Consider the following 144,179-nt stretch of genomic DNA (forward strand, 5'->3'; position numbering starts at 1 on the left):
GTACCTTCACCACATGGACTGCAGTGGTTCCAGAAGGTGGCTCACTGCTGCCTCCCTTCTCAAGGGCTACTCAGGATGGGCAGTGAAACTGGCCTTGCCAGCAATGCTCACATCCCAACAATGATTTTTTATAAAAGGCTACTACTGGAAAGCTGCTGAACAAGCACCACGTGACTGAGGAGCCTGATCCCGTCATCCCCCAATGTCCATACATACATTTTCCAGCGCAGTAGCAATCAGAGTGGGAACTAGTGGTTCCTCTCCCTTAGAAATTATAGAAACCCCAACTGCTGCTGTGGCTGAGATCGACAAAGGAAGATCTGAGGATTGTATCTGGGGCCTAAGGTCTGCCCTGGGAACCCCAAACAGTTGATGTATTTAACCACTAAAGCATAATCCAGTTTCATTTACTCTGTGTGGCTGAGTTGCCTAACTTTGGCTTGCATGCTCCCCTTTGTAAATGTAATTGAACAAAATGTGTGGAGCATTACAGACACATTCTGCCGCTGCCTGGCACAGAGCATTTGCTGCAGCACCTGTTATACGTAATGTTGTTAAAAGTTAGCAACTTTCCTGAATCGGCTGCTGGTTTATAATCTGACCATTTATTCCAATTCCTGAAATGGCTCCCGTCCTATTACTTGAAAAGTTTGAAACCCCCCATGAATGTGTCAGCTGGGATTTGCATCAATTCGATGGATTCCTAAAAGCCACAATCACTCAATGGATTAATTTTGATAAGTGATACATTTTAATTAAGTAGAGGACATTCTAAAATAAAATGTAATAAATTAACATAAAGTCTAAAAGCACATGAAGCCACCAAATTCAATTACCTGGAGTACTGGAATATCCAGATAATTATAAAAATAAATTGTTTCCTTTTAAACTCTGAAGACAACCTTAATTACCTGTATTTAGAATGCTAATAATGAAAGCACGAGCACAATATCAGCTTGTAGCTGCTGTTTAGTGTGTTAATTAAAGTGCTGGGCTGGACAGATGTTCCACCCGGATGTCAGGTCCTTTTCATTCACTGATTTATTGTGCTATTTGCCTCTACGCTGGAGAGACCGAACGCAGATTGGGTGACCACATGGGGAACACCCCCACTCAGTCCGCAAGCATGACCCTGAGGTTCTGGTTGCTTGCCATTTTAATTCTTCACCCTGCTCTCACGCCCACATTTCTGTCCTTGGCCTGCTGCAGTGTTTCAGTGAAGCTTGAGGAACAGCATCTCATCTTCCGATTAGGCACTTTACGGCCTTCTGGACTCAACATTGAGTTCAACAATTTCAGACCATAACTGCAATTTTCATTTTTCATTCTCACCATATGTCAGTTCTTAAACTTGTTTTTCATGTTTTTTGCTTTCGGACCAGAATAGTTCATTATTCTGCCATTAACACTCTCTCTGGACAGATGCTTTGTCTTTTACTACAACTATTAGCACTGCCTTTGCCTTTTGTTCCATAACATCTTAATCATTTAATCACTCCTGCCCTCCGCCCTACACAGACCTCCCCTTTTGTTCTTCTTCTCCCCCACCCCCTTTTCACTTGCTCAAAGCTTGTTACATTTCTAACCTTTGCCAGTTCTGATGAAAGGTCACAGACCTGAAACGTTGGCTGGGATTTTATGTGGCCCCCTAAGGCGGGATCGGAGACAGAGGGGCACAGAGTGTCGCAATGGATGGCGGGTGTGGCGCAGGGGCAGAGGGCCAGTTGCCTCATCGTCGCCAAGTGATCTTCCCAAAGGCAGGATATGCTGATGACGCCCTTTCTGCCCAGAGGCCAATTGGGCCCTTAACGGTCAATTAAGGGTCTCTTCCCACTGCCGCTGGGATCTTTACCAGCGGCAGGGTGCCTCCACCATGCAGGGAGAATGCCTTGTAACACGAGACGCCCTCCCTGCGGTCTTGGGATTGTCCCTCCGTCGTGGGCAATTTGTGGCCCATGGAGGACCCGCACTGGGAACCACTTTACCCGCCAGGACCCTCACCCCCTGGACTGCACGACCACCGCCCCCCACCCCACCACCCCTTGCCAGGACCTTATGGACTGGCCCCAGTGACCCCGACTCACCTACCTCTGGTCCGGGGTTCCAGTGCTGGGCCTGGGTCCGAGGCCTCTGCAATACCGGAAGTGGCCACCACTCCCGGTGGTGCTGCCGATACTGCTGAGCTGCTGGCTCTCTGATTGGCCGACAGCTCCTGGAGGCGGGATCCCTCTCTTTAAACGGTTGGGGATCCCATTTGGGTAACTTGGAGGTTAAACGACCGGAGGATTACTCTGGGGGGAGCGCGAAAAGGCTGAAGCGGGGTTTCCCCCACCTTTTCGGCCTGGCACCAGGAGCCCTATCTCCAACATAGAATCCAGCCCGTTAACTCTGTTTCTCTCTCCACAGGTGCTGCCAGACCTGCTGAATATTTCCAGCACTTTCTGTTTCTATTTTAGATTTCCAGCATCCGCAGTATTTTGCTTTTATATTAGGAAGTGTGTTATTGTTCATTTTGTTTTCTGCTTACTCCTTTTCCACCATAAGATGTTGTTCTCTCTCCTTCCGGTTTGTTTTCAGTTTCATTCTGTCAGATTTCAGAATCTTTTTAACTACTTTCCATAGGAAAATTTTGCAAAATGTGAGTTACCTTTAAATGTGTTTTAAACCATAGCGTATTCTCACAGATTTTTAAAAAACGGCTCTGAGAGAATAGGTAGAATGAGTGTTCGAGAGTTAGTGTTGACGTTATTGATAAGCCAATGAGTGAAAGGTTATTGGGGGTAGGCAGGAAGGTGGAGTCGAGGTTACAATCAGATCAGTCATGATCTTATAGAATGATGGAGCAGGCTCGAGGGGCCGAGTGGCCTAATTTGTATGTTCATATGTTCCCCATGGACTGAGTTTAATAAATAATTAATATAAAAGTAAAATACTGTGGATGCTGGAAATCTGAAATAAAAACAACAAATGCTGCAAATACTCAGCAGGTCTGGCAGCATCTGTGGAGGGAGAAGCAGAGTTAACGTTTCAGGTCAGTGACCCTTCTTCAGAACGTAATAAATATAGTTAGGCTATCAGCAATCACAAAATATCTCACACCCATTATGTTGGATGATCATAGATACATTTAAGTAGAAGCTGAATAAATGCATAAGGAGGAAGGGAGTAGGAAGATATGTGAAAAAGGTGAGATAGGAGTAAATCGAGTGGGAGGAGGCTCGTGTAGAATATAACCACAGGCAGAGAGTGATTGGGCCAAATGGACTGTTACTGACTTGTAAACTCTTTTAAATTCTATGTTTCTGATCCCTTTCTGATCGTGAATGAATGAAAATAAAACACAGACAGTAATTCAGGCAGCCAGACTGAGCAAAGATTGCAAGGCTAGAATGCAGGAAAGGATTGTTAGGCGATATTCTGTCAAAGACAGGCATGATCTGGGAAAGCATAGTGGGCTGCATTTTAAGACTGCGCCGCCGAAATAGACGGCGGGCGTAACAAGTGTGGTCCACACGCGTGGAGACCACGTCGCGAAGCCGCCGCGATTCCAAACGTGGCAGCTCATTATCACGTCCGGGGCGGCCGTCCCCTACCCCCCCCCCCCCCTCAATCATGTGGAGGGGGTGGGTGAGCAGTAGCCGGCAACGGTGTCCAGCGTTAATGCGCAGACGCTGGCGCCATTTTTAAACGGCTTATAGCCCTCCAATGAGCATTTGAAATTTAAAGGGCCAGTTACTGTAAAGTTTTGTAAAAATGAATAAAATAACCTTTCTATGCACTTTCCCCCCCCCACCCGACCAATCCACAGTATTGGTCCCCCACAGAAAAAAAAATCACCTCCTTCCCCCCTCCCCACAGGTGTCGCACCTCGTTTCCTCGAACGGGGATTTGAAGGCACGACATTGCCGGCCGCCAGAATAAAGATTGCAATGTGATGGCTGAATCATTTCGGCCTGCAAGGTAAGTAGGCATTGACATATTTTAATGCGGGTTCCGTCGCCGAGCGGCCATCATGAGGCCTCGCCCCTGCCGCGAGGATCGGTACGGGGCCTGCCGGGGTCGGTGGCCGGCCCCCTCCCTGCCAATCTCCATTGCCTCCCTACCATCCCCCACCCCGGCACCGTTCCCAGTGGCAAAGGGACTTTAAAATCCAGCCCAGTGTGTTTGTGATTACATGAAGACAGCTTGTACTGATTGAAATATGTGAGTCCAGTCATAACTGTTAATCTGTGTGTACACATGCTGTGAGAATAATCGTGTAAAAAGTAGAAGTTCACATCAGTCCAGTGATTTCTAATTGATTTCTATCTGTGAGAATTTCAATATCGCAACCTGTGGAGAAACATGGAATCACTGCCAGCAACTTCTGGATTTCCTCATTTAACTGTGCATGTGCAGATACCAGAAGTTGCTATCGGTTTTACAGAGTAACGATGGCGAATGTTGATAGCTTTGCTGTCATTACAACCGTGCAATTTGGGCCATTGTCATCAACATAGATGTGGAACCCGACATCATATCTTCAATTGACACCAACGAGCAGTAGCATGTGGATGAGATCGAAGAGGGAACCAAGGATCTATCCTTGGGGAAACTAAGATAGTAACATTGTGGGGGCAGGAGAGAGTCTGGCTACAACTGTATAGGTAGGAACGGAACCAGTCACAGGATGTCATCACTCAGCTGGACAACTGTAAACTAGTGAACAGGCACAGAAAGTTATCAAAAAGGCTGATGGAATGTTGGCCTTTATCTCATGGGGACTGGAATACAAAGCAAAGCTATGCTTCAGTTGTACAGAGCTTTGGTCAAACCTCACCTAGAGTATTATGTTCAGTTCTGGCATCGGAGAGGGTGCAGCACAGATTCACCAGAATGATACCAGGTCTTGAAGGGTTAGTTTATATGGGCGGGTGGTGTAGACTTGTATTCCCTTGAGATTAAGTAATGATATAATTGAGATATTTAAAATGATAAGGGGAGATAAGAATCTATTTCTTCTGGGTGTGGGTTTGTGGATCGGAATGAAGAACAAGGGGGCATAATCTTAAGATTAGAGCTAGGCGATTCAATAGCAAAATCAGAAAGTATTTCTTCACAGGTACAGTGGGGCAAATGGCCTCCTTCTGTGCTTTATCATTTTATGATTCATACAAACAGCAGGTAGAAACCTGCAACTCTCTTCCCCCAACAAGCGGTGGATGTTGAGTCAATTGAAGGCTGCAATTGATAGATCTTTGTTGAGTAAGGGTATGAAAAGATATGGGTCATAGGTGGGTAAATGAGCCATGATCTAGTTGAATGGTGGATCAAGGTCAAGGAGCTGAGTGTCCTACTCCCATTACTATGTAACAAAGGATGGTGTGTTCAACTGTGTCAAAGGCTACAGAGATTGAAAATGAGGATGTCGTTTATGACTTTGTTAGGGCCATATCAGTACAGTGGCAGGTGTAGAAACCTGAAGGAGAGAGTTACGAGAAAGATGGGCACAGATTTGAAAAGTGATAACACGGTCCAAGGGGGGGGATTTTTCCAGGCAAAGCGAGGCATGTTTGCGTGTATGCAGGGAGTTAAATCTCCTGAAATTGATGTCGGGTTGGGCTCCTGAATTCATTCCGTCCTCCTCCAGGTTTCTACGGGATGGGATTGAAAGCAAACAGGGAACCCCTTAGATTTGTTGGGTAAGTTATTAAGGTAATTAAAAAGCCAACTAAGATCAGTTTTAACCCTTATTTCTGGATTTTCCAGCCAGGCAACCTGTTTCTTGACCTGTCAGCAACTCACCAGGGTTGCCGAGGTAAGTACACAATGGGAAGAGCTTCGTCAGTGAAACTGACAGGCTGGGAAAGCTTTGATAAGGGAAATGAAGAACTCCAGCTATGGCAAGGTGAGAGAATCATAGAAAGTTTAAGGCATAGAAAGAGGCCACTTGGCCCATCGTGTCTATGCCGGCCAAAAAACGATCCACCTATTATAATCCCACCTTCCAGCATTTGGTCCATAGCCCTGCAGATTATGGCATTTAGGTGCATATCCAGACTCATTTTGAATGAGTTGAGGGTTTCTGCCACAACTACCCTTTCAGGCAGTGAGTTCCAGACCCCCACCACCCTCTGGGTGAAAGTTCTTTTCCTCATCTCCCCTCTAATTTTTCTACCAATTGCTTTAAATCTGTGCAACCTAGTCACTGACCTCTCTGCTTAGGTGAATAGACCCTTCACCTCCACTCTATCCAGGCCCCTCAAAAGTTTGTACTTTTCAATCAGCCTTCTCTGTTCCAAGGAGAACAACCCCAGCCTATCCAATCTTTCCTCATAGCTGCATTTTTTCAGTCCTGGCAACATCCTCGTAAATCTCTTCTGTACCCTCTCTATTGCAATTACATCCTTTCTGTAATGAGGTGACCAGAATGACACACAGTACTCAAGTTGTGGCCTAATCAATGATTTATACAGTTCCAGCATAACCTCCCTGCTCTTGTATTCTATACCTTGGCTAATAAAGAAAAGGATTCCATATGCCTTCTTAACGACCTTATCGACCTGTCCTGCTGCCTTCAGGGATCTGTGGACATTCACTCCAAAGTATTTCACTTCCTCTACGCTTGTCAGTATTTTCCCATTAATCATGTATTCCTTTGCCTTGTTTGACCTCCCCAAATTCATCAACTCACACTCCTCTGGGTTGAATTCCATTTGCCACTTTTCTGCCCATCTGACCAGACCATCAATATCTTCCTGCAGTCTACAGCTATCCTCCTCGTTATCTACCACATGGCCAATCTTTGTGTCATCTGCAGACTTCTTAATCATGCCCCCTACATTTACGTCCAAATCGTTAATAAAGACCACAAAAACAGGGGACCCAGTACTGAGCCCTGTGGAACGCCACTGGAAACAGCCCTCCAGTCGCAAAAACACCCTGCTGTTCAAAGCATTTCTCTCAAAGAGTGCTATCGCTGCTTGACAGGTGATTGCCAACTTGTTGGAAGGCACTTCACCTATCTAGCACTTCACTCACCTTCAGCTGCACTTTCCTGCTACCAGCCTTTACCATGACATGGGACCAGCTTTTGTAGCTCTACCTTGCACTTCTGATGAGGGGCAACAGCAACAGCTACCTTCTCCTCAGCCACATGTCCTTCCACAGGGCAGAGGGGACAGACACCAAGATCCACCTGGAAGAAGGCGAGACCCACAGCACAGGGTCTAAGGGCAGATGATCAGCTCTCCCAACATGTCTGAGCACCAGTGCCTCAGGAGGTTCAAGCTCTCACAGTAAGTCGCTGCTGACATCTACAGCCTTCTGGAACAAGACCTCATTCCCAGTGGACCAGGTGGACACCCGTTGCTAATGGCTAATAAGGTGTCTGTCACTGGAGGGTCCCCACCCCAGGTCTCTGCCTTTTGCCAAGTTGTGTGTTCTCTTCTGCAAGGAAAGCGGGGAGGTGTGAGTGCTCATAATGGTTTGTTTGGAGAGGAGGGAAGGACAACATTTGTGGAGGCTGTGAGGCATGGATGCGAGAAGACAATAGGATGAGGGTGAGTGTGTGTTGGCTGTTCAGATGGGGAAGTGAGGTGCCTGCAGAGAGAGGATTGATTGGAGCTGCAAGATGTCTTGACCTGAGGAATGCTGTGCAGGAGAATGCTGGGCAAGGTAGCGTATGGGGCTTGGTACCTGAAAGTGTTATACCACTCACCTGTCATTCCCTGCTGAGGTCGTGCATCCTATTGGAGCTTCGGCTGTTGACTTCCTTGGGCACTTCCGTCCATGCCTGCTTGGTTGGAGAGGTTGCCCTCTTCCTCCCTTCCTTGGTAGAGCTCATCTCACTGCAGCCCCTCAGATCCCACAGCAGGACCTATAGGTTATAGTGAGAGACCCAGGGCACAGTCTTCCCGGGTTCCATTCCCTCGAATGCTGCAACCCATGCCACGGTCTCTTTAATTAGAAAGCCTTCCTTTGCTAGAATGGATGCATCATCCCACCAACCCTCCTCCCCTAATTGGTCGGGCAAGCCAGAGGAGGGCTGCTAATGCAAAGGCTGAGTTAAAGAGCCACAGCCAAGCCCGTCCATTAGTAAATCAGTACCCGGCCTGAAAATGGTCCCGTCGTTCTGGCAGGGACGAAGTCCAGAAAATTCCGCCCTCAGACTCTGGAGAGGGAATGGAGGTTGGAGATGAGTCAGTAATTTGCAAAGAGAGGGGTCAAGGGTAGATTTTTTGAGCAGAGGCTGATGATGACAGATTTAAAAGGGGAATACTACCTGAGCTAACTGTTTAGAATAACAGCTAGTGTGGGGGCCAGGAAGGGAAGTTGGGTAATCAGCAGTTTAATGGGAATAAGGTTAAGAGAGCAGAAGGTGGGTCTCATGGACAAGGTGAGCTCAGAGCAGGCATGAAAGGAGATAGGAAAGAAACTACAGAAACATATGAGTTCAAGGCTAAGGCAGGGAATATTCAGGTCTTGGCAGGAACTAGCAAGGGAGAGATGTAGCAGAGGTAACTGAATGGCTAGTCTCAATCTTAGTGACAAAAATATCCACACCTGTTGGTAAGGATGAGGGTGTAAGGGGCGAGGGTTTTGCGGAGTCAGACAGCAGTGGGGAAACGATGCCATAAGTTATCTTTGCAATCCAGGATGATCCAGGAGGAGTGAGCCATATTGCCAGAATCGAAAGTGTTAAGTTCAGCCAGGAACATTTACATGAAACAGCTTTAAAGACTTCATTTTGGAATCTTGTTTACTAACTAGCCAGTTCCCAAATGTGTCAATTCATAGAGATCAATTACAAATCCACAAATAGCTTTGAGACTTAATGCTGTATCTTTAAAAGGGTAACAACGTGAACTGAGACTGTGAAAGGTCACCTTTCATGCAGGTTGTGTTTGTGTCCAGCTGAGTAATGCTCTGGTTCAACAGAAATAATGTCACCACTCACTTGGGTTTTAGATCATTGACAGGGGCCCGACAGTATGGTTCTGCTCACTTCCTGCACTAACTAACTCAAACTAAGTAAAACTTCTAAATTGAGACAGTGAGATTAATCCCTTTGTATTCTCTTTTGCTGGTCAATGTATTTCTGTTATTAAAAACATAAGATTTGTTAACACAGGATTGAACGTACAGTGCACCGACATGTCACAACACCAGTTTTCTTCCAACATATATGTAGGAACCGAAGTAAAAATAAAAAATTCTGAAGTGTTGCTTCCCATGTTTTTATTGAGAAACTGGCTGATCCTTCCATAGTTTGCTGGTGGCTAATTTCGATCTTCTGCACATCATATTTAGCAGGTAAATTTGTCCTTTTAAGTCTACTACTCATATTTTGCAGTGGAGTATTTGTCTCAATAGGCCCTGGGGATAAAATATTGGCCATTTCTCGAGTTTGTGAGCTGCTTGGCTCCTTCCAGTGCTATCTCAACGGGCTCTGCAAGTTACTTCATGGTACAGGGGGAAATAACTCATTTCTCATACATTTTTTAAAAGTCTGTCTAAAACACTAGTGTGTGAACTACTCTATACTTTATGTATCAATGGAAACTCACCTAAGTTGTACTAACCTAGTCAAACCATACTCATCAATTTGCATTAAAATACAAAGGACTGGAGGCAACTTCTTCTTTGGCCTCCTTGTCTCGAGAGACAATGGATACGCGCCTGGAGGTGGTCAGTGGTTTGTGAAGCAGCGCCTGGAGTGGCTATAAAGGCCAATTCTAGAGTGACAGGCTCTTCCACAGGTGCTGCAGAGAAATTTGTTTGTCGGGGTTGTTGGACAGTTGGCTCTCCCCTTGCGCCTCTGTCTTTTTTCCTGCCAACTACTAAGTCTCTTCGACTCGCCACAATTTAGCCCCGTCTTTATGGCTGCCCGCCAGCTCTGGCGAACACTGGCAACTGACTCCCACGACTTGTGATCAATGTCACAGGATTTCATGTCGCGTTTGCAGACGTCTTTAAAGTGGAGATGTGGGCGGCCGATGGGTCTGATACCAGTGGCGAGCTCGCTGTACAATGTGTCCTTGGGGATCCTGCCATCTTCCATGCGGCTCACATGGCCAAGCCATCTCAAGCGCCGCTCACTCAGTAGTGTGTACAAGCTGGGGATGTTGGCCACCTCGAGGACTTCTGTGTTGGAGATACGGTCCTGCCACCTGATGCCAAGTATTCTCCGGAGGCAGCGAAGATGGAATGAATCGAGACGTCGCTCTTGGCTGACATACATCGTCCAGGCCTCGCTGCCATAGAGCAAGGTACTGAGGACACAGGCCTGATATACTCGGACTTTTGTGTTCCATGTCAGTGCGCCATTTTCCCACACTCTCTTGGCCAGTCTGGACATAGCAGTGGAAGCCTTTCCCATGCGCTTGTTGATTTCAGCATTTAGAGACAGGTTACTGGTGATAGTTGAGCCTAGGTAGGTGAACTCTTGAACCACTTCCAGAGCGTGGTCGCCAATATTGATGGATGGAGCATTTCTGACGTCCTGCCCCATGATGTTCGTTTTCTTGTGGCTGATGGTTGGGCCAAATTCGTTGCAGGCAGCCGCAAACCTGTCGATGAGACTCTGCAGACACTCTTCAGTGTGAGATGTTAAAGCAGCATCGTCAGCAAAGAGGAGTTCCCTGATGAGGACTTTCCGTACTTTGGATTTCGCTCTTAGACGGGCAAGGTTGAACAACCTGCCCCCTGATCTTGTGTGGAGGAAAATTCCTTCTTCAGAGGACTTGAACGCATGTGAAAGCAGCAGGGAGAAGAAAATCCCAAAAAGTGTGGGTGCGAGAACACAGCCCTGTTTCACGCCACTCAGGATAGGAAAGGGCTTTGTGTATCAATGGAAACTCACCTAAGTTGTACTAACCTAGTCAGACCATACTCATTAATTTGCATTAAAATACAAAGGACTGGAGGCAACTTAAAGATACAGAAATCAGGCTGATTTAATAACGGTAGAGAGAAAAAAACATATGTTATGTGCAAGCTGGAAAGTGGTTTGATTTTCTCGAGCTATATCACTCGGGTAAACAGATTTAATTACTACACTGGTTTCTGTAGTTGACAGGTCTCCAGGGTATGAGTATGATAGGATTCTCTCACTACAATTGTAAAGATGTTGTACGAGGTTTGTTTAGTTTAGAGATACAGCACTGAAACAGGCCCTTCGGCCCACCGAGTCGGTGCCGACCATCAACCACCCATTTATACTAATCCTACACTAATCCCATATTCCTACCACATCCCCACCTGTCCCTACATTTCCCTACCACCTACCTATACTAGTGGCAATTTATAATGGCCAATTTACCTACCAACCTGCAAGTCTTTTGGCTTGTGGGAGGAAACCGGAGCACCCGGAGAAAACCCACGCAGACACAGGGAGAACCGTTTCTGCAGATGATTTGAAGAAAAGCTGTAGCCCAAATTTGCAAAGCCATTTCCAGGTAAAACTTGCCCAAAATTACTACTTCAGTGGCCATTTGAGACTGAGATTGAGACCGACAAATAGTGTTTCCTTTTCTTTATATTCAATTTCTAAAGCATTCATTGCTCAGAGAAAATGTATTTTTCTTAGGGAAATTACAGTAGCTGCACAGGTTATCACAATATGTCAGTAATGTTTTCCAAATGTGACAAAAGGTGAATTTTAAGATGAAGCTGCAGAGAAAGTTCAGCTGAAGTTTGTATTTTATTGCTTCAGACAAGAAAGGAAAATGGGATAATTAAAGGATTTGTGTTTGTGAGTTGTTACTCGGAACTGTAAAACAATGATTAATAAATCCAGCTAAAATGGGCAAGGGGAAATCATCTTATTGAAGAATAATATTTCAAATTTATATACTTCCAGCATAGTGTTGTTAAACCCCAATGCCCCTACGCTTCAGTGCCGGATTAAGATTTCGTGGGCCCTTCCACACTCTTGTCCAATCCATTTAATCACAAACATATAGTAAAATGCATAAAATAGGCCCACACTGTATTAATAAAGCAAATCTAATCACAATATACCGCACTTGCCTGAAACCAGTCCCAGCAGTCTTATTGCATTATGCGGCTACCAGGGACCCTGGGCATGGGCCCATACATAGGAACATAGGAAGACAGGAACAGGAAGAGGCCATTCAGCCTCTCGAGCCTGTCCCACCATTCAATGAGATCATGGCTGATCCGCCGCCTAACTCCATATACCTGCCTTTGGCCCATATCCCTTAATATCTTTGCTTAACAAAAATCTATCTCAGATTTAAAATTAACAACTGTTCTAGCTTCAACATTAATCTGCCCCATTACTGCAAAGTACTCAGCACTTAACTCAATCCTTCTACATCTTGCCTGCCATCTTGTGTATCCTGGATTTTTAAATGGCAAGAAATAAACCGGAGTACATAGGTAAAGGGACATACAGCATAAAGGCCACTCTGATTTTGTATTCCAGAATACCAATGCTATAACACAACTTACACGGGGCTGAATTCTAAAAGGCCGCTGCTGATTTCGAGCTGCACGCCAAAGAGCCGCCACAATTCCAAGTGCGGCGGCTCATTTAAATAGCCAGGGCGGGCTGCCCCGCCCACCAGCCCCCCACCACGATCACGTGCAGGGCTGTCTGTCCCCGGCAATGGTGGCAGCCCTATCAGGAAATTTAAATATTTAAAGTAAAATGGAATTGAAATAAATAAAAACATCTCTTTTGCCCCTCTCCCATTCCCCCAAAAAAACAAATAAATTTCCCTTTCCCCCCCACTCCCCCTCTGCCACAACACTTACCTTTACCATCTGACTTTCCCACCCCCCCCCCCCACACAAACTTGCACCTGCAACCCTTCCCACCATCTCCACACCCATGACGCTAATTTGACTTCTTCCTTCTTTCCCCGGATGGGGATACGAAGGCACGGCCGTACCGGCGCCAGGCTGAAGATTGTGGCGGGAGAGATCAGGAGGAGACGCAAGATTCATTAATTCAATTATTTTAATGTATTTAAATTGTGTTCCCATTGCCAAGTGGTGAGGTGGGGGGTGGGATAAATCTTTTTTGCATCTGCTCCAGTGCTTCTGTCCTTTTTATAATATGGAGACCAGAACTGTTCACAGTATTAACCAAGATTCTGCACAAATTTAACATGACTTCTCTGCTTTTCAACTCTATCCCTCTGGAAATGAACCCTAGCCCTTTCTTAAATGGCCTTATTAGTGATTTGTGCATCTGTAACTTCAGATCCCTTTCCCACTTTGACACGTATTTTCTGAGGAATATGTGACCTCCTTCTTCCCCCTACCAAAATGAACCACCTTGCACTTATCTATGTTGAAATTCATTTGCTAATTACTACCCATTCTGCAAATTTATTAATGTCTTCCTGTATGCAACAAATGCTGGCTTTGCCAGCACCACCCACATCCCATAAAATAAATTTTTTAAAAAAGGTTGCAGTGCTGAACTTGATTTATTCAGTGAATCAATAGCCCTTAAATACATTATGGTATAACAGATACTCTGCAACGAGTGACTTACTTCCTGATCTCTCAAACCCTCTCTACCACCCACAAGATAAAAGTCAGGCTTGTGCTAGAATACTTAAAACTTGCCTGAATGGTGCAAATGTAATTACCCTCAAGAAGCTTCACACCTTACATGAAAAGCAGTTCACTTGATCAGTGCCCTCAACTCCATAACAAAAACAAGAAATGCTGGATTCACTCAGCAGGTCTGGCAGCATCTGTGGAAAGAGAAGCAGAGTTAACGTTTCGGGTCAGTGACCCTTCTTCGGAACTCTCAGTGCCCTCAACTCCATATTGGTTCCCTTCACCACCAGTGTCCTGTAGCTGCAGGATACACTACAGCAACTCAAAGCCAGTTCAACAGCACCTCCTGCACCTGCAACCTCTACCACTAGGGGGGAACAAGAGCAGCAATACTGTGGGATCACCCTCTACTCCAAATTGCCCTCCGAGTCACACACGATACTGACTTGGGATACAGCATCAGTCCTTTGTTGTCTGAGTTGATATCCTGGGATTTCTCCACTCAACAGCACTGTATGAGCACCATCACAAGGGCTGCAGTGGTTTAAGTGGCAAGGTCACCACCACCTCCTCATGATACCCAAGGATGGGTCATAAATGTGGCTTTGCATAAGTCACCCATGTTCCTGAAAACAAATGAAATAAAAGGATACACCCATTGTCATAGAACATACCCATGAGCCATACCACAACTGATCTGCCACTTATGCATTTGATTTTCCACCCATTGACTATGCATCAGCACAAAAATCTAGGTCTGTACATTTTTTGAAAAAGGTCTTGTGAAAGTGTTATTTCTTAGCGTTTGTTGTTGAATGAGGCCTTTGTGCTGGTGTTTCAGCTCCCGGTAGGGCTCGACTGGGAGGTGGGCAGCAGCTAAAAATAACTGCCAACCAGCATGCCAGTTCCCCGGCTTCATCCTGGCCCGGGGCTATTTTTTACGATGGCAGCAGGGCTACCCACCCACATGCGGCAGGCAGCCAACACAGCTTAAGAGCCTTTACAAGCCATTTAAAGGCAGCCATCTGGGATTTTCCAGTTGGCCTGCAGGTCCCTGCAAGCGTTGGGGGCAACTTTAACTACCTGGAGGTGGCCTCCTGGCAGCAGACTTGGGAGGGTTGTGGGGTCAGCACTGAAATCAAGTGTAGAGGCCCTCCCTGCCTGCCTGCGTACAGGAGCAGCTGTAGGCCACCGTGCAGAGGGGTTCTCCCACCCCTGCAAAACAGTGGTAGCCTGGCTGCAAGATCCATTTTACTAATTTGAGTGTTAAAAATTGGAGTGGGTGCCTTACCCTCTATTTCAGCTTGCTGCTCCTTTCAAGCTTGAAGGACTCGGATTGGCCCTCCAGTTTAGTCAATTAAGGGGGCAGCACCATGAAAATTGAGGCCGGTGACTCGTTTTCCCCACCCCCCGGGACGTGTTCCAGATCCCAAAATGGTCCCAACCCGTTTCCCACCCAGAGAGAGAAAATCCTGCCCATTATCTCAATTTTTAAAAAATGCACCTTTCTTTGCTGCATTTCAGGCTTCAAGGAACCTGTTGCTTAAAAAAGTGCTTACGAGCACTTCTGGATGCTCAGCCCTCTGATTATCTCGAAGGGTCTCCCTGGTGGAAGTGATCAAACACAGCTTTGCTTCTCTCCTTCAAAGATCAATGGAGCACCAAAAAGCTGCATTGCAACAGGATATTTTGGCTGCAGTACGCTGAAATTACTTTTAAATTATAAAGTCTCGTTAATGCAGCTTGGTTTACTAAAACTCTGCAGCGAGTGGCAGGATGTGGGCTTTGCCAGTAGAGTTGGTATTTTAAAATTAACAGGTTTTTTTGTTATACACTAATATTCTTGTTACTATGGAAAAAGAGGGTAGCAGTCTTGCCAAAAGAGAGAATGTCATCCATAAACACCTTTCACACCAACAAATCTTGGCACCAATTGCTAGTCATCATTGAAATCATTTTTCTTAAAGGGGGAAATTCAGAGGAACAAGAGATGTAAAGGCACAAACAAAATCTATTGGGTGGCCAGTGTTTGTTCATTAAAAGATCTTATTCAAAATTTCTGTTCAAATACCTATAAGTGCAACATTCAAGAGAGTCAAGATTCTGCATCATCTCCATTTTAAATATAAAAAGGACGATAAGCACTGGGGCCAGAATACAGGTCCTCAAAGAAATGTGTCACTTTTAACTTGGTGTGATATTGTAAATGGGTGATAATGAATCAGCAGCATGTTTTATATTGCTTCCAACTTTTATTGCTATTAAAGTCAATGGAAATTAAAAATTGAGAGATGTAGAACAGTCTGGCAGTTTGCCATCAGTACCACTAACTCAAGATCTACTCCATACTGTGTTGGAAGCAGTGCCAAGAGACCAGAATTTCAAAATATTTGGGTTTGCAACTTTACTAGAAATACCAGAGAAAATCTTCACTGATGTTACACACAAACAATCCTATTAAGTCTTCATAATACAAACAGCCCTTTAATCTGAATTTTACTTGCATTCATGGTATTCAGTCGCTGCTCCAAACTTTGTTCCCTAGCTACCAACTCCATCCCTCTCCCTAGCAATAGTCTGAGATTAAACCAGTCTGTTCACAATCTTGGTGTCACATTTGACCCCAAAATGAGCTTCAAAACTCTTATTTGCGCCAATCACGAAGACTGCCTATTTCCACCTCTGTAACATCATTCAACGTGGCCCCTGTCTCAGCTCATCTGCTGAAAACCTCATTCATGCCTTTGTTACTTCTAGACTTGATTATTCCAACACACACCTGGTGGTCTCCCACAATTCTACTCTCTGTAAACTTGAGGACATCCAAAACTCTGCTGCCTTGTCTCAACTTGCACTATATCCTATACATCTATCATCCCGGGCTCGTTGACCTATATGGCTCCCTGTCAAGCAACATCTTATTAAAATTTGAATCCTTGTTTTCAAAAATTGCTCCATTGCCCATCTCTGTAAACTCCTCCAGTCCCATAACTCAGATATCTACACTCCTCTAATTTTGGTCTCTTCAGCATCTCCGATTTTAATCGCTCTACCATTGGTGGCCGCACGTTCAATTGCCTAGGCTCTTAAGCTCTGGAATTCCCTGCCTACACGCCTCTGTCTCTCTAACTTGTGTTCCTCCTTTAAGACACTCTGTAAAACCTACCTCTTTGAAAAAGCTTTTGGTCATCTGATTTAGTATCTCCTTACGTGGCTCGGTGTCATATTTTGTTTTATAATGCGCTTGTGAAGCACCTTACATAAAAAATATACGTTAAAGGCACAAAAGGGGAAATTTCAAAATTCTGCTCGAGTTCCTGATTGCCATCCCTTTCCTGAATAAAGTTGCACCAGAAATAGTCAATTACAAACATTTACAATGTGCTTTTACTTTACACAGTTTAATCTATTATATACATTACAAATGTAACGTGCTGACATGAAAAACAACTGGATGTTTCTGGCAAGCACAACTCTCACTTACACCTTCACATTTAAGAGACTTAAACATTAAGCAGTGTAGTTTGAGACTGTATGACTCAAGAACAGCTCAACTACTGCATTTCAACATTCCTCACTACTCATTACACAAGTGAATAATCAGACAAAATCACGTTTTATACCAGAAGTAAAAGATACAGAATACTGATCCTTCAGATTATAACATTGCGATTCAGTTCATGTGTTCAACTTAATTGTACAGTTCATCACAGTGTCTCAACGAGAAAGTCCAACCATGGTGGACTGATTTAACCTAATGGTGTTGGGTCAAGGGTTAATTTTGTATCCTCCTAACCTCTACTACTCTTTGCTTTTTCTTTTTTACATGTACTGTTGCCAATAAAAGCAGCACTTGAGACCAATAACAGTGTTACAGTATCACTTGGAATTAAGAAATAAAAAAAGACACCAAGACGGAGACCAAATTTTCATAAGTTTAGGTGGACGACACTGGAAATGGAGAATTAACAAGACGATCAAGGCTCCAAAGATGATAAACTATTTCAGTTTGTTTCCCCAAATGAGGTTTTCGTATTTTCTTTAAAAAAAAATTCTGGATACCTGGAACAAATATCACGTACAACAATACATCATAGCAGGATATTCATTGGTCGGCCTTCGAAGGCTGTGGACCTCACCCACTGGAGAGGTACATCACAGATTTGAGTTCATTAATAAACGTTAAGAGTCAGAAAGTCAAAGAGAAGAAAAATCATCTCAAGTTGGATTTCATTCCAGTTTGCAGGTCCTTGTGCTTAAAAAAAAAAGTTCTTTAGTCCTTTAGGAGACCTCCGATCCATTTTCTTCTGCATTTTTAAACATGAGGATGGAGTTGTAAATCTTCAGCGCAGGTCCCAGTTTGATGCTCATAATTTTGACAATGTCCGTCTGGTTCAGCAATAAAAAGGCTTCTCCATCTATTTGCTGTGAAGACAAAAAATAAGCAAGCAAAAGTGAATGGATGATCAAAGAAACATCATTTTTGCCACATTTTCCCCCCATTCCTTGTTCAAGACAATGAGGTATGGTTTTACAGGTGCTGTACGTCCTCCAGCATTTCATCCAAGTGTCCATTCTTCGTAGTTGGATAGTGAATAGCAGCAAGCTTATTCAACTATGGTCGGTGTCATAGCCTAGTCTAATCCCTCCTTACCCAGTGTCCTTGTTCACTTACATACACACTTTCCAGCAAAAACAAGCAGATAACAACTGGGAGTCAGACACCTGGCTAATATTTCTCCTCCCTGATCCGGAGCAGAGACCAATTACAGCAAGCCAACTGCTATCACAACTGAGATCAGCGAACTCAGCATTAAGCTGGAAACAAATCCGCAACCTTCTGCTCTGCATTAGTACATACTGCGTAGTGCCTTTATCCACTTGTCCATCAAGAAAGCTGGGGATATAGTCTGATGGGAACTCAGTATGAAAAGCCCATTAAGTAGATCAAAAATTCAAAGTGGCCTATTATTTGCAAAACGAATCTCATTCACTCTAATTCTAGTTTCACATCGTATAGCAACAAATATATCAAAACACTTAAGCATTTCCATTTATTGATTAGGAACAAAAATAAGAGATTTTAGCAATGCAGTTCTTCAAAAGGCTGGTTGTCTTATTAGGGTTGACCATTTCAGGCTACATATGTAACTCAAATATTTAAAAAAAATACAGGCTTTTGGTAATCTTAGGTTTAGCTCTGGAACATTGAAACAATTGCGAAAACTCAAAGTAAAAAATTCAATCTTCGATCCCAAGAAGCCTGTGTTTTGGTTTAGTAATTCCAGCCCAACTGTGGGAAACTGAAACAGCTCCTCATTTTAGCACAAATACTTGGCTATAAAAAGCTTTCCATCTATAGCTAAGCCATTACAAAAAAAGATCTAATGCCCAGTTTTACAGGACCATTTTTAGATTGAAGCAAAATAAATGTGCCCAGATCGGACATCTGATTGCCAATGTAAACTTCGTTTATGTTTGTTTGTTTAGAGATACAGCACTGGAACAGGCACAGGCCCTTCGGCCCACCGAGTCTGTGCCGACCATCAACCACCCATTTATACTAATCCTACACTAATTCCATATTCCTACCACATCCCCACCTGTCCCTATATTTCCCTACCACCTACCTATACTAGGGGCAATTTATAATGGCCAATTTACCTATCAACCTGCAAGTCTTTTGGCTTGTGGGAGGAAACCGGAGCACCCGGAGAAAACCCACGCAGACACAGGGAGAACTTGCAAACTCCACACAGGCAGTACCCAGAATTGAACCTGGGTCGCTGGAGCTGTGAGGCTGCAGTGCTAACCACTGCGCCGCCTGCACTGTTAACCATTCGTAACATAATATTAATGCATTCTGGGCTGGGTTTCATGCTGGGGCTAACTTGGAATTGGTGCAGGGAAAACAGTTGGTAGGTTCACTGATATTAATAACACAAAATAAAACAAACACGTGTTTGTGCATGTACACAGCTTTAAGCGTATCCAAGCAGTGTTGCTAGGTGTGCAATATGTAGCAGAAGAAAAAGAACAGAAACAAGAAAAATTGTAATTTTAACCCTGGAGCTGTGCCCACCGAGAACCAGAGATGTAAAAAGGTGCAGCTCCACCCACATCACTTCACTTACTGGAGACAATTTTCACTGCCTTTGCCTGGCATTAACCGGTAATGGCCTCAAAAAGGGGTCAGTACCCTTACGACCCAGTTATGACCAGCAATAAAAGGATGTCCAAAGTCAGGTGATGGGCCCCTTTTTACTATAGAAATCAGGGTCCGATGGATGTAAATAGGACTGACTGTCATTTTTGGTTGGAGCCGGTCGGCATGTACATTCTGGCCAATTCCACAGGTGATGGAACTGAAGAGGCCAGTCAAAGGTAAGTGTTAAATTACTTGTGCTTTCTGGAACCCACAAAAATAATCTGGGCCTCTGCCATATGAGCAGTGCATCATAGTTTGACTATCACTACGGTGCTTCTGGTAGAGCAATGTTATTATGAATGTAGGGTATATAAACGCGGCAGGGCAAGTTGATAAAGGCAGTTAAGAAAATCTATGGGATGCTTGTCTTTGTAAAGAGGGGCACTGAAAAAAAATCAAGTCAGTCATGATAAACCTTTACAAATCAGGAGGAAGAATGGCAAGGCCTTGGAGAGGATACAGAGGAGGTTTACCAGAATGATACCAAGGATGAGGAACTTCAGTTATGTGGAGAGATTGCAGAAGCTTGGATTTTTCTTATAGCAGCAAAAGTTAAGGGGAGATTTAATAGAGGTATTCAAAATTATGAGGGATTTTGACAGAGCAAGGAGTGAAAAATACTCTGACAAATAGATCAACAACACTATCGAAGTCTTGAGTCACAATGGTGTGGGTTCAAGTCCCACTCCAGGACTTGGGCACAAAAATCAAGACTGACATTCTAGTGCCATACTGAGGGAGTGCTGCACTGCTGCAAGTGCCGTCTTTCAGATGAGATGTTAAACCAAGGCCCTGTCTGCCCTCTCAGGTGGATGTAAAAGATCCGATGGCAATATTTTGAAGAGCAGGGAGTTAGCCCCAGTCCTGATCAATATTTATCCTTCGACCAACACCGCTGTAACAGATTATCCTATCTTTATCACATTAAGTTTCTATAAATTTAAAATAATTGACAAAACAACCTAGAGGGGAAAGGGGAGAATTTTTTTCTCTACACAAGAGGGATAAGATCTGGAATGAACTATCTGAAAGGCTGGTGGAATCAGATTTCATAAGAACTTTCAGAAGGCTTGTATTTGAAGATAACTCATTTACTGGGTTATGGGGGGAAAGCTTTGGTGTGGTTTTAAATTAGACAACTAGTTAAAAAAGTGCTGGCACAGGGAAGAAAAGCCAAATGGCTCCCTTCTGTGCTGTAAGATCCTATAATGTAAAAAGTCAGAACAATCCAGTCAGAAAAATTATGCTAAGGATATGACACAAGTAATGGTTAGGCCACAGCTGGAGTACTGTGTAGAGCTGTGAGCACCCCGTTATTAACAGGACTTTAAAGTTATAGGCAAGAGTACAGCATAGATTCACCAAGATGAACTTTTGCGAGGAGCAGCCTTGATAGAACGGGGTGCGGAGCGGACTTTCAGCTGAGCGGTCAATTTCAGTAAGTTACAAGTTAATCCCTTTTTTGTTTCGGAGGACCGGGGACTGCTGGGTAGGGGAAAACTATTTATTTGGGCAGTTTTAAAATCTTTGTCTTTTGCGAGGAGCAGCCTTGATAGAACGGGGTGCGGAGCGGACTTTCAGCTGAGCGGTCAATTTCAGTAAGTTACAAGTTAATCCCTTTTTTGTTTCGGAGGACCGGGGACTGCTGGGTAGGGGAAAACTATTTATTTGGGCAGTGGCAGTACCCGAGACACTACACGTGTAGTGTCTCCCACCCACCCTCCTCCTCTAACCAAAAAAAAAAAGGACTCTAGGGTGTTGATAAGGTAAGCTTTTTATTTAAAACTTCAGTCCGTCGGATTGCTAAGCGAACAAGTTTTGACTTTTTTTTTCGTTTGGTTTTTCAGTAGATTTATTGGGAATCTAGAATAGTGGGAATGGAGGTAAAGGCAGTTGTATGTTCCTCCTGCAGAATGTGGGAGGTAGGGGTCGCCAAGAGTGTCCCTGCTGACTGCATCTGTGGGAAGTGCACCCAACTCCAGCTCCTCGCAGACCGCGTTAGGGAACTGGAGCTGGAGCTGGATGAACTTCGGATCATTCGGGAGGCGGAGGGGATTATTGACAGGAGTTATAGGGAGGCAGTCACACCTCAGGTAAAAGAAGTAGGTAGATGGTTTACCGTCAGGGGAAGGAAAGGGAACCAGCAGGCAGTGCAGGGATCCCCTGTGGCCGTTTCCCTCAACAACAGGTATACCGTTTTGGATACTGTTGGGGGGGACGAATTACCAGGGGTAAGAAATGGGGTGCAGGTCTCTGGCACAGAGTCTGTCCCTGTTGCTCAGAAGGGAAAAGGGAAGAGGAGCAGAGCATTAGTCATTGGGGACTCCATAGTTAGGGGAACAGATAGGAGGTTCTGTGGGAACGAGAGAGACTCACGGTTGGTGTGTTGCCTCCCAGGTGCCAGGGTACGTGATGTCTCCGATCGTGTTTTTGGGATCCTTAAGGGGGAGGGGGAGCACCCCCAAGTCGTGGTCCACATAGGCACCAACGACATAGGTAGGAAGAGAGATGGGGATTTAAGGCAGAAATTCAGGGAGCTAGGGTGGAAGCTTAGAGCGAGAACAACCAGAGTTGTTATCTCTGGGTTGTTGCCTGTGCCACGTGCTAGCGAAGAGAGGAATAGGGAGAGAGAGGAGTTGAACACGTGGCTGCAGGGATGGTGTAGGAGGGAGGGTTTTGGTTTCCTGGATAATTGGGGCTCTTTCTGGGGTAGGTGGGACCTCTACAAACAGGATGGTCTTCACCTGAACCAGAGGGGTACCAATATCCTGGGGGGGAGATTTGTTAGTGCTCTTCGGGGGGGTTTAAACTAAATCAGCAGGGGAATGGGAACCTAAATTGCAGTGCCAGTGTACAGGCTGTTGAGAGTAGTGAGGTAGGGGATAAGGTTACAGGGACGCAAGAGGGCACTGGCAAGCAAGAACTTGGTTTAAAGTGTGTCTACTTCAACGCCAGGAGCATCCGGAATAAGGTGGGTGAGCTTGCAGCATGGGTTGGTACCTGGGATCCTGATGTTGTGGCCATTTCGGAGACATGGGTAGAGCAGGGACAGGAATGGATGTTGCAGGTTCCGGGATTTAGATGTTTCAGAAAGAACAGAGAAGAGGGTAAAAGAGGGGGGGGGTGTGGCATTGTTAATCAAGGAAAGTATTACAGCGGCAGAAAGGACGTTTGAGGACTCGTCTACTGAGGTAGTCTGGGCCGAGGTTAGAAACAGGAGAGGAGAGGTCACCCTGTTGGGAGTTTTCTATAGACCTCCGAATAGTTCCAGAGATGTAGAGGAAAGGATAGCGAAGATGATTCTCGACAGGAGCGAGAGTAACAGGGTAGTAGTTATGGGGGACTTTAACTTTCCAAATATTGACTGGAAATACTATAGTTCGAGTACTTTAGATGGGTCTGTTTTTGTCCAGTGTGTGCAGGAGGGTTTTCTGACACAGTATGTGGACAGGCCAACCAGGGGCGATGCCACATTGGATTTGGTACTGGGTAATGAACCCGGCCAGGTGTTTGATTTAGATGTAGGTGAGCACTTTGGCGATAGTGATCACAATTCGGTTAGGTTTACCTTAGCGATGGGCAGGGACAGGTATATACCGCAGGGCAAGAATTATAGCTGGGGGAAAGGAAATTATGACGCGATTAGGCAAGATTTAGGATGTGTAGGATGGGGAAGGAAACTGCAGGGGATGGGCACAAACGAAATGTGGAGCTTATTCAAGGAGCAGCTAATGCGTGTCCTTGATAAGTATGTACCTGTCAGGCAGGGAGGAAGTTGTCGAGCAAGGGAGCCGTGGTTTACTCAAGAAGTTGAAGCGCTTGTCAAGAGGAAGAGGGCGGCTTATGTTAGGATGAGACGTGAAGGCTCAGTTCGGGCGCTTGAGAGTTACAAGCTAGCCAGGAAGGATCTAAAGGGAGGGCTAAGAAGAGCAAGGAGAGGACACGAGAAGTCATTGGCGGATAGGATCAAAGAAAACCCTAAGGCTTTCTATAGGTATATCAGGAATAAACGAATGATAAGAGTTAGAACAGGGCCAATCAAGGATAGTAGTGGGAAGTTGTGTGCGGAATCAGAGGAGATAGGGGAAGCGTTAAATGAATATTTTTCGTCAGTATTTACAGTAGAGAAAGAAAATGTTGCCGAGGAGATTACTGAGATACAGCCTACTAGGCTAGATGGGATTGAGATTCACAAGGAGGAGGTGTTAGCAATTTTGGAAAGAGTGAAAATAGATAAGTCCCCTGGGCCAGATGGGATTTATCCTAGGATTCTCTGGGAAGCCAGGGAGGAGATTGCAGAGCCGTTGTTGTTGATCTTTAAGTCGTCATTGTCGACAGGAGTAGTGCCGGAGGACTGGAGGATAGCAAATGTTGTCCCCTTGTTCAAGAAGGGGAGTAGAGACAGCCCTGGTAATTATAGACCTGTGAGCCTTACTTCGGTTGTGGGTAAAATGTTGGAAAAGGTTATAAGAGACAGGATTTATAATCATCTTGAAAAGAATAAGTTCATTTGCGCTAGTCAGCACGGTTTTGTGAAGGGTAGGTCGTGCCTCACAAACCTTATTGAGTTTTTCGAGAAGGTGACCAAACAGGTGGATGAGGGTAAAGCCGTGGATGTGGTGTATATGGATTTCAGTAAGGCGTTCGATAAGGTTCCCCACGGTAGGCTATTGCAGAAAATACGCAAGTATGGGGTTGAAGGTGATTTAGAGCTTTGGATCAGAAATTGGCTAGCTGAAAGAAGACAGAGGGTGGTGGTTGATGGCAAATGTTCATCCTGGAGTTTAGTTACTAGTGGTGTACCGCAAGGTTCTGTTTTGGGGCCACTGCTGTTTGTCATTTTTATAAACGACCTGGATGAGGGTGTAGAAGGGTGGGTTAGTAAATTTGCGGATGACACGAAGGTCGGTGGAGTTGTGGATAGTGTCGAAGGGTGTTGTAGGGTACAGAGGGACATAGATAGGCTGCAGAGCTGGGCTGAGAGATGGCAAATGGAGTTTAATGCGGAGAAGTGTGAGGTGATTCACTTTGGAAGGAGTAACAGCAATGCAGAGTACTGGGCTAATGGGAAGATTCTTGGTAGTGTAGATGAGCAGAGAGATCTTGGTATCCAGGTACATAAATCCCTGAAAGTTGCTACCCAGGTTAATAGGGCTGTTAAGAAGGCATATGGTGTGTTAGCCTTTATTAGTAGGGGGATCGAGTTTCAGAGCCACGGGGTCATGATGCAGCTGTACAAAACTCTGGTGAGGCCGCACCTGGAGTATTGCGTGCAGTTCTGGTCACCGCATTATAGGAAGGATGTCGAAGCTTTGGAAAGGGTGCAGAGGAGATTTACTAGGATGTTGCCTGGTATGGAAGGAAGGTCTTACGAGGAAAGGCTGAGGGACTTGGGGTTGTTTTCGTTAGAGAGAAGGAGGAGGAGAGGTGACTTAATAGAGACATACAAGATAATCAGAGGGTTAGATAGGGTGGATAGTGAGAGTCTTTTTCCTCGGATGAGGATGGCAAACACAAGGGGACATAGCTTTAAGTTGAGGGGTGAAAGATATAGGACAGATGTCAGAGGTAGTTTCTTTACGCAGAGAGTAGTAGGGGCGTGGAACGCCCTGCCTGCAACAGTAGTAAATGCCCTTAAAGTTGGCGAGTCTAAGTGGTCATTGGATAGACATATGGATGTAAATGGAATAGTGTAGGTCAGATGATCGGCGCAACATCGAGGGCCGAAGGGCCTGTACTGCGCTGTAATATTCTAATTCTAATTCTAAAAAAAAAAATGATGCCAAGGATGCTTACTTATCGTTATGAAGAGAGATTAGAGATATAAGCCTATTTCTACTTCAACAGAAAAAGGTTTAAGAGGTATTTAAAATAATGAAGGGTTTGGATAGGGAAAGACTAATTTTCTCTGGTTGGGGAATCAGTGTCATCAACTTTTAAAAATATGAAGATCATGAGAACAAAGTTCAGAAAAATGTCTGTGCAGAGTTGTTGCCGGATGTGATGCTTTGTTGCAAGGATAAGTTGAGACAAACAACACTGCATAATTTGAGGGAGAGATTTGAAGCAGGGGAAGGAGGGAGGGCTATGGGCGGAGAAAAGGGGCAGTGGGATTTGTTTTTGAATTGCTCCAACAAGGAGCCAGTATAAACCTAATGGGCCAAATGACCGCCTCCTGTGCTGTAAACGTCTATGGTTCAGTTTCCATTTCACTGTATGAATCACCAACTATTCATTTAACACTTACCTCTTCCCTGAAAACAACGGCTTGTTCTTTACATCCTGGTAAACTTTGCACAAAATTGGCTACCTGTAGAATTCAAACACTCCTTCAGAACTTTGAGCATTTAGAAAATTGCAACATCTACCACTGAGCTTAAAAAACTGCAGCTTGAACTACGGGTTGCCTAAAATACTTATCCTAAATTTTATCACGACATTGCTCCGCTCCTGAAATTGGTCTTGGTGCAGTTACATGGTACTTTGCCCATTATTCATTTGCAAGTCTGGACAGTAAGTGGCATTAGGATATTTGACTGTATGGGGTCAAAGTAGAGGCAGCTATCCATGCTATAAAAGTTAGTTCAGCGCCCAGTTTAATTCATGTGCCAACTACTAATTTGTAGAAGAATTCTTAAAACTTTAGAACACAGAAGTGTCGACCATAAAAGGGCACCTTTCCCAATGTCGCCCTGCTACAACTGCCTCTTAGAAATTTGTTGGAAAATTATGCGCTGCACATGCCAAAATTCCCAATACTCTCTCCTGACAGGTGAAGTTGCCTGCCTTTGTTACAAAGTCAAAAAATTAACCCATAGCCCAGAACAAATGGGAAATATTTCTAAAAAGTGGAGGAGAGCTGTTCTCAAGTTTAAAACAACACACACACACAACCACAAGAGATCTTCCAGAAGAGAGATAACAGCCTGTGTAGAGGGCTGTGAGGTGGTTAAGCAGACCTTGAAGTTAAAGCATTGCTGGTTTTAATCAAGAAATGAGACAACTGACAGGCAGTATCCTGCTGGCGGTGGGGGCGCACTGGTTTCTCACTTTACCTCTTCTATGGACCACTTTGCTACTTTCTTTGCAGTGTGACCTGCCACCTCAGGCAGTAGCTTGCTGTGCTGTTCCCAGCAGAGGTACAGACGTTGCGTGGGATGTGGAGACACAGAAGACATAAACACTGACTGGTGAAGAGCTTGCTGCAGGTTGTAGTCACTCTCTACTGAAAGGCAAAAAAGATGAAAACTTTTTAAAGGAAGCCACAGAATCCAGCAGGACACCCAATTGCCAAATCACAAAATAAAATAAATTTCAAAAATATATTCAAAAAATACATTTCAGATCAGCTTGGACAGCACATAGAATTACCAGCCGACAGAATTCCACCCTGTGTTTGCAGTATGCATCATTTACTAGAAAAAACCTCCCCATGTATTGGTTCATAGCTGTCTTTCTAAAATAGAAATTTAGTCCATCATGGTGTTAACGGAGAACAAAAGAATGTAGAATGCATCAACAAAGTCGAGGTCTCACATTCTATACAGACATTTGTAAAGAGGGAGTCATTTTCACAACCTTTTAAAACAAGCGATATTATTCATTCTTACCGTCCTTTTCTTGATTTGTTTTGTCCATTTCATTGTTGAGACTAAGATAGATAAAACTGCGTGCTTGAGTTAAGAGTCTTGATCTCTGTGAGGCAACTAAAATGATAGAATCATAGAATCTTGCTGCACAGAAGGAGGCCATTCAGCCCATTGTACATGTGCTGGCTCTTTGAAACAGTTATCCAATTAATCCCACCTCCCTGCTCTTGCCCCACATTCCAGAAAATTTTTCCTTTTCAAGTATATATCTAATTCCCTTTCGAAAGTTACTATTGATCTGCTTCCACTAGCCTTTCCGACAATGCATTCCAGATTAACAACTCGCTGCGTCAAAAAATTTCTGCTCATCTTCTGCTCCCACCCCCACTTCTTCAGCCAAATTATCTTAAGTCTGTATCCTCTGGTTATCAATGGAAACAGTTTCTTCCCATCTAATCTATCAAAACCTTTCATAATTTTGAACACCTCTGTTAAAACTCCCTGTATGAAAATGTGGCTGAAGTCAAATAAAATTGAAATCCAAGTGCTTATCTTAACCACAGAGTTGTTAGAAAACCACAGACCTTCACACATACAAAGTTCCTGAACCAAGAAAAAGATGGTGCATTTCAAATCAAGGACAGATTTGCCGAATGTTTAAAACTCAGCATGCTACAGACAAGTACGTATCCCGCATGACCCAATGGTTGCCAGGCTATTTGCAAAAGTTTAACCTGCTTGTTGTTGCTTTTTAAATTTACCCACATTATGATTAATAACCAGCACCAGTTCATTTGGCGGAACATCTCACCTCAAGTCAATGGCTTATATTTATATAGCACCTTTAACAGCATAAAAAATCCCAAGGCGCTTCACAGGAGTGTTATAAAACAAAATGAGATACCAAGCCACATGAGGAGATATTAGGTCAGATGACCAAAAGCTTGGTCAAAGGGGTAGGGTTCAAAGAGCTTCTCAAAAGGTTGAAAGCAAGGTAGTGAGATGGAGATGTTTCAGGAGGGGATTTTCAGAGTTTGGGCCCAGGCAACTGAAGGCCACCAATAGTGGAACGATTAAAATCAGGGATACCCAAGAGGCCAGATATCTTAAAAGCAAAATACTGCGGATGCTGGAAATCTGAAACAAAAACAAGAAATGCTGGATTCACTCAGCAGGTCTGGCAGCATCTGTGGAAAGAGAAGCAGAGTTAACGTTTCGGGTCAGTGACCCTTCTTCGGAGTAGGCCAGATATCTTGCAGGGTCGTTGAGCTGGAGATTACACTGATAGGGCGAAGCAAGGCCATGGAGGGATTTGAAAACAAGGATAAGAAGTTTAAAATCAAAGACAGTACTTGACCGGAAGAGTCAGAAGATTGCGGGTTCACGTCCCGTTCCAGGACTTAAGCCCTAATCTAGGCTAACACTACAGTGCAGTCTGCATTATTGGAGGTGTCGTCTGTTAAATGAGATGCAAAACCAAAAGCCAGTCTGCCTATTCAGGTGAATCAAAGAGAACCCAAAGCAATATTTGGAGAGGAGGGAGGCCTCCAGAGTGCCCCAAACAACCCATTATCTAATAAATACGATTCATTTTCACTGCGGTGCAACCTCAGAATAGCAGCTGTCGTATTGTGCGGTTAACTCTTCATTACACAGTAACAAAAGGACACTTGCTTTTCATTTACTACAGAATTTTAATATTCCCTTCACTAATATCTATTCTTATGACTTCCATAGAAGCCAGAACATTAAACAAGGAAGGAAAAAAAACAGACGATAGATTGAAACTTGTGACCTCAGAACAATTAGCTTCAGTTGAACTTTTACTTCATTAGAAATGTAAAACAAAATATTGACCTGAATAGGATTTTCAAAATTCTCTCATGTGCCAATCGTTCACCATCAGATTGAGGGCTGCCCCCACCTCCCAACCCACCCCCAGGACCCAAGACGTTCCCCCCCCCCACCCCCAAACGACCACTCCAGCCTTACCAGGGAAGGACCGATTCCCTTGGTGAGGCAAGCCCAACTTGCCTTCCCTCCAGGCTCCATGGTGTCGGCTGGGCTGCAGACTCAGCAGTGGCCACCACTCCCGGTGGTGCTGCTGGAACTAAGAGCTGCCGGCCCGCTGATTGGCTGGCAGCTCACTGAGGCGGGACCTCCTCCCTCAAGTGGGTGGAAGTCCCGACTTGGGACAATTAAAGCCTGGGGACATTTTTCCCCAGGCTAGGTGGAAGCAGGATCGCCACCAACTTTCATGTCGGTGGTGAATTCCCTTCTGCCCAAGGTAGAATCCAGCCCTATAGGTCTGCAGCGCCTAAATTTCCATTAAATGTAAAATTAGGGACTGTGCTCCCTGAAAGTTTCATGCTGCACAGGAAGTGCCTGACAGCAGATTCATCCTATGGAAAAATATTTGGAGTTTTAATAAAGATGTTCAAAATTTAGACTGTTTGGCAGGAGTGTCAGTAACAAGAGGACACAGATTTAGGATAATCGTTAAAAGAGAGATGAGAATTTTTTTTATATGCAGCCAACTGTTATAATCTGGAATTTACTGCCTGATGGGGTGGTGGAAGCAGATTCAATGGTAGCTTTGAAAAGTTAATTGGATATATTCTTGAAAAGGAAAAATGTGCATTAAAGTGGGGAAAGAGCAGGGAAGTGGAACTAATTGGATAGCTCTTTCAAAGAGCTTGCAAAAGCACGATGGGATGAATGGCCTATTTCTCTCTGTGTGGTTCGAGGAGAGTGGGTTACACATTTACAACTATCACAAGTTCAATTATTTACCAGTATCCCTCTGCTCTCCAGTTGGTAAATTTTACTTGATTGTATATTCGAGAAGTGCATGTGAAAGCCATAGAGAAACATAAGAAATAGGAACAACAGCCACTGTACGGCTCCTGGAGCCTGCTCCGCTATTCAATAAAATCATGGCTGATTTTTTACCTCAATTCCACCTTCCCACCCGATCTCCATATCCCTCTTACATTTACACTAGCAGCCTGACAGCTAATCATTTGCAATAGTATCAGTTCATCTGGATAGCGTCGTCTGACAACATTAACCTGCCGTTTCTTTTAGTCTGCTGAGCGTTTCTTCCTCTTCTTGCTTCACAAACTGGAGTTTTAAATACTTTGGTGGACGTCCGACTCTAAATAAAACAGACACGTCATTAGGCCACAGGGAGGAAGAGGAGCCAAATTTTTTTTTTAAATCAAGAGGATATCCTGACTATTTACTTTCTCTGTTTTATCTTGCCATCAACTGACACTTGGGGCTTTTTGGCTGGCAATTCTTCGCAGCATTCTTTGCCAACTCCTTTCTCCTGTCCGTTTTCCACGGCGGGCTGCCCTGTCAGGTAGTGTGTTTCAATTCGGTTCCCAGCACCATTCTGTGAAAGGGTTTTTCTGCTGAAGAGTTGAGGGGGGGGGGGCGGGGAAGAAAGAGAAGCGGGGGACAAGACAGAATGTGTTAAAGTAACAACCTTTTAAAGATCTTCAGAATCCATATTAAGTACCCATCAACTTCATGGAAGGTTGGATTTGCCAAATGAGGAAAGAAAACTACCTCATTTCCAAATAACTTTATCTGGGTGTCACTTGTGCAATAAAGGCATGAACATGACAAATTAAATCTATGAAGCTAAAGAACTTGCTACTCTAAGGTAGTTTCTATTTAAACAGATTAAAAACCCAACTAAGTACCAATCACTGACCTTTATCATTTTAGCTGGGTCCCAGTCAAAGATCAACATTATATAATTTAGAAAGACTAATGCTCCATTGGTCAATTTTCCTCGTCAATATATGGATAGATTATATAGAGTCAGTAACACTCACCAGAACAGATTATTCTCCAATGCTCACAATTTGCATTGTGTGTGTTTTCCATTGATAAATTTATGGTCATAAATGTTGTTTATTTTAAATTTCTACAATTAATTGCGAAGCGCACTGAATACCCTCATTACTAATCACACTACATCAGAGACTGGCGCTGCATTGATATGTAAAAGTTATAGTTGTTTGATGGGTATCATGCCAGCAAGGAAGGCTGATGCTGCCCAGTTAACTGACTGCAAGGAATGATCGAGCTTTCAAATTAGAACTTTTCAGTCTAAGAGGCAACACTGTTAAATATCTTGCAACCCCTGAAGCTTTTTACTACTGTAAATTCAATAAGATGAAATAAATCACAGTACCAGGAAACTAATACAGTTTGTGCATATAATTTATATAGCACTGTAAAACACTACCAAAAAACTAAACAATTGGGTCAGTACCATAAGTTATTTCTATTTTCGTCAAGAAGCTTAGCATTTCTTTCCATCAGGGACAGAAAGATCGTTTATAAACAGAATTAAAATTTTAGAAGAAAAATGAATGGCTTGACTCTGTGGTCAGATAGTCTCAACAAATACATGAATCACCAGTATCATTTATTGTGAGCGAAATTATAAAAAATCTATTTGGAAAGCTACAAACCAAACAATTTTTTAAAATCAGCTCTGTATTTATTCTGTAGTCACATTCCACGACTGGAATTCAGTCAAAAACTTTTGGCAAAGCTCTCATTAGATCTTTGTTAAATTGTTAAATCTTTGAGGGCAATTTGCCCAAAAAAATTCTGGAAATAAAAAACATTTTCCGTAAGTATTGAATATATAGAAGATGCAAAAGTATTTTGATATATGGCCATCAAGATATCGGTGCACAGGGATGGACATGGAATGAAAGGAAGAAACAATAGTTAACAGCAGATAAAGGCCTAGAAAAATGATACTGCTACACCAAGAGACAAGACACAGATTTCCGACAGTCCATGCATGCTCGGCCAACCCTGGTTCTCCAAATGATGGTCTGAAATATAGGAAATAATCCCTGCTGTAACAACTTACCAACCAGACAGGAACCCTCAATAGAGGGCTGACTGAGTCAAAAGTCCAGCAAAGGAGAAAAGGCCTAGAATTTTAACTCTCCCCACCTGATGGAAACCAGGCAGCAAGGACACCTGCCCCAAGGCAGGGGACTTGGTCCTCTGTAAATGTGCAGCTTGGCTCAGCAGCTTGCTGTTCTAACCGGAGGCTTGAGTGGGAGATCAGCAGTGGCTTCCCCACCAGGCCAAATAGAGAAAATAGAAATAGGAAGAGTCGGCCACATGGCGCCTCAAACTGCTCTGCCTTTCACCAAGATCATGGCTGGTCTTCTACATTAACTCCATTTACCCACTCTATCCCTTGACTCCCTTAATTCATCAATTTCAGTCTTGAATCTATTCAACGACTAAACATCCACAGCACTCTGAAATTCGAGGATTCTAAAGATTCACAACACAAAGTGAAGAAATCTCTTCTCATCCAAGGCCTAAATGGCCGCCCCCTTCTCCTGAGGTTATGACTCCTAGTTCTAGACTCCACAACCAGGGTACAAAGCCTCTCAGCATATACCCTGTCAAGCCCCAAGAATTTTATAAGTTTCAATGAGAGCATCTCTCATTCTTCTAAACTCCAGAAAATATAAGCCCATTCTACTCAATCTCTCCTCATAGGGCATCGCTCATATCTCAGGATCAATCTCGTAAACCTCTGTTGTACCGCCTCCAAGTCAAGTATATCTTTTCTTAGTTAAGGAGACAATGACCAAGGCTCCTTAGACAGCACCTTCCAAACCCGCGACCTCTACCAACTAGAAGGACAAGGGCAGCAAATGCATGGGAACACTACCTGCAAGTTCCCCTCCAAGTCACACACTATCCTGACTTGGAACTATATCGCCGTTCCTTCACTGTCGCTGGGTCAAAATGCTGGAACTCCCTTCCTAACAGCACTGTGGGTGTACCTACCCCACATGGACGGCAACGGTTCAAGAAGGCAGCTCACCACCAGTTTCTCAAGGGCAATTAGGGATGGCAATAAATGCTAGCCTAGCCAGCGATGCCTACTGCACTTGTAGTAAAATTAGGCCAATTAAACTTACCAGAAATGTGTGTGTGTACATGTCAGGCTGGTGAGTGTATTTTGGGGTTACAGTATTCAGGATTATGTAACAGTTCAAATTACTACACTAGGCAGCAGAGAAGGTTAAGAGGTGATTTGATAGAGGTATTCAAAATCATGGAGGGTTCTGATAGAGTAAATAAGGAGAAACTGTTTCCAGTGGCAGAAGGGTCAGTAGTCAGAGGACACAGGTTTAAAGGTGATTAGCAAAAGAACCAGAAGCAACATGAGAGAACTTAAAAAAAAAAACCCAGCAGTTGCTATGTTCTGGAACGCACTGCCTGAAAGGGTAGTGGAAGCAGATTCAACAATTATTGGATAAATTCTTGAAGGAAAAAATGTACAGGATTTTGGGGAAAACGTAGGTAAGTGGGATCTACCAAGGACCTGGCATGTATTATTTTATGATTCTATGAATTCATATTGCTACATGCCCCCTTTAAAAGTGCAAGAGCTTAAGTGTCTGAAATGAAAAAACATCACTATGAAGTGTGTACTGTGCCTACGTTATTGGAAACAATGAATAAAATATACTTGTGGCATTTCTTCATCTCCCTCCCCTCTAAGCCCCCAATCTGAGGTCAACTGGCGTCAAGCAAGTGGCAAATGCCTCACAGCAGGACATACCTGCAGTCTTTTGGACAGGGAGGCATTTAAATAAAAAAAAATCAAAGGGTTTTTTTGGGGGGGGGTGGGTGGGGGAGAAAAGAGAAAGAAATATTTTAACAGATCTTTTATAATATTAGAAATCCACAATAAAGCAGTGTGAGGAGAAACTTCATGTAACGAGTGGTTAGGGTTTGGAATGCAAAGAGGACAGTGGAAACAAGATAAGTAGCTTTCAAAAGGGAATTGGATAAATGCCCGAAGGAGGAAAAAAATTGCAGGGATATAGGAAGAGAGCTGGTACAGACTCAATGGGCTGAATGGCCTCCTTTTGCAGTGTACTTTATGATAACAGATGGGACAGTGGATAATGCTTTCACAGTGAAAAACCTCAGATTTCAAGATTAATTACAGAAAGCTACTTTTGTTGTATTACTACTACTCACTTAAGCATAGAGGCGTCTTCTGACTCTGGTGCCGTTGAGATTGCCTGTGTTCCCATTTTCTTTAGCTTCTGAGCAGCCGAGACAGGTGACTGCCTTTCTCCACTTAAACGGTCAGGTAGAACCATTTCTTTATTGAGGTTAATTTCAGAATATGGACAACTAACTAACCTAAAATTGAAAAACAAAGCATGAGACAGAATATATCTCACCATCTGAGGATTTATAAACTCATATTCTGAAATATTACCAATGTACGGTCACCATACAAAATGAGCCACACTGCTAACCGTTAGCTGACTGTCATATTTCCATTCCCTGTTATCAGTTGTGTAATATTCCTATCCTGTTACAGAACAGGGAGGAGCAGAGACATCCCAACAATTAAGTACTGGCAATATATCAATCCCTTAATAAAAAAGCTAACATCTGCACATATTTTCTGTCATCTTTTTCCATTAGAAATTCCTATGTCTACAATTATAATGGAAACTGCCTATGTAAACTTGTCATGCTGTAATTTCAACCTCCCACCAGTTGAGGTGCTGCAGTACTTCAGTTTTGCAAATCCCAGCTTCTCAGCCTAAACGGCAGTCACTCCTATGTTCCAACCAACTCTACTTCCCAAACTGCTAAACATTTTGCCATTTAATTATAAATAACCTATTGATATAATGACTATTTTATAAAGACAGAATATAAGACTGCAAAAAGGCAACTGAAATACACCTTCATGCCCTGGTCGAATTATCCCCTGCTTTCGAACCCCAAGTCACTGGAAGACTATCTTGGCCCCGACTTCTCAAGCACACCACCACAGGAGATTAACTAGCAGTTTTATAAATTTTCTGCCTTGTATTCGCATCACTGCTGAAACTGTATGCCTTACCTAGAGTAAATGGCTAATTTTACATATTACTGAATAGGATGAAGATTAAGAGCTTAAACTAATTAGTAATTTCTGCTCACTGCTAATGCTCCTCTATTCAAAAACAATGAATACACATTCCTCCTCCTGTTGATGTTAGTGAAAGAGATCCATGAGTATAAAGGATACTTCTCCCTTCAAACTCCCACCAACTTTTTTGTTTCACTAACAATGTAAGGACTCAAAAACAGTCATGTTATTTCTTAGAATGAAGAAATGAACAAATCTAAAGTTTAAACAAGGAAAAAAGGTTTTTTGTTTTTCTTTCTTTAAAAAAAAGGTAGGCAGTTCGAATAATTTCTCTCACATACGTGTAGTGTGCAGCATATCTTGCTCCTTTAATGTGTCCAATTCCTTTACAACCAGGTGTTGGGCATCCTCCTGGTCCTGGACTTACTGCCAAGTCGGCAGGGCCTAAATGTGGGGGGGGGGGGGGGGGTGCAAAAATAATCAAAATTACTCAGGTTTTATAACCCTGGCCTTTTTGTCTAAAAATAAAAACAGTAAATACATCGCAGGTTTGTCAGCTCCTAAAAGGAAAAAAAAAAGAGATTAATAACTGCGATGGAGACAGTTTTGGCAAAAATCTCCCGGGCTCGGGGTGTTGTGAAAATAGCAGTGAGCCGCATCAGGACAGCTCCTCAATGCAGGGCACAGCCAGCCAGCCAGCCAGCCAATCTGTATATTTACAGCATTCGCTGGCAGTGCTTGGGGAGAAGGGAGAGGGAGGGGGGTGGGAGGAAAAGAGAAGAGTGCAGTCAGAGCCAGAGCCTCCATCCCCAAAGAGGGGGCCGCAAGCAACAAATGTCTCCCCCATGGCCCAAACGTTGCTGCTGGAGGGGTTTCCCCTCTGATCCGAGGGGCCTGTCTGTTTGGCCCCTCTAAAAACTTTAGTTAATTTTTACCTCTGCCCAGGGTACCTGCACTTTGAGGCGCCTTCGCATTCTCCTACCTGCCTCAGCAGCGCTCACATCGCTTGGTGGGGTTGCCGAGACTCTAGAGCTGCCAGCCCTGCAACTGCGCCGACAGCATCAGGTGCCCTTCCGCCCTCAATTGGATGGAGAGCTCAAAGATGGCCAATTTCGAGACCACTTCTGGGAAAATAGCTCCCCCAGTCTGGCCCCCAGCAACTATGGGTTCGAGACCCCCATTTGGTCCCAATGTTGGGTTCCTGAAGCCTGCAGGAAAATCCTGGATTTTGTCTTTCGTTAGACTTCATAGCTCAGACAATAAAATCCTTTCATATGGTTGGGAAAGGTAACAACAGGTATTGCTACTGCACAGAGGTGGTTAGTGACTGGCAAAAGGTCTGTATGAAAACTGAAAATGCTGGAAACGTGCAATTGTTCCATTAATACTGAAAAAGAGAGAAAAACAACAGGGCAGCACCCCAAGCACAGGCCAGCCCCTTGCTTCCTCATCCATTGGATGCCAAAAGACCCTCTACTGTAAACAAAATTGAGCATATATAGTTATTAAAGTCAGTATTCAGACCAGAGAGCTGTAGAGTACCCAGAAGAAAGAGGAGATCCTGTTGCTTCCAATGGGAGTGATTGGAATAGTGTAGGATGCCAAAGACAGAGACGTATCCACTTTCAAATGCGATGTGAAAAGGTCCCATTACAGGGACTTCAACTACCATCCTACAGCCAGCAGCATGAAACAGATTAAGTGACCATTCATCTCATTACTGTGTATGGGATCTTACCATGTGCAATTGGCTGCTATGTTTGCCTAACAAAAATGCTGACTATACTTTAAAAAAAAATTAATTCATTTGCTGTGAAGCAATTTGAGAGGTCCTGAGGTTTTGAAACGCATTATAAAAATGCAAGTACTTTCTTTCTAGTGACTGTTGGCATCAAATGAGGAAAAACTGACTGTCTCAACTCCAGAAAACACAGCCCATGCTCCACTTTTAACAAATTCACGGCAACATAATTATCAGCTCCAGTTCCCGTCTGCAGTGATAGAAAGATATATTCCAACAAATGGCTTTCATGTTAAATTAAGGAGAACACACAGGTAAGACTCCAACTTACTAAGAGGTATCTGTAGTGAATGTCCAGTTTTAGCCGACCAGCCAGCAGGATGGATATCTGGGCTATCTGCATCTATCCAATAGTCATAGTCATGGCTCCAACCATCAAAGTGGATCTGAAACACCATAATTATATTATGCATTAGATATTCTAAATAAAGCAATACATATAGTGATGGCCAATATTCATGTCACACAGGTGCTGGGTAACGATATTAAAAGACTCAACCACCTCCTTTTGACATTTAATGACACCACCATCTCCAAGTTTCCCACTACCATCTTGGAGGTCACCATTGATCATAGTTAATTAGACCAGATCAACATCACAGCTACAAGAGCAGAGCTGAGGCTGGGTACTCTGAATGAACAGTTCACTTCCTGGCCCCTCCTGTGCTTCTCCATCAGCACAAGGTTCAAGTGAGGAGGGTGATGGGATGTTCACCACTCACATGGATGGGTACGGTCACAGCAACACTTCAGAAGCTCATCACCATCCATGAGAAAGCAATCAGCTTCACTGGTGGCCAGTCCTGCCAATGGCCTAAACATCCATCCTCTCCATTATCCCCAGTGCACTGTAGCTGCAGTTTGTTCTCAAGAGATGCACTGCAGAAACACACCAAGCTTATTCCAACAACAACTTCTGGCCTATGACCTCCACCACTAAGAGGAGCAGTAAAGTCATTGGACCATCTTCACCTCCTAGTTCCCTTCGGAGTCATGTACAGTCCTGACTTGGACATCCACTATCGTTCCTTATTGCTCAGTCAAAATCATTGGAATTCTCTAACCAACGCCATTGTGGGAACTCCATCAGCACTAGGATTACAGCAGTTGCCCTGAGGAGGACTACCAGACCCTCCTCAGGACAACTAGAGATGGGCAATAAAGGCAGCCTTAAAAAGAAAATAGCTGTATATTATCCATATATGCATCAGGAAGCTAAGACTTCGGCGTCATATCAGATAAACATTTTTTCCCAAATTTGCAATTACTAATCCTAATTTTCAAATAGTTTCAGTCATTTCCAAAAGCGGTTTGGCCTAAAAAAAAAATTACATTAGCTGCAGGGTTTGGACAGGGAGAAGCAGGGGGTTCTGAAGCAAAACAAATGTTGATTTACTGGACTTCATTTATTTGTTTTACGGAGGTTATGAGATATGTATCGCTCTCTATAAATGATAAAGCACTAATGAAGGGAATCTGAGTTTTTTTGTTATCTGTAATTAGCGAATTGGACTTCTGCTTTTAGTTCACTGATGGGAATCAGTAATCTTTACAAAAGAGTGCCCCACTATTTGTTGTTATACTGCTGCACTGATTTCAGCTTCCAGTCAGCACTGTTGGAAACCTGTTCAACTACTGGAGTAGACTGGGGCAAGAATAGACTGCATTGCCAAGTTATCCAGCACCAGAATATTTATATTATCAAGTAATGTTTCACATTTTTTTCCAATTCGGAACAATAAAATAAGCTCCCCCAATGAGTTAGTGAGTTTATCTAATAAGTAGATGAATGGTACAGACCAGGAATGCCCTAAGTTCAGGTCCTGGTCAATGCTGAGCTACCTGCTCAGGTGTACGTGTGGATTTCACAGAAGGATACGATGTTCCCCGTGGTCGAGTCACTTTTCAGCACTCCTTGTCAAAGCTCACATACGTATTATACTACTTGGACAAGGTACTGGAGGGCTGTGTTACTTTAGGTACAATACAACAGGTGAACAATCAGTGGCTTCAGGAGAGGAGGAAAGGTACCAGTGGTGTGGAGGCAGAAAAGCTAGAAACAAATATTCTACAACATTTCACCAATTTGTTCTCTCTCACGATTACTTTTGCTGAACATTCCTCAGGCATCAGCAGCCCTTCAGTATCCAACTCCAGTGGCCTATTTTTCATGTATGAGCCTAGACAATCAGTTTGAAGGGTATTCAACCACAGGAAGCATTACAACCAATTCTGTTCTCACCCAACAAGCCCACATTTCCACTTTCCAGTGTGAACATCGTGGAGTGTTAAAGGATTAACAGTCAAACATCCTTGCATAATGGAGCAATAGACTTTCCTATCTAAACAGGATGGTTTTGAAGTATCGCGAGAGGAAAGCTTGTTTTCGGATATGTGAAGTGCTAGTCATTTCTGTCATGAGTTTCTTTGCATCAGCTATGAGTGATTAAAGTGCAATTTTAGAGGCTAGAGTAATAAACATAGGTAGAGGTATCCATTAGCTACAGTATAGAAAGATAAAGCCTGCTCTCCAAAGACTTTAGAAACGGTCACACCAGGAAGTCTTGTTTGAGGGAAGTAGCTTCAGAGTAAACTACAACTTTAAAAAAAAAAAAATTTTGTGGGATGTGAGCGTCACTGGCTAGGCCAGCATTTATTGTCCATCCCCAAATGCCCTTGAACTGAGTGGCTTGATAGGCCATTTCGGAGGGCATTTTAAGAATCAATCACATGTAGGCCAGACCAGGTAAGGATGGCAGATTTCCTTCCTTAAAAAGGACATTAGTGAACCAGATGGGTTTTTACAAACAGCAACGGTTTTGTCGTCATTATTAGACTAGCTTTTTCTTTTGAATTCCAGATTTATTAATTGAATTCAAATTTCACCATCTTCCATGGTGGGATTTGAACCCATGTTGCCAGAGCATTAGCCTGAACTCTGGATTACTAACCCAGTGACATTACCACTACACCATCATCTCCCCGGAAACTTTTCCCAAAGGATCTGAGGGCAGACACATCATGAAGTCCTATCTAAGGCATGTACCTTTGAGGTGGGCAAAATATGATGTATAGAAGGAAGCATGGCTTTCAATAGCTCTTCAGAAAGCTCAAAAGATACAGAAATAGGAAAGCTGCTCTCTCGGAATACAGTTATGCCAATCACTGGCCTGTATGTCAATAAAGACTGTCATGTATAACACTACGAAGTGTCTTGATCTTACTCAAAAGGTGTTCTTGTGAATTACAGAAGGAAGCCCCAACATTCAGCAGGGCTTACTGAATGATGACGTCTGGCTACTTTTATTCCCCCCAAGCTTGGGCACCCTGAGGCCAATTACAACAAGCATATCAGCTCAAACAAAAGCAAAATACTGCAGATGCTGGAAATCTGGAATAAAAACAAGAAGTGCTGGAAATACTCAGCAGGTCGGGCAGCATCTGTGGAAAGAGAAGCAGAGTTAACATTTCAGGTCTGTGACCTTTCATCAGAACTGGCAAAGGTTAGATAAAGTATTAGGTTTTAAGCAAGTGAAGTGGGGTGGTTTGGTGGAGAAGAGAACAAAAGGAGATGTATGATATAGCAGAGGGCAGGAGAGATTAAATAACAAAGCTGTCATTTGTCGGGATTTAAAAAAAGTAGGAAACCTACCGTAACTTCAAAAACTGTTAAATACGGAGATTATCTAGGGATCCACATGTGACGATCAAAATAAGACTGCATGTAGTTTCACAAATAAACAGGCACAAAATAGAGTCCATTAAAAGCAGCAGGCTTGCACCATAAAAAAAGACACCAATGAAAACAATGCAGACTTCATCTAACAATGAAAGGAAATGCAATGTGTGATCCCAGTCATGAATGGGAAGAGTTTTAAAAGTGCTTTGAAATAGCAGTAAATATACATTTAGTGTTGCTAATACTTGCGATCTTGCACAACTGCTTTACTGGGAAGGCTAGGCAGAAAAAGTCTTGCTTTCCCACTTTGTGAATGGTATAAACACTCAATCATTGCACACAACATTTAAAATCGTATGGAAGAATTCGTAATATTGCAACTTTGGGTTTTCGAAGAATTAAACATAGCAGGAACTTAAATTTCACATCGATTGATTCGATCAGACCAAACCTGTATCTGTTCAGCAAGTACAAATGTTCTGGATTCTTACTGATATAGCATGCAGGGTCTAACAGAAGCAACCACATACACAGTAGTTGTTTGTTTTTCTCGCCAACTTAATTTGAAACTATTTTGAGAATTTTAATGAGTTGTTTGTTCTCTGAACAGTATTTTCAAGGAATCTGATAGGTAGGACATATGGGACATGAGAGCAAAGGCTGAGCAGGTCACAAGGTTGATTCTTTTATTGAATTCATTCTCAAGACAGTGTCTTGATAATCAAATAATGTCAGGTGTTATGGGCCTGGATTTTATTTGGCCGCCGCTGTAAACGGCAGTGGCTGTAAAAGATGGCGGTCCGCACGCGACGGGTTTTATTCCGCACAGCTGCCATGGTATTGTACGCGGCGGATTATTTACATGACTGGGCGGACCATGGCACCACCCCCACCCCCACATGATGTGAAGTGGGCGGGGGCCCTGTCCCCGGCAGCAGCGCAGGTGCCATTTGTAAAGGGCTTCAAGCCCTTCCATTGCGTTTGAATTTTTAAAGTTATAGACATGATAAAATTAAAGTAAAAAATTTAATAAAAGATTCAAGCTCCTCTCCCACCCTTCCAATGACTAAACAATTAATTGCCTTCTCCCCTCCAAAAAAATTTGCCTTGTGATCCAAACCTTCCCCCCACCCCCACCAGTTTATTAACTTTTACCTTCAACCCCTTCCCACCAACCCCTCCACCAATCGCAATAGTTTTCCCCACTCCACCAACATCACCCTCACCCTCACCCCACCATGAAACTTATCAGCTCCCCCCTCCCAACCAGTGTGCCACCTCGGATCTCCGAATGGAGAGCCGAAGGCGCGCGAGTCCCGGCAATCTACCTGAATATCGCAGCAGGATGGCCAGCGGGAGCTGGTAGCTCATTAATTCATTAAGTTACATTAATTTAAATATTTAGATCCTACCCCCAATCGCTGAGTGGAGGGAGGGCCATCACGAGGCCTCGCTGCAGCTGGTAATATGGGGCGGGGCCTTCTTGGCATCGAGGCCCATGGTGGGCCTCTCCAAGAGGCATTTTCTGGGCCCTCCCTCCACGAGCTCGGACATTGGGGGGGGGGGGGGGCCAGTAAAATTCAGCCCATGCTGGATTGACGAAATTTTAATGGCACCATTAATGAAACTAGCTTTCAATTCCAGATTTTTATTGAATTTATTAAATTTGAAGTCCACCAGCTGCCAGGCTGGGATTTGAACCCATGTCCTCAGAGCATTAGCCTGGGCCTCTGGATTAGTCCAGTGACATTACCACTACGCCACCGTCTCCCTTGGTGTACTGTTTGACAGAGATTCTGTTATGGATTGAATGGCCTCAGTGTAGCTTTTAGAAGCTGGACAGATCTAAATCTGTTATTCAATCTTACTACACGACACAATATATCTGATGCTTAAAGGGGAAAGGAAAGAAGCGTAGCAGTGCCATCGCCGGTGTTCTCTCTCAAGATTGGTCACCCAAAGTGATGATCCCCAATAATGGAAGCACCCAGGAATGCTCCAGATCAGCAATGCCCTTGCAATAACCTTACCATGGAGATGCAAAAATGACAGATATCCATTAATGACAATTATTGTGCACCTTTACTCCCCCAATATGAGAATGGAATAATATTGAAGAAGTCATTCTACAAAGACATTTCCCCTTTCAAGATCCCTAGGCAGTAAAACTCCTTTGTTGAAGTGGTGCTCAGATGATGGGGAAATCTGGATGGCAGGACTGGCATTGGTTATACCACAAAGTGCACATATAGTTGCAATACAATTAATATTTAACAGTAACAATTAACAGCAACAACTTGCAATTGTATAGTACCTTTAATATAGGAAAATAGTGCTTCATAGAGGCACAGGGAAGGAAATACCTTTATTCTATGATCTTCCAAATCTACAACAGTTGCCACTCTTATCAGCATAGGATTTCTCTTATCAACAGCCTCCAGTTTCATGTTCAAATGAAAGCCATGCGGTGGGCGCTAGAGGGGCAGAATACAAAACAGAATTTAAACCTCAGTTTCAGAAGCATCACAAACTAGTGTTCCAAACTGGACAATTTTTTTTTTTTTTAAACTTGTCTTACACAATTATTGAAAGCTTTCATCTGTGATGTTAGAAGAAAGATGTCTAGCGCATAACCAAGAATTTGATATATCTTGAACAAATAATCATGTGAATCCTTCACACCAGCCACAAAAAGACAAATGGAAAGCAGTGTGTTAAACTTTTGTGCCCATCAAGGGAATGGACAGCAAAACAGACTGATGAGTTTCCTCTTGCGCAGGAAATACTGAACACTCCGACTCAGGCACAGCACAGGTTAGATGCCATCTCTGGGATCACTTTCACCTCATCTACCCTTCCAGTATATTTAAGTGGCAACAGAAGGAGGCTTTTTAAAAACCTGCATTTATATAGCACCTTGTACAACCTCAGGATGTCCCAAAGTTCTTTACAGACAACAAAGTACTTTTGAAACGTCGTCACCATTATGTCGGAAACACAGCAACCAATTTGCACACAGCAGGATTCCAGAAACTGTAAAGTGATAAATGACCAGATATTCTTCAGAACTGATGAAGGGTCACTGACCTGAAACGTTAACTCTGCTTCTCTCTCCACAGATGCTGCCAGACCTGCTGAGTATTTCCAGCATTTCTTGGTTTTAATTTCAGATTTCCAGCATCTGCAGTATTTCGCTTTTATTTTAATGTTTTAGTGATGTTGGTTGAGAGATAAATATTGGCCAGGGCACTGGGGATAACTCCACTGTTCTTCTTCAAAATAGTAACACAGGATCATTTACACCCCAAGATGCCTCTCACCTTTGTGCAAAGGTTTTTCTTAAATTGGTTGTATACTGCAGGTGGCATGCCACTGTGGCAGAAAACGGTGGATCGCGGTCAGTGTTGCAGGTCCAACTACCCACTAGCTCCCAATCTTTGCTGCATTTAACAATGGCCAAATGGCCTCCTTCCGTATTGTAAATTTTCTGTATTTCTATGTAAATGTTGTGAGAGAAAATAATCAAAGGTTGCTCTGTGACCTTATTCTATCTAATTCCTATTATCGCCTGAGCACAAGTTTGTCACCTCATACCTGTTTGAAAGCACGTGCTGGGGCTGCCTGTGCACCAGAGTCCTCCAAGTACTTCTCCCAGGAAAAATCTTTTGTATCTTTGTACTCTAAGAAAGTAAACAGTGACATAAATTAAAATAGTAATGCTTGGAATGCAACTTAAAGTTTTAACCTGGATATAGAAAGTAGCTAGCTAATATTTTAGATGAAATGTTCACTATAGTTTATGCTGTTTAAACCAAATTCACATTTTGAAGTGAAATGGAGACTAACCAGGTGGTGTTGTAAGAGGTAATCCAGACGTCTGACATGATCCAACTGGACGGATATATGGACTGCTAGCATCACACCTACAAACAGAAAAATATTCCAAAACTGGCAATAATGTACAGCTCTGGCAAATGATGGAGTAAAAGCCCCTTACTGTGAGTTAGCCCCAACATTCTTGCTCTTGATCAGACTGTCCATTAAAAAAAAAGTACATTTGAAAAATAAAATCCAAGAAGTAAAATTTCAATAATCCAGCATGTACAGGGGTGGAAAACCTCTCTATTTCTGGGACTGAAAGCTTGTACGGCTCTATCCTGGGATATGGATGCTGGGCTAAAGAACTTCATATTCTACTGAAATTTTGTAAAAATGTTACATCTGCAAAAATTGGACAGCTGATGCCAGTCCCTAAGGTGCTCATGATTTACACGTTTCACTGGACTTCAAGGACATGCTATGCAATGAGGGTGGCAGGATCGATGCTGTATTTGCAAATGTACTCTTAATAAGACAATATAATGCAGTAGATCAGTTGTATAGAACCTCTTTCGTCACAATGAATTACTGAATGAATAAAGATGAGACAAAATCCATGTGGCCCACACGATTAACTTGCTTCTTGAGCTGTATTCCTTTGCTTAAAGTGGAATCAAGTTAAATCAGTGATGCTAGCTTTATTCCCAGACATTGAATAAACAAGTTTGTCAATGTAACATAAAAAAAAAAAATGAAGGAGAGGCAATATATACTTAATGGCACAATTCTAAAGACTGTGCAGGAACAGAGGGACCTGGGGTGCATGTGCATTGATCTTTGAATGTGGCAGGATATATTGAGAGAGTAGTTAGTAAAGCATATGGGATCTTGGGCTTCATAAATTGAGGCATAGAGTACAAAAGCAGGGACGTTATGCTGAACCTTTATAAAAGTTGTAGTTAGGCCCTAACTGGAGCATTGCATCCAGTTCTAGTCACCACACTTTAGGAATGATGTGAGGGTCCTCAAGAGGGTGCAAAGGAGATTTACCAGAATGGTTCCAGGGATGAGGGATTTTAGTTACAAGGTTAGGTTGGAAAAGCTAGGGCTGTTCTCCTTAGAACAAAGGAGATTGAGGGGAGATTTAATAGAAATGTACAAGATTACAACAGGCTTAGATAATTTAGACAAAGAAAATTTATTTCCATTAACTAATGGTACAAGGACTAGGGGACACAGATTGAAGGTTTTCAGCAAGAGATGCAGGGGGAAATGAGGACGAACTTTTTTTATGCAGCTGGTGGTAATAACCTGGAACTCGCGGCCCACAGGGTGGTGGAAGCAGAGACAATCAATGACTTCAAAAGGAAGTTGGATGGTCACTTGAAGGAAATAAACTTGCAGGGCTAAGGGGATAGAGCAAGGGAGCGAGACTGACTGGATAGCTCTGTGGAGAACCGACATGGATACGATGGGCCGAATGACCTCCTTCTGTGCCATAAATGACTGACTATGACACACACGCATGCATGGACAGCAGTAGAATTCCACCCGCCTCAAAACTTCAATCTTTTTTAAAAAAGATAACATGTATGGAAACGTCTAACTTTTTAAAATTGCGGCTAATAAATTTAAAAAGTTTTAAATGTACTGCAGCATCGACAAGGCTCATGTAAGCGGACGTTCTACAACAAAAGATTAATACTCTCCAGATTCTGTACCAATAGTCATAGCTGTCATCCCAGTTGTCAAAGTGTATCAGCAACCGATTATCCACCATATCAGCAATAGTAGCCACGCATGTAAGGGAGGGGTTCTTCTTATCGACTGCTTCTAACTTCATCCCCACTCGGAAACCAGAAGGAGTGATAGGCTACAAACAACAAAAAAAAAGTAATTTGCCACTTTAATTACACATCTAAACAATCTTGCCCAGCAAATGAAGAAAAACATGAAGTTAACACCACCTTAAAAAATGTTTCACTTTGACCACTCACTGTATTCAACGACCTGAACAGGTTTTTGGGAGCTGCTTGAGCTTTACAAGACTTTAGGTACGAAATACTGTCTTTGTATCCTACAAATTAAAAAGAAAAATCAAAATGAAAGGGCTTTTTTTAATGCAAACATTATGAAATTATTTTTTGATCACAGTTAAATATACATTTTTGCCACAACCGAAAATCCCATGCAAGTAATTTAATGTTAAATACTTTATCCACAAGTGATGCAAAGTTGGAAATACAGAATAGACCCATAAAATATATTAACACGATAAATAGAATGTGGGGAATTTCTATGAAAATCAAGTGCAAACCTTCTTTTTGAAAATCTGTAGTAAAAATGGGAAGGGAGTGCAGTAGCTTCGTAAACACACATGCACACTACCCAAATGCTAGAATTGTCTTGAAAATACCAACAAACTCTCAAATAATGTTAATGCTTCAACTGTAAAATTAGATCAGCAGCAAAAGACACTCAAGCAAAACACACATACTTCCTCTTCTACACTCTTTGTATTGAAATATAACACTGTATGGTTTCCAACTTCCAGGAATTCTATTCCAGATCTCAAAACTATAGACCCGATCAGTCTGCCATTTCGATTGCAATCTGCAAGCTTTGTCCACGACAACAACAATGACAGCAACTTGTATTTATATAGTGCCTTTAGTGCAAGTCATCCCAAGGCACTTCTCAGGGACATTATAAAACAAGAAATGACACCGAGCCACACAAGGAGATATTAGGGCAGGTGACCAAAAGCTTGATCAAAGAGGTAGGATTTAAGGTGCATGGTTAAAAGGAGGTAGAGAGGTGGATAGGTTTAAGGAGGCAAGTCCAGAGCTTAAGGCCTAGGCAGCTGAAGGCATGGCCACCAATGGTAGAGCTATTAAAATCAGGGAAACTCAAGTGGCCAGAATTAGAAGAGGGCAGATATCTCAAAGGGTTGTGGGGCTGGAGATTAGAGATAGGGAGGGGGGGGGAAGAAGGGACATGGAGGGATTTGAAAACAAGGGTGATTTTTTTTAAACATAAGAGGCATTGCTTAAACAGGAGCCAATGTACGTCAGCAAGCACGGGGTGATGGGCAAACAGGACTTGTTCCAAGTTAGGATATGGGCAGCAGAGTTTTGTATGACCTCAAGTTTATGGAGGGCCTCCCTTCTTGTTGCCTTTATACAAGACTTGGAAGATACTTCAGGGCTGCAGTGGAGGTGAAATGCCTGGAACAATTTAACAACCAGGTGCACCATGAAAGGTCACAGACCTGAAACATTAACTTTGCTTCTCTCGCCACAAAAGCTGCCAGACCCGAGTATTTCCAGCACTTTGTTTTTATTTCAGATTTCCAGCACCTGCAGCATTTTGCTTTTATTTTAGTGTAGGAATGTCTTGGATGGATCAATTAAGGAGGACCAAATTACTTTTCTCATTTATAAGTATCCTGTAATCTTGGTAAACTGTTTTACAGCTCCATAAGAATCAAGCTCACATCAAACTTACATGACAACAATTCAAACAAATTAACTAGACTAGACTGAGTTAGTACTTACACTGGATCTCATCTATTAGACAATTAATTAGCTGAACACTTGAACACAGGACTTGAACACATAACCTCGGCTGACACTTCTGTACATTAATGAGAGAAGGTTCCATTGTTAGAAGTGCTTTCTTTCAGATAGGTCCTCTCAATCTGTTCAATTGGACATATTTCAAAAGAAGGGAGACATTCTCCTGGTGTCCTGATCAATGCTTGTCCCCACAACCACCGCCACTAAAACAGATATGCCTCTTTAATACCAAAGCAACACTTTCAGACCATAATCTCTGCCCATATTTTGTTTCCTTTTTCCTTGCACGTTTCGGTTTTAGTTTCATTTTCCCCTCATTTTTGCTTTTGGATGGCACGTGCTCATCATTCTGCTATTCACACCTCCTCTAGATACATTTTTTGTTTCTTTACTTGTCCCATTATCACTTTCTCTGGCCCTGCACCAGCTCTCCTGTCTCCCACCCTAGCACAAACCTTCCCTTTTGGTCTTTTTCCACCCTGCACCCCCACCTCCACCATCTAATTTCAATTACTTAAAATCTATTACATTTCTAACTTTTCCCAGTTCTGATGAAAGGTCATCGACCTGAAATGTTAACACTGTTGCTCTCTCCACAGATGCTGCTAGACCTGCTGATTATTTCCAGCATTTTCTGTTTTTATTTCAGTATTGTCTCATTGCTGTTCTTGGGACCTTGCTGTTGTCATGCAGACCCCCACCTGCCAAGAATGAGGAATATTAATTTTGTCATATGATCATTGATTTTAAACTATTGCTGGAGTGAAGAAATTAAGAAAAGAGATCACCAGACCTTTGACTGGAGGACATTGGCATACTAAGAGACAGTACTTGTGGAGACAAAGAACTACTCCCTAGGCCAATTAACCCAGATGGATTTTGATCACCAAACATTGAAGGTGTAAGGAAGTACATTCCAGGGACTGTTAAGATGATACAATCCACAAGGACAGGACTGTTAAACTAGCTGGTCATATGACTAACTGGCTGGTCCAGGTTGTTGAATGAGACACAGGACAGTTTGAATTGAGACTGCAGTTTGCAGCTGAAGCTGGAACAAGCAAGCCTCTCTCCTGGCTGTGTCTCTCTTTCTCCCAAGCCACCGGACCCACGGAAGATATGCACACCTCAAGACAAGTTGAAGCATGAACTAAGCCCCAACGAATAGCAGGACTTACCAGCAACCAAAGACTCCACATTGAACTCAAAAGGACTGTAATTTTAATTCTGATATTGCCTCAAACTTTTCCCCTTTATTCTTTTCTACTTTTTCTGTCTCTATCTGCATGTGTGTTTATCGTGTATGCATGCTAGTGTGGTCGTGTCGCATATTCGTAGTCGTTAACCAGATTAGAGTTTAAGATTAATAAACTTCCACCTTTCTTGTTTAAATCTAAGGAAACCTGTCTGATTTCTTTGCCTTACAATTGGAGCAGTGAACAAGGATTCACTGAGGGGGAGCTAAAAAGTAGTGTTTCTAAAATTAAACCCGGTTATGGTTAAACCAGACAAAGACTGAGAGGGAACCCCCGAGACTCCTTCTCACCTGGTCGTAACACTGTGCACAAATTGGCTGCCATAAGTACAGTGATTACGCTTTGAAAGTAATTCAGTGGCTGCAAACTAATTTGGGATCTCCTGAGGACGTGAAAGTCACTAGATAAAGAAAAGTTCTTTGCAAGATATTGACTGCATTTTTCTGCTTTTAAGTCCGTGATTTTCTGCCCATTCATTTTAATGGGACGGAAAACCCATAGCTCAGGTGAGAACAGGTGCAGAAAATTCTTTGGCTGTATTCTGATGTATTGTAAGTTTCTCACGCATATGAGAATTGTATAAATTCTCTCCCAAGGTTGCAGCTGTAATCAAAGTAGCTGTTAAGATTTATTAATGCTCCAATCTAGGACATTCACACACGTATTTAAAATCAAGTACTAATGTAGCCCAATGACGTGTAGAGATTGGACAGTTATGAAGCCAATAATGCTCCTTCTACTGTCGATGTTGGACAATAATCAAAACCTAATTTTTCTCTTATTGACGGATATTTTGATAGATCTGACAAGTAAACCAACAAATTATCCACCTGTGCCTCTCAATTTTTTTTTTTTTAATTTGCTAACTCCGATGTCTTCCATAGATACAAATGTAAATACAGATGGCTATGTGTTATCAGACACAATGTGGCAGTTTGGAAAACAGAAACTTTCTGAGGGTTCATCATTAAAGCCCAACACATGCAAGTTATTTTAAAAATACCTTTTGGAAGATGTAGCTTATGGCCTGTTTTCTCACACCAACCGAAAGGATGAATGTCAGGAGAGTCTGCATTTACCCAGAAATCGTAGCATTCAGAGTAGCCATCAAAATGTAACCGGATCCTGTATCCCTGGACCTGCCAAAAATGTCACATTAACCTTATTTATACTTAAATCACTTATGCTATATTTATTCATATTTTGTTTCCATATCTAATTAAAATTACAGACCACAGGTCCTTGCTACCTTAGACTGATTAATCCTCTGTGACGACTATACTTTACAGCAAAGAAGCATTTTATACCCTATCCGCAAGTTTTACTTTTTAGTTTAGAAGAAAAGTACTGCAAGAGCAAAATAAAAGCCAAGAGGCACTCTGACCAATGAGGAAATATGTAGAGCCCAAAATAACAAGATTAACTAGATTGCGATGCTCATAAGTATATTAAACCTCATTTGATCAATTACTTGATATTTATTTCCCAAAAGTTAAACAAATTAACAAATTAAGATGGCATTTGGAGAAAGGATCAAGCAATAATGATGCACATGGGGACCAAGCAGCTGAAGGATAGTAGATCAAACACCGATTCCGATGAAAGGTCGTTGATCCGAAACACTAACCCTACCTTCCTCTCCCCATAGCTGCTGCCTTACCCACCAAACATTTCCAGCAATTTCTGTTCCAGCAGCTGCAATATTTTGCATTTTCTTTTATACCTAAACCTGATTCTCACCATTCTTGGGTTAAAATCACAAACTGAGGGTACATCTGAATTTCAACTGAGGGTAAAACTGAAGCCTAAATTTTTCAAGTATGCACCGGCAGCAAGCAACCAACCTCACTCACATTCCACACATATTGGAAATCTGTGGGTATGGTGTCCCTGATTTCCTGTCCATTGATTTCCAATATGTGTATAATTGTTCATCACTGGCACATACTCAAAGTTTACTCCTAAATCTCAAAATACTTGAATAGGATTCACACACTTTACTACTGGAACTATTAGGCATTTTTCTTTTTTAAAAAAAAGTAGCAGAACTGAATATATCTAGCAGCCTCTGATATTCAGAGAAGCTTACCTCAGCAACACTAAGAACACAAAAGATTGATGGATGTTCTGGGTCAATGCCTTCAAGCCTCATGCCCAGTTTAAATCCGTTGCGACTCTGCGGAAACAACTGGTACTGTACAGAAAAGGAACATGGTGTTAGACTGCATTCATAGCACTCCTTCACGACATCTAACAGTCTAGCTGAAACAAAATTCATCAACTGAGTCTTAATCACAGACAGCTCCAGGAGTCAAATGCACACCTAGGGGGTCAGTTCAAATTGAGTACTAATTCTCAAGATGTAGCATTTGAAACATGGATCCAATAATTAGAAACATGGAGTTGCGTCTTAAAGTACAAGACTTTGAACAATATTCCACAATAAATGATTCCAAGGAGCTGGTAGACTGCAATATAAAAGTCCTTAATTGAATATAAACCTCTTTGAAGAGTTTGAGAGGTGCAGCTTGCATTTTCTCTTCTTCCAGGTAAGAAGCCCAGTTCCAGGTTTTCTTCTTGCCAGGAACAGCCAGAGCTATATGGATGAAAAAGGAGAATCATCAGCTTTCAGTTTTGCAACATTTGCAAAAAAATAACTCTAAACCTTAGCACTTACTCAGAATTTATTAAAGGACAAACCGTAAGTTACAAAAGCTAGCATGTACCAAAAATAAACACAGTTCTGCTAAATAAGTAGCCCTATTATGCAGCCACACAGATACCCACTTAGCTAACGACAGAGCTGATGGGTAGTTCTGGGACTTGAACCGAATACTTAATTCTGCTACAGATGTTGGGTTTTATCAGCTCCCAACATAGCACCTTTTAATAAAATGGATAAATAGGCTCGGTCAGTCTCATTTCTTGATATGTACCTTTCCCAGTTGCTCAAATCAAAAGCAATACTGGTTGGTGATTTCCAATAGAACTACATTAAATTCTGTTCACTCTTTCAACCCTGTCCGGGCATCCGTGCCAAGAACTATTCAGGTAACCTGTTCCCTGGCTCTGTCAATGTCACTCTTAACAATTTTTCCAATCCTCTAAATGATGTGGAAAAGGTGTCTTTGTTTCCAATGTTTCAACTTTCTCTAAAATGAGCCTTAATTTCCAGATGCACTGTGTGAAATAAGGAATATACAGCAAGATGAACTGTGATATGAAGCATTCCACAGCACAATTGCACTGCAGTGATATATACCCGACACAGCTCAATGTGTTGAATGGCCTACTTCTGTGCTGAAATGTCCGATTCTGCAAAGCTCTTATCTGTATTTCTTAATTTTAAAATTCTCATCCTTGTTTTCAAATCGCTCCATGGCCTTGCCCCTCCCTATCTCTAATCTCCTCCTGCCCCACAACCCTCCGAGATATCTGTGCTCCTGTAAATCTGGCCCCTTGAACACCCCCAATTTTACATCGCTCCACAATTGGCAGCCACGCCCTCAGCTGCCTGGGCCTCAAGCTCTGGAATTCTGACCCTAAACCTCTCTTGACCAAGCTTTTGGTCATCTGCCTGAATATCACTTTATTTGACTTGGTGTCATATATTGTTTTATAACATCCCTGTGAAAGGCCTTGGGATGTTTTATTACGTTGAAGTTGGTATATAAATACCAGTTGTGGGTGTACAATATGGGTTAATAAACAGTATTATTTTAATCTGAAGAACCCAACAGCTTCAAAATTAGCCATCAATTAGCATACCTTGTTTTAATAGTTTGGGACCTCTCCGGCCTCGGAGATGGGACTCCTGAGCTATTTTGGTCTTCACCTTGAATTCTTCTAGTGCTTCCTACAAATATTAGAATATCGTAAGTAACTATGATAATATTTTTGAATACCGTTAGATACATAGAAATATATAAAAGCTGTAACAGAAATAAGTTAGCATTTACCTCCGTATGAGGATTCAGTCCTGCTCATATTTACCACTACCCCCCAGCTCTGTTCCCTTCATCCACAGATAAAATATTAAATTATCCTTCATCTGTCAAACAAACAAGGAGCATAAAATGCTTCTCAAAAATTGCTGGCTGCTAAGCTCCTTAAAAGAATTACCTTCTTGGGTAGCCCCCTGGACTAAGTCTAAATCAATGCTTAGCTATCCTAACATAGAAAATAGGAGCAGGAGTAGGCCATTCGGCCCTTCGAGCCTGCTCTGACATTCATTATGATCATGGCTGATCATCCAACTCAGTAGCCTGTTCCCGCTTTCCCTCATATTCTTTGATCCCTTTCGCCCCAAGAGCTATACCTAACTCCTTCTTGAAAACATACAATGTTTTAGCTTCAACTGCTTTCTGTGGTAGCGAATTCCACAGGCTCACCACTCTCTGGGTGAAGAAATTTGTCCTCATCTCAGTCCTGAAAGGTTTACCCCATATCGTTAGACTAAGAACCCTGGTTCTGGACTCCCCCACCATCGGGAACATCCTTCCTGCATCTACCCTGTCAAGTCCTGTTAGAATTTTATAGGTTTCTTGGAGATCGCCCCTCACTCTGCTGAACTCCAGCGAACATAACCCTAACTGACTCAGTCTCTCCTCATACGTCAGCCCCGCCATCCCAGGAATCAGTCTGGTAAACCTTCGCTGCACTCCCTCTATAGCAAGAACATCCTTCCTCAGATAAGGAGACGAAAACTGCACACAATATTCCAGGTATGGGCCTCACCAAGGCTCTGTATAATTGCAGCAAGACATCCCTGCTCCTGTACTCGAATCCTCTCGCTATGAAGGCCAACATACCATTTGCCATTTTTACCGCCTGTCGCACCTGCATGCTTACCTTCAGTGACTGGTGTACGAGAACACCCAGGTCTCGCTGCATATTCCCCTCTCTCAGTTTATAGCCCTTCAGATAATAATCTGCCTTCCTGTTTTTGCTACCAAAGTGACTAACCTCACATTTATCCACATTATACTGCATCTAAGTTGCTATTACATCTGTTAATTTAAACCAGCTGAGTACTAATTAATGACTACTAGGGTACTTATTTTACTTATTTAGAGATACAGCACTGCAACAGGCCCTTCAGCCCACCGAGTCTGTGCCGACCATCAACCACCCATTTATACTAATCCTACATCAATCCCATATTCCCTACCACAACCCCACCATTCTCCTACCACCCACCTACACTAGGGGCAATTTACAATGGCCAATTTACCTACCAACCTGCAAGTCTTTGGCTGTGGGAGGAAACCCACGGGGCAACAGGGAGAACTTGCAAACTCCACACAGGCAGTACCCAGAACTGAACCTGGGTCGCTGGAGTGGTGAGGCTGCGGTGCTAACCACTGCGCCACCCACAGTATCCAATCAATTGCTAAATATTCAAGTCATCCTTGAATGTTTCCACTAACTCAATGTGCAGTACACTTACATACAACTTTCATTATTGCTATAATAATCATCTTCCCTAATTCCATTCTTTTCTTCCTCCACCTACTTCCTGCATTGAGGCAGCAGGGAGTTGACTTGCTCCAGACTTTGTCAATGCCCCTGTGTGTCTAGCAATCAGGATATGCATGAAGGTGGCCAGGAGGGACTGGCCTAACAAATGTTTCTGACTTGCTGTGGGAAGGCACAGGCACTACTCAACTGTGCAAAGATTGGAAACTTGCTATGTAGCACCATGACTCTACCAGAAAGGCATCCAATATTCTGCAATTTAAATAATTTTTCCTCCTTCCTTTTTCTACCCTTCGCTCTTGAAAGGTGCTAACTCTTGCTACAGTATGGTCCCAAGGGCGCCAACAGCACTCCAGTGCTTTCTCCAAGAAAAAAAAAATTCTCAGGATACAGGTATTTGCTGGCAAGGCCTCAAGGTGGTAAACGTGAGCTGCCGCCTTAAACAGTTTCAGTCTGAGTGATGAAGGTGCTCCCACAATAGTACCAGGTAGAAAGTTCCAGGATTTTGATCCAGCAGCAATGAAGGTATGGCAATAGATGTGAAAGTCAGATGGTGTGTGACTTGAAGGGACTCTTGGGTTCCATGTACCTGATTCCCTCGTCTTTCTCAGTGACAGAAGTTGCAGACTTGGGAGGTGCAGCTGAAGTAGTCAGTTGCTGCAGTGAATCCTGAGGATAATTAAGTGTTGGCAAACTATTTTCATGGAATAATTGAACGGTAAAGCACAGGAGGCCTTTCAGCTCAAGTACATGCTGGGACTTTCAAACAGCAATCCAGTTACACGCATTCCCCTGTTCTTTCCCCATATCCTTGCAAACTTTTCTTTTTCAAGTATTTACCCAATTCCCTTTTGAAGACAACTATCAATTCTGTATCCACCACTCTATCAGGCAATCCATCCAAAATCCTAATCACTCATTGTGTAAAAGCGTTTTTCCTCATATCGCCTCTGGATCTTCTATCAATCTCCTTAAATCTGTACCCTCTGGTTACTGACCCTCCAGCCACTGGAAGCAGTTTCTCTTCTGCTGCACTGTCAGAGGCGCCATCTTTTGGATGAGACGTTAACTGTCTGCCCTCTCAGGTGGAGGTAAAAGGTCCCCTGGCAGTATTGAGAGTAGGGCAGTTATGCCCGGTGCCCTCAATCAACAGCACAAAAACAGATTACCTGGTCATCAACACATTTGCTGAGTATGGGAGCTTGTTGTGTGCAAATTAGCTACCTTGTTTCCTAATTACAACAGTGACTATTGGCTGTGAAATGCTTTGGGATGTCCCAAGGTCATGAAAGGCACTACAGAAATGCAAGTCTCTCTTTTACCATTAATTAAACTATTAAAATTAGAACATATCAGAACCCTTTAACTCCATTCCAAGAAATAATTACTATATATCTATATTAGAAATATTAAATAACTGCACACAATTTTTTCTATTCCAATTCCTATGTCATATTTATAACTGCCTGTTTAAGCATTGCAATTCTTCCCTCTCACCACTGGAGCCACTGCTGCACTGTCATTGGCAAGAGGGTGTAATTAATGCACAACAACTTTTTATAGGCAGTTTGTATATAAATGACCAATGTTAAAATTACTCGGTCATGACTCCAGAGTGGAATGCCATGGTAGATTGGTTAACTATAGATCAAAATATGTATAAATATATTTGATCATAAATAGACTTATTATAATGAGTAATGACATTAGGGAACAAACTGGATCTAAACAGTGACACTAGTTATCAAACACAGCAATTCATTCCTCCCACAGTATCTAACTCAGTAACTACTCCAACCTGGTTCCTCAATTGCAGCTCCAGCCACAAAAGCATAGTCTCTTAAAATAAGTCAAAATGTTGAAGTTATCAAAAATTTTCCCCGATTCTAATGGCAACCCTCTATAAATAATCAAAAATTGAATAGCCACAGCGATATAGATTTTGTAATAATTGCATACATTCTCAACAGTCATTGATCCTTATAGCAAAAAAGGAGCATAAAAGAAAAAGGTGAAAATGTCAATAGCAAAAAAAAAAAGAATTCAAAAAGACATGTGGCAATTTACCTCATCTTCACCCATCTGTAAATCTTCATCTTCCCAGTCTAGCAGCAGCTTCCGTTTCTTTCTGAGACGCTTCATGATTGTTCCATTGCCATTTGTCACATCTATATGAGTAGGCTTACAAGTGCTGTGAAAAAGATATAAAATCTTAAAGTAGCAATCGATTATTAGCTATTTGAAGTAGCATTATTCTTCAGAGAAGTTTGAAAGGGATTATTGCATTGTTACTGTGTCAGTGCATGTAACTGTAACAGAGATATAACCACACAAACAGTTCACAAAAATGGATTTAAGATATTGCCTTACTCCATGAAGATTTAGTTTTATTTTTGTTGCCAATTTTCTCCCCTTCCCTCTTGAAGGCCCCAGGTTTTGCTGGGATTTAGTTCCATCAGAGTCAACAATCTTCCAGTGCCACCTCAAGTGTACTTCAGCGTGCATTAACCTCAACAGTGAGCAGCAGCAGCTTATTCAACTGTGGAGGGCATTACAGCAAAGGGAAATCCCATTCTTTCCCAGTAACCGTGCATGTGTAATGCAAAAGTAGCAATTAGTATAGGCAATTCCTTGCCGCATTTTGCTCGTTCTTAGAATTTGGGCAACAGTAAGGGCTCTGACAAACCAACTCAACACAGGCACTTGAGATAAACATTCTGATCTATATGGCTTAGAATTCAGACCATTTATCCACTTATCTATTGGGGTGGGGAATGGGTAGAGATGGCTGCAATACACTGGCCCAATGAGCTAAAACCAGTCGAATGGGGCTGGTTCCATTTGCAAAGAATACCTCAAGATAAAATGAATGCACAGCTGCAAACCAGGTGAAGCTATATCAATAGCAACCATAAAGTTGCCCATAATTGTCACATGAATATTTCAAGTATTTTGCCAAAACTATAAGGGGGGGGAGGTCATTGAGGGAAGGTTTAACCCCCAAAAACAGGTGGGTTTGGGTCTGATGGGATGTGAATTTTTTTTTTAAAATCTCAAACCTGAACCCAACCAGCCTCGAACCACTTCCAGTTTTTACAAAGGCAGAGGTGAGGAGGTGGCAGATGACCAAATAGCTCCCACGAGGTGGGATGCTCATTTAAATATTTTAATGAGGCTGCATGCCTCAGATTTCATCTCCATTTTAAATTTAAATGCTGGCCGGTGTTTCCCGGACCTCGGGAAACTGAGCAGCTCAAGGGAGGTGAGGACTTCTTTCCAGCACTGCTTGCGGACCAGGAGGACTTCCCGGCGGTCAAGCTAACCTGCTTCCCTCCACAATTGGAAACCACTCGCATTCACAGACACCCCACCACCCCCCCCACCAATCTGGTCACCGACCCTACAGATCTCTACTCCAAGAGCATAAACTTACTTGCTCAAGGGCTATAATCTCTGCTGCATCATTCCCCACCCAACAGGGAGCCAAGCCTGTTAATCAGGTTGGCTTCCAGGCAGGGATCCTGTTGTGGAGTCTAAACTCCAGCGTTCAGGGACTGACCAGAACGCCTCCCACCCCTGCTCGGAGATCCCACCCTAGTAAATATTCGGGTCATTGAGATTAACCTTGAAGAGGTAAAATATTATAACGGGGATGTTAAGAGAAAAAAGTTGACTTCTGATTCTACTTGTTGACCAAATTTAATATTTAAAAGGAACAAAAGAAATAAACTAGTCAAGGTGGATCTGAAAGCTAGCTAAAGGGATATTTTAGTTTTGGTTAATGACAGATCAATACAGCACTAACCCAGGAAGCATCATCCTCACTCAGTGCAGAATTACCCAATCTCAAATGGAGTTACCCTGCTCCTTGAAAGGCTGTGCTAGATCTCAATAGTAGGCTCTGCAATGAAATCATTGCAAGGGTGTGAAGGCACCCACTAAATAGGGCAGTAAAAGATAAGGCTGGTGTATTCTCAAGGGCAATTAGGGATGGGCAATAAATGCTGGCCCGGCCAGCAATGCCCACATCCCATGTATGAATAAAAAATAATTCAGGAGATCGTGATTTTTTTGTAGCATGTTAAGTCATAATTACTGCCAAATCTCTCTGGCACAGAAAATTTAATTTTACAAGTGTGGAGTCTTATTCCTTCAGAGCTGGAGATTTTTTCTAATTTTTTCCTTTACTTTTTCCATCTGTCTCTTACATCTCTCTCAATCACATCTTTCTTTCCAAACCTTTATTTTTTGCTTTGTGTATATGATTTGAATTTAATTTATACTTCCTTGTTTAGACTCTGTCACAGCGAGGATCCTTCAATGTGATTGGCTGAAGAGCCTTGCTATTGCTTGCCCAGCTCACAGACACCACAGATCCCCTGTAGAGGGCACCATGCTCGATTAGACACCCGATAACAGCAAGACTACGCTCAAAAACCACAAAATCTCAGTTGTTGTCAGCCTGTGAACAGCAAGCACCATTCCTTTGTCACTGACTGCAAAATCTGGGCTAATGTACCAGTAAATGAGAAACTTGCACCACTGGTACAGGAAGATTATCTAGTCAGACAGATGGTGGCCTTGAGTTTTTTTGCCTTCTTGATCAAACTATAAACAGGACACTGTTAATCAGCAGGAGGGTAAAATACCTGGAGTACAAAGGGTTCACTATTATAAATTTGGCTGCTATATAAACACAAACTTCTCACATGGTCTGCATTCTGCAATGGCAACTCTGTGCAGAATAATTAAAGCCAGATTTAGATGTAGAATAAAACTACACATAAATGGTTTTTACAATTGTTTTCAATCATAACCCTTATTTATCCCACATATTTTTCCCCAGTATGCTACCCCCACCACTTTTTTAATGCCACTATCTCCATCCCGCTGTTAAGTCGACTAATTAGTGGGGTATGTTACATGGACGCCAGGTGTTAGTGGCCACTATTCGTGTAAACCTATTTAGCAAGTACTATTTTACCAGAAGAATTTTTGTTTTGAAAAAAAATTGTTTATGGGAATGTGGACAAAACGGCATTTGTCTTCTGCAACCATTTACTGCAACTTGTTGTATAGTGGCTTGTTAGGCCATGTCAAAAGGCATTAAACATCATGAAATCTGTAGAGTGGCCTAGCATCACATGTCAACCAGACTGAGTAAGGGATGACAGTTCCCTGCTCTGAAGAAATGAGTGAACCAGCTGTGTTTCTAAAGATAATCTAGCAGCTAGCCCACAAGTGACCAGATTTACTGAATTCAGTTTCATAGTTTCCCATGGTGGTATTTGCTAGCCCAATATCACAACCACGACACTACCTACCTAACAAAAGCTGCATCCTGTCCTGACATCCAATACATGCAATTCCAGCAAGCTCGGTAACAGCAACCCTGGACAATTCTGCCCTCCTTAGACCAAGAGCTCGATCATCACCACTCCCATGAACAGCTAACTCAGTTCTGACCTGGAATCAATCCCCAGATGCCCTTGATCTGCAAGGCTCTTCTGATCACTGCCACAATCAGCTGAAGCTCGTAGGGAATTGACATTTGTTTTCTGACGCTGCTTCTATGCTGACTTCTCTCTTTCAACAGTGCAACAATTAAAGTAACTTACTGGGAGATTTTAGCACAATTCTCAGGCAGGTTCCAATACATGGACAATTCAACAATTGCTGCACTATAGTCATAAAATCATATTTCCTGTAAATACCAAATTCGAAATAAGCACCTCACACTTGTGTATATTTGCAACTGGCTTTTCTAGTTTTACAAATTGAGTTATAATAGATATAATGGAGTCACATGAATTGGAATGCTCCAGTTGTTAGTTCCGTTATGATATTTACACTTAAGGTGTAATCAGACAAGAACCATAGATGAAAAAGGTCAGTCCATGTGATAATTTTTAGTCAAGGTGAATAAAACAAGTAACTTTAGCCAGAGAAAACTATAAGCAGAGTAACTTATCATAGAATCATAGAATGGTTACAGCACAGGAGGAGGCCACTCAGCCCATCGTGTCTGTGCCAGCTCTTCAAGAGCAACTCACCTAGTCCCACTCCCCTGCCTTTCCCCATATCCCTGCAATTTTTTCTCTTCAGATAATTAACACTTCTCTTTTGAAGGCCTCAATTGAACCTGTCTCCACCACACTTTCAGAAAGTGCATTCCAGATCCTAACCTCTCGCTGTGTAAAAAGCTTTTTCCGTTGCTTCTTTGGCCAATCACCTTAAATTGGTGTCCTCTTGTTCTCGATCCTTCTGCCAATGGGAACAGTTTTTCCCATCTATTCTCTCCAGACCTCTCGTGAATTTGAGCACGTCTGTCAAATCTCCTCTTAATTTTCTCCAAGGAAAACAGCTTTAGCTTCTCCAACCTAACCACATAACTGAAGTTACTCATCCCTGAAACCATTCTCGTGAACCTTTTCTGCACCCTCTCTAATGCCTTAACATCCTTAACATTTGGGCGGCACAGTGGCGCAGTGGTTAGCACCGCAGCCTCACAGCTCCAGGGACCCGGGTTCGATTCCGGGTACTGCCTGTGTGGAGTTTGCAAGTTCTCCCTGTGTCTGCGTGGGTTTCCTCCGGGTGCTCCGGTTTCCTCCCACAAGCCAAAAGACTTGCAGGTTGATAGGTAAATTGGCCATTATAAATTGTCACTAGTATAGGTAGGTGGTAGGGAAATATCGGGACAGGTGGGGATGTTTGGTAGGAATATGGGATTAGTGTAGGATTAGTATAAATGGGTGGTTGATGTTCGGCACAGACTCGGTGGGCTGAAGGGCCTGTTTCAGTGCTGTATCTCTAATTTAATCTAATCCTTCCAGAACAGGACACAATATTCCAGTTGAGGCTGAATCAGTGTTTTATACAGTTATTTACTCAGAGGATTCTAGTTTTCATGCCATCACTATTGGCCCACTGTATCTGAAAGGATGTCATGTATGATTTCGGATAGTTATTTAGACTGAGTGGAAATAACGAGGAATGAAAAACAATGCATCAAAGAAGCAGTGTTGTCTGTTAAGAACATGTACCTTTCTTTGTACTGCTGTGCACAGGCCTCAGTGCAGAATTTCCCCCCGTGACTGAAGTGCTCAATAGTGCCATAGTGTCCACAGTTCTCGCAACAATAGATTCCATCCATGCTGGGCACTTCCTCTGGATTTTGTGAAGCTGTAGCCATTGCCAGACACAGGAAGGACATGGGGGGAGAAAAAGAAAAGTCTTGGTTATATATACACACACACAAACAATCCAGAAACTGGAGAGGTGATTGAAAAACCATTCTGTTACCTTCTCCAGCCCCACAACCCTCCGAAGTCTCTGCATTCCTCCAACTCTGCCCCCTTGCGCTCACAATTTTCATCAATTCACCACTGACGGCTTTGCCTTCAGCTGCCTAGAATACCCACTAAAGCTCTGGCTCTCTACCTCTCTCTTCCTTTAAGACTCTTCTTAAAATCTACCTCTTTGACTATCTGATGATCAGTCCTATTAACTCCTTATGTGGCTACGTGTCAAATTTTTAGTGCTAGCACTCCTGTGAAATGCTTTGGGACGTTACATTAAAAGGTGCTTTATAAATATAAATTGTCACCGATACCGCCCTCAATGCAGCCCAGTCTCTGCCAGTCATGGATGAGCTGGGTGAACAGCCAACAAAATCAGAACTCAAGTGATGCCATTGATTCTCTAGCCAGCGGAAAAGCCCCTGGGAAGGACGGCATTACCCCTGAAATAATCAAGAGTGCCAAGCCTGCTATACTCTCAGCACTACATGAACTGCTTTGCCTGTGTTGGGATGAGAGAGCAGTACCACAGGACATGCACGATGCCAATATCATCACCCTCTATAAGAACAAGGGTGACCGCGGTGACTGCAACAACTACCATGGAATCTCCCTGCTCAGCATAGTGGGGAAAGTCTTCGCTCAATTCATTTTAAACAGACGCCAGAAGCTGGCTGAGTGTGTCTACCCTGAAGCACAGTGTGGCTTTCGAACAGAGAGATCCACCATTGACATTCTGTTCTCCCTTTGCCAGCTACAGGAGAAATGCCGTGGACAACAGATGCCCCTCTACATTGCTTTCATAGATCTCACCAAAGCCTTTGATCTCGTCAGCAGACATGGTCTCTTCAGACTACCAGCAAAGATCAGATGTCCACCAAAGCTACTAAGTACCATCACCTCATTCCATGACAATATGAAAGGCACAGTTCAGCATAGCGGTGCCTCATCAGACCCCTTTCCTATCCTGAGTGGCGTGAAACAGGGCTGTGTTCTCGCACCTACACTGTTTGGGATCTTCTTCTCCCTGCTGCTCTCACATGCGTTCAAGTCTTCAGAAGAAGGAATTTTCCTCCACACAAGATCAGGGGGCAGGTTGTTCAACCTTGCCCGTCTAAGAGCGAAGACCAAAGTACGGAAAGTCCTCATCAGGGAACTTCTCTTTACTGACGATGCTGCATTAACATCTCACACTGAAGAGTGTCTGCGGAGTCTAATCGACAGGTTTGCGGCTGCCTGCAACGAATTTGGCCCAACCATCAGCCACAAGAAAACGAACATCATGGGACAGGACGTCAAAAATGCTCCATCCATCAATATCGGCGACCACGCTCTGGAAGTGGTTCAAGAGTTCACCTACCTAGGCTCAACTATCACCAGTAACCTGTCTCTCGATGCAGAAATCAACAAGCACATGGGAAAGGCTTCCACTGCTACGTCCAGACTGGCCAAGAGAGTGTGGGAAAATGGCGCACTGACACGGAACACAAAAGTCCAAGTGCATCAAGCCTGTGTCCTCAGTATCTTGCTCTACGGCAGCGAGGCCTGGACAATGTATGTCAGCCAAGAGCGACGTCTCAATTCATTCCATCTTCGCTGCCTCTGGAGAATACTTGGCATCAGGTGGCAGGACCGTATCTCCAACACAGAAGTCCTCGAGGCAGCCAACATCCCCAGCTTATACACCCTACTGAGTCAGCGGCGCTTGAGATGGCTTGGCCATGTGAGCCGCATGGAAGATGGCAGGATCCCCAAGGACACATTGTACAGCGAGCTCGCCACTGGTATCAGACCCACCGGCTGTCCATGTCTCCGCTTTAAAGACGTCTGCAAACACGACATGAAGTCCTGTGACATTGATCACAAGTCGTGGGAGTCAGTTGCCAGCGATTGCCCGAGCTGGCGGGCAGCCATTAAGGCGGGGCTAAAGTGTGGCGAGTCGAAGAGACTTAGCAGTTGGCAGGAAAAAAGACAGAAGCGCAAGGGGAGAGCCAACTGCGAAACAACCCTGACAACCAATTTTATCTGCAGCACCTGTGGAAGAGTCTGTCACTCTAGAATTGGCCTTTATAGCCACTCTCGGTGCTGCTCCACACACCACTGACCACCTGCAGGCGCTTACCCATTGTCTCCCGAGACAGGGAGGAAAGGGGAAAAGGGGGAAGAGGGAGGAAAGGGGGAAGAGGGAGGAAAGGGGGAAAAGGGGGAAGAGGGGGAAAAGGGGGAAAAGGGGGAAAAGGGGGAAGAGGGGGAAAAGGGGGAAAAGGGGGAAGAGGGGGAAGAGGGGGAAGAGGGGGAAGAGGGAGGAAAGGGGGAAAAGGGGGAAGAGGGAGGAAAGGGGGGAAAGGGGGAAGAGGGAGGAAAGGGGGAAAAGGGGGAAGAGGGAGGAAAGGGGGAAAAGGGGGAAGAGGGAGGAAAGGGGGAAAAGGGGGAAGAGGGAGGAAAGGGGGAAAAGGGGGAAGAGGGAGGAAAGGGGGAAAAGGGGGAAGAGGGAGGAAAGGGGGAAAAGGGAGGAAAGGGGAAAAGGGGGAAGAGGGAGGAAAGGGGAAAAGGGGGAAGAGGGAGGAAAGGGGAAAAGGGGGAAGAGGGAGGAAAGGGGAAAAGGGGGAAGAGGGAGGAAAGGGGAAAAGGGGGAAGAGGGAGGAAAGGGGAAAAGGGGGAAGAGGGAGGAAAGGGGAAAAGGGGGAAGAGGGAGGAAAGGGGAAAAGGGGGAAGAGGGAGGAAAGGGGAAAAGGGGGAAGAGGGAGGAAAGGGGAAAAGGGGGAAGAGGGAGAAAAGGGGAAAAGGGGGAAGAGGGAGGAAAGGGGAAAAGGGGGAAGAGGGAGGAAAGGGGAAAAGGGGGAAGAGGGAGGAAAGGGGAAAAGGGGGAAGAGGGAGGAAAGGGGAAAAGGGGGAAGAGGGAGGAAAGGGGAAAAGGGGGAAGAGGGAGGAAAGGGGAAAGGGAGGAAGAGGGAGGAAAGGGGAAAGGGAGGAAGAGGGAGGAAAGGGGAAAGGGAGGAAGAGGGAGGAAAGGGGAAAGGGAGGAAGAGGGAGGAAAGGGGAAAGGGAGGAAGAGGGAGGAAAGGGGAAAGGGAGGAAGAGGGAGGAAAGGGGAAAGGGAGGAAGAGGGAGGAAAGGGGAAAGGGAGGAAGAGGGAGGAAAGGGGAAAGAAGGAAGAGGAGGAAGAAGATTTATTTAACTAATTGAATTTAAATTCCCTTGTTGTCATGGTGGGATTTGAACTCATGTCCCCAGATGATGAGTCTAAGCCTCTGCATTATTAATCCAGTACATAACCACTATGCTACAGCGCAATTATTCGAGAAAAGGGAAAAGAAACAATGCAAAGGAAGGAAACCAAGAGGAAGAAAAACTTTTTTATTCATTGCCTTATCACAAGTTTCAAATGTTTCATAACACCTTTCATAAATTAATTAAATTTGAAGTGCAGCTATGATGCGGACAAAGACAGCTAATTGAGACACAGCAGAATTCCACAAATAGCTACGAGATGGAATAGGCAGTCAATCAAATGGAGCCCTAGATTAACACCTCATCTGAAAGGCAGTAGCTCAAAATATGCAGCACTCCTGAAGTCTACAAGAGAGTGTCAGCCTCAATTCTGTACAGAACAAAAGTTCCAAGAATTTTAAAAAATGTGACAGAATCACTAGAACAGTGATTCAGTTCCTGGAAAAGAAAATCACAATAACCTAATTTTCAAACCTGCCCCAAGCTGACGCACTCTTCTGAAGGATAAACTCACCTTTTGAATCTGGGGCCCTGCTCCCATTTTTCAAGCTGGTGTCTTTCCCATTTTCAGTCTCTGCATTTGTGATGATTTCCAGTGTGTTGAACTCAGTCATTCGGAACTGTTCAAAAGAAAGTTTATGAATATGTGCATCGCTTTCCTTTATCTCAATTTCCCAAAACTTACATTCCTTTTACCTTTAAGGGTTCATAAAGCTAAATAATCCATTAGATTATTAGACATCATAAACCTGCCCTGTCCCTCCAAAAACTGTACAAATTGGTGCCAATGCACTCTCCTGTAAATGTTGGGTTAAGAATGTACACTGTTTATACCTGAATTAATTGTTAAATGTTTGCCACATATAGTTTCTTGAAATAAGTGGGAATAAATAAGTTAGGGGAACAGATAGGAGGTTCTGTGGGAACGAGAGAGACTCACGGTTGGTGTGTTGCCTCCCAGGTGCCAGGGTTCGTGATGTCTCGGATAGTGTTTTTGGGATCCTTAAGGGGGAGGGGGAGCAGCCCCAAGTCGTGTCCACATAGGCACCAACGACATAGGTAGGGAGAGAGATGGGGATTTAAGGCAGAAATTCAGGGAGCTAGGGTGGAAGCTTAGAGCGAGAACAAACAGAGTTCGTATCTCTGGGTTGTTGCCCGTGCCACGTGCTAGCGAAGCGAGGAATAGGGAGAGAGAGGAGTTGAACACATGGCTGCAGGGATGGTGTAGGAGGGAGGGTTTTGGTTTCCTGGATAATTGGGGCTCTTTCTGGGGTAGGTGGGACCTCTACAAACAGGATGGTCTTCACCTGAACCAGAGGGGTACCAATATCCTGGGGGGGGGGGGGGGGGGGGGAGATTTGCTAGTGCTCTTCGGGGGGGTTTAAACTAATTCAGCAGGGGGATGGGAACCTAAATTGTAGTTCCAGTGTACAGGATGTTGAGAGTAGTGAGGTCAGGGATAAGGTTACAAGGACGCAAGAGGGCACTGGCAAGCAAGAACTTGGTTTAAAGTGTATCTACTTCAACGCCAGGAGCATCCGGAACAAGGTGGGTGAGCTTGCAGCATGGGTTGGTACCTGGGATCTCGATGTTGTGGCCATTTCGGAGACATGGGTAGAGCAGGGACAGGAATGGATGTTGCAGGTTCCGGGATTTAGATGTTTCAGTAAGAACAAAGAAGATGGTAAAAGAGGGGGGGGGGGGGGGGTGTGGCATTGTTAATCAAGGAGAGTATTACGGCGACAGAAAGGACGTTTGAGGACTCGTCTACTGAGGTAGTATGGGTCGAGGTTAGAAACAGGAGAGGAGAGGTCACCCTGTTGGGAGTTTTCTTTAGACCTTCGAATAGTTCCAGAGATGTAGAGGAAAGGATAGCGAAGATGATTCTCGACAGGAGCGAGAGTAACAGGGTAGTTGTTATGGGGGACTTTAACTTTCCAAATATTGACTGGAAATACTATAGTTCGAGTACTTTAGATGGGTCAGTTTTTGTCCAGTGTGTGCAGGAGGGTTTTCTGACACAGTATGTAGACAGGCCAACCAAGGGCGATGCCACATTGGATTTGGTACTGGGTAATGAACCTGGCCAGGTGTTAGATTTAGATGTAGGTGAGCACTTTGGTGATAGTGATCACAATTCGGTTAGGTTTACCTTAGCGATGGGCAGGGACAGGTATATACCGCAGGGCAAGAATTATAGCTGGGGGAAAGGAAATTATGATGCGATTAGGCAAGATTTAGGATGCGTAGGATGGGGAAGGAAACTGCAGGGGATGGGCACAAACGAAATGTGGAGCTTATTCAAGGAGCAGCTAATGCGTGTCCTTGATAAGTATGTACCTGTCAGGCAGGGAGGAAGTTGTCGAGCGAGGGAGCCGTGGTTTACTAAAGAAGTTGAAGCGCTTGTCAAGAGGAAGAAGGCGGCTTATGTTAGGATGAGACGTGAAGGCTCAGTTCGGGCGCTTGAGAGTTACAAGCTAGCCAGGAAGGATCTAAAGGGAGAGCTAAGAAGAGCGAGGAGAGGACACGAGAAGTCATTGGCGGATAGGATCAAGGAAAACCCTAAGGCTTTCTATAGGTATATCAGGAATAAAAGAATGACTAGAGTTAGATTAGGGCCAATCAAGGATAGTAGTGGGAAGTTGTGTGTGGAATCAGAGGAGATAGGGGAAGCGTTAAATGAATATTTTTTGTCAGTATTTACAGTAGAGAAAGAAAATGTTGTCGAGGAGAATACTGAGATACAGACTACTAGGCTAGATGGGATTGAGGTTCACAAGGAGGAGGTGTTAGCAATTTTGGAAAGTGTGAAAATAGATAAGTCCCCTGGGCCAGATGGGATTTATCCTAGGATTCTCTGGGAAGCCAGGGAGGAGATTGCAGAGCCTTTGTCCTTGATCTTTATGTCGTCATTGTCGACAGGAATAGTGTTGGAAGACTGGAGGATAGCAAATGTTGTCCCTTTGTTCAAGAAGTGGAGTAGAGACAGCCCTGGTAATTATAGACCTGTGAGCCTTACTTCGGTTGTGGGTAAAATGTTGGAAAAGGTTATAAGAGATAGGATTTATAATCATCTTGAAAGGAATAAGTTCATTAGCGATAGTCAGCACGGTTTTGTGAAGGGTAGGTCGTGCCTCACAAACCTTATTGAGTTTTTTGAGAAGGTGACCAAACAGGTGGATGAGGGTAAAGCCGTGGATGTGGTGTATATGGATTTCAGTAAGGCGTTTGATAAGGTTCCCCACGGTAGGTTATTGCAGAAAATACGGAAGTTTGGGATTGAAGGTGATTTAGTGCTTTGGATCAGAAATTGGCTAGCTGAAAGATGGTGGTTGATGGCAAATGTTCATCCTGGAGTTTAGTTACTACTGGTGTACCGCAAGGATCTGTTTTGGGGCCACTGCTGTTTGTCATTTTTATAAATGACCTGGATGAGGGTGTAGAAGGGTGGGTTAGTAAATTTGTGGATGACACAAAGGTCAGTGGAGTTGTGGATAGTGCCGAAGGATGTTGTAGGTTACAGAGGGACATAGATAGGCTGCAGAGCTGGGCTGAGAGATGGCAAATGGAGTTTAATGCGGAAAAGTGTGAGGTGATCCACTTTGGAAGGAGTAACAGGAATGCAGAGCACTGGGCTAATGGGAAGATTCTTGGTCGTGTAGATGAGCAGAGAGATCTTGGTGTCCAGGTACATAAATCCCTGAAAGTTGCTACCCAGGTTAATAGGGCTGTTAAGAAGGCATATGGTGTGTAGCTTTTATTAGTAGGGGGGATCGAGTTTCGGAGACACGAGGTCATGCTGCAGCTATACAAAACTCTGGTGCGGCCGCACCTGGAGTATTGCGTGCAGTTCTGGTCACCGCATTATAGGAAGGATGTGGAAGCTTTGGAAAGGGTGCAGAGGAGATTTACTCGGATGTTGCCTGGTATGGAGGGAAGGTCTTATGAGGAAAGGCTGAGGGACTTGAGGTTGTTTTCGTTGGAGAGAAGGAGGAGGAGAGGTGACTTAATAGAGACATATAAGATAATCAGAGGGTTAGATAGGGTGGATAGTGAGAGTCTTTTTCCTCGGATGGTGATGGCAAACACGAGGGGACATAGCTTTAAGTTGAGGGGTGATAGATATCGGACAGATGTCAGAGGTAGTTTCTTTACTCAGAGTAGTAGGGGCGTGGAACGCTCTGCCTGCAACAGTAGTAGACTCGCCAACTTTAAGGGCATTTAAGTGGTCATTGGATCGACATATGGATGAAAATGGAATAGTGTAGGTCAGATGGTTTCACAGGTCGGCGCAACATCGAGGGCCGAAGGGCCTGTACTGCGCTGTAATGTTCTATGTTCTAAAATGCTGAATGTTGGAAAAGACAGCAGATCTGCCATTCTCAGAGATGACGGGTAAACATTTCAAATCCTAAGATCTGCTGAAGTGTCCCACCTGAAATAATTTAACTTTTCTCTTTTTAGATGCTAATCGTATTACCAGCATTTCCTGTTAGAGCAAGGACCAAAAGATAAATACAAACCAAAGATAAACAGATTTCTAAAGAACAGAAATTAATACTAAGAATTTTGGCTATTATTCAGAAGCCCCTAGGAAAATTGGTAAAGCTGAGGAACAGGTTGCCTTCTGAGCGCACAGGGCAACAGAATAAGAATAGTTTTATATTCCCAAATCTGCAATTCTTCCACTGTAATCCTCTACACTCAAGACTTCTGTAGCTGACAGACACAGTCACATCAAGGAAATGGTACCCTAAATGGTTACAAGTCACAAATCAGCATTTTCTTTAGCACAGAATTGAGAATTTGCAACTCGATGCCCACCCCTCCTATAGCTCCTGGTAAATTGATCACCTCTGGCATTGCTGAAGGTGAGCCAATCTCCTCTGGCATTGCTCAAACAAAATCACAGAATATGGGGGGAAATTTGCAGGAGGCAGTTAAGCGGCTGGATAGTGACTGGTTTCTGGAATTCTGAGCCAATCAGAAAAACATGATAGTTCTTCTGTGCTATAGAAATACGTACTATAATTAGATTGATGAATTACCTTTAAATTGCTGCCTGGCAGCGTAGCAATTCCGTCCTTCCATTCCATAGCACTAAGCAGGTCGAAATCCTGCCCTGGTGGAGCATTCACATTTTCCTCTCTTGTACCTAGTTCCATTGTTTTGGGTTGATTTGCTGAAACAAAAAGTATCTCAAGTTTACCGATGCACATGTTAATGCCTAGAAATGGAATGAAGTCTGAACATTTTCTTGTTTTGCTCCTTCATTATAACAACAACTTGCATTTATATAGTGTTTTTAATGTAGTAAAATGTCCCAAGGCGCTTCTCAGGAGTGTTATCAAATAAAATTTGACACTGATCCACATAAGGAGGTATTAGGACAGATGACCAAAAGCTTGGTCAAAGAGGTTGATTTTAAGGACATCCTAAAGGAGGAGAGAGAGGTAGAAAGATGGAGAGGTTTAGGGAGGAAATTTCAGAGTTTAGGACCTAGGCAGCTGAAGCCACAACCAGCAATGAAGATCAGGGATGCTGAGGAGGCCAGAATTAGATGAGTACAGCTATCTTGGAGGGTTGTGGGTGTGCAGGAGATTACATAGATTGGGAGGGGCAAGGCCATGGAGGGACTTGAAAACAAGGATGATAATCTAGAATAAAAAAAGGCACAGCTTAACTGGGAGCCAATGCAGGTCAGCAAGCAAGGGGTGATAGATGAACAGGACACAGCATCAGTAAGCACACAATGTGCTTTTTTTCCTCCAGTTGCAATTATAGTTCAGCTGATGTGAAGCTCAAGCAGTGCAAGGCCACCTCATCCAGGTAGTCTTACAATGTTTGCCACAATTTGCAATCCACTCAGATTATGACATCCAACTGGAATTAAACTACAGTTTCTGCATTGTGTTGCAAAATTACTTTAAACGTTAATCAGTGCTAAAAAGCACACAAGATTAAGTAGATAGGCATTAAGCATCCATACATGATCGCTGCAGTCTTCCAATTCTGGTCTCTTGTACATCCCGATTTTCATCTCTCCACCACAGCTATGCAAGCCTAGGCTCTAAGCTCTGCAATTCGCTGCTTTAACTTGACTCTCTACTTCTCTCTCCCCCTTTAAGATGCTCCTTTAAATCTACCTCTCTGACCACCTGTCCCAATATCTCTTAATACGACTCAGTGTCAAATGATGTTTGCTAATGCTTATGTGAAGCGCCTTGGGACGCTTTAACCACAGTAAAGGTGCTATATAAATGCAAGTTTGTCTTTCCCAGCCATGTCACTCTTGCTGGTTCACAATCGTCCCACTGACAACATTCTAAAAAGTTTATTAATTCAAATTTATACCAATCAGTGTTCTGCACAAATGAAACAAATATCTGCAAGCCTAACAAAATACAAACAAACGGGGACAGAAGCAATATGATCTAAATCATCTCCCATATCCTGTAAACCACTGAAAGATTGACCTGGCCACAGGGAGACGCTCTTGACACATCTCATTCACCCCTCAGTCTTTATTCACCCTTCCTGATTTACTGATCGAGAGAATACAAGTTCGCAGTTGGGAAAAAAAAACAATTAATGGAATGCAAACACACAACTCGAATTATACATACCCTGTCCTATTGATCTGTGCACTGTGCCGGAAAATATCAAACAGCTGTTTTAGAAAAAAAACTCGAAGACGTTCAACAAAAAATAAATAAATCGATCTAATATATATCCCCCCCAAAAAAGTTCTCCACGCTTTCACCATTTGCGATAAGTTAACAGTTTCAACAATTGCAATGCATTGATCAAAATGCATGTTCTTAGAGTTAATGTATCGGAAGAAAAAAAAAGAAAATCATAAGTCTTCCGGCCCGTGAGAATAATTTTATATGAAGAAATGCACAAAGCAAAGGAACATTAAACTTTCAATAGGCGCGGATATCGTTGCTGCTTCTTTTACAGATTGCGCGGTTTTACATTTTTTTTTAAAAGAAAGAAGCTTCTTTCCTGATGTAATTATTTAGTTGGGTTTAGACTTGTCACAAAATGGCGGAACCAACAAGGCCTAAAACACGTTGAGACTTAATTCACAAACCTTCCACTTCACTTAAATCCAATTCTCTCGACAACCCGGCAGCTGAGGCTTTAATTAAAGAACAAACCCAAGAACAACTCACATCGCCATTACAGAAATTCTCCTCATCCCTGCTTTTCTTTTTATATATATATATTAAAAAATTAACCCCGACTCTTTTGAAATATATTTATTTTAAGCGACTTTTCCCCCCCAAATTAAAAATCCATTCCAATAAAAGTTCTGACAGAAAAACTCTTAAGTGCTTAATTTTTCTGAATTTCATTGAAAAACTTAGCAGCTTAAACTGGAGGGGGGAAAAAAGATGAATTTCTTCAACAACCCTTTCAAAACAAAACGTTAAAGTCAGTGGTTAGTTGCAATAATTTTAACTGGTTAAAAGTCTAAAAGAGGAGGAAAACCTGACACAAACTGTAAAACAGAGGCTGTTGCAACGCCCTGACCGTAAAATAAGGTCAGGGAGCACAAGATTAGATCTTTTTTTCACATTTATAGTAAACGCACCTTCGCTTCTTCCCAATAAAATTGTCTGTTGTCAGGACTGAAGTGTGGCTGAGGGCAGCGCGCATGCTCCATAGGTGAGAGCTAACTGCAGGCAAACTTTTTGCAACATTGTTTGCTGTTTCCCAGCGCAAGAAATTCCTCAATACATGATTGCTTTTTACTTAACAATATCATTACAGGAAGATTCTGTACCCATTTAAATGGGATTTTTTTTTTTTGCAGGAGTTTCTTTTTTAATTATTCCTATTCTCTACGACACGTGAGATGCGAGTTGTTGAAAACTTTTTTTTTGAAAAGTTAAAGCTGGTTTCGATTTTGCTTCTCGCGTGCGATAGTGTACATCTTGGGTGTTTTAGGGAAATAAAAAGAGTGGGTGGCGAGAGAAGTAAGGGAATTGGGTTTTCCACAATGGTTCCCCCAGCGAGGTTATCCGCGCAAACTTGTGCAAATGGGAAATGCTGATTTGAAAGGCACACAGTACATTCAAGGTGATATAAATCTGACCTATTCTGTGAAATAAAACTGCGTGGTATTTTCGGAACGTAAAGTCAGATCAACATGACATTGAGTCAACATCATGGATTTAAAGCTGCGTAGTCTTCACAAAAATTAGCGTTCGTAAACTGTTTTGAAAATGTAAGACTTAAAACACAAATATAAATGCATCAAGGTGCTGCCTCTTCTGACTATAGAGGAATTGCTGCAAACCTACTGCCTTGCATCCCTTCAACTAGGTCAGAAACACTCGACCTCTTTAGAAGGAGATCTTATATAATCCTGAGCAATGTATCAAGTTAAACCATCACTGACAGGCAAGAGGATACAGGCAGAATCTGGGCACTGCAAGTAGAGAACTGATGCAGAGACTGGTAAATTTTGGGCAATGGGTAAACGTTTGGAAGGAGTTGGATGCTGCATGCAGGTTTTGATGGAAGGATGAGCTAGGTGAACCAAATGGTTTCACTCCCCTCTACTTACTGACCTCCAAGAAGAGTATGATTGATTAATCCAAATATCAAATACAATTTAAAACCTCATATCTTCAAATTTATGTTTTTCAAACAAATCTAGACTTTTCAGCTCTTTTTAATGAGGGCTGGCAGAATGAAACAAAGACAGTTTCTGTTGTCATACAGCTTTAAGGTATATCAACTTACTCCATAATTGAAAAAGAATGTAGAAGCTTACACTAGTGTGACCAGGCCTGACTACAGAACCTCAGCTCAGCTCCCAAACATAGAAAATCAGTAAGGAACACCTGAAGGTTTCATGAGGTGCTAAAGGCTTAAAGGCAGGACTGATCCAGTTCTACTTCTAGTCTGATGCATTCGATTAAAACACGTCTCAGAGGAAAACAAAAACTTGCATTCCCCCTAAGTGTCTGAGTTCATAGATTAAATCTGTCAGGAGGTTTCACAACTCTCCCTGATCTTGTCATCAGATGTGGAAGATTGGTAGTCTTTCTCTGAACTCTTGTTTCTTGACTTGGACAGCCTTCATTGAAGTTTGTAGTACCCTGAGGTTTCTGAATTTCAGGTTCAACATCTAATTTGTCCAAATGTATGAACGATTGACTTCTTTGGTGTAAAGGAATAAAATTCCTTCTGTTTCTTCGTCTGGTACCTTCTGAAGTTCTTAGTAAATAAGATCGCAGTTGATTCTCCTCCCCCTGGAGAATTACTGCTCTGTTTTGGTCTTGTACCCATACCTTTTGCCCTTCTGACAAGTTCGGTAGGTTCCTGGTATGGTATTTCTTGTAATTATGGGCTTGTTTCTTTTGGTAAGACTTTTCTCTGTCTTGAACTCTCTTATAATCCTGGATTTGTATCCCTGGAAGTAGTTTCTTCGTAAAAATTGGAAGTTACGTCCTACGTTTTCTTCCATTAACATTTCGGATGGTGCTAATCTGCATAACAATGAAGTAGTTGTGTAATTCAGAAGTGCTGATTGGAATTCTTGATTTTTCTTTAACAGTGCTTTAATAGTTCTGACTGCTCACTCGGCTTCTCCATTAGATTGTGGATACCTATGCACAAATAAACTGATATCCACAAAGTATTTGAAGTTCTTGTTTGCAATTGTGGTCCATTATCACACACTATCTGATCAGGTATATCATGTGTGTGAAGATTTCTTGTAATACTTGAATGACTGCTTCTGTTGTTGTTGTGTACACATGTCTAGCCTCGATCCATCTTGCAAAGTAATGTACTACAATTAGATAGGATTTTCCATCAAAGACGAATAGATCCATTGCCAAACATTCCCATGATCTGGTTGGGAATTAGGTCAAGATAAGAGGTTCTCTCTGATCCTGTTTGTGATTTGCACGTATGTGACAATTTGAAATAATTTCTTCTATATCATTTGATATTCTTGGTCACCAAACAGACACCTGAGCCCATGCTCTACATTTAGTTATGCCCATGTGACCCTGGTGTATTTTCTGCAAGATAGCTACCCAGTGTTACTCTGGAATCACCAGTTTCTTGTCATATACCAGCAAATCATCTGCGATGGTAAAGTGTCTTCTGTCGTCAAAGAAGATTTTCATCCGCTTACCACTAGGACTCTATTGTGGCCAACCCTGCTTGCAATATTGGCGGACATAGATACATTCTTCATATTGCATCTGTACCTGATGAATTTGTTGGACCCAAATAGGAAACAGAAATTCTCTAATGGCTGTTGTCTTTTGCGGGTCTGCCATTATGCTGCTACTGCTGACAATGTGTCCTTAAAAACGAATTGATATTTTTGAAAACTCATATTGAGTGTTAGGCCTTCGTCCTGCAGACAATTCAAAACCACTCTAACCCTTAGGTTATGTTCTTCAGTGGACTCTCCATAAACTAAGATGTCATCTATATGGCACATTACACCTTCAAGTCCCTGTAGAATATTCAGCATAGTTCTCTGGAATATTTCCGGTGCTGACGTGATCCCGAATGGTAGAGAGTTAAAACAAAATCTTCAAATGGAATAATGAAGGTTAACAATAACCTTGACTTCTTATCCAATGGAACTTGCCAAAAGCCACTTTTCATGTCAAGCTTTATCAACACAGAACTTTTGGATAACTAACAACCGTTCATCCACTGAGGACAGCGGATGGACTTCTTGTGCCACCACCTTATTAAGTTAAGTCTACACAAATACAAAGATCACCATTACGTTTAGGAACTGGAACCATTCCTGAACACCCTCTGTAGGTTCAGCAACAGGAGAAATTACTCCCATCCTGGACATGTCTTCTAGTTGATGTTGATGCGGAATCTTCCTACGCATGAAAAGGCATACTGGTTTAGCATCATTCCACAATGTAATACTATATTCAGTCTTCAATCTGCCTAGACCAGTAAACAATTTCGGGAATTACTCTTGGTAGTGACTCCCAGATTCACATTGCTTAACTTCTTCTACTTTCTTTATAAGCTGAAGGTTAAGAGAGAGAATTTCTGATTTTTTAGAACATACTATGTTCCTAATATTTGCTTTCCCTTGTAGGGAATGTTGCCTGTAGCTTCCACTTAACTTCAAGTTCAACCCCTCCTGAGCCATGTAACTGGGTTTCTGTTGATTGCAAAAAATGTTTTGATAACCACGGCTCTTTGTCAAATAAGACTGTTACTCTTGCTCCTGTGTCAAGTTTAAAATTAGTGATATGTCCATTGACATATATATCTGCAGACCAAAATGCCTGAGTAGGATTATTGATCTTACCAAGAAAGTGTTTTGGTTGCTGTTCTGAAGAAGGTTGTTTAACTTCGTTAACCACTCTTTCTTGAATGCTTTCTCTTTTGCACTTGTGGGAGTAGATATTTTAGTTTGGCACATTTTACGAAAATGCTCTATTTTCTTACAGTGGAAGAATTCTGCTTTGCTTGCAGGACTCTGTACACGGCTGTGGGTACTTTTGGTGCTACATTGCTAGCAGGGTTTAATGGCGTCTTTCGCTTCCCACCCCCCCCCCCCCGCCCACCCTCGCCCCCCCCCCCCCCCAGTGTACCTTTTCTCCTGGTGCCTTTTTCATAGCCCTCTGGTTAAGGAACTGTACGATTGCTTGAGATTTCCTGAACCAATGTTATGATGAAAGGTCACTGACCTGAAACGTTAACTCTGCTTCTCTCTCCACAAATGTTGTCTGACCTGCTGAGTATTTCCAGCACTTTCTGTTTTTACTTCAGATTTCTAGCATCTGCAGTATTTTGCTTTTATATTACTGCAGTCTGGAGTAGTTTGAACATTGACATTTATTATATTAGAGCTATGTACATCTTTACATTAGTCTGTGTGACTCCTTCAAGGCCACACTGCATCTAACTTCAAGTCTCTCTCACGTGATTTCTTACATCATCATGGTCGGAGATAGTCTTTGTACTGTTTCAAGATTAACCCTTTCAGACCCTTATACTACACCAATGTTAGAGAATCCATTAATAGGGACAAACATTTTTTTTTCAAATTCAGTTTTGCCTTTAAAGCCTACAAATATGTGGGTATTCATGAAAATAAATACAAACCTTTCCATTCCACCAGAGGCGTGTATCCCTCCTATTATATTATTGGGAAACACTGATGAATATCCATTTCTTTATCATCCCCCAGTGAAATATTAACACCAGTAGATCACTAGGAAATTGGCAGTTAACCCCATCCTTTCTGCTTGTCAATATCAATAGGGAAACGGATTCAAATTTGCAATTGGAACCAGAGAAAATACATGGAACACTACTCCAACCTTCCATAAACCAATAAGATTTCTTGGCATTTTTTCAATCATCTTTTATTGTTCAGACTGTGATAAGCAGATGTATTTATCTTGGCCTTTCAATCAAATCTCCAGATTTGTTCTGTTCAAATACATTTTCAACCATGCACCAGTTACCAACTTAGTTTAGGTGTCAGCCAGGGTTCAGTTGTATCTTAAGTAAGATGATTGTAGGTTCAAGCCATATTGCAGTGACTAGGCTGAAACCTCAGTCCAGTACTGAGGGAGGGTTACACTGCCAGGGACTCCAGCTTTCAGGTGAGATGTTAAACCAAGGTGCATTTTGCTTGTTCAAGTGAGTTAAAAGACCCCAATCCCAAGAATGTAAAAAATGACTTAAAAACAGTGTAAACAATGTGTACAGAGATAATGATGCATTTATCATATACTTACAAACGATTAATTAAAGTTATGACTTTAGTGGTGGATATTAGTTAACCAAGATACTATGTAATAATGATTCAAGATTTGTGATCTGTTTTTGTCAAACAGTGTACTTTGCAATATATAGGCTTGTGACTACTGGTTTCTAACATACTACTAGACCATCCATGGCATTGCTCATGCTGTGTCAGAAGATACAGTTGTAGACAAACTAATAGACACAGCCTGAAATTATGTCATCAGGACCTGCTTACATGCAGACTTCCCACTATAACTAATTACATCGGCATTTTCAGTGCTAAATATTAACAGAAAATCGTGACTAAAATTAGTGACAATAGCACATAATGCTGTGGATAGGAAATGTATGCACACACAAGACTTGCACAGGAGGAGTCAAGAGCAAGTATAATATCAAGGTGCAGGGTGAGAGTGGAGTATAATTGGACTGGGGTGCACAGACATAATTTGGCCTCAATTTTAAAGGCACACTTTCTGTCCTCATTTTTATATTTCCATTAAAAATTCTAATGCTCACTTTTAGAATAGAAAATGCCTATGTAAACAAGCCAATGGTAGTGCTGCAGCCCCTCCACCAGAGGAAGCATGTAACCGTAGCTCAACATAGGTTGTTTCCATTTGAAATATGGCCATAAGAATAATAATGCAAAAAGTTGATAGATGTCTGCTGATAACCGTTTCTAATATATTATTATGGATATTTATATGTTGCAAGTCTCCATCCACTTTGTATTCCCTAAAATAATTATGTCTCTTTCTGTACAGTGTCAAGAAAAATGATATGCTAAATAAGGAATATTAATTCATCGGTTGGAAACTTACATTAAACTTTTAATGGAAAAAATCCTGCAGGTAGCTTTTAAAAAACTAGCAGCCAAGATGGCCACCACAATTTACATCTGAAACACCTTTTCACATTCTAAGTTCCAACCCAGAGACAGACGTCTGAGGAGCATGGACCCAGAACAACGGCTTGCCATAAATGATTGAATTACCTAAGATTGCTTCATTAGCACAGTATTCAAGGCAATCCTAACAGCTTGACTTTGAAAGAGCAAACCCCTCCAAGTGTAAATATTGGCATCTGGGGGCCTGGGAGCCAATTCTGAACCTTGAATCTCATCAGAAGGTTCCAGAGAATACTCTGAGGCAGTTATGTGCCCTCTGTCCATCTCTCTGAAAGCTTCCTTGAACAAAGACAATCAAGCCAGTAACTCAGATTGTGCAACAGCAGGAAGGCTGTGTGCCTCCCTCTCTCTGTCTCTCTCTCCAGATAACATGACTTCTGAAATTCATCTGCAACTGTGGCCCCTCCAAGCCTACAGATTACTACAGATGGACACCAGCGGAAGAGAGCCACCTACAGGTCCGCCTGCAAGAAAATCCTGAGCCGAGCAGGCCAGTCACAAAGTGAACTTTGAAAAGCCAAAGACTTCAAGAATACAACTTCAGTCAGAAGACCACCAATTCATCCAACCTCACAGACTGAGTATTTAATTTACATTTATTCTGGTCTCTAATCCAACCACAAAATCTACTTTTCACTCTGTAATCTATTTGTGTGTGTGATTCTCGTGTGAATGTGTGCGTGAAAGTGTAGGATATTTTAATTTTTTTTTAGATCGGGTTTAGATTGTTAAGTATAATAAACTCACCTCTTTCTTGGTTAAACTCAAGAAAACCTGTTCGATTGGTTCTTTCACGATCACATTAAAGGTAAAAGGTAAAACACTCACTGAGGTGGTAAGCACAACTACTGTTTGAAAAAGAATAAACCCTGTTGCGGTGAAATAAGAGGAAGGGCAAGAGGGGAGCATGTAACCCCTTCCTCACCCGGCCATAACAACATTGGCCTTATTGGTTGAATAGGTGACATACACTCATATCCAAAACTCATTATAAACAGGTACTTTTGACAGATTTCTCTAATCCTCTCCACGGGACAATCGACACAATTCTCCATTACATAATTATATAAAAGTTAAAATACAACTCATTATAATGGGAATTTAATTGACTTATCCCTTTTCAATAACTTTAGTTTTCCTTACTGAACAAGCTCCTTTTTTCTGTTCAGCTAACAAGTATATCTCCATTACTTTGTTAACTTATCAATAGCTGCACTCATGTTCCATATAATTCTTAGTCTATCAAGTGAAAACTTTAATTATAAAAGCAAAATACTGCAGATGCTGAAAACCTGAAATAAAAACAGAAAAATGCTGGAAATGGTCGGCAGATCTGCCAGCATCTGTGGAGAGAGAAACAGAGTAAATGCTTCAGGTTGGTAACTTTTCATCAGAACTGGAAAAAGTTAGAGATGTAACAGGTTCTGATGTAACTCCATTCAGTTCGCAACCATAATGCTGAGCTTCCTGTCACTTGTCATTTTAATGCTTCAATTCTGACCTCTCTGTCTTCGGCCTCCTACACTGTTCCAACGAAGCTCAATGTAAGCTCGAGGAATAGTACCTCATCTTTTGATTAGGCATTTTACAGCCTTCCAGTCTCAACATTAAGTTCAAAAATTTAAGATCATAACCTCTGCTCCCACAGTTTTCTTGTTTGTTTTTGGATGGCAACTGTTGGTAATGATTCTGCATTTTACCATTAACACCTCCTCTAGATACATCTTTTGTTTCTTTACTTGTCCCATTGCCATCCACTCTCCCTTTTGCCTTGCACAATCATCTCTTTCATTAGTTAATTGCTCCTGCTTTGCAACCCTATTATAAAACTTCCCTTTTGTTCTTTCCTCCCTTCCCCTTTAGTGGTTTCTATGCTGGCTTTAAATCTGTTACATCTCTTTTTCCAGTTCCGATGCAAGGTCATCAATCTGAAACGTTAACTCTGTTTCTCTCCCCACAGATGCTGCCAGACCTGCTGAGTATTTCCAACTTAAATTATAAGTCTGTTTTTGCTCCTTTACCATTCGTACCAATTAAAAAGAATGATGTATGCCCAAATGTTATCCTTTGCAGAACTAACAATTTTCCCATATTGTTATTAAATGATTCAGAATAAAACGGCAAGTCTTTAATGAAACCTCTTATTAATTCATCCTGAACCTGACGATTGCTAAACGGTCAGCACTGACCCAATAGCTCAATCTTCACTGCTTAACAGGCAAAAGTCAAAGGTCAATATTACTACAAAATAAAGTTAACTCAATAGTAGTATAACAGTAGACTTCAAGACAATCTGATTAACCCTTGTTAATGGGGGGGATTTTATCTTGGTGACGGGGGTCTCAACCACCGGCTAAAGTGTCAGCAAGAGCCCCGCACTGCCACCTCTGGGAAAGGCCCATCAGATTACATGCCAATTAGGCACTTCAGTGGATAGCGGCAGGCCTCTTCTGGGATTGAGGACCTCAGTGACTGAAGTTCTGCCCACTGAGAGCTGCTGGCCAATCAGAGGCAGGCAGCTCTTTAACTGAGCAGCACCAGCATGGAGGCAGTGGCTGCTGCTGATAGAGCACTTACCAGAGTCACTGGAACCAGATCACAGGTACGTCAGGGTGGTGAGGGGTTTAGCGGGGTGGGAGTCACAGGGGAGTGGGCTATAGGAGGGTCAACAGCAGGGGCAGGTGAGCCTCTCAGCAGCCCCCCCCCCTCCCTTCCCGATACTGGGTCCCCCGTTCAGGCACTTTGCCTTTTAACAAGGATCCCTGCAACACCAACCCCTGCCCCCACCTCTGCAGCCAGCAAACAACCTGCACGGGTTTGCTTGACGTGCTCACTGTGCAGCACCAGGCCCACCTGCCACTGGGCTAATACCGGCAGTGGTGAGTTGAGGTCATTAATTGGGCGTTAATTGCCCACTTAAGGGCCGCAAGTGGCAAGGGGGCGGGAAGTCCATTCACAGCCCATCTAACCCCGGATTTAATTTGGGTGGAGGCAGGAAGGTGGTGGGGTCTCCCCCCCCCACCACCATCCCCCCCGATTATATCCTCCAAATCTAATGCGGGCAGAGCATAAAATTCCCTCCAATGTTCCAGATTTCCGCTACCATTTGTGTGAAGAAATGCTTCCTGGCATCTGAGTGGCCCAGCTCTAATTTTAAGGTTATGCCCCTTTGTTCTGGACTCCCCTACCACAGGAACTAACTTCGACTATCTACCCTATCAAATCTTTCAATCATCTTAAATACTTCAACTAGATCACCCCTTAATCTTCTATATTCAAGGGACTGATTTATAAGGATCAAGAAGCCTAATTTTCATGCCATGAAGCTCCACAATTTGCATAATTTCAACTTGTGATGACAGTTAAATGTACTGCTGGCAAACATAGTGCTGAATGGTAAATCTGCTAACAGAAAATCCGATTCATAATGTGCCTCCAAAAAAATGTGGGTACAATCCATGACAGGGAATTGTATCTTTTTCATTATGTTACGACAAGGTGGGAAGAGCACACTGTTTATTCTAGTTCCACTTCTCCATGGGTCACAACATATACATACTGATATTGTCAATCATAAATTCTATTTTTATCCCAGAATAAAACTCACCAACCAGGTTTCTTTAGTAAGTAATAAAATTAGCAGTTTATTACACAAAAAAGTCTTGACCAGTAATGAAGCAAAGCAGAAACACTCTCAGATTGGAATATTAAAGTTCCTTTTTTATCTTAGCCCTCACACTCACACGCACATACATACACCAGTTAACCGGAAAAATAAAGGGATTTGTGTTTTGGAGCTCTATTATAAAAAAAAGACAAAAAACACTTGGGTTAAATACTTGCTCGTTCTTGAAGAAAGAAGAGAAGATATGGAAAGATGTCCTTTGTTTTGCTTTGGCATCCCAAATGCGATGGGGTGGAAGTCCATTCACAGCCTGTCCCACCCAGGACTTAATTTGGGTGGAGGCAGGAAGGTGGTGGAATCTTTTCAGGCGACATTGAAGATCAGTTTGAGTAGGCTTCCAGGAAATGCAGCAACAGAGGTTTCAGACACAAGCCTTACAGGAGGAATGCAGCCACAGTTTCAGTCTGCTTCTTATACTTGCTTTTCAGCTCCTCAAGGGATGTAAAACTGCTGGAACAGACTGAGTTGGGGTGGTTTGTTCTTCATGGCAAGGTTTCTCCAACTGTCTTTTCAAATCATTGTCCATATCCCAACTCACTGTCCAAAGCGAAACCATAAATAATGTCACAAGAGACAAGCCTCCTGACCTTTATAAATCTTTACCTGTCACTTCTCAGTAAACATCTTCCTCAAGTCAAAAATAACCCCTGCTGGGTAATTATTTGAAAACAGGTGCCTTCCAGTAATTGTTTGTTTCAAGCTCAGTCCAAAAATCTTCTGGTGACCTCCCTTAAAAAACACACACAAAGCTCCAGCATCTATGGAATCTTTTCAGTTTTGAAATACAAATCTTCAAAATTTACCAAAAAATGAAAGCACTCATAACAATTGGCAACAGTGGAACTGGAGATCAGAGATATTGCTACATAATGGATTAGTTAGGATTAGGAATTTTACACAATAGGAATACTGTGTCTTATATAGTCCAACAAGACTACATTGTTCCATACAGTATCCATAGTGGTGTGATAATTCTACCTATCATAGAACCAGGAGCTGGGCATTAATAACAACAATTTAATGCCTTTAACCATTTTTTGGCTTCCTCTGCTGCTTGCCCTCCCTTCCCCTTGTCAACCAGCCAAACCTCTTCCCAGAGTCCTCCTTGCCTACATCTCTCTCTCTCGTTTATATCCTATCTCCTTTAAAACCCTTTCCAAGCTCATCTTGCCCACTCTACAGCCTTTGACATGGTCAATCACACAATGCTCCTTCAATGCCTTTCCTCCATTGTCTAGCTCATTGGAATTGCCCTAACATGTTTTATTTAATAGACAACAGAAAAAGGAGGTTTAGGGAGAAAATTATGGAGAGGAGTACCAAGTGATGGTCGAGTGTGAGAACAGTAAAGGTCCCCTCAAAGCACATTTATTTAATCTCCAGAAAGACAATGGCACAGCCTCTGCTTTCCTTCTCTTCATTGGAAAACATCCATCATTCACAGAATATAGGGATGCCCATGTCTAAACAGTAAGCTTACATGGCAGAAGCTGTAACCTGTTACGCCATTTGTTGCATCCAATAGGGGATGAGATGTACAGATTGCTGTGTGTTCTATGGTGTAAGAGGTAAATTCCCTACAAAAATGCCATGTTCTTAAATACAGTGGAAGGAGATGGGCTTAAATACTGTGTAAATCATAGGATTGAAGAGGAATGAAAAACTGGCCTTCCTGAAATCGGTTATCAGCAGGATGATTCTGTGTCTTCACAGAAGGCCTTTTTTAAAAAAGGGAATATCAAGAATGAGGACATAATTTGCCAATCAGAACTATTTTGGAGCATTGCCAAATTTGGAGATGAGATGGCCAAGCCAGCAGCAAGAAATGTATAAATGTACATGGAGATCAGGGTTCCTACAGGCAGTCAAGGAAGACGGTAGAGCTCGGTCAGCTCCACCGAGGGACCTACAAACACCATCGGCAGACCAACTGAGGGGTGATTGTAAGTATTAAGTTTGGAAATTAAGTGTGGAAATTAAATTAGGATTAGGGGGTTTAACCTCTAGTTTAGCCTCTAGCAGGGTCCTTGGTCATGTAACTATAGTTGCAATTGTAACTTGTGATTTCTGAGTGTAACTCTTCTCTCAGGATTGTGGATAATTCAATAAAGTGATTGTGAGTTATCAGAAGAAACTTGTCTCACTGGTTATTCTGTTCAAATCATACATTTGTAATTCTGGTGCCACGGACTCAAGTGTGATGGTTGGGGGTTTTTTGAGTGAGGAAGAGAATCCTCTACAGCTTACAAAAGCAAATTGAATAATTATCTGAAGAAAAAAGAATTGCAGGGCTAAGGGGAAAAAACAGGAGAGTGGGACTAGCTGAATTGCTGTCGCAGAGAGCTGGCAATGGACACGATGGGTCAAATGGCCTCCTTCCTGTAACCTTTCTATGAGTCTATTCTATATAATTCATTTCAGGATCAGATGCTTTTTTAAATATAATTTTTGCACATTAAAGTATGATTTTTCAGTTGTAAAGTTTGAAACCGATATATCTATCCAAACTTTTCAAAGTTTTTTTTAATAAGCAAAAAAACATATTAACTGAATGAGAGCTTAATTATATACTATTCGAAGCCTAAAAGAAGTTGTCAATTTACTAAATTTTCATTGTTATCGACTGCAAAGTACGTTTCAGTACGGATAGAATCAGGTCAAGAGATGCAGCCTTAATATGATTTAAAAACGGAGCAGAAAATGATGATGGCAGGACTTATTTCCAAAGAATGGAGTGTCATTATACCAATTATGCAGCGATTATCTAAGACAATTTAGAATCTTAAAATTATACATGGACTCAAGAAAGTAATGTGAAAAGGAACAGAAGGTGGAATTGGAAAAATGGGCCACTTATAGAGGAATCTTCAATACAAAGTTCAATTTTTCACTTAATCATCTGAAGAAAGACTCATATAAATTGCAGGAATGGAACCATTTCAGAACTAGAGAAATTTAATCACAGCCAAATTGGCTTTTACGAACAAAGAAAAGTACAAGCACAAAAATATAGATTGAAAAGGAACAAATTTTCACTAAACTCATTAGATTCGACCTTCAGCAAGTTTGATCATCTCCGATGGAACGGAGATTTGCAATTCACCTAAGCTTGATATTTAGTCTTTACGTTGAATACAACTCATTTCCCTGAGTTTGCATGGGGAGCAGGATTCAACTTTAAGAACTCCTTCCATTGTCTGGTTCTTGTAGTCATTAGGCGCTAATCCCTTCTTCTATTGTGGTTGCAAGACATATATGCTTATCGCACCCTTGATTCTTGACTGGGCTATGTGATTGTCTACTGAAAACTTGTAACTTCAGCAGAATCTCAAACAAGGAGTTAACCCTTTGTTGGCCTTCAAAGGATTGAATCTGCCACTCTCAAGCAGTGCATTCCAGATTCTAATCACTCGCTGCATAAAAATGTTTTTCCTCATTTCCCCTTTGGTTCTTTTGCCAATCACTTCAAATCGGTGTCCTCTGGTTCTTGACCCTTCCAGCAATGGGAACAGTTTCTCCCTATCTACTCTGTCCAGACCCCTCATGATTTTGAACATCTCTATCAAATCTTCTCTCAACCTTTTCTTGTCCTTCCTAATGAGTGGTGCCCAGAACTGGACACAATACTCCAGTTGAGGCTGAACCAGTGCTTTACAAAGGTTCACCATAACTTCCTTGCTTTTGTACTCTATGTGCCTCTATTTATAAAGCGCAGGATCCCATATGCTTTAATAACCACTTTCTCAACCTGTCCTGTGACCTTCAATGACTTTTGTACATATACCCTCTGGTCCTGCTGCTTCTGCACACCCTTTAGAATTGTATCCTTTATTTTATATTGCCTTTCCTTGTTCTTCCTACCAAAATGTATCATTTCGCACTTGATGGTATTAAATGTCATCTGCCACATGTCCTTCCATTCAACCAGTCTGTCTATGTTCTCTCGATGTCTATCACTATCCTCCTTACTATTCACAATACTTCCAAGTTTTGTGTTGTTATGACCAAGGCAGGAGTAATGCACTGTTAATTCAGTCCCACTACTCCACAGGTCATAGCATATCAAATAAAGTTTCCCACCTACCGAAGACTAGCCAAATTAAACACTATATTTTTCCCCCAGAATAAAGCACACCAAACCAGGTTTCTTTAAACTATAACAACATTAACTATTTATTAGAAAATAAATAATAGATCTTAACTATTAACAAGATAAATCAATACATGAAAAAACCCTTATTCCATGAACCCTCGTGCACACACACATACATTCAAAAAGAAACGGTTAACCAGTTTCAAAAGGGGTTTTTGGATTATAACTGTTTCTTAGGAATAGAAGAAATAATAAAAAATAATTGAGCTTCACATTCTGGTAGGATGTTTTCGGTACACTGAGGTGTCCCAGAGTCGAATCGTCGGATGCTACTCAAAGTCTCGCCAGGTGAGGTTGATGAACAACCTGTGTTGGTTAGGCATTCATGGCAATTTAACTGCAGCAGGCGTCACATAGGTCTTCCATCAGGAGTGTAACAACAGATCAGTTTGGGTTTTGAAGCAGCAGTCTAGCAGTAGAAGAATTCTTCAGATTTCAGGATTTTCTTAGAACACAGAAGGCAGTAGGAATCTTACTGGATGCAGAAATTCTTCAGAGACTGGAGGCAACAGGAATCTGCTACCTTTCAAATGCAGAATTCCTTTTCAAGAGATGCAAGTCTCCTTTACAGAGAGAGGTAACGCTTTCTGGGCCTTTTCTCTCTGGCTCCAGGCAGGTCAAGCAAAGATTCCAAAATGCCTTCTCTTTGTCCAATTCATAGTCTTTTAAAGGGTCCAAAGCAAAAAAAGCACCTTCCTGAACATGGTCACATGTCCAGACACACTGTCTCCCCCTTGTCATTCAAGCTGCTCTGAAGAAAGGTCAAACCCCCATGATTTCCTTGAAACTGCTGACCTTCCTGTCCTTTTACAAGTTTAACTTCCTTTCAAAACACACATAAAGTTCAACCCTTGTTCTGAACTTGCTTTCAAAACATTGCTGGAATTCCAATTATTTTTGCAGGAGTCCTTCTCTGAGCAAAATCCTTTCTTTTTTTTTTGAAACCCATAGAAGCCCAAGATATAAGTACAAAAATAAAACCTTTTGTAATAGTGTCATCTGCAAATTTTGAAATTGTGCCCTGCACACCCAAGTCCAAAATTATTAATATAGATGAAGAAAAGCAGTGATCGTAATACCGACCCCTGGGGAACCTCACTGTGTACTTTCCCCAGTCCGAAAAGCAAAGGTTCACCACTACACTCTGTTTTCTGTCACTCAGCCAATTTCGTATCCCTGTTGTCACTGTTCCTTTTATTCCATGGGCTTCAACTTTGCTGACAAACCTGTTATGTGGCACTTTATCAAACACCTTTTGGAAGTCCGTGTACACCACACTAACCACATTACCCTCATTAACTCTCTCTGTTTCCTCATCAGAAAACTCAATCAAATTATGTAAACATGATCTTCCCTTAACAAATCCATGCTGGCTTTCCTTAATTAATACACATTTGTCCAAATGATTGTTAATTGTGTCCCAGTTAATGGTTTCTATAAGTTTTCCCATCAGCAAAGTTAAACTGGCTGTCCTGTAGTTGCTGGGCTTATTCTTACACCCATTTTTGAACAAGGGTATAACATCTCCAGTCCACTGGCACCACCCCTGTATCTAAGGAGGATTGGACGATTATGGCCAGTGCTTCCGCAACTTCCATGTTTACTTAGCTCAGAGTCCTCAAATGCATCTGATCTGGTCCTGGTGACTTATCAACTTTAAGTACAGCCAACCTTTCTAATACCTGCTCAATATCAATTTTTAGCCTTTCCAGTGTCTCAACTTTCACAGCAACTCTCGCAACAGTTTCTTCCTTGGTAAAGACAGATGTAAAGTATTCATTTAATACCTCAGCCATGCCCACTGCCTCCATGCATAAATCCCCTTTTTGGTCTGTAATCAGCCCTAATCCTCCTTTTACCACCCTTTTGCTATTTATATGCCTATAGAAGACTTTAGTTTCCCTTTTATGTTGGCTGCAAGGCTTTTCTCATACTCTCTCTTTGCTGCTCTTATTTCTTTTTTCACTTCCCCTCTGAACTTTCTATATTCAGCCTGGTTCTCACTTGTATTATTCATCTGACATCTGTCATATGCCTCCTTTTTCTTCTTCATCTTACTATCTTTGTCATCATGCTGGGAGCTCTGGCTTTGCCCCTTGTAGGGATGTACCTTGACTGTACCCAAACTATCTCCTCTTTAAAGGGAGCCCATTGTTCAATTACAGCTTTGCCTGCCAATCTTTGGTTCCAATTTACCCGGGCCAGATCCATTCTCAACCCATTGAAACTGATCCTCCCCTAATTAATTATTTTTACTCTGGATTGTTCCTTGTTCTTTCCCATAGCCAACCTAAACCTTATGATACTATGATGCTGTCCCCTGAATGTACCCCTACTGATTTGATCCCCTTTTAGTTTTAGTTTAGAGATACAGCACTGAAACAGGCCCTTCGGCCCATCGAGTCTGTGCCGACCATCAACCACCCATTTATACTAATCCTACACTAATTCCATATTCCTACCACATCCCCACCTATCCCTATATTTCCCTACCACCTACCTATACTAGGGGCGATTTATAATGGCCAATTAACCTATCACCCTGCAAGTCTTCGGCATGTGGGAGGAAACCAGAGCACCCGGAGAAAACCCACGCAGACACAGGGAGAACTTGCAAACTCCACACAGACAGTACCCAGAATTGAACCCGGGTCGCTGGAGCTGTGAGGCTGCGGTGCTAACCACTGCGCCACTGTTCCGCCCACTTTCCCACCTCAGTTCCCAGATCCAGCAATTCCTCCTTCCTCAAATGCAAAATACTTTCATTAGAACTTCCTAGTTCCTTCCTCACTGGAATGGAAACATAGGATGTAGAAAATTCTCTTGAACACACTTTATAAACTCTTTCCCCTCTCTGCCGTAACCTTATGTATTATTAGGATAATTAAAGTTCTCCATTAAAACTACTCTTTGTTTTTTACACCTCTCTGGAATTTCCTTGCAAATCTGTTCCTCTATATCTTTCCCACTAGTTGGTAGCCTTTTGAGATATAATGGTACCTCTATTGTTTCTTAGCTCTAACTAAATAGATTCTGTGCTTGACCCTTCTCGGACATCCTCTCTCTTCAGCACTATAATGTTCTCATTAATCAATACTGCTACCCCTCCTCCTTTCTTTCCTTCCCTATCTTTCCTAAACACCTTGAAGCAGGAATATTTAGTACACAGTCCTGCCCTTTTTTGAGCCAAGCATCTGTTATCTCCACAACATCATATTCCCACATGGATACCTGTGCCTGCAGCTCACCAACCTTATTTATTATACTCCGTGCATTACACAGATGCGCAGTAAACCCAATTTAGGCCTTATTGCATTCCACCTTATTCTAATCCCACCTAATTAAACTTGCATATTCTAGGACTATAAACAAATCACAAGGCCAAACTTCTGACAAAATTTGTATTTATATTCATAGGTCTGTTTTTACACACGGACAGCTTTATGTAGCTTTTCCAAACTGAGAAGTTTTGATTCTATTGAACTCTTTGGTGAAATAATAACCAGAAATCCTCCAGCACCTCTTCAGGCAGTACGTTCCAGATTCCAACCACCCTCTGGGTAAAAAATAATTCCTCAAATCCCCTTGAAACCCCTGCCCCTTACCTTAAATTTATGCCCCTTGGTTATTGACCCCTCTGCTAAGGGAAAAAGTTTCTTCCTATCTAATCTATCAATGCCCCTCATAATTTTGTATACCTCAATCAGGTCCCCCCTCAGCCTTCTCTGCTCTAAGGAAAACAACCCTAGTATTTTCAATCTCTCTTCATAGCTGAAATGCTCCAGCCCAGGCAACATCCTGGTGAATCTCCTCTGTACCCTCTCCAGTGCAATCCTTCCAATAGTGTGGTGACCAGAACTGTACACAGTACTCCAGCTGTGGCCTAACGAGCATTTTATAAGCTCCATCATAACCTTCCTGCTCTTATCTTCTATGCCTCGGCGAATAAAGGCAAGTATCCCATATGCCTTCCTAACCACCTTATCTGCCTGTGATGCTGCCTTCAGTGATCTATGGACAAGTACACCAAGGTCCCTCTGACCCTCTGTACTTCCTAGGGTCCTACCATCCATTGTATATTCCCTTGCCTTGTTAGTCCTCCCAAAATGCATCACCTCACACTTGTCAGGATTAAATTCCATTTGCCACAGCTCTGCCCATTTTACCAGCACATCTATATCATCCTGTAATCTAAGGCTTTGCTCCTCACTATTTACGACACCACCAATTTTTGTCTCATCTTACTGTTCATACCTCCTATATTCACGTCTAAGTCACTAATGTACACTACAAACAACAAGGGTCCCTTCACCGATCCCTGTGGTACACCACTGGCCACAGACTTCCATTCGCAAAAACAACCCTTGACCACTACCCTCTGCCTCCTGCCACTAAGCCAATTTTGGATCCAATGTGCCAAATTGCCCTGGATCCCATGGGCTCTTACCTTCTTAACCAATCTCCCATAGAACATAGAACATAGAACAGTACAGCACAGTACAGGCCGTTCGGCACACGATGTTGTGCCGACCCTTTAACCTACTCTCAGATCAAACTACCTACATACCCTTCATTCTACTATCATCCATGTACCTATCCAAGAGTCGCTTAAATGTCCCTAATGTATCTGCTTCTACTACCACCGCTGGCAGTGCATTCCACGCACCCACCACTCTCTGTATAAAGAACCTACCTCTGACATCTCCCCTAAACCTTCCTCCAATCACCTTAAAATTATGCCCCCTGGGGATAGCCCTTTCCGCCCTGGGAAAAGTTCTCTGGCTATCCACTCTATCTATGCCTCTCATCATCTTGTACACCTCTATCAAGTCACCTCTCATCCTTCTTCGCTCCAATGAGAAAAGCCCTAGCTCCCTCAACCTTTCTTCATAAGACATGCCCTCCACTCCAGGCAGCATCCTGGTAAATCTCCTCTGCACCCTCTCTAAAGCTTCCACATCCTTCCTATAATGAGGCGACCAGAACTGAACACAATATTCCAAGTGTGGTCGAACCAGGGCCTTATAGAGCTGCAGCATAACCTCGCGGCTCTTAAACTCAATCCTCCTGTTAATGAAAGCCAACACCCCACATGCCTTCTTAACAACCCTATCAACTTGGGTGGCAACTTTGAGGAATCTATGGACGTGGACCCCAAGATCCCTCTGTTCCTCCACACTGCCAAGAATCCTGTCTTTAAGCCTGTATTCTGCATTCAAATTCGACCTTCCAAAATGAATCACTTCACACTTTTCCAGGTTGAACTCCATCTGCCACTTCTCAGCCCAGCTCTGCATCCTGTCAATGTCCCGTTGCAACCTACAACAGCCCTCCACACTATCCACAGCTCCAGCAACCTTTGTGTCATCGGCAAACTTACTAACCCAGCCTTCCACTTCCTCATCCAAGTCATTTAGATTAGATTTGATTAGAGATACAGCACTGAAACAGGCCCTTCGGCCCACCGAGTCTGTGCCGACCATCAACCACCCATTTATACTAATCCTACACTAATCCCATATTCCTACCAAACATCCCCACCTGTCCCTATATTTCCCTACCACCTACCTATACTAGTGACAATTTATAATGGCCAATTTACCTATCAACCTGCAAGTCTTTTGGCTTGTGGGAGGAAACCGGAGCACCCGGAGAAAACCCACGCAGACACAGGGAGAACTTGCAAACTCCACACAGGCAGTACCCAGAATCGAACCCGGGTCCCTGGAGCTATGAGGCTGCAGTGCTAACCACTGCGCCACTGTGCCGCCCTAAAAATCACAAAGAGCAGAGGTCCCAGAACAGATCCCTGCGGAACACCACTGGTCACCGAGCTCCAGGCTGAATACTTTCCATCTACTACCACCCTCTGTCTTCTATGAGCCAGCCAATTCTGTATCCAGACAGCCAAATTTCCCTGTATCCCATGCCTCCTTACTTTCTGAATGAGCCTACTTTGGGGAACCTTATCAAACGCCTTGCTAAAATCCATATACACCACAGCCACTACTCTTCCTTCATTAATGTGTTTTGTCACATCCTCAAAGAATTCAATAGGCTTATGAGGCATGACCTGCCCCTCACAAAGCCATGCTGACGATCTCTAATCAAACTATGCTTTTCCAAATAATCATAAATCCTGTCTCTCAGAATCCTCTCCAATAATTTGCCCACCACCGACGTAAGACTAACTGGTCTGTAATTCCCAGGGTTATCCCTATTCCCTTTCTTGAACAAGGGAATAACATTTGCCACCCTCCAATCATCTGGTACTACTCCAGTGGACAGTGAGGACGCAAAGATCATCGCCAAAGGCGCGGCAATCTCTTCCCTCGCTTCCCGTAATAACCTTGGGTATATCCCGTCTGGCCCCGGGGACTTATCTATCCTCATGTCTTTCAAAATTTCCAGCACATCTTCCTTCTTAACATCAACCTGTTCGAGCATATCAGCCTGTTTCACGCTGTCCTCACAAACGTCCAGGTCCCTCTCACTAGTGAATACTGAAGCAAAGTATTCATTTAGGACCTCCCCTACCTCCTCCGACTCCAGGCACAAGTTCCCTCCACTATCCCTGATCGGCCCTACCCTCACTCTGGCCATCCTCTTGTTCCTCACATAAGTGTAGAACGCCTTGGGATTTTCCTTAATCCTACCCGCCAAGACTTTTTCATGTCCCCTTCTAGCTCTCCTAAGTCCATTCTTCAGTTCCTTCCTGGCTACCTTGTAACCCTCTAGAGCCCTGTCTGATCCTTGCTTCCTCAACCTTAAGTAAGCTTCCTTCTTCCTCTTGACTAGCTGTTCCACATCTCTTGTCATCCAAGTTTCCTTCACCCTACCATCCCTTCCCTGCCTCATCGGGACAAACCTATCCAACAGTCGCAGCAAGTGCTCCCTAAACAACCTCCATATTTCTGTCGTGCATTTCCCTGAGAACACCTGTTCCCAATTTAAGCTACCCAGTTCCTGCCTAAAAGCATTGTAATTCCGCCTCCCCCAATTAAATATTTTCCCATCCCGTCTGCTCCTATCCCTCTCCATGATTATAGTAAAGGTCAGGGAGTTGTGATCACTATCACCGAAATGCTCTCCCACCGAGAGATCTGCCACCTGGCCTGGTTCGTTGCCAAGCACCAAATCCAATATAGCCTCCCCTCTAGTCGGCCTATCTACATATTGAGTCAGGAAACCTTCCTGGACACACCTGACAAAAACTGCTCCATCCAAACTATTTGCACTAAGGAGGTTCCAATCAATATTAGGGAAGTTGAAGTCACCCATGACAACAACCCTGTTACTTCTGCACCTTTCCAAAATCTGCCTCCCAATCTGTTCCTCCGTGTCTCTGTTGCTATTGGGGGGTCTATAGAAAACTCCCAATAAAGTGACTGCTCCTTTCCTGTTTCTGACATCCACCCATACTGACTTGGTAGACAAACACTCCTTGACGACCTCCCTTTCTGCAGCTATGATACTATCCCTGATTAGCAATGCCACTCCCCCACCTCTTTTACCTCCCTCCCTATTCCTTTTGAAACATCTAAACCCCGGAACATCCAACATCCATTCCTGCCCCTGCGATATCCAAGTCTCCGTAATGGCCACAACATCGTAGCTCCAAGTACTGATCCATGCTCTAAGCTCATCACCCTTATTCCTGACACTTCTTGCGTTAAAATAGACACACTTCAATCCATCATACTGGCTACAACTTTGCCCTGTCAACTGTCTAACCTTCCTCACAGACTCTCTGCACTCTGTATCTGCCTGTTCAACAGCTACCCCATCCACTGTTCCGTAGCTCCGGTTCCCATCCCCCTGCCAAACTAGTTTCAACCCTCCCGAAGAGCTCTAGCAAACCTCCTGCCCAGGATATTGGTGCCCCTCCAGTTCAGATGCAACCCGTCCTTCTTGTACAGGTCCCACCTTCCCCAGAAGGTATCCCAATGATCCACATATCTGAAGCCCTCCCTCCTACACCAGTTCTGTAGCCACGTATTCAGCTGCACTCGCTCTCTGTTTCTAGCCTCACTAGCACGTGGCACCGGTATCAATCCTGAGATTACTACTCTGCTCGTCCTGCCTTTTAGCTTCCAACCTAACTCCCTATATTCGCTTTTCAGTTCCTCATCCCTTTTCCTAGCTATGTCATTGGTACCGATGTGTACCACGACTTCTGGCTGCTCCCCCTCCCCCTTAAAAAATCCCGTAGACTCGATCCAAGACATCCCTGACCCTGGCACCCGGGAGGCAACATACCATCCAGGAGTCTCGTTCGCGACCACAGAATCTCCTGTCTGTTCCTCTAACCATTGAATCTCCTATCACTATCGCTCTCCTATTCTCCCCCCTTCCCTTCTGAGCCACAGAGCCAGGCTCAGTGCCAGAGACCTGGCCGCTGTGGCTTTCCCCTGGTAGGTCATCCCACCCAACAGTATCCAAAACGGTATACTTATTATTGAGGGGAACGGCCACAGGGAATCCCTGCACTGTGCGCCTATTCCCTTTCCCTCCCCTGACGGTCACCCAGCTACCTTTACACTGTAACTTAGGTGTCACTACTTCCCTATAACTGCTCTCTATCACCCCCTCAGCCTCCTGAATGATCCAAAGTTCATCCAGCTCCAGCTCCAGTTCCCTAACGCGGTCTGTGAGGAGCTGGAGTTGGGTGCACTTCTCACAGGTGAAGTCAGCAGGGACACAAGTGGTGACCCTTACCTCCCACATCCTGCAAGAGGAGCATGCAACTGCCCTAGTTTCCATCCCCTCTGCTCTAAATTGACAACAGAGAATTAAAAAAAATAAAGGAAAACCTTACCTTACCAAACCCTCCACACAAGAGTCCTTTTTTTTTGGTTACAGGAGGAGGATGGGTGGGAGACACTACACGTGTAGTGTTTCGGGTTTAGCCACTGCCCGAATATATAAGTTCACTTACCCCATGTGGAGATTGTTTATCAAAAGCCTTACTGACGTCCATATAGACTACGTCAACTGTGTTACCCTCATCTACACATCTAGTCATCGCCTCAAAAAATTCAATCAAGTTAGTTAGACTCGATCTTCCCCTGACAAAGCCATGTTGACGATCCCTGATTAATCCCTGCCTCTCCAAGTGGAGATTAATCCTATCCCTCAGAATCTTTTCCAATAGTTTCCCAACCACTGATGATAGACTCACCGTCCTGTAATTACCTGGTTTATCCCTGCTGCCCTTATGGAATAATGGTACCACATTCGCTGTCCTCCAATCCTCTGGTACATCTCCTGTGGCCGGAGAGGATTTGAAAATTTGTGTCAGAGCCCCTGCTATCTCCTCCCTTGCCTCAAATAACAGCATGGGATACATCTCATCTGGGCCTGGGGATTTATCCACTTTTAAGCCCACTAATGCTGCTAATATTTCCTCCCTTTCAATGCTAATATGTTCAAGTATATCACAATCCCCCTCCCTGATCTCTACACCTACATCATCCTTCTCCATAGTGAACACAGATCAAAAGTAATCATTTAAAACCTCACCTATGTCCTCCGACTCCACACACACATTGCCACATTGGTCCCTAGTGGGCCCTACTCTTTCCCTGGTTATCCTCTTGCCCTTAATATACTTAGAAAACGCCTTAGGATTTTCCTTTATCTTGCCTGCCAATGTTTTTTCATGTCCCCTCTTCGCTCTCCTAATTACTTTTTAAATTATGCCCCCCCCCCCTACACTTTCTACACACTTCTAGGGCCTCCGCTGTTTTCAGTGCTCTGAATCTGCCATAAGTCTCTTTTTATTTCCTTATCCAATCCTCTATATTCCTTGACGTCCAGGGTTCCCAGGACTTGTTGTTCCTACCCTTCACCTTAACGGGTACATGTTGGCTCTGAACTCTCACTATTTCCTGTTTGAATGACTCCCACTGGTCTGATGTTGACTTTCCGACAAGTAGCTGCTCCCAGTCCACTTTGGCCAGATCCTGTTTTATCATATTGAAATCGGCCTTCCCCCAATTCAGTAGCTTCATTTCCAGTCCATCTTTGTCCTTTTCCATAACTACCTTAAATCTTACAGAGTTATGGTCACTATTCCAAAAATGCTCCCCCATTCTGACACTTCTACTACTTGTCCGGCTTCATTCCCTAGGATTAGGTCCAGTACTGCCCCTTCTCTTGTAGGACTTTCTACATACCGGCTCAAAAAGCTTTCCTGTCTGCATTTTAAGAATTCCACCCCCTTTAAGCCTTTTGCACTAAGACTATCCGATTTTGGGGAAGTTGAAATCCCCTACTATTATTATCCTATTATTTTTACATCTCCCTGGGATTTGCCTACATATCAGCCCCTCTATCTCTCCCTGACTGTTTGGAGGCCTATAGTACACTCCCAGCCAAGTGATTGCCTCCTTTTTGTTTTTAAGTTTTACCCACATGGCCTCATTTGAGGAACCTTCTAAGATACCATCCCTCCTTACTGCAGTAATTGACTCCTTGATCAACAGTGCAATGCCACCTCCTCTTTTACCTCCTCCCCTGTCACACCTGAAGATTCTATACCCTGGAATATTGAGCTACCAGTCCTGCCCCTCCCTTAACCATGTCTCTGTAAAAGCAATAATATCATATTCCCATGTGCTAATCAATGTTCTCAATTCATCTGCCTGACTAATAAGACTCCTTGGCATTAAAATAGATGCAATACAGCCTTGCATTTTTCACTTGTGCCTTAACAGATCTATATTTGCTCTGCCTTCCAGACCAACTCAGTTTCTCTTCTATATTTGACTGTGCATCACCCCCTACTGTACCTCCACTCTGTATTCCATCCCCCTGCCAAATTAGTTTAACCCCCCCCCCCCAACAGCACTAACAAACCTCCCAGCAAGGATGTTGGTCCTGTTCCGGTTCAGGTGCAATCCATCTGACTTGTACAGGTCCCACCTTTGCCAGAAACAGACCCAGTGATCCAGGAAACTAAAGCCCTCCCTCCTGCACCATCTCCTCAGCCACGCATTACTCTGCTCTATCCTCCTATTCCTATACTCACTAGCACGTGGCACCGGGAGTAATCCAGAGATTACAACCTTTGAGGTCCTGCTTTTTAATCTGCTACCTCGCTCCCTAAATTCTTGTTGCAGGACCTCATCCCTCTTTCTACCTATGTCGTTGTTACCAATGTGTACCAAGACCTCTGACTGTTCATCCTCCCCCTTCAGAATGTCCTGCAGCTGCTCTGTGACATCCTTGACCCTAGCACCAGGGAGGCAACATACCATCCTGGAATCACGTTTGCGGCACAGAAACTCTGTACCCTTTACAATGGACTCCCCTATCACTATAGCTCTCCCACTCCTTTTCCTCCCCTCCTGTGCAGCTGAGCCACCTATGGTGCCACAGACTTGGCTCTTGCTGCATTCCTCTGAGAAGCTATCTTCCCCAACAGTATCCAAAGTGGAAAATCTGTTAGATAGGGAGATGGACCCAGGGGACTCCTGCACTACCTGCCTAGTTCTTCTACTCTGCCTGGCGGTCACCCATTCCCTTTCTGCCTGAGCAGTCTTTACCTGCGGTGTGACTACCTCCCTGTACATGCTATCCACGATGATCTCAGCCTCGCGGATGCTCCACAGTGCCTCCAGCCACCACTCCAGATCCGAAACACAGATTTTCAGTAGCTGCAGCTGGAGATACTTCCTGCACATATGTTTGCTCTGGACACTGGAAGTGTCTCTGACTTCCCACATTGCACAAGAGGAGCATTCCATGTTGCCAAGCTGCCCTGCCATGACTTACCCTTAATTTATGCCCTTAAATTACCCAAAAATTAGATTATTTACACTAGGGACCTTGGTTCCCTAAAAAAAAAAGTATCTACTATATTAAAAAAATCTGTAGACCTTTCCCTTTACTTTTAGTTACTTACCCAGCTATTTAGAGTCATTCCCACCACCTTCTCTTTGGTTATCTCTTGCCCCACCCCCGCTTTATTTGCTTAAAACCTATTACATTTCTAGTGTCTGCCAGTTCTGATGAAGGGTTACTGACCTGAAACGTTAACTCTGTTTCTCTCTCCACAGATGTTGCCAGACTTGCTGAGTATTTCCAGCATTTCTTGACTTTCCTTTAAGACTGGTGTTAGATTAACAGAGTGGATTCATTCAAATTATATAGGATTGGACCCCAGAGATAAATCAACTTGTTGGTTTTATTAACACCAACAGAGAGTACAAGTAAGTTCTACATCTATAGACTTTCTATAATAGGATATCCATCAGGTTCTATGCACTAGTAACCCATCCAGGCGAGTTCTCGGGACAGCATACCAAACAATTATTGAAAGTGAGCCTATTTATACACCTAGATGGACAATGACAGATGACTTGCCCTTATCCTATCAAGTTAGCTTAGAGGGATCTTGGAGGTAATGGTGGTGGTCCCATACACCTATTGTCCTTATCCTTCTAGGTGGTGGGGTTGAGGGTTTGGGAGGTGCAACCAAACAAGCCTTGGTGAGTTGCTGCAGTGCATCCTGTAGAAGTACATAAAGTAACAACAGTATGCTATTGATGGAGGAGATAGCTGTTTAGGCTAGTGGACGTGATGCCGATCAAATAAACTGCTTTGTCCTTTATGGTGTTTAGCTTCAACCATCCAGGCAAGTGTAGAGTATTCCATTACACTCCTGAATTGCACCAAGGTTGTAATGAGGCCTGGAGCTGAGTGGCCTTGGGGGAGCCCTAACTGAGCTTTGGTGAGCAGGTTATTGGTAAGTAAGTGCCATTTGATAGAACTTGATAATTCCTTCCATCACTTTGCAAATGATTTTGAGCAGGTTAAAAGGGTGGTAATTAGCCTGGTTTGATTTTTGCTGCTTTTTGTGGACAGGACAAATCCACAATTTTCCACATTGTCGGGTAGATGCTTGTGCTTTAGCTGTCCTGGAATGTCTTGGCATGGATTCAGCTGTACTAAGTGGAATATGAACAGAAAATGCAGGAAACACGAAACAGGTCTGGCAGCTTCTGTGGAGAGAGAAATAGAGTTAACGGGCTGGGAGGTGAGGAGCCCAGGAAAATAGCGGGGGAGCCACGTCAACATATGTTCCTGCTGCCAGGGAAGTTTCCTGTGTGGGCAACATGTGGATCAGCTGCACACTCAACAGAGGCCAGCAGCCAATTCAAGTAATTAAGGTCCAATTATGGGCAATTTTTCACACTCTGGCATTTTGCTGATGATGGAACAGCCTCTCACCATGTGTGGAAGTCACTGGCTTCATGCAGGCAGTCTCCCAGCTACAGTCCTGGGGGGACCATCAGAGCAGGAGACTCCATCACTCAAAGAGGGAACTGTAGACAGGGAAGGCGGTCCCCAAGGCCCCAGTGGTTCATCTGGAGGGTTTCCCCTCCAATTAGAGAGATTGTCTACTTGGCCCCTCTGAATATTTTTAACTTACCTCTAAGGTGCCCTCTTGATCCCTGACCTCCCTCAGCAGCGCCCACCTCTGCTGGTTGCACTGCTGAGGCTTCAGAGCTGCTGGCTCTCTGATTGGGCTGACAGCATCAGGAGCCCCTTCGCCATCTTTAATTGGATGGCAAGCTCGGAGGCAGCCAATTAGGAGGACCAAATCATGAGGTGCTGTTCCTCAAGATCTCTTAGAACGGTGTAGAAGATCGAGAACAGGGGTGAGAATGGGACTGTGGTGAAGAATTAAAATGGGTCATAGTGCGACTGGTCTGGAGAATAAAATTGGCAAGTGACCAGAAGATCAGGGTCATGCTTGCAGACACCCGAGGTAGGCAAGTAGGGAACATTAGGAGGTGGACACAAAAAGTCAGTTCCGGGAGGGATAAGTATTGAGCAGCAATGACCTGAAGGCCTTTGAGAGAACCACAGATACTATACTGTCCACACAGTTAGCAAACTTAGTTTTTGTGTTAAGCGGTGTCTTAGTTGTAGCGCTCACACCTGAAGTAAGATAGTCATAGGCTCCAGTCACATTCCAGTGACAATGATGAAACCTCAGTGTGGCAGGGCTGCACCGCCAGAAGCCCATCTATCAAATGAGATATTAAATCAAGGCACTGTTTGCCTGCTCAGGTGATTGTAAAAGATCTCAATCCCAAGAATGTTAAAAAGGACTTAAGAACAGTGTAATTAATGTGTACAGAGAAAATGATACATTTATTATAAACTTACAATCAATTGAAGTTGTGACTTTAATTGTGGATATAATTTATCTGAAAAACTATTTAATGATGATTCAATATATGAGATCTACTTTTGTCAAACAATGTAACTTGCAAACTGCTGTTTCTAAGATACTGCTAGATCTTCCGTGGCATTGCTCATGATGGGCTGAATTTAATGATCGTGCCGCCAGGACAGATGGTGGGTCCAGAAGTGGGCATCTTCCTGTCCGTAACGTGGGCGGTCACCCTACTGTGATCATGCATGGTAGGGAGGCCATTTTGCATATTGGAGTCACGGGCCCCCCCGCAAATCACGTGGCGGGAGCGGGATGCGAGTCAACGATTACAGTGTCAGGTGACTGCATTGTAGGTGCCGGCGATGGCAGTGGGGTGTGGTTAGGACCTCATCCTGACAAATGCATGGCTGCATCTCGGCCACAGGACACCGTCCTTCATTGCTCACTCACCTCCATTAACTCTGCTGGCAGCGTGTGTCAGCATTAGATCCCCCAGTAGGGGACAAGGGTCTGACACTAGCAGAACTGTCATGTTGATCACTCTGCCAATCTCTACTATCTACATCACTCTTCTTTCAGGACAAGATGGCTGACAATGGGAGGGAGATGGCCTGGAATGGTGGAGGAGTCGCTGATCTGTGTCCTCTCACCACGGCCGAGGAAGAGGCCTTGGAACTGGCAGGGACCCAGGGCGACTGTGCAGTTTTGGACTGGGAGACTGGAGTCCCTGCACAAGAGAGTGAGGATTGGCCTCCATCGACATATTAATTATGGCGCGAACCATATCACGCATGGGTGACATGACAAGAGCTGCACAGCCTAACCCACACATGTTTGTGTTCTCTCGTGCATGTCGGCGTCTGCAGGAGACTCCAGCTGCAGGGGGACAGTTGCCCACATCTGAGGAGGAGGACCACCCAGAGAATGCACTGTCCTATGACCCTTCTGCACCTTCCGCCAGTGCAGATACTCTTACCTCGGCGGGTAACCATTCAGATGTAAAATCAGGGTCACAAGCTGGTGAAAGCACCACATAGACACTCGAGCAGCTGGCTGAGGCTGAGACAGCTGAGGCCTCCGGCAGTCAGAGGACCGTGGGTGGCCAAGCCCATGCTGAGCCCCAGGCTGATGATGAGCCTTTGGTGTCGACAGCACAGGGCATGCTGGAGTTGCAGAGAGATGTAAGGCAGAGATGCCAGAGGCCATGCACAGCCATGAGCAGACAATGGAGGAGTCCATCCATGCCGTGAGTGCTGCCATGTCTAGGCCTATGAGTGTATGGCTTCCTCCGTCAAGAGGTTGGCGACACTCAGGGAAAACCAAATCCCACAGATGAGCACAGACCTGCACACCATTGCCTTGGCCATAAGCTCGATGCAGCAGTGGCAAGGCAAAAGAAGGAACAGGAGTCTGGAGACTTCTCCCACTCCTCGTCTTTCTCTGGTGAGCAGGGAAGTTCAAGTGAACCTTCAAAGGGAGGAGGAGAGGCTGCCCTCCACATTATGGGGCTTACATCAGGGCTTTTCTAGTGTGGACACTGGCTCCTCAGCCCCTGCACCACAGCTTCAGTCAGGACACCCACCAGCAGCTGGGGCTCTCCAGACCTCAGACGGACAGAGGCCGCCCGCCAATGTTGTCACAGGCCACGGGGCAGTCTGCCTCCAGCCCAGCTGCTGTCTCAGGGACCACATCGCGTAGAAGCACACAAACATTTTAAGAAAACCACCTAGTCACACTTTGGGACTCATAGGTATAGAAAATATGTAAAGTTGTCATCAATTACAAGTTCTTTTGTGCAGCTCATTAGCCATCCCTCTCCCTCCTCTGCATTCTCCTCGTCGATGGATGAGTGCTGCTTAGACATCTCGTTGTCATGTAAGGCCTCCCCTGTCTTCAGTGCTAGATTGTGCACAGCACAGCAGAACACCACGATATGTGAGATCCTCAGTGGAGTATACTGCAGGGCTCCACCGGATCGATCAAGGCAGCAGAACCTCATCTTCAGTAGCCCAATGGCCTGCTCAATGGTCACTCAAGTGGAGCCGTGGCAATTGTTGTAGCTCTCCTCCACTGCAGTGCGAGGGTTTCTCACAGGCGTGAGCAGCCAAGTCTTCAATGGGTAGACATTGTCCATAATCCATCCCTGAAGGCGAAGGGGGGGGCCTGAAAAGCTGTGGCACCTGGGGCTGTTGAAGCATGTAAGTGTGTGGCTGCTTCCAAGTTGGAAACACTTTTGGTGGTCGCAGACCAGTTGAACGTTGATGGAATGGAAACCCTTCTTGTTTATGAAGGCGGCTGGCTTGTCATTGGGACCCTTGATGGCCACATGTCTATCACATTTTGCATCTGGGGGAATCCAGCGATGGCCCCGAATCCAATGGTCCGCTCGGCCTGACTAGCAGGGTCAGTCGGGTAGAGTACATAGTCGCCGGCCCTCTTGAATAGGGCATTGGTCACTTCCTTGATGCAGCAGTGGGCTGCTGCCTGGGAGAGCCTACACATGTCTACAGTGAATCCTTGGAAAGATCCAGATGCGTAGAAGTTTATTGCCACTGTGATCTTCAGGGCCACTGACATGGGGTAACCTTCAAATCCCATAGGTCACAATTCGTCCTGCAGTCGGGTGCATAAGTTGATGACACCCTCCCTGGAATGCCTTTGTCTTCACGGACAGGGGAAAGCCTTAGATTACAGGATGATATAGATGTGCTGGTAAGATGGGCGGAGCTGTGGCAAATGGAATTTAATCCTGAGAAGTGTGAGGTGATGCATTTTGGGAGGACTAACAAGGCAAGGGAATATACAATGGATGGTGGGACCCTAGGAAATACAAAGGGCCAGAGGGTCCTTGGTGTACTTGTCCATAGATCACTGAAGGCAGCATCACAGGTAGATAAGGTTAGGAAGGCATATGGGATACTTGTCTTTATTAGCCGAGACATCGAATATAAGAGTGGAGTGGTTATGATGGAGCTGTATAAAATGCTAATTAGGCCACAGCTGGAGTACTGTGTGCAGTTCTGGTCACCACACTATAGGAAGGATGTGATTGCACTGGAGAGGTGCTGAGGATATTCACCAGGATGTTACCTGGGCTGGAGCATTTCAGCTATGAACAGAGACTGGATAGGCTAGGTTGTTTTCATTAGAGCAGAGAAGGCTGAGGGGGGACCTGATTGAGGTATACAAAATTATGAGGGGCATTGATAGAATAGATAGGAAGAAACTTTTTTCCCTTAGCGGAGGGGTCAATAACCAGGGGGCATAGATTTAAGGTAAGGAGCAGGAGGTTTAGAGGGGATTTGAGGAAAAGGTTTTTCACCCAGAGGGTGGTTGGCATTTGGAACACACTGCCTGAAAGGGTGGTAGAGGCAGGAACCCTCACAACATTTAAGAAGTATGTAGATGAGCACTTGAAATGCCATAGCATACACGGCTATGGGCCAAGTGCTGGAAAATGGGATTAGAATAGATCGGTGCTTGATGGCTGGTATGGACACGATGGGCCGAAGGGCCTGTTTCTGTGCCGTATAACTCTATGACTCTATGACTCTAAGGGGTGCTCAGACATTTGGAGGTAGCTGATCCAAGTCCGGTATACTCTCTGGTGTACGTGTGCCCTGCTTGGCCTGGTAGGCTGTTGTTGCTCTTGTCGTGGAGCTTCATAGACAGGCACAGCAGCCTCCTGACCCTCCCTCCATCAGAGGCGCCACAGCAGGCCACGGGAGTCCAAAAATACAGGGTATATGAGATCCATGTCAGGTTAGGCAGAGCCTAACTTGGCAACTGAGCTTTTGACAATACTCTTGGTGGAGTCCCTGATGGACCTCAGAGTTCAACCTTGCTGATGGCCGAAGCTCTGTTCCAGCAGTATAAGCGAAAAACCACACCACACATCTGTTTGGTAACCCAATACAGCCACCCCCCACACACACACTAAACCCTTGCAGAAGCCCCTCACTTCCACACTAAACCCTTGCAAAGCCCCCAAAATCCCTGAACCCACTTGCAGAGCCCCCGAAACTCCTACACCTGAAACTCTGAAGCTCCTTGCAAAGACCACAGCAACACAGTCCGACAAACACTCTGAGCACTCCCCCCACCACCACCACCCCGCCCCCCCACCACAGTGGCGCAGTGGTTAGCACCGCAGCCTCACAGCTCCAGGGACCCGGGTTCGATTCTGGGTACTGCCTGTGCGGAGTTTGCAAGTTCTCCCTGTGTCTGCGTGGGTTTCCTCCGGGTGCTCCGGTTTCCTCCCACATGCCAAAGACTTGCAGGTTGATAGGTTAATTGGCCATTATAAATTGCCCCTAGTATAGGTAGGTGGCAGGAAAATATATAGGGACAGGTGGGGATGTGGTAGGAATATGGGATTAGTGTAGGATTAGTATAAATGGGTGGCTGATGGTCGGCACAGACTCGGTGGGCCGAAGGGCCTGTTTCAGTGCTGTATCTCTAAACTAAAACACCCCCTTCCCCTTTGTAGCAATGCTCAGGACTGCAATCCTTCATGGCAATATGGCCTCTCACCTCAGTGCTGCCAGATATTAACAGTCGTGAACCCAAAGGCATGTGAGTGCCACCCACCATTCACAAAATCGAGGGCCCATCATTAAATTTGTCATTAATTATATTTAAAAACATTGAAAAGAGCAGTTCAGCATTTTAAAATAGCTCCCCGTCGCATTGGGGTATCGATGCTGCCATGGTGTGTTCCCGCCACTGACAAAATCTGGAACCAACGTCATGACATCAGATTTCTGGGCAGAAGCAATTCTCCATCCCTCCCTCCGCTACCTTAAATGGCCTCATTAAATTGGGCCCATTGAGTGTTCTATGGTGTAAGAGGTGAATTCTCTACAAAAATGCCATGTTCTTAAATACGAAGGAACTAGTTCTTAAAGTTGAATCCTTCTCCCCATGCAAACTCAAGGAAATGAGTTGTATTCAACATAAAGACTAAATATCAAGCTTAGATGAATTGCAGGTCCCCATTTGGAAATGGTCAACCCTGCTGGAGATCAAATCTAAATGCTGGTGCACAATGTGTTGCTTTTTATCCATATTTTGTGCTTGCATTTTTCTTTGTTCATGAAAGCCAATTTGGCTGTGATTAAATTTCTCTGGATTTGCAAGGGCTCCACACCTGCAAATTACATGCATCTTTCTTCAGATGATTAACTGACAAATTGAATGCCTCTATAAGTGGCCTTTTTTACACAATTCCAATATCTGTTCCTTTTCACATTACTTTCTCGAGTTCACCTATAATTTTTAAGATCCTAAATTATCTTAGGAAAGGTCTGCATAATTGGCATAATGACACTCCATTCTTTGGAATGAGATCCTGCCAAATGTAATTTATCATAATTTCTTGCTCAGTTTTTACTAAATCATATGAAAGCTGCATTTCTTCACCTGATTTTATCTCCACTGAAACTTACTTTGCAGTAGATAATTTAATTAAAAAGTTAGTAAACTAACACTGTATTTTTGGCTGAAATCTTCAAATATACAGCTAAGCTCTCATTCAATTACTTCCTTTTGCTTGTTAAAAAAAACTTCAAGAAGTTTGGATAGAGCTATGTCACAAACTTTATAACTGAAAAATCATAATTTAACATGTAAAAAATATATAAAAGACAGATATTGCATCCAAAGTGAATGAAATGTTAATTACTGTTGCTGGGGAAAGTTTGCAGATTTACCTGGAGCTTAATATTTACAAGCACCCAGCAACCTGCAAATCTGCTTCACTGACTACAACTGACCTTTGATATCAAGATGTTGACATTTTGTGACCTGAAAAGGAGAGACCAAATTAATAACAGCTCCATCGGAATAATATATTGAGTGTTAAATGGATAAAGTGGGATATCCAAGCGTTTTGTCTTTAAGCATGTATCATGGAGCATTGATGGCTCACACCCATGTTAAATCTGTGTTCCCATTAATCTGGATACACTTCAAGTTGCTGATACTAACAGAGCACAGTGTTCTAATTGAGGAATTCTCCATCAGTGAGACAACAACATCAAGAAGAGCACTTCCAAACATCCAGGCCCGGAAGCTGAAAAATAAAGAACAAATACTAAGCAGGCACAAATACAAATGACTTGCCTAGCCTTTGAGAACTGGATTGCAAGGCTTAAGGGTCATATGAGGAATACAGCCTACAGTTTGGTATAATGTACACATCACCCATCTTACTTTGAACAGCGTCAAGGCAGATCTGGTGTATCCAGCTAATTATGAATGGTATTTGGCTTTTGCTTAAGCCAGCTTTAGTAAATATGGTCTCTACTAACATACCAGTTGAATAGTGACACATCCCCAAAGTGGATCTTTTGATTGTATAGTTGTGGTCCCGCAGGAACTGTCGATACAACACTTTATCCTGGTTATTGTAAAGAGGTTGCTGGTCTTGCATTCGCCTCATAATTGACAATTTGTATCTAATTCTGCTAAAATTCTTTACTTAGCTGAGTTTTATGTCAAATTAATTTACACAATAACATACAATTGTGAGTCATCATCGTCTTAACTCCAAATAAAGATTGAAGTGCAAAGTTATTGCAAACAAGAGGGCATTTTGTTTAAAATACAACTTCCACAGCAATATAGAGTACAAGGGAAATTTGTGAATCTTTTTTGGACTACAAAATATATGCACTGTGAAACATTTTGAATTCAACAGTTTATTCTGCTAGGAGAACTTGGCATGCATACTACTTTCCTTTAAGACTGGTGTTAGATTAACAGAGTGTGTATTGCATTGTTCATTTGAGGCCACCGTACATGCTTGATGTAGCATGTGCAGTGTGCCACCAGTGGGTTTTTCCCTCCACAGAAGCTACCTGACCTGCTGACTATTTTCAGCATTTTCTGTTTTTGTGCCACTAGGAGTTGATAATAAAGTTTGAGCTTACAGAAGGTAGTGCCCTGTGTTTCTTCCAGAGATTTACAATAGCAGATCTATAATGTGATTTTACAGAGTGGTTTAATCCAAATTATATAGGTTTTGACACCAGAGATAAATCAACTTGTTGGTTTTGTTAACATAAACATAACTTAACAGAACTTGATAATTCCTTCCATCGCTTTGCTGATGATTGTGAGTAGGCTGATAGGGTGGTAATTAGCCAGGTTGGATCTTTGCTGCTTTTTATAGACAGGACATATCTCCACAATTTCTTTTCCTGCACTGTTCAAATGATTCAGAATGCAATTCCAGGTCTTTAATTAAGCCTTTTTTAAAAACTTCATCCTGAAACTGACCATTGTTGCAGGGCCATTCCAACAACAACAGCTTGCACTTACATCATGTCTTTAAAGTAGTAAAACATCCCAAGGCGTTTCACAGGGGCGATATAAAAAAAAAATTGACATCAAGCCTTATTGAGGGTATTAGAGCAGATGACCTGAAATTTGTTCAAAGAGGTAGGTTTTAAGAAGTGTAGAGAGGTAGAGATGTATGGGGATGGAATTCCTGAGTATTGAGCCATGGCAGCTGAGTGAACTGTTGGGAAACTGATGGATGTTTTCTTTTTAATTGAGTAATACCAAAATAGCCGATGCTGAGAGGTTCAATACATTTATTTCTTCCTTCAGCAAAGTAGGCAATTTACATGCGAATAAGGTTTAGCACATAGATTACAATAATGTAAGCATACATTCTAACATTGTACTGGTTTTCAAAGTGCAAAATGTTTTCTTTTATATCCACCTTCTTCATGTAGCAGACTTGAATCTGCCTCCTTTCCCTTGATTGGCTTCCTTCTGTCACCAGACTCATACAGTACATCCCCTTCAGTAATTTTCCATTGCTTCCAGACCCAAACCTAGGTTATTCTTTACGTAGACTTTTCTATTTGTCTGTTCTCACCCTCTATCTGTCTGTTTTTTATCTGCAAATTTCAAAGGAGCATCTTTAATAACTCTTCAACCCTTCACAGCCAAAGGCTTTATTCTGTCAGACTTTTCAAGGTCCAGTCACAGTGTTAGCTACTACATTACAGTTCAATGAAACAAACACATTATATTGCAGTAATAATTTTTATTCTATATGCTTTCTATATGCTAAGCTAGCTTTTAAACTTCCCAGCTCCCTCTCTGTTAGGCTAATTTTTTGGCTTTCAGGTGCTTCTCTGTTCTTCTGTTACCCATGTACCAACATACCCTATTTTTTCTTTATTTGTAATCTACACCTTTTTAGGAGCTAAATGATGGCAGAGACCTTGAAACTAGCAGTCATTCCAGCTGTAAGGAAATCCTAACTTGAACAACATTATCTTTACTAATTCTAATAAAGCAGAAAATAAGACTAGTTTAGCAAACTCAATCTTAAACTGCAACCTAACAAAGCTTTCATACTGACAAGGAGAGTTGATTAGTATGCATGACTACATCTAGGAGTGATAAGACATAATAGCACCACTGATCATTTGTCTCAAGCAGCACATCAGGATACAGAAAGTTACAGTTTAGCATATTATCAATAAATGATAGACTTAAAAGTTTCTCCAGCTTTCGCTTTATCCACATCCAACTTGTGGATAATTCTTGGTATGCATTATTTCTTCCTAGCCCTCAATTGTCCCAATCCAAATTCCATATTACTCTTTAATGTTAGTCTCTCTGACAGGTACCAGTGTGTTTAACTCTATCCTGATTTTTTCAAAGTTGCTTTTCTATGGAGTATGTGTCAATGCCTTGATCATTTAAAATGTTGTCTCACTTTCCTGAGGCACATTCACCATTTCATGTTGAGCAGTTGTCAAGTGACTAGCATGTCTGAGACTTCAGTGCAAATTCGCCATGCATTTCTGCATCTTAGTTGCTTCAGATGTAACAAATCACATTTGTACACATACACCGGTATCCCAATATCAAGCTACACATGCCATCCGGCATTCATGGGCTTTCAGATGATCTTATCGAAAGATCAGGCAAGTGTCTGGAAATCTTCATTTATCTCCCCCGCCTGGTCCTGATGTTTCTGGTAGTGTCCAGGCTATCAAATCCAGTTTTCTTGAAAGGTTCATAGGCAAGGACTCGAACATCTCCAAGAGAAAGCTATCAATCTACTATTCTTAACTACACTTTCCTGACTTCCACTACAACGTACATTAATCTTTTGGTGAATCTTGCCCAGGTGGTTTATTCCAATTCAACTAAGAAAATTATTGAGAAAAAAATCCCATTTGGTGGCATAATTTTCCTGTTTCTATCTTGCATCATAAGTCCATTAATTACCATTCTATCTCATTCATGAACACTGGAGGAACTTTACTGTCCAATACAATATTCTAATAGCTTTAAACAAACATCAAACATTCCCAATTGGTACAAGTCATTAACACATTTAGAGGACCTTTTATCTCCCACCAAAAAAACTAATATATTATCATGCCTATGTCCATTTCATTAGTTCAAAACAATCTCAAATTCAAACAGTGGTATTGGTGGACTGACAGGTTTCATCAATGTTCAATATTATTTTCCCAAAATCTTTCTACAAAAACTTTTTACACAGCAATGAACAGGACCACCTAGACTGCTTTCAACCAGCTTATTTTAATGAAAATGTAATTATCACCTTAAACCTCAAGTAGATTTTCCCTTTGAGTTCTTGAAATAGCAACTCATTTCAACTTATTTTTATCAATTCCATTTTCAGAAATGGACGGCACAGTGGCGCAGTGGTTAGCACCGCAGCCTCACATCTCCAGCGACCTGGGTTCAATTCTGGGTACTGCCTGTGTGGAGTTTGCAAGTTCTCCCTGTGTTTGCGTGGGTTTTCGCCGGGTGCTCCGGTTTCCTCCCACAGCGAAAGACTTGCAGGTTGATAGGTAAATTGGCCATTATAAATTGCCCCTAGTATAGGTAGGTGGTAGGGAAATATAGGGACAGGTGGGGATTTGGTAGGGATGTAGGATTAGTATAAATGGGTGGTTGATGGTCGGCACAGACTCGGTGGGCTGAATGGCCTGTTTCAGTGCTGTATCTCTAAATAAAATTTTTTTAAAAAGATAGCAGTCTTGTTGGTTTTACACGGTGTTTTTACATTAGAGACAGAAGTGCTTGCAGTTAGTTTGGTGGTAACTTCCATATCTCCCCTTCTCAAGCACTCTATCTCGAAGATAACAGATGATCCTGAATGGGGTTAAGTCCAAGAAGGCAAAGCCTTTATTCAAAATTGTCACCATGCTCTGATATTTGATGGCTGCCGATGTTAGCTTATAAATTCTTAAATTCCTAAAACTGCTGGATCTCTTGCATGCCACCAATATTCATATAATGGCCACCTATTTAAAAGAAAACAGAGAATCCATTGTGGCTCTGCTTAAGAGCCCAAGGGGTTAATTTGTCAAATTATAATTTCCTTCTTTCACCATGCGAAAATATCCACTTAAAATTAAGAATTTAAATATAATAATGCCCTATATATAAATTTACATTCAGCAGTATAAAAGTGGTGTGGTGAATTTTAAAAAACTGTCACAGGAAAGGGCTAACTTCTTTGTATGCTAAAAGAAAGGCTCGCATTTATATAGCACCTTTCACGACCATCAGACATCTCAAAGGGTGTACAGCTAATGGAGTACTTTTGAAGAAGTGTAGTCACTGTTGTAATGCAGGAAATGCAGCAGCCAATATGCACACAGCAAACTCCCACAAACAGCAATATGATAATGACCAGATAATCTGTTATATGTGATGTTGACTGAGGTATAAATATTGGCCAGGGCACCCCATGTCATTTCAAAAAACTTAACCTATCATAAAGGAACCAAACACAAATTTACTTTTTTTTCTCCGAATTTTGGTACCTTTTTAAAATTTTCACAAATTTCTTTTAATCTTAGGAATTGAAAATAGTCTCATGTTTGGAACTAGAGATACTCATAATTTAAAACAATAACTAGAATTTTCGATTGGCTTCTCAACTCCCTGCCTTTTAAAAATTTTATTAACATTACTTAATCTTCAATTGAGCGGTTAATGCAACAAGGAGTGTTTATCCTTGGTAGCGTTGAGATGGGCAACACCTATTGTCTCTGCCGCATGTAGCAGGGAAGATTCTAAGGTTCATTGGATGTTCAGGAGAAACTGGTTGTGAGTCTGATGAGTAGCAATAGGAATGGGAACCTGGTGGGGTGCACAATGTGAATTTGCCTACCTGTCATGAGCTCAACTGGACTGTGCCCGCTGGAGCAAACAGGCATGGTGTGAATGGTCATTAAGACACCAGGCCAGGCAGTGACCCAGTCATTGGTCTTGACCAGATCATCATCTCCCTTCATGACAGCTTTGCTCAGTGCCGCTTTTATAGAGCAAATAAATCACCGTACCTTCCCACTAGACTTGGGGTGGTGGGGGATGTGGAAATGCTGTTCCACACTGACAAGATGACAAAGCTATTCCATTACTTCTGCTGTAAAATGAGAACCCTCTATCCTTTTTGGAAAGCCCCATCTGGTAAAGATCTGCTCCCACAAAATGTTAGCTAAAGCCGCTGCATCATTTTTATAGGCTGGGAAAGCTTCATATAAACATAACTACCAAGATACACTGGTGTCCTCCCTTTGCTGGGGGTAGCAGGCCTGTATAATCAGTCTGCAAGGTTTCCCACGGGCCATCATTCGGATGGGAGGTGTCCATGCGAACCGTGTGTTTGGCAGGGGCCAGATTCATTTAGGCACAAATAAGTCACAGGTCCAGGTGGTGCTGGACAACCTATGCATCGTTAGCCACCAGTAACAATTGTGCAGAATATCGACAACCGAGAAATGGAAACATGCCTCCAATTTGATGCATATTCAAAACTTAAATGCTTTCTGAGACATAGAGGTGTGACCTCCAAGTCAAATTAAGGGCATCCTTGCAACACAAAACCTTATTGTGTAAGACGTGAGCCATTACATGATGCAGCAGACCAGCCAATTGGTAGCTGTGAATACTAATGTCTTTGCTTTGTAACTACATAATCCATCTACTCCATTATAACAGGATACTCCCTTAATTTGGACCTTTATTAATAATTCCACTGCTGTACGTGGGGTGTGTAGAATTATTGAATTAAGCCGTATTACACACTCTGGGTGTTTAACTAACCTAATGTCTATTTAGTACACTGGACTGCAGTGAACAAGATCAGCCAGCTTCCAGTGACTTACCTGCTCGGATAGCAGAGATTTTGGCTGGATTGCATGAAAACTGAGCCTTAAACTGTCGCCTCAGTTGACTGGGATGTAGCTGGGTCCTAATGTGCATCGGATTCAAAGTGTTCACTTGGGTAAGAAAATACTTTCAAACACCAACTAAACTGGTTTTAGGTATCACTGTTACAGACAGCTGCAGTAAAGTATTTACTGCGTTACTGTGAATTTACAAACAGGACAATATGGCAGCACCCACAGGATACATCGGAAGTCTAGGAACATATGAGACAGCCGAGAACCATTCAGTTTGTACTTTGAAAAAATGGAACATGTTTTTCAGAGCTCATAACATGTTGGAACTTGAAGTTGAAAGTGAAGAGGTCAAGACTCAGAATAAAGCAATTCTTGAGCACAAAAAAGCAAATTGGCCAGGACGTTCATGGCATGCTAACAAACCTTCTTGTTCCCAACAAGGCAAAGGAAGTGCCATTCAAAACAATCACCACCAAGTTGGAGGAACATTTCAACCTTAAACCACTAGAGATAGTGGAAAGTTTGGAACCAGAAATCAGAAAAGTAGTGAAACAGTTGGCGAGTACATTATGGCACTGAAGAATTTAACACTACATTGCAACTTTGGCACATTCTTAGACCATGCATCATGAGACAGATTTGTATGTGGATTGGTGGATGAAAGAATCCAATTTAAATTACTAAACACACAAAATCTTGCAGTTGAGCTAGAGTGTAAGATTGCTCTTTCTATGGAGATGGCATCAAAGAATGTTCAGGAATTTCATCCTATGCAAGTGACTAGTACAGTTTCTGGCTTCTGCCAAGCCTGAAGTGGAGAGACCTAGTCAGAAGTGTGCTGGTGATTGCACTTTAGTTTAGTTTAGAGATACAGCACTGAAACAGGCCCTTCGGCCCACCGAGTCTGTGCCGACCATCAACCACCCATTTATACTAATCCTACACTAATCCCATATTCCTACCACATCCCCACCTGTCCCTATATATTTCCCTACCACCTACCTATACTAGGGGCAATTTATAATGGCCAATTAACCTATCAACCTGCAAGTCTTTGGCATGTGGGAGGAAACCGGAGCACCTGGAGGAAACCCACGTAGACACAGGGAGAACTTGCAAACTCCGCACAGGCAGTACCCAGAATCGAACCCGGGTCCCTGGAGCTGTGAGGCTGCGGTGCTAACCACAGCGCCACTGTGTCTTCTTGTCCCTGTAAGGGCATCCACATGGCACAGGCATGTCAGCACAGAAATACCAAATGCTTTAATTGCCAAAATTGTTTGCCGAGCAAATGCCGAAGCAGGAAGGGAGCTCAATCCAGTAGTAATGGAAAACAGTGACATCACAGAGTAGAGTTCACAATCTTGAAGTGAATCCAGAGTGCCTAAGCAAAGAGGAGCTAGGGGCACTAGCAATCACTCAAATGACAGAGACTTTTGGACAAAGGTAAATCAACAGCACATCAACATGCACATTGATACGGCTGCAGATTGTTCCATTATGAGAGCAAATCCAGTGACATACCTGTCACCAAGAGCAGTTCAGTTGAAAACCTGCTCTGGTGAGGTGTTAGAAAAGTGTGGACAAATGAAGTGCAATGTCCAATAGAAGGGCAAGTCCCTCAACCTATTGTTGTAGCGAGATATGTTAACAAACCAAAGTTATTGGGCAAAGACTGGCTTCACAGGCTGAAGTTAGACTGGAAGCATGTTTTCCAAGTTGAGACAACCAAAGAAGCTTGATTAGCTCTTGAATTTTTTTTGACTTTGTAGAGGTTTGATACAACTGAGTAGCTTGCTAGGCCATTTTAGAAGGAATTAAGAGTCAACCACATTGCTGTGATCTCGAGTCACATGCAGGCCAGACCAGGTAAGGACAGCAGATCTCCTTCCCTAAAGAGCATTAGTGAACCAGATTGGTTTTTACAACAATGGACAATTGTTGCATGGTCACATTTCAACTAGCTTTTAATTCCAGATTTATTAATTGAATTCAAATTTCACCACCTGCCATGCTGGGATTTGAACCCATGTCCCCAAAGCATTTGCTAGGGCCTCTGGATTACTAGTCCAGTGAAATTGCCATTATGCCAGCGCCTCATCATTTCACAATCGTCACAGTGAGTTGTCATGGGCTGCATTAAGTGGGGTCACAGAGTGGTAGTAGTTCTTTGAGCGATAGGAATCTGGCAGAACTCCATTCTGTTCCTGTGTTTTCAGTAGGTATGAAATCCATAGCAAGAGGTTTTGTTTATCACCTACTCGAGACAATTACCCGGAATCACTCGTGGAAGCAAGTGGTAATGGCGCTTACGTAAAAGTAGTAATCCAGAGGCCCATGCAAATGCCCTGGGTCACAGGTTCAAATCCCACCATGGCTGCTGGTGAAATTTAAATTCGATAAAAAAAACACATTTCACTAATGCCCATAAGGGAAGAAAATCTGCTGTCCTTACCTGGTCTGGCCCACATGTGTCTCCAGACCCACAACAATGTGGTTTACTCTTAACTGCCCTCTCAAATGGTTTAGCAAGCCACTCAGTTCAAGGGCAAATAGGAACAGGCAACAAATGCTGGCCTTGTCAGTGACACCCAGATCCCATGGAATTAAAAAAAGAGGAAATTATCTCAGACAATGATCCTCAATTTTTATTCTGCTCCGTTCCAAAATTTCATAAAACAAAATGGTACTAAACATTCTTCCTTACCACCCAGCATCAAATGGAGCAGCTGAAAGACCCATTAGGATGGTTTAAGAAGCACTCAAGAAACAAATGCTGCATGGGTGCTCAAATTTTAGTATGAAACAGCTATTGTCTAATTTCCTGCTGAATTATAGAACATCCCCACAATCCACTCCAGGGTATATACCTGCTGAGCTTTTGATGAAGAGAAGGTTATGGTCATGCTTGAGTCTAGTTCTACCAAACTTGACTGCTAAAGTTCAATACAAACAATTCAGTCAAAAATGTTAGTATGACACAAACAAACGAGAATGCAGCTTCAGACAAAATGAGCACGTTCATGTTTTGAGTCCCACTCACAAGCCAGACAAGTGGGATGTGGGAAGTGTAATAGAGGTGTATGGAACCAAAAGATACTTGGTTGAAGTTGATGGAAAAGTGAGAAATGTCCATGTTGATCACATGATCCCGGCAAGGGATGAACCAAAACATGAGCACGATCTGCTTGATCACAAGCTCATGCCTAAGTTTGAACCAGTTCAGACTTCAGTGTCTGAAATACCAATTTCTGGGAAAGAAACAAGATCTTCTTTAAATACTGAACCAAAACCATGCAATCGAAAACCTGACTACAGCAAAACCAGTAAGGAGATCAGAAAGACTTCATAAATCAGTTATCAACTTGATTTGTAGATATAATTCATTGTAGAGATACAACAAGAGAAATCCTTTTCTTTTGAAAGGGGAAGCAGAGTAATTTCTATATTACGTTAATGATGTAATGATGTCAATAAACACTTCCCTGAACTGGCCAAGCTTGGTGTCCATTTTCTCTGCTAGTGCCACATACCCGAATTTATTACATTCCTTAACTTTCTAAATTCCCCATACCTGAACCCTTCCCCACTATTTAGTTTAAAGACCTCTCTACAGTCCTAGTTATTCGATTTGCCAGGACACTTGTCCCAGCACAGTTCAAGTGAAGCCCATCCCAAAGGAACAGATCCCTCTTTCCCCAGTACTGGTGCCAGTGCCCCATGAATTGAAACCCATTTCTTCCACACCAATCTTTGAGCCACGCATTCAACTCTCTGATCTTATCTACTCTATGCAAATTTGCTCGTAGCTCAGGTAGTAATCCAGAGATTATTACCTTTGTGGTTCTGCTTTTTAATTCAGCCCCTAGCTGCTCAAACTCCCTCAGCAGAACCTGTTTCTCAGTACTACCTATATCATTGGTACCTATGTGGATCACGACAACTGGATCTTTCCCCTCCCACTTTAAGGTTCTCTCCAGCACTGAGGAGATGTCCTTAACCCTGGCACCAGGCAAGCAAAACAGCTTTCGGGACTCACGCTCTCTGCTGCAGAGAACAGTATCTATCCCCCTAACTATATCATCCCCTAGTACTACTACATTCCCTTTTACTCCCAGAACTTGAATGGCTACCTGTACCATGGTACCGTGGTCAGTTTGCTCAACCTCCTTGCAGTCCCTGCTCTCATCCACACAGTCTGCAAGAACCTTGCACCTGTTGGACAAGTCCAAGGGCTGAGGCTCCTCCATTGCTACATTCTGGATTCCCGTACCTGCCTCACTCGTAGTCACACCCGCCTGCCCCTGACCACAGACCAAATATGAACTGCTTAACCGAAAGGGTGTGACTGCCTCATGGAACAAAGTGTCCAAGCAACCTTCTTCCTCCCTGATGGATCGTAGTATCTGAAGCTCAGTCCCCAGTAAATCAACTCTGAACTGAAGTTTCTCAAACTGCAGACACTTCCTGCATATGTGGTTGCTGTGGATCACACTGGTGTCAATCAGCTCCCACATGCGACAGCTGCAACACATCACCTGCTTTACCATCTCTATTGTATTTTATTTTATTTCACTCAACTATCTATCTTTTGTTTTTAATCTAGGTAATCACCTTGTTTAATTCATTAAATTCAGTTAAATGATTTAGGTCTTTACTATAACTTAGCCCACAGTCCGAACTTAACGCTATTTGTTTATATTAATTATTTTTATATATCAAGCAGCACCCCCTTACCTCACCTCACCTCACCGAATTCCCACACTCACCAAGTTCTCTTGCACTCTGGTGAAATCTGCACTTAGGTGAAACTGTTTTGTGCTAAGACACTTATTATTAATTCATTTACTGTTTTACTTGCTCCTATTGAAATTTTTAATTTAATTTAGTTTCGAGAGAAAAAAGAAAATTCTCACCAACCAATCACTTACCTGCTTTCTCGTGACATCACACTGATTATTGTCCTCCTGTTTTTTCGAACTCTTAATTTGAAAGCAATCCCTCCATTCACTGCTGCTTCCAACCAGCTCCAAAATAGCTGTAAATTGTTTTAAATAAAAACAGTAAATGCTGGAAATACTCAGCAGGCTAGGCAGCATCAGAGGAGCGAGAAGCAGAATTAACGTTTCAGACCTGTGACCTTTTCCTTGAGCATTTATCTGCTTATCTGCTGTGTAAGTTCCTCTGCCTCTAATAATGGGCGTATTTTAGCTGAACTAACTACATGTTCAAGTTTAACATTACTACCAACGACCGTGCTTATATTTGTGTTTAAAAGCAAAGTACAGCAGATGCTGGGAATAACAACAGCAACAACCTATATTTATATAGTGCTTTTAACACAAGAACATTTTACAAGGTACTTGACAGGAGTGCTGTAAAGCAAAATTTGACACCAAGTCACATAAGGTGATGTTAAGGCAGATGGCCAAAAGTTTGGTCAAAGAGGTAGGTTTTAAGGAGCATCTCAAAGGAAGAAAGAGAGGTAGAGAATTGGAGAGGTTTAGGGAGGGAATTCCAGAGTTTAGGGCATATGCAACTGAAGGCACAGCAACTAATGGTGGAGCAATTAAAATCGGGGATGCTCAAGAGGCCAGAATTAGATGCGTGCAGATATCTCAGAGGGTCGTGGGGCTGGAGGAGATTACAGAGATAGGGAGGGGTGATGCTGTGGAGGGATTTGAAAACAGGATGAGAATTTTAAAATCAAGTTGCTTGACTAGGAACCAATATAGGTCAGCGAGCACGGGGTGATAGGGGAATGAGACTTGATGCGAGTAAGGACGTGGATAGCATAGTTTTGGATGACCTCAAGTTTATGGAGAGTAGAATGTGGGAGGCCATTGTCAAGTCTAGAGGTATCAAAGGCATGAATGAGATGTGGCAGGACGAAGTCGGGCAATGTTACAGAGCTGGAAATAGGCGGTCTTGCTGATGGCACCGATATGTGGTCGGAAGCTCATCTTACGGTCAAATTTGACATCAAGGTTACAAACAGTCTGGTTTAGTCCCAGGAAGTTGTCAGGAAGAGGGATGCAGTCGGTAGATGGGAACGAAGTTTGGAACAGGGACTGAAGGCTTCAGTCATCCCAATAGTTAATTGGAGGAAGTTTCTGCTCATCCAGTACCGAATGTCGGATAAGCAACCTTATAATTTAGCAACTGTGGCGGAATCAAGTGAGGTGGTGATGACGTTGAGCTAGGTGTTGTCAGTGTACACGTGTAAACTAATGTTGTGCTTCTAGATGATTTTGCTGAGGTGGATGAGAAATAGGAGGGGTCGAGGATAGATGCTTGGGGGAACATCAGAGGTAATGGTGCAGGAGCAGGAAGGGAAGCCATTGCAAGTGATACTCTGGCTGAGATTAGATAGATCAGAATGGAACCAGATGAGTACAGTCCCACCCAGCTGGACAACACTGGAGAGGCGTTGGAGAAGCATGGTGTGATCAACTGTGTCAAAGCCGAGGAGGTCAAGAAGTATGAGGAGGGATAGTTTATCTTTGTTAAAGTCGCATAGGACATCATTTGTGACTTTGATAGGAGCCATTTGGGAACTGTGGCAGATGGCCAGATAAAATCACAGCTCATTCTACATGGATAGCAAGCCTTGTGTTCTTTTGAATAATGTCTTCCCATTTGTGTACATTACAACTAATTTCTGCATCTTCACATGATATCTCCTACCCACTGCTCCACCAAGCTCTCCTTCTATGTCGTAAATTTTCTATGATTCTGTAAATTCATTTTTCAATCTTTCTGTCTTTGTCTGAAGGGTCTGGTTCTGGCTAGTTTGTTCAGGGTTCTGCTTTTTAGAATTAATGTATCTTTCATTTATATTAACAGCTATCTGCTACATAGCCGTCACACAGTTAGCCTTTCTCAGCTCCCATTAGTGATCACACTTAATGGAAAATTCTCCATATGGGTCATCAGTTTCTTCATCCTCAAAAGGTCCTTCTTTACAATTTTTTTTTAATATGGTCTTCTGCTCACACCCTCCACGAATGTTATTTATTTTATTACTTGTACCCATTTTATTGCAGCTGTACCACATTTGGCCCTTTCCAAAGATGGTCAGTCTCCCCTATATTTTTTACAACAACCACCCCACTTTTTTTGTGATGCCTGCAAGGGTTGAGGTCTGAGTGGCTTGTACAATCGCTTGTTAAAACACTATATCATTTTGTAACTGTTCTGCTCCCCTAATAAATGAGGCAATACTCACACGTATAGGTTCTTTATCTGCAGTGTAATTGTCACTATAAGTTGCCGACAGTGGAAGTAGTCTACTTCTTGTCCCAGAGCTAGCTTGCAATTGAGTTCTTGATGAATGAGGGTTCACTTCAGTCTGATGACAACGACTCGCTGATTTTCAAAATAAAAAGCTGCAAGTTCAGGCTGCGGCAGCTCGCCAAGATGTTGATAATAAGATGGATGTTTTCTTTTCACTTGGAAGCGTTAAAAATAGTTAAAGCTATGAGATTCAATAGCTTTATTTCTTCCTTCAGCAAAGAAAGCAATTTACAAGTGAAGCAGGTTTAGCACATAGATTACAATAATGTAAGCATGCATTCTAACATTGTACTGGTTTTCAGAGTGCAAAATGTTTCCTTTTATATCCTCCTCTATGTAGCAGGCTTGAATCTGCCTCCTTTCCCTTGACTGGCTTCCTTCTGCCACCTGACTCATACAGTACGTCCCCTTCAGTAATTTTCCATTGCTTCCAGACTGACCCAAACCCAGGTTACTCTATATGTAGTCTTATCTGTCTGTCTGTTCTCACCCTCTATCTGTCTGGTTTTTATGTGAATATTGCAAAGAAGCATTTTTAATAACGCTTTGTTTTTCAAACTTCCACAGCCAAAGGCCTTATTCTGTCAGACATTTCAAGGTCCACTAACAATGCCTTATTCACTACATTACAGTTCAATTAAACAAACACCTTGTTTTGCAGTTTTAAAAAAAATTCTATACGCTAAGCTGGCTTTTAAAATTCCCAGCTATCTTTCCGTTAAGCTAATTTTCTAACTTCGCAGGTGCCACTCTGCTTCTTCTTTTACCCCACGTTCCAACTGCACGACCAGCAACGGTGGAGCGAATACAGCCAAATGTTACTTTAAATTGACTTCTTGCTCAATAAACATAAGCCATTACAATATAAAGAAAAATCACAGGAAGTATAACACTCGTCAACTTCAGGACAACAGGTTAACCCTTTCCTTACAAATGCACTTTTGGAGTTGTGAATGAAGCAGAGACAATGTCAGTTTTTAAGAATAGGGTAGATAGGTGATTTGAAGGGAAGTGGGATAAAGGAATATTGGAACAGGATGGGCACTTGGGATTAGGCTATTTGTGTGGAAGATAAACACCAATAGGAACTGGTTGAGCAAACATCCCATTTCCATGCTGTAATTTCTCTTTCTTCTTCTTTCTTCTTTGGCCCCCTTGTCTCGAGAGACAATGGGTAAACACCTGGAGGTGGTCAGTGGTTTGTGAAGTGGCTAGAAAGGCCAATTCTAGAGTGACAGACTCTTCCACAGGCGCTGCAGATAAAATTGGTTGTCGGGGCTGTTGCACAGTTGGTTCTCTCCTTGCGCTTCTGTCTTTTTTCCTGCCAACAGCTAAGACTCTTTGACTCGTCACTCTTTAGCCCCGCCTTTATGGTTGTCCGTCAGCTTTGGTGATCACTGGCAACTGACTCCCACGACTTGTGGTCAATGTCACAAGACCGTTTGCAGACGTCTTTAAAGCGGAGACATGGATGGCCGGTGGGTCTGATACCAGTGACGAGCTCGCTGTACATTGTGTCCTTGGGGATCCTGCCATCTTCCATGTGGCTCACATGGCCAAGCCATCTCAAGCGTCGCTGGCTCAGTAGGGTGTATATGCTGGGGATGTTGGCTGCCTCGAGGACTTCTGCGTTGGAGATACGTCCTGCCTCCTGATGCCAAGGATTCTCCGAATGCAACGAAGATGGATGAATTGAGACGTCGCTCTTGGCTGACATACGTTGTCCAGGCCTTGCTGCCGTAGAGCAAGGTACTGAGGACACAGGCTTGATACACTCAGACTTTTGTGTTCCGTGTCAGTGCGCCATTTACCCACACTCTCTTGGCCAGTCTGGACATAGCATCGGACGCCTTCCCATGCACTTGTTGATTTCTGCATCGAGAGACAGGTTACTGGTGACAGTTGAGCCTAGGAAGGTGAACTCTTGAACCACTACCAGAGCGTGGTCGCCGATATTGATGGATGGAGCATTTCTGACATCCTGTCCCATGATGTTCGTTTTCTTGAGGCTGATGGTTAGGACAAAATCGTTGCAAGCAGCCGCAATCTTGTCGATGAGTCTCTGCAGACACTCTTCTGTGTGGGATGTTAATGCAGCATCGTCAGCAAAGAGGAGTTCCCTGATGAGGACCTTCCGTACTTTGGTCTTCACTCTAAGATGGACAACTTTGAACAACCTGTCGTCTGCTCTTGCGTGGAGGAAAATTCCTTCGTCCGCTTTAAAGACATCTGCAAACGTGACATGAAGTCCTGTGACATTGATCACAAGTCGTGGGAGTCAGTTGCCAGCGATCGCCAGAGCTGGCAGGCAACCATAAAGGCTGGGCTAAAGCGTGGCGAGTCGAAAGACTTAGCAGTTGGCAGGAAAAAAGACAGAAGCGCAAGGAGAGAGCCAACTGCGTAACAGCCCTGACAACCAATTTTATCTGCAGTACCTGTGGAAGAGTCTGTCACTCTAGAATTGGCCCTTATAGCCACTCCAGGCACTGCTTCACAAACCACTGACCACCTCCAGGCGCTTATCCATTGTCTCTCGAGACAAGGAGGCCAAAGAAGAAGGTGTTGCCAGTAGTCATTTGCACAGTGCCTGGCTGTTCTTTGGGCAGCGCCTCTGGCTACTTTAAGTGCTACAGATGTTAACGCGCTGGGGGCTTTCTTGTAGTTCAACAGTGCAATGCGCTTAGCAGCTATGACAGGTTCTAGCTCTTCAAAGAGGTGGTCATTGCTGAAACATAGATAGCGTAATTTCTCTGTAATTCTATGCATATCCTGTAGCTGTTCTGGTGTCCATCTTTTGTAGATCATTTTACATTATTAAAATATGTTACTTTTGAATATTGCATTTTTTAAAACAGCAGCCAATTCTTTATGGCTACCTAGTGTTCATGCAGAACTGGTGCATATGCTTATGAACTCAGAAGCTATTATCTCGTGTTTAATAGTTTATTGACCAGGAGATCTACCTCTGCCTCCTACTAACATGATTTCTAGTCAACAATTTCTATTTGATGATCATGGAAATAACATGAGACTAAGAACATAGGATCACAGGGACAGGAGTAGGCCATTCAGCCTCTCAAGCCAGTTCTGTTATTGAATTAGAACCACCTTGGTTCTGTAAACCTTCAATCCCTTACCCCAACAAAAATCTATCAATCTCAGTTTTGAAATTTTCACTTGATCCCCAACGGTTGGGGGGTGGGGGGAGGGAAGGGAAGAGAGTTCCACTATCCTTTGTGTGAAGAGTTGCAGTCTAATATCATCCCTGAACAGCTTATCTCTTATTTTAAGGTTACGCCCCCTTATTCAGGACTCCCCCACCAGAGGAAATCTGTATCTACACTATCAAATCCTTCAATCATTTTAAATACTTCAATGAGATCACCCCTTAATCTTCTATCTTCAACAGACTAACTTATAAGCAACAAGAAGCTGATTTTCATGCCATGAAGCTATTTAATTTGCATAATTTCAACTTTTGGTTGACAGTTAAACGCATTGCTGGCAAACATTGCTAAACGAAGTATGGAAATTTGTATTCTCCTTTTTCCTTATTTTCAGCTGAATTGCTGGTAAATCTCCTAACAGAAAATCTGATCCATAATGTCCCTCCAGAAAATCTAGGAACAAAATATCTGAATATATAGACTGTGTCCATATCAGAGAATTGTATCATTTTCATTAGCAACATTGGAAGTGGAGATCAGAGATATTGATAGCTAATGGATTACTTAGTATAAAGAATCTTACAATGGGAATGGGTGGCTTCTTATATATTTCAACAAGATTATCCATAGTGATGTGCTAGGTCTACCTATCACAGATCCAGGAGCTGGACATTAATAACAAGTTAGTGCCTTTAACCATTGCTCAGCTGGCTCTGCTGCTTGACCTCCCTTCCTCTTGACAGCAAGGCAAACCTTCCTCCAGACTCCTCCCTGCCCAGATCTCTCTTGTTTATCTTCTATTTCCTCTCATACCCTCTCTAAGCTCATTTTGGCCATGCTGCAGCTTTTGACATGGTCAACCACACCATCCTCTTCCAATGCCTTCCATCCTTGACCAGCTCAGTGGAACTGCCCTGACTTAGTTCATTTAAAAGACAACGGAAAGACAAGGAGGTTTAGGGAGAAAATTCTAGAGAGTAGCACCAAGTGATGGTTAAGTGTGAGACAGTAAGGTTCCCCCAAAAGCTCCCCTCAATCTCCATAAAGACAATGACTCAGCCTCTGCATTCCTGCTCTTCATTGGAAAACATCCATCATTCACAGTATAGGGATGCCCACAGCTAAAAACTAAGCTTAAATGAAAGAACCGTAATCTAAAAATTTGTATCTGCAACAGGGAGTGAGATGTACAGAGTGCTATATGGTGTAAGAGGAGATGAATTGTTCACAAAAATGTCATTCTTAGATACAAATATACTACTCTCATAATTGAACTTTGCACCAAATGCAAACTCAGGGAAATGAGTTGTATATGACGCACACTAAATATCAAGCTTAGGTGAATTGCAAATCTGTTATCTCGGGGATGGTCGAACTTGAAGATCAAATCTAATGACTTTAATGGCAGGGGCATAATTTGCTCCTTTTATCCATATTTTTGTGCTTGTAATTTTCTTCATTTATGAATATCATTTTGGTTACTATTAAATTTCTCTAGTTTTGAAAGGATTCCATTCCTGCAATTTATGTGCATCTTTCTTCAGATGATTTAAGTGACAAAATGAATAGAGTATAGAGTATAAGTGACCTATTTTTCCAATTCCAACTTCAGTTCCTTTTCACATTACTTTCTCGAGCTCATGTACAATTTTAAAATTCCAAATTGTCTTTAATGTCTGCATAATTGAAATAATGATATTCAATTTTTTGGAATGAAGTTCTACCAAATATAGTTTAACAGTTCCTGCTCAGTTTTTACTAAATCATATGAAAGCTGCATTTCTTCACCTGGTTTTATCTCCACTGAAACTTACTTTGCAGTCGATAATTTCATAAAAAAAACTACTGAACTGACAATGTTTTTGGCTGAAATCTTCAAATGATGTATAGTTAAAATAACATAGCAATTGAATGAAACTTATTAGAAATACTTCAGAAAGTTTGGATAAAGTTTCAAAGTAAGTTTCAAACTTCACAACTGAAAAGTCATACTTTCAACATATGAAAATTATATAAAAGACAGCCATTTCATCCGGAAAGTTTGCAGTTTGATCTGCAGCTTAAAATTTACAAGCACCTGGCAACCTGCAAATCTGCTCCACTGACTACAACTGATCTTTGATTTCAAGATGTTGATATTTTGTGGCCTGAAAAGGATAAACCAAATTAATAACAGCTCCACCAGAATATATTGTGTTAAATGAATTAATATGTGGGATGGCTGAGGTTCTTATCTTTAGCATGTACAACGGGGCATCAAAAACCCATGTCCATGTTAACTGTATGTTCGCATTAATCTGGCTACATCTCTAGTTGCTGATACTAACAGAGCATGGTGTTCTGATTGAGAAATTATCTACCAATGAGATGGCAAGAACAGCACTTCCAAACATCTAGGCCCAGTAGCTGAAAAATAAAAAACAAATACCAAACAGGAAGTATAGGCACAAATACAAAATGAGTGGCCTGGGCTTTAAGTACTGGATTGCTAGGCTCAAGGGTCACATGTGCCACAGACCACAGTTTGGTATAATAAACACATCACCCAACTTACATTGAACAGTGCCAAGGCAGATCTGGTGTATTCAGTTAATTAATGATGTTTGGCTTTTGCTTAAGCTACTTTGGAAATAAGGTTTCTACATAACAGACTAATTAGGTAGTGACAAATCTCCAAAGTGGGTTGCTTTTATCATTGAATCTTATGACTATAGTTTTGATTCACTGGGATTGTTAATACACTATCCTGATTATTGTCGGTCTTGCTTTCGTCATTTGATTTCTGACATTTTATATCTAATTCTGCTAAAATTATTTTTTAGCTGAGTATTTGTCCGTGTCTTAACTCCAAATAAAAACTGCAGTGCAAAATTAATGCAATCAAGAGGGCATTTTGTTCAAATTTAAATACAACTTCCACAACAATATAGGGCACCATAGAAATTTGTGTAACATTTTCAGAGTATTAAATATATGCACTGTGCAACATTTTGAATTCAACAGTTTACTACGATTTCTGTTTGTTTCACTTTGGTTAAGTTCCAGCATTTACAAATCAGATTGTGAAGAAATTTCAATTGAAGTTGCTGTTTAAAAAAAAGGTGTAAATTTAAGAGCAATTTTGGTGCAAGTCTGTTCAAGGAAATTTCAACTCCATAAGCTAACAACGTACATTACTTAATTCACTTCCTTTCATTAGGAAAGTACTACCAAGTTGGATAGCATAAGCTGGTGCCCAGTTTTATACCAAGTGGCCTGTGTCGTAAACTTTCTGATTCTAACCTGAAAATTACGTGGTTGCTACCCTTCTCCCCAACCCTATCGAATGATAGCACAATTTCTATTTCATGTTATTTGGGTAACTTACCAAGTCAAGATGTAGTTTTGCTGACGTATTGAGCCACGAAGCAGTCATTCATTATGTTTACCAACTTGGACTATTGAACTACTTAAACACTTGCAATGGTTTCGAACAGGTTTTCATTAAAACATACTTCCTGTTTTTGCTTACCCTTTATCGCTGCATGGAAAAGACAGTCTTCCCTCTTGTTCAGATGTGGTGGTCTGTAGTATCGCAACTTAAAAAATATTCGTCCTTGGAATGTGAGTGTCGCTGGCAAGGCCAGCATTTATTACCCATCCCTAACTGCTCGACAAGATGGCAGTGAAACCACCTTCTTGAATTGCTGCAGTCCATACTTAGGTACACCGACATTGCTTGAATTTGACCCAGCGCCAAATGCTTCCGATACCATAAATGACCATTACACTGAAGGAACAGCGATCTAGGTCTAAGTCAGCATGGTGTGTGATTTGGGAGGGGAACAGATGGTGGTGTTTCCATGCATCTGCTACCCTTGTCCGTGGTAGAGATTGCAGGTTTGAAAGGTGCTGCTGTAGGAGCCTTGGCAAGTTGTAAATGGTACTGTGCTACCACTCAGGAGGCAAGTTTCTCACCACAAAATTCCCTGCTGTAGCCACATTATATAGCTGGTCCAGTTTTAAGTTTTTGGTCAATGGTAATCCCCAGAATATTGATGGTAGGGGAATTAGCAATGGTAATACCGTTGAATGTTATGGGAAAGATGGTTAGATTCTCTCTTGTTGGAGATAGTTAGTGCCTGGCATTTGTGTGGCATGAATGTTACTTGCCCTTTCACCAATGAAGGTGTCCAACCAACATAATTCACTGTATATCTTTTCAATTCTAATAGATCAGTATCTTTAACACCAGGATGCCTGCTATATAGGTTTACATCATTTTTTTTTGTCTAATCTTTCCCAAACACTCAATTGTATTAATTATAACCCTCTGGGGTCATTTTAAATTAATCTAAAACTTTATTTGGAACCAGAAATCCTAACAACCACAAAGAGCTATTCTGAGAGCTGCAGTTTCTCCCGAGTACAACCACTTATGTAAATTGTACCATTAACAACTAGATTAAATATTATGCAGCATATTTGAACTATGCTATTTGTGTAAAAGACTGTAAATAGCAAATTCATGTCAAAAGTAAGTTTTTGTATTAAATGCACTTACAACTCTAAACATGGCCACTCTATTGACTTTGACAAAAGGCCGCTAATGCACGATCGTAGCCTACATAAGGGATTGCATTTCAAAAAGCAATTCATTGCTTAATGATACCTTAAAGGGCATCACACAATGTATGCAAGTCTTTTTTTTATTAGACTGAGGAATGGATTATACTGCTTAGTTTTAGTTGCTTAACACAAATTGACAATAGCTAATGTGAGGATAATGCTGAATGAGAAATGGAGCCAAAATCTTTCTAAAACGGTTTCCCAAAAGAAGCCACTTCAACAACCTGCACATATTTGTGAATAGTCCTAAAATTGCCTTTTATCTATGTTTATCACTATACACTCTTGTTCTACTGTCAAGGTTTTACGTGAAGTAGAGTTCCAGATTCACCATCTTTAACCAATATGCCACCCTTTCTTAGCCCCCTTTGACGAAACACTTTTCCAAACTTATATAGTTCAGAAAACGAAGTACAATGAGCTATGGTGACATAGGCTCAGATTTTGTGGCGGTGGTGACGGTGAAACCATCATCGTTCGCTATCATACTCCAGTAAAACAGGCAGCAGCTTCTGGAATGCGCACAATAATGCGGAAATCCAGTTTCATATAACGATGCTCTGCTTCTTCAGAGGGTGTGCTGTTGATTGCAGTCTGGGGGCACTCCAGTAAAAATTAATTGATAACATCCATTCTTATGCTTAGTTTTGCTGTAAAACTCTCACTGAAGTTGCCTTATTTAATGAGATACAACTGGGTTTTTAAACTGCATACTAACTTCATAATTACTACTGTACGCACCCACAGTCCCTGAAAGCAAATAATGGTATATGTCAAATTTCTCCAAGATTCCACATTTTAGCTTCTATTTTAAGCCAATCATTAATTTGACTATCTGAAAATTTAAAAGTGATGGATATTAAGTGCTTTTAACTTCCTGGTTTGCTATGTGAATATTTTAATCTGATTGGTAATCTACCTGCTTGCTGACATCACTGCTGAAGGGTCACTGACCTGAAAGGTTAACTGTTTCTCTCTCTTCATAGATGCTGCCAGATCTGACTATTTCCAGTATTTTTTGCTTTTACCAGTTTCATAATGGATCAGTAGGGAAGAACAATTTTAATTTACAAACAGCAGCTTGCATGGGTGCATATTATGCAAATCAGGTTAGTATAATTCAAATTGAAGATCACATGAATAAACCTAGTTTCAAGGATGGTACTGCTTTTAATCAAATGTGCAGAGGTAGTTTTCATGTCAGGTTTTTGAGCTACTGTACTGGAGTCTGCCTTTTAGAAGCTGGCTTCAGTGACTATCACCAAGATGGTTTCAGTTGGATCTTCTCATTTGTAAGCAGAATAAGATTCGTTTAGGCATCAGACATGAAACCAAGTCCTATGTGCTTTTGCATTTTAGTTGCTGTCCTTGAGGTTCAGACAGTTACCCAATTCGTGAATAAATCAAAAGCCAGGGCATCCAAGCTATATCCCAAGTTGCTGATATTACATGAAAGTTAATGGGAATCTTACATAAATGCCCGCCCCCTCCTCCCTCCATTCCTGCCACGGGTCCATGGCAATGCCCCACAAGAGTGCAAGATACTACTGGGTTACATGATTTTATGGAGCTAAATTCCAACCTCCAGTGGCAAGTCTACTTCTGCAGCTTTTATTAGTCAACAGACAGGTAGGTCAATCAGCAAGTGCGCTGGAGCACTGCAGATTCACCAGGCTCTGGCACCAGATTAATGAGTGAGGGGTTGACCTGCTTCTGAACTTCATCATTGGAGCCATTTCAACCCCCAGGGAGAATACACTTTACTCCCCTCTCCCCCAGGTATTAATCACTAATCAGGTATTATACAGACAAGCACAAGTTTTAGTCCTCACTATGTGGGCAGCAGATAGCAGGAACCCTCCTCAAGCAATATAACCAGTACAGCTCATCATAAAACATGTGTGTATTGCCAGCATCCACCTGACCATAGTACAGGCACAGGCCACATTCCATGGAAAGGCTATTTGACCAGTTAGAGCTGCAGAGCTTTAAGTGCAGATGTCTCACTCTACAACTCAAGCATGCTAGGCAACAAACCAGAGTTTGATGAATGAACAACAGCACCAGATATAAGCTGACTTCTGTCTGTAGGCAGTTATCAATGTAAGGAACTAACAAGCAACACAGTGGAACTTCTTTTAAGGGGCATCGTAAAACCATTTTCCATTAATATATGTACAATTAACTTGTTAATGAGGATCTTAAAAAGCAAGAAATACAAATTACTTAAACCCTTTTTAAAACAAAAAACTTACACAAAAAAGGGGAAACAAACCCAGCCCCCTCCCATCACCTCTGCAACCTTGTACACCATACATCACATTCTCCCCCTGCTCAGAAAGGGAAACTACACTGTAAAACCTGCAACTAATTTGGGAAAAACTGTAAAGTTGAATAATTTGTCTGGTTTTGCTAAAGATCCATTCAATTGGCAGGCTGCTCACAAAGTGTTGAATCACCTTTTTTTCCTGAATTGAAGTGGTTTATTCAAACTATGATCCATCTTGCTGCTGCTACTCATCCAAATAAAGACAATAAATCATGCCAACAATGGCTTCCAGGTAGACATTTATTTGCACTTTATTGAACCAAACAAAAAAAAGCAACACACGCTAGCCAGCTGAAAAAAAAAAGAGCAGAAACTCAGGCAAAGAGCTATAAGCTTTCTTCTCACAACAGAGGGGAAAATCTCTCTACATTCTGATTACACTGTATTGGCAAAACTTTACAATTTGCTATGTTTTGGCTATGAAGTCCACAACATCAGAAACATTTTTTTTTTAAATGATCAATACAGATGAATGTAACTTTGAAGACTTCATTATACATATCTGACAACATCAGCAGTGATGGGCACCATTACTCTGCATACAGCATACCTACCTAAGAGTCCTCCTGATAGTACAGGCCCATCATAAAATTTTACTTTAGCACTAAATACATCTTTTCTATTATGAAAAATGTACAGCATATCAGAATCTATTGTTTGTATTATCTGTGGTACAGTTAACAACAGACCTGCCAAAAAGAATCCGTTAAAGTTTTCATAGAAAATGTAGAGAGGGGAAACTTAGGACTTTGAGCGCGACCTAGACCTGGAACGAGACACAGATCTCGACACAGACCGAGAAGGTGAACATGACTTTGAATGTGATCTGGCTTTGGTGATCGATTTGGACCTGGAACGAGATTTAGATTTGGCCTTCGATCTGGACCTTGACCTAGAACGAGATGCAGGACTTGATTTTGACTGTTCATTAGAGTCCGATTCCCCATCCACTTCTTCACCTTCACCCTTAGTTTCTTTCTCAGTATTTGTTTCTCTAGCCTCCTCTTCCTTTTCTTTTGATTTTGATCTTGACCTAGATCTAGATTGTTCCTGGTCACCTTTTCTCTTCCTGCTCTTACTGGTACTTTTAGTCTTGCTTTCACGTTTGCTACGCTTTTTGTTCTTCTCACTTTTGCTCCGACTCCTGCTCCGGCTTCTGCTTTCACTCCTGCTCCTCTTCCTGCCTTTTCTTTTTTCCTTGCTCTTGCTCCGACTTCTACTCTTACTCTTCTCTTTGCTTCTGCTCCTACTTTTACTCCTGCTCTTACTCTTCTCCTTCTCTTTGCTTCTACTTCTACTAACACTTTTTTCTACATCTTTACTCTTACTCCGACTTCTACTCTTCTCTTTACTAACACTCCTTTCTTTCTCCCCATTTTCATTTTGGTTCTCAGTTTTTTCTTCTCCATTGTTGTCTTTAATTTGTTCAACACTCCTGCTCCTACTTTTCCCCTCACTTCCACTCCTACTACTAGCTCTGATTTTCTTCTCTTTACTTCTGCTCCTGCTCTTGTTTTTGTTTTTGCTCTTGCTCACACTTCGACTTTTGCTTCTACTTCCACTCTTGCTCCTGGAGTGCGTGCCAGACCTGAAAGAAAATGCAGGGAATGTTAAACATTTACTGAAGAACAAATTATGAACTGTAGCTTAAAACTAAACATCTACATAAATAGATTTGTGATATGATTTAACTGCCCTAGCAGAGTGACTTTCTGAAACGGTCTAGTTGATAAAATGCACTTTACTGCCTCCGTCTCTGTAAATCATTCCTAATTAAGCTATTTCTGTGATCCATATGTGGTCTATGAAATGGTAATGCATCAGACTGGTCTCAATAACAGCTGGAACAGAAACAGCCTTTCGACGACTTCAATATTATATCACAGATGCAACACGGTACAAGTGCGAATTATTATTTCAGGTCCGCTATCTTATATTGATTTCTGCAGATGACAAATTTCCCCATCACCCTCACAACTGCTCTGATTTTCCACATTTTTGCAAAGGCAAATCATTTGGCAGTACTTTAATTTTTTTTTTAAATGTATAAGACTTTAGAAGTTGAAATGATCTAAAATTACTCCGCAAATTACTTTTTCCAAGATTTTACATTTGCTCTTCTGTAAGCAATTCACATTCCTATCTCAGTAAATTTCAACAGTAAGATACATCTCCTTCCATGCCAAATCAATCTTCCAAGACTGGTGTCTCAACTTCTTCTGAAGCATGAAATCCTAACCCCAATATTTTGCTGTATATAAACTGAAGTGGATCTGAATGATTGAAGTAAAGTGAATTGGTATTATGTACACACCTAGATTGAGATCGACTGCTCTTACTGCTTCCACTGTGGCTTCGACTCTTATGAGAACGGGAACGATTTCTGCTCGGAGAACGAGACCTAGTTTTTAAAAAAAATAGGTGAAGGGAAAAAAGGCATGAAAATTCAATTTAGCAGTAGAATAGCTTGCATTCCCATAGCATCTTTAACACAGTAAAATTTCCCAAGGTGCTTCACAGGAGTGTCATACAAAAAAATTGATACCGAGCTAAACAAGGTATTAGACGGGGTGACTAAAAGCCTTGTCAAAGAGGTAGGCTTTAGGAGGGCCTTAAAAGAAAGAATGTGTGGTGAGATTTAGGGAGAGAATTCTAAAACTTCTGATTGAGTTAACAGAAAGCACAGTCATCAATGGCGTGGGGGAGAGACCAGAGTTGGAGAATTGCAGTTCTCAACAACTTGCATTTATATAGCACCTTAAATGTGGTAAAATGTTGTAAGGCACTTCATAGAAGCGCAATCAGACAAAGTGACATCAAGCCAATGGAAGAGGTATTAGTACAGATGACTAAAAACGTGATCAGAGGTTGACTTCAAATGATTGAGGGGTTTAGGGAGGAAAATCTAGAGCTTAGGTGCTAGATGGCTGAAGGCATGACCAGCAATGGCAGGGGGAAAGTACAGGGGATGCACAAAAAGCCAGAGCTGGAAGAATTTTTTTAAAAATTCTTTCATGGGACGTGGGCATCGCTGGCAAGGCCCACCCCTAATTGCCCTTCACAACTGATTGGTTTGCTAGTCCATTTCAGAGGGCAGTTAAGAGTCAACCACATTACTGTGGATCTGGAGTCACATACATGTCAACCAGACCAGGTAAGGATGGCAGATTTCCTTCCCTAAAGGACATTAGCGAACCAGACGGGTTTTTACGACAATGGATGATAGTTTCATGGCACCATTAGAGACTAGCGTTCAATTCCAGATTTTTATTAATTAATGGAAATTAATTAATTTAAATTGCACGAGCTGCCATGGAGGGATTTGAACCCGTGTCCCCAGGGCATTGGCCTGGGCATCCAGATTACTAGTTCAGTGATATTACCACTACGCCACCGTCTCCCCCAAGGCAGAGTTTTTGGAGGGTTGTAGGACTGGAAAAGGTTACTAATATACAGGGGCAAAGCCATTGTGGTATTTGAATGACAGGATCAGAATTTTAAAAGGGAGGTGTTGGTGGACTGACAGCCAACATGAGTCAGCCACCACATGGGTGAAGGCTGAACAGGACCTGATGCAAAATAGGAAATGGGCAGCAGTTTTGGATGAGCTTAGATTTATGGTTGAGTTTAGAGGTAACAAATGGTTTCAGCAGATGGACTTAGGTAGAGTGGAGATAGGAGATGTTCCAGATTCAGTCACACAATGCTATGAAATTCCAGCACTAACAATAATCAAAGCTCACTCAAAATTAACAATGGCCCACTGGAGAGAGTGATGACCGAGCGTTTGCGGCACTGTTCTTCGAACATGCAGCAAGTGTCCTGCACAGGCAAACAAAAAGAATTTGAAATAGTTTTGATACTTATGTGGGACGTTGTTGTTTTTTAAAAAAAAAAGTAGCTTCCTTTCAAGGAAAAGTTTTTAGTAAGACCAACAAACCCACAATTCTCTGCAAATTTTAACAACCTCTCACACCATTATCTTCAGACCTCCACTATTAATTTAAAATAGACACTGAAATACCTTGAATGGCTGCGGCTCCTGGAGTACGAGCGTCGTCGTCGTGACGAAGGCCTATCTTCAACCAATCTGATTTTTCTGCCATTAACTTCTGTGCCATCCAGTTTTTCAAGTGCTCTTTTCATATCAGAGTAAGACTTAAATTCAATTACACCTTCATTCTTTCTTCCTTTATGTGCATCTGCATATGTAACTTCACCTGCTTGACGCATATAATCCTACAAAAGTACAGTATAATTAGGTTTTCTGCCTGATTTTTTACTTTCATTTTTCATTCAACATTTCCTATTTCATTATGTTCAAAAAACATAACCATTTGACAGATTTACAACTTTTAGCAATGCAGCTGAACATATTGTATGCAATGATTATAGGAACTTTAGAATTACCAGTTATATAAAAATATTCATCTGTTGTACTGCACTGCACTAATCATTTTGAACAAACCCAAGCTCATTCACATAATACCCACATAACTAAGTGCCAAACTTTCACAAATACATTTTCTCATAATGCCAAGACTCTGTGAAATAGGATGTGAACAAAACATGTGCATTAGTTGTTTGGTTGAGAAGTCTAATCCAATGTAAGTGGCTATGTGAATGTTGATTGCACCTATCTCAGAACACATGTCCAAATAAAAATTAAACTCCAAACCAGAACTATTGCTCACAATGCTTTTTTTGAAAATAAACTTAATGTGCTTTAGTATTTCACATTGCTCACGGGAAACAGGGAAGTAATCATAGTTGTATTAGATAATACTTTTATTAACACTCCGGACACTTTGTATCCCATCAAGTAGTGTATGCTTTTGCTAACTGCCTTTTTCCTCTGCAGCATCTGTCATTACCCCAGTTAAAACTGATGATCAATACTAAAAATATCAGAAAAGCACCTAAACAAATTTATAAACCATATTCAATATTTTAAATGGCAAATTTATATGCATCCATTATTAATCCTGCTTCTAGACTTCAACCTTACATACTATTCCAGTGGTTCTTATGCAGGCACTTTACCTTCAGAAATGAAATCCACCTGATGTTCCACTGTCTACTTTTATGGCACCATCACCACAAGGATTGCAGTGGTTCAAGAAGGCAGCCAACCATCACCACCTCAAGGCAACTAGGAATGGGCAATAAATGAGGTCTTGCCATCGTCACCAACATCCCGAGAACAAATAAAAATATTGTGGGTACTATAATTTCCATTTTTGCCACCCCCTTCAACTTCCTTAGATCTAGTGTAATTTGCATGTTAGTGCTTATATTATTCACATTTATTAATCCTTTCAAACATAGTTTTAACTGTGTACAGATAACACTAAGCTATCAACCTCATTTCTACTCTACAGACCCAGGAATTTGTTATATTGCAAATGTGTGCTAAAATATTAAGTCATAGAGCATTACTTCAATCATTAGTTGGTGCATTATAATCAGGTACCCACACAAAAATTACTCTTACAAAACCCAATTTACTGAAATAATGAGCAAGGAATTGTTAATACCCAAAAAAATTTAAAACCCAATTATCTCCTATCCCCTTTAAAGGCATGAACTTTTGTTGGGGTACTTTCTAAGGAAACCCGTCACTCCCCCATCCCTCACCCAACTGGCCTTTCTTCGTAGGGGAGCCTTGATAGTAGAGTGGGCCATCACAGGTGAATCTGACTCCAGCTCTCGCCTGATTTCCACACAGGTGCACTTTTTTTAAGGAGAGATTACTCGATAGTGATCAGGAGAAGGAATCTGGATGATTGTCCCCTACCTAGCCCAATTGTGCTTATGCCAATTGCAATACCTATGTACTCATGCCACTATTGCTGAATCAGATAACTCAAAGTGATCAGCATCAAACATGGGTATTTATGGTCTACATGGCTCAATTACACACTTGATTCACAGAGTGGGTCATCTGCTTATTTTAATCGTGTCAACATTCTATCCTTTAAGAATGTAGATAGAAAATAACTACATTGATAGGTTACACTTCAGATTGCTGGGTACCTAGTAGATCGCATCGTGCTAAACTGTGAAGATTTTAAACTAAATGCAGCTAAAAGTTACATGTTTAACAAAAAAATCTAGTAACCTACAACTAAACTTTGACTCCGAATATTTCCTTGCATGGTCTACAGCTATGCACTACTTAAAGTCTAAATCCATATTACGTGAAGCTTTGAAAACATCCTTCCCCAAAAAGGAATCTTCACCATATACTTTGTGACAAATCTTTCAGTCACACAAGATACAAACAAACCTTTAAATCTTGCCAGCTGCACCGACTAGATAAATTTTCCACAATAAGTCTATATTCTGTACGTGTTGGAGGTCCATATCTGTCTCTTCCAGATCTTCTATAACCATAACCACCTTTAAGGTGACAGGTAAACACAACAGCAATATTTTAGTTACTGCGCGTACACTGATTTTCATTCCCTACTAAAAATAGATTACATTGATAAAATTACAAACACGAGACATCTAAATATTAACACTGCATCCCAGCAATTTAAACTAAACTATCACCCCATTACACTATAAAAATTAACATTACTTTTCACTTCAGAAATGACTTCATAAATCGGAACTATTGAGAGAGAGAATTCTACATTACAAAATTAATTTTACTTTTATAGATACCAAATATTTTAATAGAATCAAAAATTTACATGAGCATGCATAATAAATTACATGAAAATGATAATGATTTGATAAAGTAACCAAACCACTAAACCAGTTACCATCTATACTTACGGTGAAAAATGGTTTTCAGAATATCTGACATGAAAAAGATTTCAGGCACCTATTTTCAGTTTTATCACATCTGCCTCTAACCCTTGGGGTCCTCACCACCCAGGTCTAATGGCAAGAGTAGCAGTCGTCACATGGCTTCCTTAAGGTCAGCCAAAGGTCAATGGTCTTAGGTCTTAGAGCCACTCATGGAAAGGTAACCCAAGGCCAGCAAATGGAACAGGCAGTCATCTTAGCCTCAAAGGACTCTTTTAATTAAAACATTGAGGTCTTTGTTAAGACTATGGTATCAACAATCACAATGAAAACATCGATTCAATTATAATTTTAAATGACTTACAAAAATTGTCAAATAATGAACATTAGGTATATGCGATTAAATACAAATTCTGAAAAGACAGCTTTTAACGTGCAAATGTTTAAAGTTATTACAAATGTAAATTGCTGCTAGTTATTCTATATGATCAATTCAGATTTTGTACAGTTTGACTTATTTTATAGTGTTTTACATTAAAGAAGTTCAAATTATGACTAATAAAGTGAAAATGCTTACTGCGCTGAGAGGTATAGCCACCATCCCTTCGAGGACCTCTAGCATGTTCAACGATTACTCGTTCCCCACAAAGTTCTTTACCATTCAGCTCATAAACAGCATCATCTGCATCTCGAGGATCATCAAATTCAACAAAGCCATATCTACAAGGGAAAAACAAAAAAATTCAAAACAATTCCCACCACATCTAGCACTTAGTAGGCATTTACAAACAAATGGTAAGCCCCAGACTATCTGCAGATATAGGCAGGAAATCTCAAATCTGGTAGTCAAATGGCAGAAAGGGTGAGAGCCATAGCCTGCATACACAGCATGTGCAGGAAGAGCACTAATACACGACACTGATTTGGAATGTCCACAGTAACAAAAAATAAATTCAAAGTATTTCTCCTAGACCGACAACCTAGCAGAAACCTAGCAAAGTACATGGGCATCTTAAAGTTATACTGCCATACCTGCGCATGACCACTAAGCTCGCCTGTCAAAAATTCACCATTTTAGCAGAGGACTTACCCTCTTGAATTCAATAAGTTAACTTCACTAAAATAGTAGAAAATTGATTTTCTGGTGAATGCATTCTTCACTAGTGTCGCACATGATCACTTCAAAATCTCGGTTCTCCTCGTGAACAGTTTCTTTCTCAATTATCAATATATCCTACAGATGCTTAAGTTTGACTTTCACGGTTTCCCTTGGCACAACAAAAAAAATCTGGTTTTCCAATACACTGTAAACTTCTCATAGCAACCCAATATTACACATTCTTACAGGAGATAACAAGGTTGAAGAAGGTAGTACAGTATATGTTGTACCTATTGACTTTCCAAAGGCATCTGATAATGTACCATGTAACAGACTTATTCAGAAAACAGCACGGTCCATTAAAGGGACAGTACTAACTTGGGTTTGTAATAGGCTGAAGAATAGGTGGCAGACAGTAGATGTAAAATGATGTTTTTCTGACTGTAGGGAAGTATGCAGTGCCCCCCCCACCCACCTCCCCCTTCTCCCTAAGGATCAGTATTAGGATCATTCCTTTACTACTCTGACATAAAATGGACTGGACTTGAATTGAATATTGGGAGTATACATTTGAAGTGTGCAGATGATACAAAACTTGGCAACATAGTAAATTGCGAGCAGGATATTACAGACTTCAGGAGGACATGAATGGGCTTATGAAATGGCAGATGCTACATTTGATAGATTAAGTGAAAGTGCAAAACTGTGGCAAATGGACTCCAATACAGGCAAATGTAAGGTCAACCATTTGGACCTAAAAAGAAACATAGAAAATAGGAGTAGGCCATTCGGCCCTTCCAGCCTGCTCCGCCATTCATTATGATCATCCAACTCAGTAATCTGTTCCTGCTTTCCCTCCATATCCTTTGATCCCTTTCACCCAAAGAGATATATCCAACTCCTTCTTGAAAACATACAATGTTTTGGCCACAACTGCTTTCTGTGGTAGTGAATTCCACAGGCTCACCACTCTCTGGGTGAAGAAATTTCTCCTCATCTCAGTCCTAAAAGGTTTACCTCGTATCCTTAGACTATGATCCCTGGTTCTTGACTCCCCCACCATCGGGAACATCCTTCCTGCATCTATCCTGTCAAGTGCTGTTAGGATTTTAAAGGTTTCTATGAGATTTCCCCCTCACTCTTCTGAACTCCAGCGAATATAATCCTAACCGACTCAATCTCTCCTCATACGTCAGTCCCGCCATCCCAGGAATCAGTCTGGTAAACCTTCACTACACTCCCTCTATAGCAAGAACATCCTTCCTCAGATAAGGAGACCAAAACTGCACACAATTTTCCAGGTGTGGCCTCACCAAGGCCCTGTATAATTGCAGCAAAACATCCCTGCTCCTGTACTCGAATCCTCTCGCTATAAAGGCCAACATACCACTTGCCCTTTTTACCGCCCGTTGCAGCTGCATGCTTACCTTCAGCAACTGGTATACGAGAACACCCAGGTCTCACTGTACATTCCCCCCTCTCAATTTATAGCCGTTTAGATGATAATCTGCCTTTCTGTTTTTGCTACCAAAGTGGTAACCTCACATTTATCCACATTATACTACATCTGCCATACATTTAACCATTCACTTAACTTGTCCAAATCACCCTGAAATCTCTCTGCATCCTCCTCACAACTCACCCTCCCACTCAGTTTTGTGTCATCTGCAAATTTGGAGATATTACATTTAGTTCCCTCATCTAAATCGTTAATATATAACTGGGGTCCTAGCACCGATCCCTGCAGTACCCCACTAGTCACTGCCTGCCATTCGGAAAAAGACCCGTTTATCCCTACTCTTTGTTTCCTGTCTGCCAACCAATTTTCTGTTCATCGCTATACACTACCCCCAATCCCATGCACTTTAATTTTACACGCTAACCTCTTATGTGGGACTTTGTCAAAAGCCTTCTGAAAGTCCAAATAAACCACATCCACTGGCTCTCCCTCATCAACTTTACTAGTTACATCCTCGAAGAATTCTAGACTTGTCAAGCGTGATTTCCCTTTCGTAAATCCATGCAGACTCTGTCCGATTCTACCACTGTTCTCCAAGTGCTCTGCTATAAAATAATGGACTCTAGAATATTCGCCACAACCGACGTCAGGCTGGCTGGTCTATAATTCAGTTTTCTCTCTACCACCCTTTTTATATTAGCTACCCTCCAATCTGTAGGAACTGTTCCAGAGTCTATAGAATCTTGGAAGATGACCTCCAATATTTCTAGGGCCATTTCCTTAAGTATGGGATGTAGATTATCAGGCCCTGGGGATTTATCGGCCTTCAATCCCATCAATTTCCTCAACACCATTTCTCTACTAAAACTGATTTCCTTCAGTTCCTCTTTCTCATTAAACCCTGTGTTCCCTAACATTTCTGGTATGATATTTGTGTCCTCCTTTGCGAAGACAGAACCAAAGTATGCATTTAGTTGGTCAGCCATTTCTTCGTTCCCCATAATAAATTCCCCTGTTTCTGACTGTAAGGGACCTACATTTGCTTTCACCAATCTTTTTCTCTTCACATACCTATAGAAACTTTTACAGTCAGTTTCTATGTTCCCCGCAAGCTTACTCTCGTACTCTATTTTCCCCTTCTTAATCAATCCCTTGGTCCTCCTTCGGTGAATTCTAAACTGCTCCCAACCCTTAGGTCTGTTTTCTCTGGCGAATTTGTATGCCTCTTCCTTGGGTCTAATGTTATCGCCAAGTTCTCTTGTAAGCCATGGTTTGGCTACCTTTCCCATTTTACTTTTGTGCCAGACAGGAATAAACAATTGTTGCAGTTCATCCATGCGCTCTTTGAATGTTTGCCATTGCCTATCCACCGTCATCCCTTTAAGTAAGGTTTCCCAATCCATCATAGCCAACTTGTGCCTCATACCTTCGTAGTTTCCTTTATTAAGATTCAGGACCCTTGTCTCAGAATCAACTACATCACTCTCCATCTTGATGAAGAATTCTATCACATTATGATCACTCATCCCCAAGGGGTCTCGCACAACTAGATTGTCAATTATTCCTCTCTCATTACACAATACCCAGTCTAGAATGGCCTGTTCTCTAGTTGGTTCCTCAACAGGTATTTTCAACAGGAAAGAATAGGTACTTTCTAAGTGGCGAAAAGCTAGGAACAGTGGAGGTCCAGAGAGACTTGGGGGTAGGTACATAAATTAAAATGTCATGAACAGGTACAGAAAATAATCAAAAAGGCTAATGGAAAGTTGGCCTTTATATCTACAGCAGTAGAATACAAGGGAGTAGAAGTCATGCTACAGCCATACAAAACACTGGTTAGTCCACACTTGGAGTACTGTGAGCAGTTCTAGGAAGGATACACTGGCTTTGGAGGGTGTGCTAATTGGCCTACTCCTGTTCCTAATCCAGGTTAAGTGTGAACTGTTGTGCTTTAAGAGCAACATGGAGAGGCAGTGTAATGTAAAAAATATGAAGGGGGGGGGGGGGGGGGGATGGGGAGGGGTGCAAAAGCAGAGGGACACAAGAGCAGAGGACTCATATTCACAAATCCTTGAACATAGGAACTGAAGTAGGCCATCGAGCCCTTTGAGCCTGTTCAGGCATTCAATAAGTTAATGACTGATCTGTGACTTAACTCCTTGAAGGTGGCAGGGCAAGTTGATAAGGCAGTTAAGTAAGTGGATGGCTTTGTGAATGGGGCACTGAATGAAGTTATGCTAAACTTTTACAAATCACAGGTCAAGCTTCGAACTGGAGTATCATGTACAATTCTGGGCAACACACTTCAGGATGATACCAGGGATAAGGGAGCTCAGTTAAGCAAAGAGATCGGAAAAGCTGGGATTGTTTTCTTTGGAGCAGAGAAGGTTAAAGGGAGACCTAATAGAAGCATTCAAAATTGAGGGGTTTTGATCGAGCAAGTAAGGAGAAATTGTTTCCTCTGGGAAATGGGTCAGGAACCAGAGGTCATAGATTTAAAATACTTGGCAAAAGAACTAGAGGGAAAAAGGAGAATTTCCACCCCTCCTCCCACCCCAGAGGATTGTAAAGAAAACCGGAATACACTACCTGAAAGGGTGTTGGAATCAGATTCCATAGGAACTTTCAAAAGATAAATGGACATGCATTTGCAAGGTTATGGGGAAAAAAAGCTGGGATGTGGGACTAAATTGAACAGCTCTTTCAAAGAGTTGGCACCTGCACAATGGGCCAAGTAGCGCCCTTCTGTGCTGCAAGATTCTATGATTCTACACATGCTAAATGTCCTGGCTTGTGCAGGGTATTGTGTGATGTGACCACATATCAGATCGTCTTCAAATCACCAAACACCACTAAATGAGGCTTAGTTAATGAATATTTGAAATACTAAGTTGCTGAAATTTTAATTATACGACTGATCACAGATAAAGCACAATTAGGGCAGCACTAGTAAAGTAACAATTAGAATCAAGTATTCTTGTAGTTATTTAATACGTTTTTGTCTAAATGTGATCTATTAGCTGTTTGACTGATTTAAAGTCAAAAAAACAGAAATTCCAGAAACACCTCCAACCAGGGTTTGAAAACATTACAACTTTTCAAATCTACTTCCAAGATATGGCAAGCTATTTCATTTGGTACCACTGGAATAGAACACTCAAAAATTAGATCATTGACGCAACCTGACCAGTAACACGTAATATAGATAACTAAAATAATTAGTGTGGGAAAGCAGGGAGTTTGTTAAAGGGAACAATGGTACAGCAAACTGATCAATGAATAGATCCAAAGGTCACACACAAATTTATGAAACCAACAGCCTATGCTTACCTGAAATAAAGAGAAAAATAAAGATGCTAGGCTACATTAGTAGAGTTTAAGAAAAACAGGGAGAACAAATCAAACACGATTATTACTGCTGCATATGGTATTGACCAGGCATCATCCGGATTAGTGTATAATTGTAGGAAAGATAGAAGAACATTACTGCCCGAGGTTACAGAGGCAAACAATAGTAAATCTGGCACAGCAAGTGCGTGCATATGGAAAGAATAGCGATACAAGGATAGTGGAGTTGAAGCCCAGGATCAGCTACGATCATATTGAATTGTGGGGCAGTCTACTCCTGCTCCTAACGTTCTTATATGAAGAGTAGATACCGTTGATCTCTTAAAAATATTAAGATCTTTTGCGCTTAATGGCTTTTTGCTGCACCTACAAAATCATGATTGAATCAAGATTTTCACCTTAAATATAGCAGTTTGCACTCATGGTTGGAGAGGGAATCAGGCACAATGTGCCATTAAGTTCAGATGCTTAACTTTAAATTTATGAATTTAAGGGTATTGGTTTTAAATAGTTTCGGAAAAAACCAGCAATCCCACATACAAGCATTATGACACCATTTCCTAAGAAAATGGAATCAGGCACCACACAATACAGGATGTAATTATACAACATTTAGGCAATGTACTTGTCAAACACTTACTGTGTCAATTCCATTGCCTTCTGATCAGGAAAACTTCAGCAGATTTTACAAAACAGGGAACACAAATTAGTTTGAATAAGCCTTATATCTGAGAATACCAAAATTCTAAACATTAACCTTAAGCAGAGAGCTGCTAAGGTTCAGAAATCCATTAT

The 144,179-nt window shown here is 42.4% G+C and overlaps 2 protein-coding genes across 8 annotated transcripts in view; both read right to left on the reverse strand.

Annotated features, from left to right (window-relative positions):
* Positions 1 to 15,943: 15,943 nt before the first annotated feature.
* l3mbtl1b (L3MBTL histone methyl-lysine binding protein 1b) lies at positions 15,944 to 73,075 on the reverse strand. Of its 6 annotated transcripts, XM_068011588.1 has the most exons (24): positions 72,503 to 72,599; positions 72,033 to 72,053; positions 70,455 to 70,588; positions 65,921 to 66,026; positions 61,921 to 62,059; positions 56,945 to 57,068; positions 53,168 to 53,255; positions 51,901 to 51,995; positions 51,489 to 51,593; positions 50,403 to 50,538; positions 46,563 to 46,642; positions 46,287 to 46,438; positions 44,593 to 44,669; positions 44,341 to 44,426; positions 43,110 to 43,220; positions 37,339 to 37,453; positions 35,608 to 35,710; positions 34,372 to 34,539; positions 30,564 to 30,734; positions 30,390 to 30,475; positions 27,340 to 27,435; positions 26,785 to 26,954; positions 25,977 to 26,039; positions 15,944 to 17,946 (listed from the first exon to the last, which is right to left on the reverse strand). In XM_068011588.1, the coding sequence occupies exons 3-24, from the start codon at positions 70,569 to 70,571 to the stop codon at positions 17,803 to 17,805; spliced, it is 2,532 nt and encodes an 843-aa protein (XP_067867689.1). In that variant the 5' UTR covers positions 70,572 to 70,588; positions 72,033 to 72,053; positions 72,503 to 72,599; the 3' UTR covers positions 15,944 to 17,802. The 6 variants fall into 6 exon arrangements, with proteins under 6 accessions (XP_067867689.1, XP_067867685.1, XP_067867684.1 ...); XM_068011584.1 differs by lacking the exons at positions 72,033 to 72,053; positions 72,503 to 72,599 and adding an exon at positions 73,007 to 73,075 and having other exon boundaries at positions 30,564 to 30,731; XM_068011583.1 differs by lacking the exons at positions 72,033 to 72,053; positions 72,503 to 72,599 and adding an exon at positions 73,007 to 73,075.
* Positions 73,076 to 130,954: 57,879 nt separating this feature from the next.
* LOC137347264 (serine/arginine-rich splicing factor 4-like) overlaps positions 130,955 to 144,179 on the reverse strand; it is a 21,481-nt gene continuing 8,256 nt past the window's right edge. Inside the window, exons 2-6 of one of the 2 annotated variants that reach the window (XM_068011589.1) lie at positions 138,056 to 138,198; positions 137,009 to 137,121; positions 134,744 to 134,958; positions 133,034 to 133,120; positions 130,955 to 132,307 (exon numbers count right to left, since the gene is read on the reverse strand). In XM_068011589.1, the coding sequence (XP_067867690.1) occupies positions 131,461 to 132,307; positions 133,034 to 133,120; positions 134,744 to 134,958; positions 137,009 to 137,121; positions 138,056 to 138,198 (1,405 nt within the window). In that variant the 3' untranslated portion in view covers positions 130,955 to 131,460. Of the gene's footprint in view, positions 132,308 to 133,033; positions 133,121 to 134,743; positions 134,959 to 137,008; positions 137,122 to 137,505; positions 137,694 to 138,055; positions 138,199 to 144,179 lie in introns of those variants that run through there. The other variant, XM_068011590.1, reaches the window with a different exon arrangement.

The sequence above is a fragment of the Heterodontus francisci genome, chromosome 31 (assembly GCF_036365525.1).
Source record: "Heterodontus francisci isolate sHetFra1 chromosome 31, sHetFra1.hap1, whole genome shotgun sequence".
Taxonomy (NCBI): Eukaryota; Metazoa; Chordata; class Chondrichthyes; order Heterodontiformes; family Heterodontidae; genus Heterodontus; species Heterodontus francisci.

What these genes read in the sequence shown, in the direction of transcription:
- l3mbtl1b (XM_068011583.1), bottom strand. Translation starts at nt 70,571, where the DNA reads ATGGAACTAGGTACAAGAGAGGAAAATGTGAATGCTCCACCAGGGCAG. An exon ending in TACAGATGGGTGAAGATGAG is followed by an intron (nt 53,256 to 56,944) that starts GTAAATTGCCAC and finishes TAATATTTGTAG; the next exon opens with GAAGCACTAGAAGAATTCAA. An exon ending in TAAGCTACATCTTCCAAAAG is followed by an intron (nt 46,643 to 50,402) that starts GTATTTTTAAAA and finishes TTTAATTTGTAG; the next exon opens with GATACAAAGACAGTATTTCG.